The sequence below is a fragment of the Diadema setosum genome, chromosome 5 (genome assembly GCF_964275005.1).
Source record: "Diadema setosum chromosome 5, eeDiaSeto1, whole genome shotgun sequence".
Taxonomy (NCBI): domain Eukaryota; kingdom Metazoa; phylum Echinodermata; class Echinoidea; order Diadematoida; family Diadematidae; genus Diadema; species Diadema setosum.
The window spans coordinates 46139796-46275308 of record NC_092689.1 but is presented as its reverse complement, the minus strand read 5'-3'; the positions used below and the strand labels follow the sequence as shown (position 1 = coordinate 46275308).

The window sequence follows — 135513 nt, the reverse complement described above, 5'->3', positions numbered from 1 at the left end:
TGCTAACCTGAAGGGATTGAAACAGACACTCATATCTGACAAAATGATTGCCTTCTATTCATGGAACGCCTCATCGGAAGCATGATGATTATGGAATTGTTATCTGCGACTGCAGAATGTCATTCGCTATAGCTATAAAGCCACCGTCTTATACTGAAAATATCCTCTAGCTAGAGGCTAACTTCTTTATTAGGTGCTAACTTCTTTTATTTACATCTTTGTTTTTTTTTTCCATTTTTGACAATTGGCACTACACACGGATTATCCACCTAATCCGTGGTTGCACTTTTCCCCATTTGAAACTATAATTGTGATAGAAAGAAAAGAGTGAGATCGGTCACAAACCTGCTTCTTCCCAGTTGTTAACTTCTGGATAATGTTATATTCTAATTTTCCATGAGTCGTTAACGATGTCACCATGTCTGCAGATGTGTGGTTTATTCTTTGTGGGAACCAACGTGACGAACAGAAATGAAGCATTTCACCAACGCTGTACCAAGGAGCCCCCCCCCCTTTTTTTTTTGTTACCGATAGCACAATGATCGCCCAGCTCCGACAAAGTATGAAGAATTATACGAGGACTATTCTTGGTTGATACACGTCAGCACCTGACAGTGAAACTATAGTCAAGTGCCACTAATTTTGGTCTTAGATAAGGCGAAAGTGAAGGGTTGTCTCGATGTGAGGTGCGTGACTGAAGGCATAGTGATGATGTGTCATGCAGTAAAGGACAAGATGAGCAAGCAGCAAACGAGCAAGGATCTACTAGCTACAACTGGCCCCAATGGGCAATACATGTACTAGTAATGGGAAGGTAAGACCCCAAGCACACGACGCCAGGCTATCTATGTCTTGCAGTCTACGGGGACTTCATAGGGAGCTGTTCAGATTTTCCATCGACATGGAAGTGTGACTAATGTATGTCCCACTCATTGCTTGACTTTTATCAGCAATGGAGCGGTATTCCTCTGGTACTCTGAGAACCTTTTGAAGGAAATGTCCACTCTGTGTTCACCTGACTCAAAAGAGACGAATCAAGTTCAACAAACACGACAATAAATAAAGTTACGGAATTTGGGAACTTTACTCTTTGTATATAGTCACGAACAAGTATCTAAACCAAGACGAGGATATTACCACTTCAAACCACTGCTTTTTAAAAATAAAAGAATGTGTTTAAAATCACCCCTTTTGTCAATAATTTAGGAACTACTGAATAAATAATCCCTTTATAAGTCATCACTGCTAAATCATTACAACTCATATAGGGAGACCTAAGCAAGGGCGCCGGAAGCGGGGGGTGTGTGGCAGCACAGGGGGCATTACCCCCCCCCCCCCATGTGCCCCCTGAAAGGTAACAAAATATTATCAATTATTTAAAGACCAAATTGAACAATAAAGGCACCTTCCATATCTAAAAATTGTAAATTTCATAACTGAAAAAAATGCGAAATTTTCGCCCCTATAACGGAGCACTTACACTTATAAGTAAATTTAATGTATAAATTATAGCTTTGCGTCCTTCGACGAGTGTGCCAACAGAAACATGCCGTTAGTTCTCCCAAGCTCTCTAGCAATACAAGAATATTTTTTATTGCTCGAACAATGCGATCACGTTTAAGCTTTCAATGAATATAAACTCCTCAAAAAAAGTTCTGCAATTTAAGTTTGAGGGGTAATATATCTCTTTTTGCTTCATCATCATAGGTGAATGTGGTATCATTAGAAAACTTGATTATTCCTCTTTACAATAACGTGTCAGTTGTGATGCTTACGCAATCACGGAATGCACAGTGTCTCTGAATATGCAGCAAGGTCAATAATGAAATGTTGCCAAATTTGTTGTTTTCAATAGTGAATTCATCCAAACTTCAATGACAAAATAATGAAGACACACACAAGACAATCTTTTCTGTCACTGTGTCCTCTCAATTTATTGAGAAATGATTACATCTCATTAGGGTCAGAAGCGGGTAGATGACCCAAGCACAGCAACAAAAATACGGCCTGCCACCTCCTCCTCATGCTGTTCACAAGCCTTGTCACACGAAGCTGTGGGGCGGCGTTCCACTCTTCAACGAGGATCAGCCGCAGATCTGCCAATGTCGTGCGATCCGTCGCTCTCTGCCTGACAGACCGGGCCGAGCTGATATCCCACAAGGTGTTCCATGGGATTGAGGTCAGGGCTGGTCGCTGGCCATTCCATCCTGTCAATGCCCTCATCCCGCAGGTACACTGCAAAAAGTCCGGTGTTAAATATGAAACACCGAGCTGGTGTTAAATTTCCGGTGCTCATTCATGGTGTTAGATTAACACCTCTGGGTGTCATTTCAAAATTTAAAATTGTTTTTTGAATAGTTTCTTAGTTACTGCACTTCTTGTTAATTTTGAACTTCAACAAGACGATAAAGAATTTTCCGATAAAGTACTTGATTTTTGAAAAGTGTGTAAACACATTTACAGCACAGTAACACCAGTTGGTGTGGTCCCCTATTGAAGCTGGACGGGTGTTATACCATTGAAATTAACACCACCAATATCAAATCAACACCATGCGGTGTCATAATTGAATTAACTCTAGCGCAGTGTCAAATTAACACCACGAAGTGCTAGGTGAACACTTTTTAACACCGTCACAATACATTTTCTACACCTGTGGGTGTGGTCCTCTATTGAAGTTAGATCGGTGTTAGATTTAACACCCATGGTGTTAAATCTAACACCGATGTTTTTACAGTGTACTCATCAATGATCCTTGCTCTACGCGGACGAGCGTTGTCGTGGTTGTCTTCTTGGAAGACGACATTCGGTCCAAGGTTACGGCAGAAATACTGAAGTGCCACTGGCTGAAGGACTTTGTCTCTGTATCGCTGGGTCGTCATCATGTTGTCATTGATGACGATAAGCGGGGTTTTGCCCACTGCTGAGATGCCGCCCCACATCATTACACTTACCCCCCCCCCCCCCCCAAACGCTGCCACTCTGTCGACGCAACAATCTGCAAATCTGCAAATCGTTTGCCTTAGGACGTCGCCAGACCTTGATCCTACCGTCCAACTTCCTGAGACAGCATCTCGACTCATCAGAAAAGAGAACAGATTGCCACATCTCCTGGTTCTATCGTAAGTGTTCACGACACCAGAGCATAAGTGCATGACAGTGGAAGGCAGTCATTGCCAATTTTCTTGCAGCTTTGCGAGCACGCAAGTTGGTTGCGTGGAGCGGGTTCCTGATTGTCTGATCAGACAATCTTCTGCCTATCGCCTTGCAAATCTGTCTCGGAGATTTCTCGCGGATAGCCTTCGATTCCTCAATGCAGACAGTAGATATACCAATCTTCTTGCGGGGTTGTCTTTTTGGGACGCCCACTCCTCGGTCTGTCTTTAACTTCCCCAGTTTCAAGAAATTTCGATATGATGATGTAGCAACAAGAAATAAAATATCCCTCAAACTTGAATTGCACAAATATTTTTTGAGGAGTTTATTTCAGACTAAAACCGAATGGCAAAGTGAAAATGGCTCACCAATGCATGCTGGGGCTGACCTAGCCTCTGCGCGCAACGCACCCAGTGGCTCATCCGCATTAAGAAATCTTTGAGGTAATAGCAAGGAGGTATGAGAGAACGTTCTCTCATACCTCCTTGGTAATAGCCAATCCCAAGATGGTGAACGAGTAACACTTTAGTGACTTTATCATGAACATTTCCAACAGTTTCGGCTCATTAATGGATTATCGTTACAAGCAGCTATCAACGTGTCTTGTTTTACTGAAGGCTGAACTCTGGAGCCTTCCACAATATCGTGATATTGACAGTGCGAGAAAATGTGCTAACATACAAAAAGGAAAGAGAGTAAACTCATGCCAAAATAATTCATCAGACAGTGCTCATCAGTCAGGAAGTGGTATTTAGCCTTGTGGGCTATATACAGATAGCATTAATTTTTTTTTAAACCCTGTTATCAACTTTCATCCTTATTATTCTTATGCTTCTTTTGGGGTCCCAAACCATTCATTATTCTTAATGCTGTGTCCTTTTGTAAAATGTCAAATGTTTAATGAATTGGTTAAATAAAACTTGAAACTTGAAACTTGAACTTAAAGTGATATAAAAATGATGCTCTGAAAACATAATTCTTAAAAATTTAAATTCAGCTCCGTTTTCCACAATAACATAACATAACACAATTATTGTTAGTCTCTTTAGTTACAGAAATAATGCAAAAAAGACAAAAAATGTGGATTAAACAGAGTAAACAACATTAACTGAAACCTTACAGTATCGATATAAAGTAATCAACCTTTACCTTTACCTTTATGAGATGAAGCAGCTCTTTCCGAACTGAACTGGGATGGGATGTGCTGTGACAATAGATGATGGTGCAGTCGTAGCATATTTACAATAAAAATAGTGATGTGCACACTAAAAATTCTGCAAGATTTACAGCAACAAGGAACCCACAGGAGGTTTCAGCCCTCTGGTGACAGGAAGGGCAGCCTCCTGGAAGACAGCTACTGTTGGGGCAGTAACTGCCATATGGTTGGCAACTGGTTCTAGATGCGAGTGGTTCGGGGATAAAATGAGAATTTATACGAATCAATTGATGCTACGGGGACCGTGAGAATTTAAATGAATCAGTTGATGCTACGGGGACCGTGAGCTTGAGTACATGATCTCTTCTGCTGATTATGGAGCTTGGGTTATGAAGTTAGGAAGATGGATGTTGACTAGCTGGTGATGCATTCTATAGAACATGGTTCTCTGTACATGGAGACGACGTATGTGCAGTTGATCCCATCCCAGATGGAGACAAGCCCTGATGCTGAGGTGGATCTTTTGTACTCGCAGGTGACAAAGCGAGCAGCTGCTTTCTGCACTCTTTCTAAGCCTTCAGCAGTAGAAGTAGGGATTCCAGGCTTCAGAAGCGTACTCCAGCTGTGGTCGAACAAGGCTCATGTAATGCTTTGGATTTTACAAAACGTGAAATATCAATAGGGCCTTTAATGCACTGTGCGAAAAACGGAGGGACCTAATGAAAAGAAAATGCTTGTGGAGTGTGGGGCCCCTCTTGGAAAAAAAAATCAATGAAAAAAAAAAACTTAGATAAAACAGCAAGTATTGTTTAAAACTTGGATATACATTTGAATTTACGCATAGGCCTACACCCTATACATCCCTGCTGGAAAGAACACACAGTGTCCCACTGTGTGATACAAAATGTAAAATACAGTGTGAAACCTCTTCACACTGTTAAATTCGAGCGTTTTCACATTGTGAATGCATTGTTTATCACCAATTTGCAGTGCGAAACAGAACAGTATGTGAACTCTCTGTGAAATGCCACACTACAGTGTGAAATCATCTTCACATTGTTAAATTCGAGCGTTTTCACATAGCCGACTATAAGAACACATTGTGAACACACTGTGATACGCTGATGTGTTCTTTTGAGCAGGGATCACAAAACCAACAAAAAGTCTTTCAGAAAATATGAAAAACCTCAAGATTGATCATAAAACCCCTTTTCTCCTATTTTGCGTTACAACACAAAATCAGTGTTGGTTTTGTGATGCACGATCACATTATACATAATAATATGAATAAAAAAATTAGCAAGTTGCTGTTTAGCTCGACTCCACTTAGCATATTGCTTATTAACAACTATAGACAGTTTTTAGATTCCGCGAATAACTTTCATCAAGTGATGTAAATTTTCTGCAAATATTGACAATGATAATGATTATACTATACTACTAATGATAACAATAATTATATTAACTAGAGATTGTAATTTGTCATCACTGACAAATTAAGGGGATCCGATTTTTTTTTTTATCAATGATTCGAGTCCTGATCGCAATAGGCATGACCATACAAGTTTCATCTGTGTTTAGAGACATTGGCCGTGTGATGTTTGCATTCTCATTTAGCAAAGGGAGTCATATCTGCCATGTTAGGTACCAAATTCTGTATACACTATAACGAAGAAACAGCAACAAGTACATATGACCTTTGACCCACCTTTGCACTCCCAAGATTGCATCTGATGAAATAGTGGTTATTTTGTGAAATGATTCTCGCGACATCGTCTGTACGTGTGAAAAATATGGGAAAGATAGGACAGGTATTCACTAAGATTCAAGATGAAACATTTATGACCTTTGACCCTAATTTACATACCCAAGATGTTGTCCGATCTAGTAGTTGTTATTTTATGAAATAATGTACGAGACATGAACTAAACATGTGCAAAATATGGGGGTGATAGGGCGTGTTTTTCTTGAGTTATTGCAAAGAAAGTTGCAGAAAGAAAGAAATATCTCAATACATAGAAGATAAGCTTTAATTTCAACCAAGTTTTTTTTTTATCGTAATCCTGACATCGTATGAAAAAAACGAAGGTAACGAAACGATAGCCCAAAGTCTCAGCTACAACATATTAAAATCTTGGAGAAATTCACCGGAGGGTAAGTGAGCTAGTGCTCGATAAACACAATCATGTCAATTTTCACATTTAAAAAAAAATCCCTCCCATAGAGATAACACGTCATAACGAAGATACAAAAAGAAGTACATATAACCTTTGACCTCAATTTGCACAGACAAGATGGCATCTGAGTAAAAAGTAATTATTTTGTGAAATGATCTTTGTAACATGGTCTTTGCGTGTGCAAAATATGGGAAAGATAGGACATGTATTCACTAAGATACAGGGTGAAACACTTATGACCTTTGACCCTAATTTACATACCCAAGATGGTGTCCGATCTAGTAGTTGTTATTTTTGTGAAATAATTCACGTCACATGAACCAAACATGTGCAAAAATGGAAGTGATAGAGGCCGTTTTTCTTGAGTTATTGCAAAGAAAGTTGCAGAAAGAAAGAAATATCTCAATACATCGAAGATAAGCATGAATTTCAACCCAATTTTTCGACGTGATTCTGACATCGTATGAAAAAACAAAGGGCACACTCTCGGTAGCGTAAAGTCTCAGCTACATCATAGTAAAATCTGGGAGAAATTTACCGAAGCTTAAGTGAGCTAGTGCTCGATAAAGATAGTCATGTCAATTTTCATTTCCAGAAAAACTGCACTCCCATAAAGATAACACGTAAACTGGTCATATTTGACAAGATTACTTTCAATCCATTTTTACGAGGTGATACCGTTATCCAATCAAAATTTTGTAATTTTATGTTTCAAAGAAAATTAAATAAGCTACATCATACTGAAATTTGGGTGAAAATTGACAAAGGACTAGTGAGATACGCTCGAATGAACTTGAAATTTGATGACGTCATTTTGAAAATTTACTTTTTTTACTTTATTAAGAAATTTGATATCTTTTAATCATTTTGTCAGCATTGCCACCCCATGAAATGACATGTACAACTCATCAGCTTTCAAAATATGTACAGAAAATGGGAGGTCACAGTCCATCCTGACGAGTAAAATCGGATTTAAATTTGGCAGTTTTTTGGCATAGTTGCACTGTATATCGCCATTGACGCGCGCGCAGAATTTCAACTTTGACGGGCCCGTATGACGTCATATTGAGTCGGATTGACTTGAAACTTGGTAGACATATTCCTTGACATTTCAGGCAGCCGATAAGTGTGAAAAAACTGGAAATTTCTATTGCATATGAGCTGTGCGTGCGTATATAAGCGCGCGTACGCGTCCGTCCAATTTTTTCAATTTTTCAAAAAATGCTCTAAATGGTCTGAAACGTGTGCAAAAAAAAAAAATTGAGCTCGATTTGAGCATACAAATATTTCAACGCGCGCGTACGCGCACGTTTTAAGGTATAGATGAATTTTGAGAATATGAGTAGAATGCGCTTGACCTGAAATATATGTGACGTAAATTTCATTGAAAAACTCCATTCCATTAATGAGATATGATTGAGAATGTGTTTTCATATAATGACGTCATAGTGACGTCACGGTCGACTGATCACCATGATTTTAGTTCGATTGCCGTCTTTGGGAGACGATACATATGGTATAAGTTTGACATTGAAAGGCAATGCACTTGCAGAGCTAACCTCTGCACAAATTTTGTCCAGAAACAAAGAAAGAAAGATTCCGTACAGATACAGAAGGTGATCCGAGAGGATACTCGGATCACCTAATAATAGGCCTTTATAATAATGATATTAATGATAATATAAGACTAATAATAGTAATAATGAGGGGGGGGGGGTTAATCTCCAACCACACGAAGTCCAATCACTCACGCTCAAAATCAAACCTGATGAAAGTAAATCTAAGTAACGTACGGCCTGCACAATGTATTGTAAAAAGTGGTTGATTTAAAAAACAAGCAAACAAGCAAACAAGCAAACAAAACGCGACATATAAAGTGTAATACATGTGGTACTTATGTATATCTGACAGGATAGTATTCAACTTTCCGGTTTGGGATTATGTTGTAGCAATTATATTGATAAGATAACAGCGAACAGTTGTTATGTTAACATGGACCAATCAGTAGGCCTACCTAAGAGGTCGTATAGTATCAAAATCACGTCTTACAGTCCTTGAGACTTCAATTTCAGTCTCACTTGGAGAATACATTATTAAGTACATGTACGATTATTTTTTTTCTTTTCAATTTTTCAATTCAATTCATTTATTTCCATACTTCTCAATTATGGACATTATAACAGAAATCAAACAAGTTCTTTCACCTTGTAAACAATGTGCAAAACAAACAATATACATGGTGATAACACAGTAATTATATGTTATGATAACTGGTCAAAATCGAAATAGAGATGGGGTTGATCAAAGAAAAGTATGACGGGACCTACATGAAAGCAAGCTTGTTTGGCTGTAAGCCTCGAGTAATCAGTGTTTGTGAAAAAGAAACGGAGAACGGATAGAAGATAAGACCAGATGATGTAATGGTGCTAAATAAGAAAAAAGAAATACTAAAATGTGAACCATTACTGTGACAGAGCTATCATTGGTTTCAGGAGTACAACCTGAAACCATGAGACTTAAAACTTTAGAATAACCGTATGTAATCATTGTTACAATTTATAACGAATTCCTGGTAATTATTCTTCTAGTTTAACGTGTCTTGGTCGTCTCATATCTGGGGTTGAACAAGCCAGACCGTAGTCAGGGATGGACATTTACATCTGTCAAACCGTCATGATGGAGAACATTGCGTATCACTTAGCGACCGAGTACCAAAAACCGATAGCCGCACAGGAAGGATGAGACGGAAGACAACAACCAGCAGTCAGATCCACCATGGCCGGCGCCTTGCACGTTTTTAAAGAGAGTGAGAGAGAGAGAGAGAGAGAGAGAGAGAGAGAGAGAGGGGGGGCAGTTTATATTTGTAGTGCCACTTCCGGGTTTCTTCAGCTAACAAGCCCCCCCCCCCCCCCCCAAAAAAAAAAAAAAAAAAAAAGAAAAGAAAAAGAAAAAGGCCCTCAGCGCAACTCTCTGGGTCCATTTCCGGGTTTCTTCACCTGACAAGCAAATAGAGAGAGAGAGAGAGAGAGAGAAAAGAGGCCTTAACCCCCCATTCTTATCCCTCTGGTATACTAGTAGTAATAAACAACGCACACACAGACACACACACACAGGATTTATTCAGCCGAAGGGGGTCACGGACAAAAGTTGGTGGATATTGTTCTTTTGAGTGTACTTATGCATGAAAACAGCAATGCCGGCTATTCTATCCTGTACGGGGCCGCAGACAGTAGCCCCAAAGGGCCCCACAAATATGGTGTTATTCAGCTGAAAAGGGTCACGGCTAATTTCTTTTGCAATGAAAGTAGTTCCCATTAGAGATATCCAAAACACCAATGCCAGCTATTTTATCCTGTACGGGGCCCCAGACAGTAGCCCCAAAGTGCCCCACCCCCATAGGCTCTACGTACAAACACACACAAACATTGATTTTATTCAGCTGAAAACAGTCACGGCTAATTTCTTTTGCAATTTAAGTAGTACCCATCAGAGATATCCAAAACACCAAAGCCAGCTATTTTATCCTGTACGGGGCCCCAGACAGTAGCCCCAAAGTGCCCCCCCCCCCCCCACACACACACACAATAGTTTCATTCAATGCAAGTAGTATCCATCAGAGATATCTAAAATACCAAAGCCAGCTATTTTATCCTGCACGGGGCCTCAGTCAGTAGCCCCAGATTACTCCCTTCCCCCCTCCCCTCCCCCCCCCCCCACACACACATTGATTTTATTCAGCTGAAAAGGGTCATGGCTCTTTCTTTTGCAATCGGAAGTATATAGTATATAGGCATACTCATCATAAAGATATCTAAAACACTAAAGCCAGTTATTTTATCCTGTACGGGGCCCCAGACAGTAGCCCCAAAGTGCCCCCCCCCCTACACACGCACACATACACACACACACACACACACACACACACACACACATTAGTTTCATTCAGCCGAAAAGGGTCACAGCTAATTTCTTTTGCAATGGAAGTATAGTACCCATCAGAGATATCCAAAGCACCAAAGCCAGTTATTTTATCCTGTATACGGGGCCCCAGACAGTAGCCCCAAAGTGCCCCCTCCCCCCCCCCCCCTACACACACACACACACACACACACACATTAGTTTCATTCAGCTGAAAAGTGTCACGGCTAATTTCTTTTGCAATGGAAGTAGTACCCATCAGAGATATCCAAAATACCAAAGCCAGTTATTTTATCCTGTACGGGGCCCCAGACAGTATAGCCTCAAACACGGGTAATTTCTTTTGCACTGGAAGAAGTACCTTGCAGAGATATTTAACACACCAAGGCCAGTTATTTTATCCTGTTCGGAGCCCCAGACAGTAGCTCCACAGTGTCCCACCATTATACATGTACTGTGAATCAGTTGAAAATGGTCTTACAAATTCTTTTGTAACGTAAATATCAGGGCCTACTGAACAGAGATATCACAAACACCAAAGCAAATCATCTTATCCTGTATACGGGGTCCTATTAGGTTACAGTAGCAAAACACCCAAGAAATTTGCAAAGGAAGCATACTTCTGTATAGTGCACAACCGAGATGACCATATTACGAAAACCAGTCATTCCATCCTGTACTAGCTGGGCCCGGTACAGTAGCCATAAAATGCCCCTCCCCCACATAATTATCATAACATCATTTAGCTGAAAAGAGTCATAGTTGTTTTTCTTTTACAATCGAAGTAGGCCTTAGTTTACATCATAGATACCCAAAACATCAAAGCCAGGTAGGTTTTCCCAGCCAATTTCGCACTTTTGTCGGTTCATTTGATAGAAGGTTCGAATTCGTAAAATGGGTATTCAAATTCGCCTTGACTTGCCGAAAAGGGTATTTCAGTCATTAAATTTCGCGAAAGACAGTCAAATTCAAATTTACATCATGCTATTCCTTTGTTTTTAAAGGTGAGATCATTTTAACGTGTCTTTCTATATAATGTTTTTGTTTCATCTATAAATTACTGTTATAAAGCGGTAAAAGTATCATATTTTTTATCTAGTATAATTGGATTTGGTTGTTCTGCAACGCTCCTTCGCTTTCATTATACATGTCATTATAGGCCTATACGTGTACCAGTAATGCAGATTAACTTCATTTTTTATAGTCACGACAGCACAATAGATACAGACGTATATCTCTAGAAGACATAGAAAGAATTATGATATAAAAAAACATTTGAGGATCATAACCTTGACTTCCTGGAACTGGCCGACCGCTCGTAATAAAGCGCTCGTAACGGCCAGATAATTTGTGGCTTCTTATACTTCTTCGGATTCAATAAGCACGTTAAAAAAAAACCTGTTGTCAAAGTCTCTTAAACGAATACGAAAACATGAAATGTTATGATGCTTACAAAACAAAAACTACGATGAAAGAAAATAAGGAAAGAGGTCAAACATGAACATATCTGTTTAATTGACTGCAGAACATGTTAAATTAGATGCCCAGAAATCAATTTGAATGAACGAGCGCAGCATGTGATCACGTGACTATACCATTATGAATTTATGAATGAACGGATAGTGGAATGGTGCTTGTCTTATATATGGATTTCAGTTGAAAAAGTGTTATTTAGAATAAGGTTAGAGGTAATGTGAATGTTTCAAAATGAATTTGAATGAAGAGATCATGACAATGAACTACCATGTCATCTAGGCGAAATTTTTGCTAAATTTAATTCAGCATGAAAGAATTGGATTAAAAGAGGTGCGAAATTGGCCCGGATGCAGGGCCCTTGACAGGTATAGCCCCAAGGTATTCCAACCCCATATGAATTAAGCGTTTTTAGGTGAAAAGAGTCATGTATGCCTATTTTCCTTGGCAGTGAAATTAACAGCTGAGATACCTAAAACACAAACCCATCTAGTTATTTTTATTCTTTAAGGGGCCCCCAGTCAGAAGCTGGAAAGTGCTCCCGTATTATTTTATTCTAAGTGAAAAGAATCACTGCTATAATTTCTTTTGCAATGGAAGTAGTACTCAACGAGGTATCAAAAACACCGAAACCAGTTATAGCTGTACGGGGCCCCACTGAGTGTTCCTAAAGTGTCCCCACATGTAATTCCACTATCAAGATCTGCATCCCGATCTATTCAATCTGTCAGATCGGGAGAGAGCGGCAAAAGTGTACGGGGACCGGGAGCATCGTAGCAGCAGCGTTTGGGTGATGGGGTCGGATCTGGCAATTTTACAGATCGGGAAGAAATTTTGAACTGGTTCAAAATTTCTTCCCCATCTCCCCATCAAGATTGACCTATTTTGAATCGTAGCTCTAACGGGGAGAGAGTAGTGACAGTGTAGATACCGCGGGATGAGCGTAACAATTCCAGGTTTTTCTGACCGTAGTTACAGCGGCACAAGAACGGGAAGTAGTCTAAACCAGACACCGACGTGGTCCCGCTGCTGCGCCGCTTTCTTGATCAAAGCACGACCTTCCCGCTTTAACGACGCTCTCACTCAGTTCTCTACTCTCGTATAAAATCAAGGCCTGTTCCTCCGACGCTTCATTGTGCTTCGATAACGCTGTTGGCCTCTTTAGCTACGCTGTTCCTACGCTTTCCTAGACTCATTTTGGTGTCTTTCGCTCTCGCCGCTCTAATATCGAACGTAGCCGATACACTGGAAAATGCTGCCCGAACAGCAAAACCGATGATGATGAGGAGGACGTTGTCGTTGTCGCGAAAATGAAGACGAAGGATCGCATATTTGAGAAGAAGAAGAGATGAAGACAAAGAAGAGAAGAAAGCAAAGCACTGTGGAGCTACTGTCTGGGGCCCCGTGCAGGATAAAATATCTGACTTTGGTATTTTGGATATCCGATGGGTACTACTTCTCCATTGCAAAAGAAATTAGCCGTGACCCTTTTCGGCTGAATGAAACCAATATGTGTGTGTGTGTGTGTGTGTGTTGTGTGTGTGTGTGTGTGTGTGTGCGTGTGTGTGTGCGTGTGTGTGTGTGTGTGTGTGTGTGTGTGTGTGTGTGTTTGTGTGTGTAGGGGGCACTCTGGCTTTCGTTTGCATCGTGCTTTGGATATCTCTGATGAGTACTACTTCCGATTGCAAAAGAAAGTAGCCGTGACCCTCAGCTGAATAAAATCAATGTGTGTGTGTGTGTGTGTGTGGGGGGGGGGGGGTAAGGGGGCAATTTGGGGCTGCTCTCTGGGGCCCCGTGCAGGATAAAATACTAGTAACTGGCTTTGGTATTTTGGATTTCTCTGATGGGTAGGCCTACTACTCCTATTGCAAAAGAAATTAGCAGCCCGACCCTTTTCAGCTGAATGAAACTATTGTGTGTGTGTGTGTGTGTGTAGGGGGGGGGGGCACTTTGGGGCTACTGTCTGGGGCCCCGTACAGGATAAAATAGCTGGTTTTGGTGTTTTGGATATATCTGATGGGTACTACTTCCATTGGAAAAGAAATTAGCCGTTACTCTTATCAGCTGAATAAAGTCAATGTGTGTACTAGTGTGTGTGTGTGTGTGTGTGTGTTTAAAAAAGTACGTAGGGACTAAATATAGGGGGTGGGGCACTTTGGGGCTACTGTCTGGGACCCCGTGCAGGATAAAATAGCTGGCTTTGGTGTTTTGGATATCTCTGATTGGTACTCCTTCCATTGCAAAAGAAATTAGCCGTGACTCTTTTCAGCTGAATAAAATCAATGTTTGTGTGTGTTTGTACGTAGGGCCTATAGGGGTTGGGCACTTTGGGGCTACTGTCTGGGGCCCCGTACAGGATGAAATAGCTGGCATTGCTGTTTTCATGATAAGTACACCCAAAGGAACAATACCACCAACTTTTGTCCGTGACCCCCTTCGGCTGAATAAATCCATTTTCGGGGCCTCTTTTTGTGGCCCCTAGGCTTACGGTACAGGATGTGACTTGCCAGCAATTCATTTTATTGACCCTTGATGGCCACATCCTTTATGATGAGACCATCAAAAAGTGTGACCCTTTTCAGCTGAATAAATCCTCTGGGCCCCCGGTCTATATATAGAGAAGGCTTTTTATAGGGGCCTATACATATATACACTTAGTAATCCAATGCTTTCTTTTTAAAACGGTATTCTCACTGTTTCATCGAATCTATGACATGTGTTTGTAACTTGCTTGGTTATTTAATTCATTTTTTTCTTCACTTGTTCGAGAAATAGAAAATTTACATAGCTCTTCGCATTACGAACGAAGGAAGTTTGAAGTTTGAAGTTTGAAGTTTATTTGAACAATTTCTAGCGACCCCTTTCTGAGTATGAGAAATTTACAATGCCTTTGTAATAGTAAAATACAAAAAACATGATGATAACAGTACAAATATAATAATCATAAAGTGCATTGAAAACACGATGCAAAGGGATGCCTGACACAAAAAGGACATCAAGGTACCCATGTACACCACCCACATGTGTGTATATACTTTAGCATACATAAAAATGTATTCATATAATTATGCATGTACACACAAACAACAAAATTTCCAGGTCCAGAAGACATCGCTGTAACAAGCTACCACTGTAGTTCTGTAGTGTGCCACATTTTAAACAGTCGTGTAAAAATAAAAGGTGGTGAGTACAATCATGCATCAGGATTGAACTTTGAACTCCCAGTATTGGCAATGTCGACTGTACAGTCTCCTTTATTCACGCAATTCTACGCTATTTTATGAATTTCACTACAAAACTTACATACCTTAGCCATACCTTTTCTGCAACATTGTTGAATGTTTTCTAAAGTAGATTTTAATTCATCTGATACAAATCCATATCCTTATTATCCATGTATACTAATAGACAACAATATATGTATACAAACAACTGGCTCACGCATAAAGGTGCCAGCGCGCTCGGGTATACACTGCACTATTCGATGCCTAGCGTCGTAGCAATACTGAGTACACAATGCCATGTACACGTATGGGCTTACCTGTAACATGGTTAGGTAGTAAGCGGGTAGGGGTACTGTACAAAGATCTTTAGTTTCTGATTACACTGTACACGCGAACAAGAGCATTTGATCAGCGCTAAGCAGAGATAAGAGGGGAGTGTATCGTCACCATGATGAACGATGAAGTGGTAAGAACACCCAGTGAATTTATGGTTTAAATATGTAGAATCTTGTTCTTGATAATCGGGAATGAGCGCTCTTAATGTAAATGGGCAGTCAATCCTCATTTATTATAACTTAATATAAGATGTGAAAATCGCTGGTGGGACCGGTGGGTGTAGTATAACAGTGACATCAGTGTAAACAGTGTGAGTAAACGTACACTACATTATTGTCCAGTAAATTTACTGTAGCCTGCAGTTATGTTCTGTCTAAACTGTTGAACCCTAGGCCCTACTGGTATGGAGGTAGTTTTAGACGTCGACTGTACATGACTAAGCGAGGTAACACTTTTGTTGTAACTAGTATTACTGTAATGTAGTTCTGTGTAATGCGGGGATGTGTACAGGTGGATGTAGCATGATACAAATTCTGTTCTGCTCTTGCCTCTGAGCTCTGGATAGACAGGTAATTTACAAATTACATGTATGATGGGGGGGGGGGGGGGGGTTGTGTTTCCGGACACTTAAGTTTGTGCATGAAAACTTACCTATTTTACATAGAATATGCACCCTTTTCTACCTCAAAGACTTGATCATATAGACTCCTCATATAGGACCTATACTAGACAACTTACTCTGAAAATAGCGTGAGAATTAACCTGCTAAATCGTTGGATTTTCCCCTTCAAAGTGACTCCATGTACAAATGTATCAAAGACAGTTGTGCACGCGTTGATTTTGTATGGGAAATAGATGGGGAGCGAGCGTGCACGGTGTTTACATTCTCGCCGTACGATCGACGCTATCGAACATTCAGTCGAACTGGCCTAATGACGTGTGTATATTATAACTCGTAACACCTTGTGAGACTTTCACTTCTGATATACCGGCAGCGAGAACGACACGCATCGCAGCTAGCGAGAGGTATAAATTACATACATTAGCAAGAAAATACATTTTTTAGGTGAAAAAATGAAAGAATTATTATATTTTATAAAATTATGAGACGGTTGCTTACATTTTTGCGTCGCATCTTGTAGATCTATCCATGAGAATTCCATTCCCAGGGTTGGTTTTATTCCTGGGTGCGTCATTTTCATTACAGACGCACTGGAATACACGCACTTACAATACGCATCCGGTCCCACAACCTGTCCGGTCCCACAATGCTTGGTGGTACATTCCATGTTGTAGATAAGGGCTAGTAGGCCTACTTGTAGAGGAGCATATATAGGCCTAGTACTTTCAACCAACCTGTCGTCGCGTCATGCCCGTCCCATCGGGTATCCCAGGATCCAGATCCCATGTAACAAATGTAGATCCATTAAAGTGACCACTTGGTAGAACCTTTAACGTTTCTAAAAATTAGATCTACTGTAAAACTAGTAAAAGTGGAAATTTTTAGGCATTTCGCGCAACCAGAAGCTAGAGCGAAAATAAAAGTATGGGAATATTTTTGCGTGCCATATGTTCCAGTAGTTGATGTCTCGATTCCATGGAATTAAAGACACGTGAAACTCTTTTTAAATCTTACCCAGCCAAGCGCGAAAAATTAGTCGCGTGAAAATATCCACTTTTACAGTACCGTATTCAAAACATCTAGGAATCTATCATGCACAAATGAATAAATATTACCTCCGCCAAGCCTATGGAAAGAGGTTATGTTTTTGTCGGCATTGGTTTGCTTTTTTTGATTGTCTGAGTGCAAAATAAATCAAAAAGTTGTGAACAGATCTGGATGAAACTTAACACTTATGCCATGGTATAAACCCATGGTATAAACCCCCTGCGTGCCACATTATTCTGAGACACCAACGTTGTCATGCTTTGGGAAGACATTCTGTTTTTCAAATTTATATTTGCACACAAAATAGTGACAGAAAGTTAGAATTTACACGCAAGTTCAGTAAGGAACATGGCTTGCTAGTCAATCACCATATAAAATGCAAACTATGTGAGAGGAACGAAATCGCGAGAAACACTTTTATTGTATTGTGGCCTTTGGCAATTTATCGATTGGTTTGGGCGGGTCTGTGCATTTGAGCAGAATAATACGTGAAGTTGGCATGCCGTCGACTGAGTCGGAGTGCGAACGTGGCACATAAAGAGTTAATAATACTGCTCAGGAAAGGTTGAGAATGACACAAGGAACAGATGGTACGGGTAGTGATCCAGGAATTTTTACAGATTTTATGAAGGATTTTTGATATTTTGGCAGGTAGATGTAAGGTCAGTGAACTTGAGAGTTCATTGTTTCACTCAGGTTTTTTTAGATGGACTGTATTCCTAATGAATGATGTAACCAAAGGCTTCTCGGGAAATCGGGCTATTTTCAGCATGCATGAATATATGATTACGTATTGCAAATGGGTGGAAATCTGACCTTTATGTGGAAGTGAGCTGCATGGTGGACGAGGCCTGTGCTCTCAGAGTGCTTCTATAGTCAAATACTTCTTTCTTGGGCCCGTATGGTATGTGTGTGTGTGTGGTGTGTGTGTGTGTTGCCTGTGGGGGGGGGGGGGAGGGATCAAATTTGATTGTCCTAATCCCACTACACTTGTATTTACTGTATTATATTTTAGCTTTGGTATTGAACTTTGACCTTGGTCCTTGTGACACAATGTGACCTTACACAAGAAATATATGCAAGTGAATGCCAGGGCCCCATTTGATTAAAAAGTTGATATGATAGCAACTCTTACTGGCCTGGCAATTGTTATGGTAATGGCAAGAATCCAGCTTCCTGATTGGCTGTTGCTTTTGGAAGTTGCCATTCCAGCAAGAGTTGCTATCCTAACATCTTTTATGAAATGGGACCCAGGACCCCATTTCATAAAAAAAGTGATATGATAACCATTCTTGCTGGAATGGCAATTTGCCATAGTACTTACATATATGTAGTAGTGATGAGAATCCAACCTCGTGATTAGCTGTTGCTGTGAAGTTGCCATTCCACCAAGAGTTGCTATGAAACCTGCTGTTTCACCTTTTTTTTTTTTGTCAGGGTATTTTCTTGAAACTTAGTGTATACATACGTACATATACAAGTACATTGTATACTACCCAATCAAGATTCTCTTGAGAGAGTTTTTGGTCATGAGGTCCAAGGTCCAAGGTCAAGTTAAAATGTTGAAATTTCACTTTTTTTTGGTCAGGGGTCAAAGGTCAAGATCAACTCCTTAAAATATTACCGGTACTTTTCCCCTCATATTTTGTGCAATGCCTGCAGGATTTTTCTTGAAACTTGGTATGTACTTGTGTATTACCCAATAGAGATTCTCTGAGAAGTTGTTTGTTTGTTTGTTTTTTGCCAAAAAGGTCAAAGGTCAAAAGATCAAAGGCCAAGTGAAAGTGCTAAATTTCACTTCTTCCTCCATATCTTGGAAGTGGCTCAAGGTATCATCATGAAACTTTATTACATATTTATGCATATACTTCCTGACAGTGATTCTCTTGGAAATCTTAGGGTCATAGGGTCAAGGGTCAAAGGCCAGGTTAAAATGCTAGCAATTGACTACAACTGTATTTAATACTGAAATTACACTTCCTTTTCTCTGTACCTTGAAATTTACTCAATGCATAAACTTATAAAAGGATCAGGGGGTGTTTCATCAACGCATGTCAGCGCCGACAGTTGTCGGTGCTGACCAATTTCAGCAAAATCCTTGGTTTTGATTGGCTGAGATGCTCTGATCACTGACTGTTACTATGGTGATTCAAGTTGTCAGCGCCGACAAACGTTGATGAAACACCCCCCAGAAGTCAAGTCAAAATCCTCAAATCCCCAACATGCACTCTTAGAAATATAGCCATTCATCCAATTAAATCTAGTCCAAGGTAAGTGAACATTCAACACATTTGTGAAAAACGTGTCATTTGAATATTTTGCCAATTATGTCAAAACTGTCATCACATGTTGTCAAGACGTACCATTGACTTATATAATAGGAGAATCATGCATTATGGAGGAGGCAGTTGCCATACCAACATTTCTAGTTTTCAAACTGCATAGTCAAACTTTCTATACAGTGTACTTGGCAGATATTTTTACTAGTGTGATGGAATATATGCAAATGGACACCATGCCCCCAGCTCTCAAAGCTGCCCCCACCATGTTTGCAATGTTCTGAGGTACAATAATTGTTTTAGAGTCTGCAAGAATGCATGGAAGGTGAACTTGTGATACTCTGGTGAGTGAGAGACCTTCAGGTTTCTTTTTTTTTATACATTAGCTTTAATAGACAGTTTACAGGTATATTAGGAGTCTAATAACTTGCTGTGTGAGTCTTTTTCAAATCTTACTCATGATCACATAAAAACTAATTTTGCAAACAGAAATACATTGTATGTTACAGGCACATACATGACACATGACACTTAAAAACATGCCAACATAAATGAAATGTCAAATTACCAAAATTGTACTTCACGCCCCGCACAGCACAGCCCTCACCTCAGCATACTTTAATAATGTAGTTTGTTTATGTTACATTCATTAAAAAAAAACCTCTTGAAAACAAATAAAACAAAAACTATTTTTAGTTTCCCCCTCTTTATGCCTCTGCCACGAAGTGTGGTGCCGGAGGCATTATGTTCTTGGGTTGTCTGTCCGTCCTTAGGTCTATGCGTAATGAATTTTGTGGACAGCGTAACTAAAAAACCGTTTAAGGTATCCTAAATGAGACTTGGTATGTACATGTATATACAGTGTATGCATGAGTGGGCAAAGTTGTGCCTATTGACTTTTGGGCACACATGGTCAAGGTCAAAGGTCAAAAGGTGGAGGTCAAATGTTCTAAATTTCACTATTTCCCTCATATCTATGCAATGTCTGGAGTTTTCTTTTTTGAAACTTGGTGTATACATGAAATACCAAATAAGAATTCTCCTGAGAGAGTTTCGAGTCATAAGGTCAAAGGTGAGAGGTCATTGTGAAAAAATGTTAAAATTTCACTTTTTTTCTCCATATCTTGGAAATGGTTCAAGCTATCTTCATGGAACTTAAGGACTTTTTACACTTGTGTTTCTTAACCCCGGACTTTCTCTGACCCAGGACTATCGTTAGTCCGTACCAATTTTTTCAGCTTTTTACACTCGCCGATTAGTCCCGTACTATCTCTTGTCCAGGGCTAAGGAGAAAACTGACCTTTTTACACTCGTATTTCTTAGCCCCGGACTTTCCAAACCACATGAATATTCATAATTACGCTGTGTACTGTACACGTACACGCACGCACCGGCAGCACTTGATTACCTCGTTTCTGATTGGTCAGTGAGGGTCGGACTTCGTCTCCGTCGCTTAGCCCAGGATTATTTTTTCGTTCTGTTTACACTCAATTGCTTGGCACCGCAATTGCGGTGCTAACCCCTGCTATTTTGCAGGGCCAGATAGTACGGTACTATCGGTGGGGCTAGCCCACTTTGGCAAAAACGAGTGTAAACAGAAAGTGGGCTAAGGATAGTCCCGTACCAACGGTGGGGCTAAGGCCCCCCCTTAGCCCCACCGTTGGTCCGGGGCTAAGCAAAAATTTACAAGTGTAAAAAGCCCTTTAGTCCATATATATATGCATTTACTGACTAGCAGTGATTATCTAGGGAATGTGAGGGTCATGGGTCAAAGGTCAACTCCCCATAATTTTACTTTTTCCCTTGATTTAAATGCAGTACTTGCCAGATTTTTCTTGAAACTATATGTGCGGCGCTCCGACAAAATGAGTCATAAGTTGCACGAGGACTTTTCCCGTAATGAGCCGAAAATGAAGGGGAAGCACTACTCGGGTCGAAATTTTTTTATGACGGATTTTGATTCCTTGACGTTTTATCTATTTGTACAGAAAATTTCAGCGTGTAAAAATGAGGACAAGTGTCCCAAATCACAGTTTTTCTGAGACAATTTTTTCGGTTACATTTTTTTCGAACGCTCGCCTTTGCGTTGCGTTTCGCACCTATTGTTCTTGCCCGATTGAGACTCCGCCTCCGTTGCTAGGGCGTATGCTAATGAAGCATTGCTCTTGACCCCATTGAAGACAAAACAAAGCATGGTGCGGCGGCGAGGGCTTAATTACGCAATAACAGTGAGCTGACCAAGGCTATCGATTGCATGACCAGCGAGTTGCATTTGATACATGCACCACATTTCATGAAGTGGTGATTGAAATGGCGCTGAAAAAAATGATTCTAACGAATGATCACGCAAAATTTATGATACTTTATCAATGAGCTAATACATGATCACATATATCGAACTTGAAACCTTTCTATGTGTGTGTGTGTACATGTACTTTTACTACTTTTATTGGCCTCATTAATGAATTCATTCAAATAATTATGTATAACTGTCGTTCCCTGGTATGTGACTTGCTGTTTAAAGTTCGTCTTTGGAGATATAGCATGGCCTAAGTTGTCTTTATAAAGTCGACAATTCTCATGATAATTTAAGCCAAATGTGTGTAATGCGTAATTTTATTTCCCCGGTTAATACAACTTATTGCCCTATTTTCTTATGATGGTTTGGGCTGCAACGGCATGGAGAGAAATCGGACGACAAACATTATCAAAGCCCAAATAGCTCATGTTCCCTTTGGAGGATATTCTGACTCTAGACTTGTCATTTGTGTATTTTTTAGAAGTAGGACCTATTTGAGAAAGTGACAGAAAGCTGTGTCGCTACTCAAAAGTGTGTTTCTTCATTTTCTTTTTTAATCAGAATGTGTGTAATGATAGCTGTTTGTCGTGTCTTACGTGTAGCTGACATGTGAGAGGTCAAGTCTGCAAAGAATTTGGCGAACAGCTTTGCGAAGTAGCAGCGCTAATTGCCTTTTGAATTGTGTATTCTGAGGAATTCCGAATGAAAGAACTCGGACGACACTGTTCACGCCTTGTATCCGAGTAAACCCGGCATCAACGAAGCCTTGAACAATGAAAGGTAACTTCCTGCTATCAAGGGGTGGATAACTTACTTTATCTCCTAAAAGCTATCGTTACTACAATGTATCTTAAAACGTGAATTTTATGAAAGGTTGAAAGTGATCGCGGAATCAGTTCTTCTGCATGACACAAGGCTTTTATAATAGCATACCAAGCTTTAAATCGTTTACCTGTATAGAAAGGGCGGGAATAACACTTATCGCAATCATCCGGATTTGAGAGTGATACACTCTACTATTTTTCTTCATCTTTCCCCCGACAAAGACCATGGTAATTCAAAACAAACAAGCAAACAAACAAACAAACAAACAGTTGCATTATATCAGAACGTACAGAATTATTGTGGTTCATGCATAGGTCATCTTTTGATGTATAGTAGTCATTTGTTGTCGTTTTTATAGCGTGTCCTAATAAATGCCTTTAGCGAAAACCCAACACAACTTTTATCAAGGAGGGAAGGGAACTGAAATTTAAATATAACATAGTTTATAGAAATCAGACAGGTAAATAAGGCAATCATATACATCCGCATGGCCGATTGTAATCTCTTACTTTGACTATTAAACATGATCGTCTGCATTTGCGTGCTTTTTCTAATTTCTTGAACTTTGCCTCATTTTCTCTTTTTTTTTTAAAGAATTGCTCGCAACGTTGAAAAATCGTAACGCAGTCCGCTTTCCCACAATTAAATGTTCCATTTGATTCGTCACTTATTGTTGGTCGGGTGACGCCAAATGTTGGAAACTCGAGCGATGATACACAGCATTTTGTTTGTTTGTTTTCGTCTCATTGCTCAAACAAATTTTGACTACGATTACAGAGGTATCATCTACGAGACTTATCTGATGGTTTTTAATACAGAAATGATCATCAATCAGCAAGGATTAATCAACAAGTCATGAATTCACTTTACCCATCATGTCTAATCGAACTACGACATTGTTGAGGTAACCGCGCCTTTTTATTCTCATAGTTCAAACTAATTCTTGGCATAATCCAAACAAATAATTCTTTATATAATTTCTCAAAATACTCAAAAGATGGCCATAGTCAAAACTTTCTACAAGGATTGCATACGGCAATCTTTAGTGGCCTGAACAAGTTTTCTAGAGCTATAGTTCCCCCTATGACGATGATTTCGTTTGCGTTTCGAACTTGTACCGAACTGCTTTCAAAACAGCTATTACCTTTATAGTTTGATTAATGAACCAGTCTTTTGAATTCATAACCAACATTCGTAATCGTAACCATACAGTTTACCATAATACTGTCAATAACAGTTGGAAATGTAAATGCTATAATAATAGCATGAAATAAATGAGTAACGATTATCTTCATACATTCTAATTCCTAAGTGATGCCGCTGCGATAATGACACATGGTTTGACTACTGCTTCAAGCAAATAAAAGGAAAAAGGAATGGGATATACTTCTAATGATGATACCACCCCGTACAATGCATTCCACTGTATTTGGTAACATTTGGTTACGCTTCTGTGCACTTTACGTACGGAAAATAAAAGGCAGATCGATTCCATTAACATGCTAACACACAACGCATTCAAAATGTTGTTTTTTTTTTAAATACACCGTGTATAATGTAATGTTTTAGTATACGTTTTGAAACTTTGAATTTGCGAGTCCTTTGTAAAGTTATAAGGGTTGTTACATTATCAAGCAAAAGGGATTCGGATTTGCTCAGAAGACTAAAAATGCTTTGTATGGCGATCGCTCGCAACAGAGACAATCCGCTTCAGTAGACATTTTGTACAATGTAATTCTGTTTTCATAAAATGAAAGAGAAACGTAAAGAAGTCAACTTTTTAACTTCATTTAGCTTTCTCACCAATTGAACTTGATTTGATCTGCCATGCATGATATCGCTGTATGTTCTATTAATTCTGTCAAATTATTTGATTGGCGTGCTTGTTTTTTTATGCGGACTATTACAGGTAAGTATAGTCACTAATTCATTGAAGATCATAATATTTGTACGATTATGGCGTGTTAGTTTTGTATTTTCATTTTTATGATAATATCACGTGTGTTTCTGATTCTGACCACGAAAATATGGCGACTATTTAAATGCGGAGTATGTATTGGAAAACTAATGTCTCCTGCCAGTATAGACAAACTAATTTCTAGTCTATCCCCGCTTGAAATGGAATAAAAAAAAAAAAAAAAAAAACGAAGTTCGACTTTCAGCAGATTTCAACCGTTTTGTATAGTGCCTGATACAATAATGATTGTATCTCATGGTAGAAAACTAGTCTCCTTGCCTGAATTTTAGCTGCTTCCTTTTCAAGCTTGCGGGAAAGAAATAGCTGAACATCAATCGCAATCATATGGAAAGGCACATCCTTAAAAATAAACACAGGAGTACTGAGACATACTACTAAATAAAAACAGGCCTTTTATCACTATTGACAACGTATGACGTTGAAATGTTTGTTTGTTTGTTTGTTTGTTTGTTTTTTTTTGGGGGGGGGGGTAATACAATTGATTATTTTCAAGGTTCGTTAATCATACAATGAAATATGGTTCGCTATTAGCTTAGGTTCGTTAAAAAACAACAAACAAACACACACATTAAATGCGGTTCCTTTACCCGAAAGTAATCAAGCAATCATTTATTTTAGTAAGGTTTGTGAATACGAAACGAAATGAGGAAGGCCTAAGTATTAATTTAGAATATATGTCAGTATAATTATCTATACTCAACTTCACAAATGCAGAGAGATTGTAACTGTAAATGTGATGTTTAAAAAAAAAAGATAAGCTTAAGCTACAAGTTAACGAGTCTTTAGATGCTATGGTATTACAAAAGTGACCGAGAATAGGAAGTATATTCATGATACAGTCATAATTATAAACCCAACGTGAAGCTGTCAGGCCTACATCAACCTTTGCTTCTGATACGTATAGTACGTGCAACATTGGCAAGCTTGATAAGCGATAATTCTGTGGACGCAACGCCTATAAAGGATATGTGCCTAATATGGCGGGAATTCAGAATGTTACGGCTGTATACAGCTGCGGCAGAACAGACGCGAAAGCAGTCTTTGATGTTCTGCAACATTACGACCATGTGCGTAATTTGAGGGTTTTTAGTACACGCAAAGAATACAATCTCAAAAGGCCACTATCGTTAATTAACTTCATTTTAAACCCCCGCCTACAATGGGTTCTCAGGTTCTATCTAGGTATTGGTACTTGCTAAACGCATCCTCTTTAGTTTCCATTGACAACAACTACACTTGTACATGGGAGGAGAATGGAAGCAATCCACGCCCTCGCTAAAAGACGCTTCTCGTAAGACGCATTGCGTGCCCGCCTACAATAGGTTCTCAGGTTCTATTTAGGTATTGGTACGATACTTGCTAAACGCATCCTCTATAGTTTCCATTGACAACAACATGGGAGGAGAATGGAAGCGATCAACGCTCTCGCTATGGACGCTTTTCGTAAAACGCATTGCGTGCCTTTTTTCTTTCTACTGTTTCCTATTGTTTGTGAGTTAAAAACTTGCGGCAAACTACACCGCAGCCTACACACAACGCGTACCGACTCATTCATGCGGCGGCAGCGGCACGGACACAAACGCACCGAAGTGTACATCGGACGACCGTATTGGTCAGAATCGTTAATGATAGACCTGTCCTGCGATTGGTTAATTATCTTACACACCCAAGCTATCGCCTTTAATATACGGTAGTGCGTGCGATGGAGCGTAAATGCCGTCGCTAAGCAGGACTGTTGTATTGTTTCGTCCAGCGAAAGAAATAGGTTGTGAGCTTGAACCTAACCTGAACTTTGAGAGCGATTTTCTCTGTTATTTAGAAAAAGGACTGACATCGTAAGCGTAGTTAATATTCGTTTTTATGATCTACAGGGATGTCGAAATGAGTTGTATTACATATCAGTGTAAAGCTTAAAGTCTGTAGAATTCACATATAGGCATAACTACGATTTCATTTTTTGCGACTTTTGACTCATTCCGACGGAGCGCCACACATATTCATATACAATGTATAACCCAATAGAGATTCTCTGGGAAGTTTCTTGCCCAAAGATCAGAGGTCAAGTGAAAGTGCTAAATTTCATTTCTTTTTCACATATCTGGAAAGTTACTCAAGGTATCATCATGAAACTTAGTGCATATCTACACAGATGCATGTTCTACCTGACAGTGATTCTGTCGGGAATTTTAGGGTCATAGGGTCAAAGGTCCAGGGTCAAAGGCCAAGTTAAAATGCAAAAATTTTATGATATGATAGTAAAATTACACTTTTTCTCCATACCTTGAAAGTTAATAAATGCATAGACTTATAAAAAAAAAAAAGAGTCAAAAGTGAAGTAAAAATCCTCAATCCCCAAATACCTGGGCTCTTCTTAGGCAGTATAGCCATACATCCAAATATAAAGTTTTGGTATTACCTCAAAAGTTTCCCTGAATTTCCTTGTCTTAGTTTGTGTTTCAGGTTAAAGTACCTTTCATATAACTAACACTGTGAGACTTACTCGCCCCAAAGTGCTCTCATGTCTTAGTAATCATTCAATAATGGTTTCGTACCAGAGCCGCCGCCGTCATACGGCAGCGAGGTAGTACACGTATTGTGCGAGATAACTGCGACCAGCAGCGTGCAGCCCCATACGCATACTGTGTAGCTAACTGCGACCAGCAGCCCCATACGCATAGCTAAATGGGGCTTCGCATTGTAGCTTACAGGATCATGACAGATTTAGTATCGCGGGTAAATATCAACTTAAAGTCCAAAAATTTCTTCAATTTGAAGACTTACCAGTTAAGTTGAAGTATTGAAAACAGGCTTTGGGCAACGTTTGGTTTTGCCAATAGTCCCTTTCTGTTCGAATTGATGACTGAATGTGACTCGGTCGAGAGGACCTTGGGAGAGCTACACTAAATTGACGGCCAGCGCATGCGCACACAAACATCTTATCCGTTCATGGATTTGAAATTTGTTCGCATGTGATGTGTGCGTATGCGCTGGTCGTAGTAATCAGTGTATGTAGCTCTCCCAAGGTCCTCTCGACAGAGTCACATTCAGTCATCAATTCGAACAGAAAGGGACTATTGGCAGAACCAAACGTTGCCCGAAGCCTGTATTCAAGACTTCAACTTAATTGGTAAGTCTTCAAATTGAAGAATTTTGTGGATTTTAAGTTGATATTTACCCGTGATACTAAATCTGTCATGATCCTGAATGCTACAATGCAAAGCCCCATTACGCTATGCGTATGGGGCTGCTGGTCGCTGTGCGTATGGGGCTGCTGGTCGCAGTTAATTGCATGATTACTAAGAAATGAGAGCACTTTGGGGCGAGTTAGTCTCACAGTGTTAGTTTATGATAGATACTTTAACCTGAAACACGGAAATTCAGGGAAACTTTTGAGGTACCAAAACTTTTTATTATCTTTAAACCTAGTTCAAGGAAAGTGAATATTCAACACATTTGTTACAAACCCATCATTTTAATATTTTGCCAATTATGTAAATTCATGACACATTGTCAAGACATTGTAGTATAGACTTGGAATATTACGAGAACCATGCATTAAGGCGAAGGCATAGTATACCAGTCGCCATAGACACATTTCTAGTTTCTCTTTAAATCCTCACAATACAATATTTTGGAGTTGATTCTTATTTTGTAGACATGTCCCTTACAGTTATGTATTAAGTCAAATTTAAAGGCGCATAGTCCCGATGGTTAAGAGGGTGCAGTTGATGATACTGCCGATCACTGTTAGCATTGATACGAAGATTGCCGAAGTTGAGCTGTCATCAAGAGTAAAGTGCATAGGTGTTGCTACACTGTAGGTAACATTGCCTTCGTTGTCTTCTCTGCGCGTCACGCTGTCTGATTGTAATACCAGGGTGCATGCATAGTGCTTCTTAGTATGACGTCACAAAAGAAGTTTGCTAATGCTGTCATCCCCCTCAGCCGAATCATGAGCCAAACTGTGATCGAACCACTGACTACAGTCACTACAGTGGATCGGACTTCTTCGGATTCGGGGAAATGGGTCACAGCATAAGCGCTATTGTGAAAAACAGGAGTCGATAGCATACATGTAGGTCTAAATAGGAAACTTGCGCCGTTCGCCCGTGTACGCATTGGACTAACCACAGAGGCCATACATGTGCCTTTAAAGGTACTAGCCCACATTTGCAAACCCACGAAAATCAAAACTGCATAGAACAGGTCCAATATGACTTCAAGTACAAGTTATAACAGTAACATACCTCACCTGTTGCTCTTTGTCTATACCATTCGATAAAAGAGAGAAAATCATCGTTTTAAAATCAATTTTCAAACCGGGTCAACCCGACCCAAAATCGAATTGCGAGCGCGGGCTAGCTACGTACATTAACTTACACATGTATCGCATGCATGTAGTACGCGCGTGGACCGGAGCTAGCGAGCGTTTTTATACGCATGCATACGGTGCATTTTCATTTATTTTTATGAAAGTAATGGACTAATTGGAATGAAATTTTGCACAGGTGTTACTGCAATCATACCCAAACTCCATGCTAACTATATGAGACCAATTGCTGCAGGTTTACAAATGTGGGCTAATACCTTTAAGTTCAGATTTTACCCCGAAGGCCATGTCAAGCAGCTGCTTATGGTCGTGGTCTCATGCTCTTTTGTTATCAAAATAATGTCTAGAAATATGCAATTCCCAAATCACTTCATTTAAAAATTGATGTTCAAACAACAATAGAAAAAAAAAGCTTTGATTTGTGCAATGGAATTAACATGTATTTAGCCAAACCTGGACTTGCAGTTATCTTTGACATAGCCAAAATTTGGCTTGTAGATTTTGACTTAGTAGTGAAAGATCATTTTAAAGAAATAAGTAAAGAGAAAATTGGGACCTTTCTTGAGCTGCAACTTGGCCAAGTTTTCGACTTGTGCGAGGTCAACTTAACCGGTTATATACAATGTAGGTAAGGTTGACCATACCACAGTTAAACCTGTCTATGGTGGCCACCCAAGGGAAACAACAAAATCAGCCGCTATAGGCGGGTGGCCCCAGTAGACAGGTCAGTGGCCATTTTTGATATTGACTCTTGTATTGTATAAAAGCAAATGATACCACATTTTATTCTTAAAAACTAACAACAACAAACAGAAAATAAGTTTGCATATATTGCAGCTATAATATGGGGATTTTTTGTACTTATTTACTTCATGTATTTATATATTTTTTGCCTACTTTTGATCTTGTGATTTTTAAAATAACATTTTTGGCCTGAGGAACTGTACTGGTTCCTACCAGTTTACAATGATGGGGTTCAGGAATGATTTGGAGGGGATTGTTAATGTGTGAAGCTGACATATAAGCAACAAACAATATTCAGACAAGTACTCTATTGTCCTTATTGAAAGGGATTTTAATCACTTTAATATTAGTCGGGATTTTGGTAAAATTCTACATGATGTTATTAGGAGCTGTCTTTTTCTTTGTAGCATCTACATTCAGGGCGGTATTACTGAAGCCTAGATGTAGTCAAGCTAGTGGTAAGATGGCTTTTCTTAGTGAAGAGCTGCATTAGTTTTGTCAATCATGTCTGTGTGATTGTGACTGAGGTACAATGTACAATGTACTGTAGGACCCCGTTTACAGTGCGAGGCTCGGCCGTGGCCGAGCCGCGGCCGAGCCCAGCCCTGCTTCAGTGTAAACGAGCAAAAGGCCAAATGCGAGGCCAAAATTGGCCTCGAATTTGGCCTCGCTCTGGAGGTGGTCTCGGCCGCGGCCGAGCCGCGGCCGAGCCCTGCCTCTTCTTGGTGTAAACGCAAACTGGGCCAAATGCGCGGCCAATTGCGCGGCCAATTTTAGTCTGGCATCCAAACCCTCTGCCTGTATCTTTCGCTATTCAGGATATTAACCCCCTCAACGTCGAAAACTAGTATAGTTTAAGGTGGTTTTGTCCTGCAAAGGATTTTTCCTTCGGCAAAGGCCTTTGCCCGAACGGCGACTTCGTCGCCACGGAATTCATTTGGCAAAGGGTCTGAAAACCAGACAATACCAAATTGCCTTTGTTTACAAGCAGAGCGCCACTACGACAAAATATTGAAAGGTTTGAATCAAAAGCGCGGCCGAGCCCGGCAGTGTAAACGGACAAAGTTGCGAGGCTCGGCCGCGCAATTGAGGCCGGACTCGGCCACGGCCGAGCCGCGGCCGAGCCCGGCCCCGCACTGTAAACGGGGTCTTAGACTCTGTAGAATTCATGCAATGAACCAAGGAGGTTCAAGAGAATGGAGTCACAACTGTCATATTTCCTTTGAAGTCATGTTCAATGCCGCCACTCGAAAGTATTTGAAGCATGTGGCAAACTGGATCTGCCGCGCAGGTAGGAAGACAATTGACTCACTTCTCATTGCGTAATCATCAGCCACTTTCTAACGAAAATATGTCTTTGTGATGGTAATTACTTTTCGCCATCCCTACTTTGTATAAAAGATAGGTGGTATGTAATGGTAAAGACACGGGGATGTGCGAATAGAAATTGTGCAAAAAATGATGAAATGAAAATCAAAATTACTCGACTGGCCATGCTCGGCCACTAATCTGATACTATTAATATAGAATTATACTCGAAGATTATTCCATATCAGTTTTATTTGGAGGAATTATGTGGAAAAGTGATAAAACCGGCTTTACAGGAGGGTACAGTTTTAAACACTTTTACATGATACAGCTCTGATTTACACTTATGCACATATTTCTTGAAGGCATTGACCTTTGTTTAATGAGCTTTATCATTAAGTGAGGTTTCGTTTCATTTGATAGATAAACAAGCAAAATATAGCCAACATTAAGTTAACGTCAAAGAGGTTCCTTATGTAATAGAGCACGCGCTCGCATATAGAAGTGAGGCCAATTGAATGACCCGCTGCCATTTTCAAAGAGGTCGACTACCAGTAGTGGTGGGCTATACAGGGGGTAAAAAAGGGTCATGTTTCAAAATCCTTAGGGTCCCTGCTTATTTGAAGCAGCTTATCGTACTGAGCATTTTGACACCTTTCATTAAGAAATCGGTTGAAAAATGAGATGGAGTCGGCCAAAAAACTGATTTGGGGGGGGGGGGGCAAAATTACTGTCGCGCGTCGGTCAAAATATAGTGAAAAAATAATAAATTCACTATCCAAAAGAGTATGAAGGTGATTTAAGTGTCCAGATATATGTTTTTGAGGTCAAGAAATTGATTGCAAATGTCAAAAACCCTTAATATACTATAGAAAGCATTCAAATTCTCAAATTTTACTTTTTTTTTGGGGGGGGGGGGGGCATAGGGCTAAATTTCGGCCCATTTCTGGTATTCCAGTCACCCAACGTATGCACTTTGCCATCTTCCAAAATTTCATAGTCACAGGCTTATGTGATGAAAATTATGATAGAAACACTGTAAAAATAGGAAGGGTACGTTATGCTCTTTCAAGCAATCCAAATTTTGAAAAATGAAAAAATCTTTTAAAACACTGCTTTCACAACTTCAACAGTTACACTAAGACACCACATACTGGTATAAAAAAATACTGTATTTAAGTTCCATTCATTAACAAACTTGCATATCCCTGCTTGCCATAATGATGTGATTATTCTCCTCTCTACTCAATAGAATGATTGGAACAGGGCATCAACAAAATTATTGTGTGGTAATTGTGAACCACAAATATCTTGGTACACTTCTAAGGTCCCATGGTCCCATGCAACAGGTATAATTTGCAAGACATTTACAGTCTGTGTGTCATGTCGCTTTGGGTATAATCTCCAACGTAACCCATTGACAGGGTCACAACACTTTAAGATGTTCTACTACACGTGTATGTATGTGCCCTTTCCATTGTCATTTTTGCATAAGCTGAGGTACCACTGTCTGACATTATTAACATCCCAAATAACGGCACAAGGTTCAATTCATTGACCACAATATCTGGTTCAGCAGCGTCACTTGCAACTTCGACTTTGAAGGCGCTTGTTGAACCTCAGTGATGTTCAGAATCAGTTGCATATCCTCTTCCATGGGCATGTCCAGCAATGCACGGATTGTGGCTTACTCTGAAGTATTGTAGGAATGAGAGTCAGATGATTTTCAGGTCTGTTACTGAAATCTAGTTAAGTTTGTAGAAGTGAGATCATGCTTGGAAATCCCCTATATTGAAAAGTGTGCCTTCCGTATGACACTCCAGTTTGAATACATGAGCAGGATGCGGATCTTGCTGCCAGCTAGTCAAACTTTGCAAGATCTCTCTCGCAATCCAAATTGTTAGTTAGTAGATCTTCAAGCTCCTCATCATTTAGAGTATCAAGAGATGTTACATGCGGTGTAAGATCAAACTGCGCCCCAAATCTATATTCGCGACCTTGTTGCAATGCAACACAGCCACAGCATTTGTACAGTACTGTAATGTAGGAGATGTTTCTCAACAGCTAATGTTGGTTCTTCTGGTTGAAATAACTAGAAGGTCACATGAAACCCTGTCAGAGTATTCACTTTCTAAGCTGCTAGATCTCTGTGAAGTTGTGGAAGAATTTGAACAGGTTCTACTTGAGTTGCCTTCTCCATGCTGAGAAACAGTGGCATATGTAGGGAAAACAAGTCCACAGAATTCGGTTACTGCAACAGATTCTTCAGTGTGGAGATTCTTTGAAATAGAATCTGTTATCAGCTTCTGAAAGCCTGTGTAGTTGTTCAACCTACAACATTGTGATGTTCTGCCTATTTTCATGTTGGCATGTGATAGAGGATGAAGACGGAAAGATAGTCCACTGCTGAAACTCTGCTGAAGTTAACAAAAAGGGATGTCCACTCTCCCTTTGATATTATCAGGGAAATTAATGTTGAATTATTTTCTTTGCAACTTGTGATCATAATCTGTACACATTTGAGATGGGTCATTTATGGACAGAAAATACAATGAAACTTAGAGTCTACCCCACCACTACCCCCCCCCCCTCCCCCAAAAAAGAGAAAATTTGAATGCTCTCTACAGGAAATTACGGCTTCAAAACACATTTGCAATCAGTTTCTTGACCTCAATTCTACTGTTGTCTATATCATCATTATCATTAAATTTATAAATCTGTGACAATTGGAAGATGACAAAGTGCAGGTTAGGTGACTGGAATACCGGAGATGGGCCGGAACTTAGCCCTACACCCCCCCCCCCCAAAAAAAAGCAAAATTTGAGAATTTGAATGCTTTCTATAGTATATTAAGGGTTTCTGACATTTGCAATCAATTCCTTGACCTCAAAAACATATATCTGGACACTTAAATCATCTTCATACTCCTTTGGATAGCGAATTTAATATTTTTTACTATATTTTGACCGACGCGCGACAGTAATTTTGGGCCCCCCCCCCCCAAATCAGTTTTTTGGCCGACTCCATCTCATTTTTCAACCGATTTCTTAATGAAAGGTGTCAAAATGCTCAGTACGATAAGCTGCTTCAAATAAGCAGGGACCCTAAGGATTTTGAAACATCACCCATTTATAGCCCACCACTACTACCAGAAGCCTGAACCCGGAAGTGCCTATAGTAATACACGTAAAGTACAGTTTCGAAGATGGGGTTGGGTTGGAGAAATCATTCTAATTTTAAGGAAAATCAATATTTGTCCATATGCCTCCGGATTTTATAAGAGAGATACATTCTCAACACAGTATACGTGTTTTGATGAAAAAAGGACTCCCTCTAAGGTGTCAAATATGTGCCTTAACATGAAGCCAAAATTGCCAAACAGGCATTCATGCATTCATACTACATAAAGATTGCAGAAAGGTACAGTGTATACTCTTTGGTATGGGAGTACTGATTTCACATAATATATGTCACTTAGAAACATCAGACACACATACAACACATACTCCCACACACATACAACACACATTCCCACACACACCCACACACCCACACACACACACACACACACACACACACATGTACACACCAAACCACATTTTTAAAAAATTCCAACACACACACACACACAACACACTGTGTGTTGTGTGTGTGTTGGAATTTGAAAAAAAAAATGTGGTGTGGTGTGTACATGTGTGTGCGTATGTGTGTGTTTGTTGTGAGTGTGTGTGTGTTTGTTGTGTGTGTGTGTTTGTTGTGGGTGTGTGTGGGAGTGTGTGCTGTATGTGTGTCTGATGTTTCTATGAGTGATGTACAATGTATACATATTATGTGAAATCAGTACTCCCATACCAAAGAGTATACACTAGTACCTTTCTGCAATCTTTATATGTAGTATGAATGCATAAATGCCTGTTTGGCAATTTTGGCTTCATGTTAAGGCACATATTTGACACATTAGAGCAAGTCCTTTTTTCATCAAAACATGTACAGTATACTGTGCTGAGAATGTATCTCACTCATAAAATCCGGAGGCATATGTACAAATATTGATTTTCCTTAAAATTAGAATGATTTTTCCAACGCAACCCCATCTTCGAAGCTGTACTTTACGTGTATTGCTATAGGTACTTCCGGGTTCGGGCTTCTGGTAGTCTACCTCTTTCGTGCGCGCGCGCCACTGTTCAATAATGGCCCCGTTTTCATTTGTACGCACTGAATGGTGAGCGCTTACTCTATTACATATAGAACCTCTTTGGTTAACGTTCAAAATGAATCTTCAGATTGCTCAGCAAGACGGCGGCATCAAACCCCGCCACCAAAGGCACAGATGCACCTGTGGAATTCTTTTGTACATCAATAGAAAAGTGACAACTGTTTGAATAATTACAGCCAGTTGGAACTCCATCTCTTAAACCTCCTTGAATGAACGTAAAAGCCAATTTATTCATGGCTGATTTAGTTGTTCAGCTAAATTTGTGTGGCCGCTATATGCAGCTGTACATTCACCACGGGATGCAAAAGGAATGGCTGCTGGCCGCGTTAGGCAGGTGACAGCTATACAAAGGGTCTATAATACAGCAATTTTGTGCAGGGAATTTTTCAGTGACTGAATACAAGCAGGTGGCAGCTATAGACAGACTGGGGACTGTACGTGTACACTTTTTTTCTCCATAACCCTGAAAATGACTGAATGTTGAGTTTTATACTTGCTTTTTAAAGGACAAGTCCACCTTCATAAACATGACAATTGAGAGAATGCAGCAATATTAGGCAAAAAAAAAAAAAAATTGTTGCATTGGCGTAACATGAGATTTTCAAATAGGGTCGGTCGGGCGGATTTTTTTTTTTTTTTGCTACCTGCATTTTACGTGTAAAACTCGTGCTCAGCTCAGTAAACAGTTACAACTGCTGCACCGAATGTGCTGTGTTCATCTATTCTACAAATCATTTATGAGGCCGATATTACTGGAATTATACCCCTTCACAGAATTTAAAGATGTTGAAATCCCTATCCTGAATGTTTTCACTTCATATTTTACTATTTTGACTTAGATAAGATAGATGCAAATTGACCCATATGTACGATCTTTTCATCGCACACGGCGATCTCTATTACAGTCCCACATATACAGATTCATGTAAGTTCTCCACACAAGAAACCTATGGCAAAACTGTGCACAATACATCGCAGTTACGTATACACTGAATAAATCTTGTTAGAGTACATGTCCGTGTTGGAAACAGATGACGTACTGATCAAGGAAGGCTTATGCGAGGCGCTAGATCTCTCCCTCGTACATCCGATATCCCCAGAGCCGTTTCCACTTCCGGGTTTGTGCGATCGCGATCGCAATCAACAAGATATTTGATATCGATAGCAAAAAAAAATAATGAAAAAACATGGGGTCGGCGGAATTTTTAGGGTCGGGCGGGTTACGCCAATGCAACAATTTTTTTTTTTGGCCTTAGTAGAACACATAGGTGAAAGTTTGAGGAAAATTGGACAATCCGTTCAAAAGTTATGAATTTTGGAAGTTTCAGTTCCGCGATTGCTGGATGTGAAGACTACTATAGCTTGTGATGTCATATGAGTACAACCATATAAAGAGACAATGAAGAAAATTCAACATATTTTTATTTTTCTCGTATAATAGGAGAGCACATGACTTGCCTCTTTCATAAGACAGGGGGAGTAATATTATCCTTAACATTATATATCAGTTACAAGTTGAGGGAATGTGTACTTTTTTCAAAAAATGAAATTTTGTGGAATTCTCTTTATATTTTCCTTATATCGTTGTATGCATGTTACATCATCAACTGCAGTAGTCTTCTCATCCAGCAGTGACTGCACAGAAACTTTAAAAATTCATAACTTTTGAACTGATTGTCCAATTTTCCTCAAACTTTCACTGATGTGTTCCACTTTATTGCTGCATTGTCTCAATCCACATGTACTGTATATGAAGGTGAACTTGTCCTTTAACTAAATTTGGTGTGTGTGGTACATCATATGTGACCCTGCACCTCAAAACAAACAAAAAGTCGCCAGACATGAATTTCTAGTTAAGACCATATTCTGAAAGAGCAGACTTTAAGCTTTAAAATGATGTATAACTCATATCAAATGGACTCTCCTAACCTATTTAGATATTGGAAAGAAAGCACAAACTCAGAAAAAGTGTGAACTGAGAAAAGAGGCTCTGAAGTACAGTGTCTATTCAAGCGCTTAATCTTTACCAAACCGTGCTGGCCGTGCGATGAATGGGACAAAAAACAGGAAGTAAACCACCAGAGTAACAACAGTGATGGATTATCAGATTAAACTGGAATTAAGCATAGCCTCATTAACACATTCTGTCCATAATTGATGCCAACTTTCAAAGCAGTAGCATTATCCTTTCAAAAGTTATTGGAGTTGAAAGTGAAGAGTGTGGACAAGGTTTTTCAGAAATGAAAAAAGGATTCTAAAGACACACCTAATCACACTATTCTACCAAAAATGTTCGAGATAAACTGCTAAAAAAACACACTTTCCTGCCCGTTTTATGATACCAAATTTTAGCATAATGTAAAAGAAGACCCGCTCTTTCAGAAAATATGAAAAAGTCAAGTTTGGCTAGGTTGACCCATTTCACTTATTTTCAGTCCTCACGCAAAATCAGTGTGTGCGACTTTATGTTCGTTTTGAGGTGCACGGTCACATATGTACATGTAATTATATTGATTGTGAAGACAAAGACATGGGCCATGGAGTCAAAAGTCAAGAGAAAATGTGAAAAAGATCTCAAAGCATTGTCATTGAAATTGTTGTTTAATACCTAGATATTTTGACAATCATGTTAGTGCAGTCTGATATTGACAATATTTATATTTGTACCTTAGACCTGTTGGGAGAATAATGGGATATGGCAAAGGCATTCCTCTGGCCATACATGTAGCAACATTTCTATTTTTTTTTTTTTTGTACAGAATGATTGAGCTAGATTTGAAACATAAAACAACTACAACAAACCAAACTGATTTTGTGGGTGTACTGTTACTTTTAAGAAAATGAACCTCCTGGGTATACGTACAGTGTGTCTTGAAATTGTGCTCAGTGTTTGAAAACTAATTATTGAAAGCAAAAAAATTGACTGTAGTAAGGAATCCTACAAAAGATGGCGCTCTGAACTGTACAGTATTGTCCTGTATTGTAGTCTAGTTGTCTAGTTTATTTGCTTTTAAGGACGTTCCATGTCATTTTCTTCAAACTTTCCATGCAGTAACTTTGACCCATCCGAAGCCCAAATATGTAAATAAAACCATAGGTTCATGTGCTTGTTAGCTCACCTGAGCCAAAGGCTCAAGTGAGCTATTGCGATCGCCCTTCGTCCGTCGTGCGTAAACTTTTTACATTTTCATCTTCTTCTTGAAAACCCCAAGACTGATTTCCATCAAACTTGGCAGGTAGCATCCCTATTTGTTAAAATGGGCACCATGCCCCACCCAGGGGACCCCCAGGGGGGCCCAAACCCCCCAAAATTAAGGAATCTGTAAAAATCTTCTTCTCTAGAACCAGAAGTGATAGAGCTAAGTTAATGCTATGAGTTAGTACATTGATGACTGTAGTTTCAAGTTTGTTCATGGCAGAATCAGGGGTGCCCCCCTTGGGACCCAGGGGAGGGGGGTGGGGAGCGGTCCTAATGGGGCCTAAATTGTACATTTTCATCTTCTTCTTGAGAACCCCATGACCCATTTTCACCAAACTTGGCAGGTAGCATCCCTAGGGGGTTAGGATCTTAATTTGTTAAAATGGGCACCATGCCCCACCCAGGAGGCCCCCAGGGGGCCCCAAACCCCCCAAAATGAAGAAATCTTTAAAAATAAGTTATAGAACTAAGATAATACTATGAGTGAGTACATTAATGACTGTAGTTTCAAGTTTGTTCATAGCAGATCCAGGGGTGCCCCTCTTGGGGGGGGGGGGGGGAGGTCCAAATGGGGGCCTGAATTGTACATTTTCATCTTCTCCCTGAAAACCTCATGATAGATTTTCGTCAAACTTGGCAGGTAGCATCCCTAGGGGGTCAGGATCTCAATTTATCAAAATGGGCACCATGCCCCACCCAGGGGGCCCGGGGGCCCCCAATCTCCCCAAATTAAGGAATCTTAAAAAATTCGGGCCCTTTTTTTGTATTGTACATTTTCATCTTCTACTTGAGAATGCCTGGTCAAATTTTAGTAGAGCTGTGAATAATTTAGATTAGTGACTGCGTGAAAGGTGAACTTGCGATACTCAGGTGAGCGCTAGACCCGCGGGTCTGTTGTTTTTTCTGCTACGGAATGTTGAAGACTATGACTAATCTGCCATCCTGTACCAAAATGATAGCGTTACAGGATCAAAACCATGACTGGCAACAAAATCTGCAACGATTTGACAAACTTAAATCCCCATAATTCTTTCAAAATTCACATCATTTTCTCCAAATTTGCAAGAATTGCAGAAAAAGGTACACAAAATGAGGAAAAGGTTTCAAAATTGGGTTTACACTCTCATTCTTGAGCAAGCAGTGCCCTCACGCGGCAGAAAACACCAAAATCTCTCAAATCCTTCTCATCGACGTTTCCTGTTAGGGGTGAGCTAAAGAGCAAGGTTCATAAAATTTATGCTGTACAATCAAAACCCATGTCATTTTCACAAAACTTGACCAAATTGTAGAAAAAGGCTTACTAATTCCAGAAGAACAATAAAAAGTGGGGGTTCGTGTGCTCATTTTTGTGCTAGCAGCGTCCCCATGCGACATATATCATCATAAGTCCTTCAAATCTGGTCAGGAACCTATGCAGGGATGCCCTGACAGGGTGGGTTCATAAAACTTATGCTGTACATTCAAAACCCATGTCATTTTTACGAAACTTGACCAAATTGTAGAAAAAGGCTTACTGATTCCAGAAAAACAATAAAAAGTGGGGGTTCATGTGCTAGTTTTTGTGCTGGCAGCACCCCCATATGATAGAAATCATCCTCAGACCCCAAAATCTGGTCAGGAACCTATCGTGGGTGCCCTGATTAGATGGGGTTCATGAATGTCATGTTGTACATTCAAAACCCATGTCGTTTTTACGAAACTTTATCAAATTGTAGAAGAAGGGTTACTAAATGCAGAACAATTGTAAAAATGGGGGGTTCATGTGCTCGTGTTAGTGCTAGCAGAGCCTCCTTGCGACAGAAATCATCGTAAGACCCCCAATCTGGCCAGGAACCAATGCATGGATATACCCTACTAGGATGCATGAATCTCACGTGGCTCACTCAAAACCCCATTTTCTTCTTAAAAAAAAAAAAAAAAGTGCCATAATTGCAGTGATATGGTGAAAAAAAAAATGCCATAATTGCAGTGCTATGGTGAAAAAATATCCAGAGAGGAAGGTCCATACTGTGTGCGTTTTTGTTATTATTTCCCTTAAATACACAGCCATAATGATATTATGTGGACGCAAGCGGAAAACTCCACATTGACATGCTTGTTTTTTTGTTTGTTTTACCCACTTGCTGTAACCATGTGCAGAAAGTGATAATGGAGGAAGAAGAATAAATATAAGGAAATTGGAGTTTTGGCATTAGTCTGACGGTCCTCCTTGAAAGGAAAAACAAATCTTAGGCCTACATGTAACATAATGATGTTGATTGTAGATTGCATGTGTTGGTTGTTGCAGTGGTTGGTAAAGTGCGTGTTGTAAACTATGGAGATGTACCTTGAGTAACCCCCCCCCCCCAAAAAAAAAGAAAAAAATTCTTTGATTCTCCTTTTGTTACACCAGATTTTGTAATTAAAAATTAATATCTGAATGGTGAAAGTGATAAATACTTGTTTGATAATACTTTCGTGACCTTGTATTTTGTAACCAAAAAAAAAACAAAAAAAACATCAACAATATTTTGTAGGCCCTATTAGTACAAATGACAAGTTTAGGTCTAATTTAGATTTTAACAGAGATACTCAGATTGTTTTAGTTGTTAGACCTAAAGATGAAATGTGTGTCATAATTATGTTTGTTTTGTTGTTGTTGTTGTTGTTGTTGTTGTTGTTTTTAACACCTAGTCTAGTAGACTAGTAGTTCCCGACTAGGGCCTATGGCCCTATAGGTACCATAGCACTCGACTTGACCATGTTGATGAACAGATAATGAGCTGCATGTCACAAAACAGATCTATGAATTGAAAATGGAAGCAGCTCAGTTCCACTTTCAAGCTTCCCGATTCCGTCGATCAGTGTTGTGCTACCATGACCATGAATATGCGGCTCGGACCGCAGCCCTGAACTTTGCGTAGTACATACAGATTGTATCGCGTACAGTCGGCACGCGAGCCGAGCGAGGCCGCCCAGCGCGTCCGCGGTGGGGAGCTGTCGGGTATCCGTACGTACCACTAGCTAGATCTAAGTTACTAGCAGCTGCAAACTGCTCAGCCAGCTCAGCTCATCACTCGTGCGTGTGCTTCTACGCTCTTTGTTATGTCACTGCCAACCTGCGCAGCTAGGATGTGCACAAACTCAACTGAGGAACGTCCGTAAAGGAAACCCAAACCCAAAGAGAAATGTGAATTGAGTGAAAGCAGCAACATTAGTAGGACATAATCATATCAGTGAAAGTTTGAGGAAAATTGGACAGTCGATGCAAAAGTTATGAATTTTTATCAAGTTCTGGTGTTAGAACCACTGGATGAGGAGACTACTAGAGGTTATGGCGTCATGTGTGGATAAAAATATCACATCACATCACATCACATCTGATACGGAAGTAGAGGACTGGTCCTGTAGTATTCAGGTCTCAACTATTCAACTTTGTTGCTTTATTTGCGTTGAGGAGCAGAGGTTTTGAATTTCTCCCTGCTCCAATATCTATCCAATAAATCTTTGAAATTATTAATCAAGGAAGCTTCAACAACACTTCCAGTCAGCAACTACTCTCTGGCTGAAAAATGTACTTCGCAGTTCTACTCTGGAGCGTTTGGTGAAGAGTTTGAATTTGTGACCTCTTGTTTATGAGTGAATGGCTGGTTCGAAGAACATGTCACCAGAAATCCCCAACTTTCCATTGAGCAACTTATTAACAGTAATCATATCGCCTCTTTGTCTTCTGTAGTACAGTGAGTGCAGGTTGAGTTTTTCTAGGCGTTGTTCATATGACAAACATTTGAGTTCAGGAATCATACAAGTAGCTCTTCTCTGCACTCTTCTCTGCACTCGAGCCCCGCTTTTTCTCAGAGTAAACGCAAACTGGGCCAAATGCGCGGCCAATTTTAGTCTGGCTTCCAAACCCTCTGCCCATACTATTTCGCTATTCAAGATATTAACCCCCTCAACGTTGAAAACTAGTATAGTTTAAGGTGGTTTTGTCCTGCAAAGGATTTTTCCTTCGGCAAAGGCCTTTGCCCGAACGGCGACTTCATCGCCACAGAATTCAGTTGGCAAAGGGTCTGAAAACCAGACTATACCAAATTGCGTTTGTTTACAAGCAGAGCCCCACTACGACAAAATATTGAAAGGTTTGAATTAAAAGCGCGGCCGGAGCCCGGCAGTGTAAACGGACAAAATTGCGGGGCTCGGCCTCGTAATTGAGGCTGGGCTCGGCCGCGGCTCGGCCCAGCCCCGCACTGTAAACGGGGTCTAACTTCCTCGCCATTTACTACTCCTTCTAACATTGATGGCAACTGCATGGGTTTCCGTGTTTTTGTGCCCAGCTTCCTGAGAACCGGGTCTACTGTACGAGCTGAAATTTTCGCGTACAGATATTTTCGCGAATTGCTACTAGGAGGACATTTTCACGTGTTTTTAATTAAGGTTTAATAAGGTCTAACTGTACTTATCTATTCGCATGTTGTTATTTTCGCGGTTCAAAGGCGATTCGTGAAATTCGCGAAAATAAAACCACCGCGAAAATTTCAGCTCGTACAGTACTTGAAGCAGACTTTTCAACACGTTTCCACTTTGATTTCAAGTCACTATTTGACTAATTTTCCCCGTCGAATTGTCAGGTTCTCTTCCCAATCCTCTCGTCTTCTTTTGAGCTCCTCCCATAGTGCTTTATGCTCAATCCGCTGTTGTTTTGTCATATCTGGAGCAATAAAAACATTAGTCCATTTCTCTGTATTTCTCAAATTCTTAGCTGCCTTTAGAATTTCACTTTTTTGTGTAGCATCCTCAAGTTTTATCAACAACACTCTGGGTTTTGTATGCCTGTTTTGGTTCAATCCTCCTAGTCTTGTTGCTTTCATAATTAAACTCCCTTGATCTGGCAGCCTCTTGCGAATATGGCTTCAGTTTCGCTCTTGTCTTCATTCTGTCGCTCATGAAAACTAGCTGCTCTAGACTCAGGGACGTTGAACAAGACTACATTCATTTTCCTTCGTTCTCTGTCAACAATCTCATCAACAGTAGCTATGTTTATGAATGCTGATTGTTGCTGTGGTTGTGACTGGGTAGCCAGCAGGGAGTTGTGGCTAGGTCTAGAGTAGGTTGGGTGGATGTCAGTTTCTATCCCGACACTTGTTCCTTCCACCCCTTGTTGCTTTAATAGCTGCATTTGCATAAGACTGTGATCTGTTTGTTTCCCCTGCCATATTTCTCTGAGGATTCAAGCATTCATTTAAGATCTTGGACTTCTTACTTAATCTCACATTTGATGAGTAACCTGATTCAGTCTCATGCTAGTGGAATCTCCATGATGTTGGTTGCCTGTGGTAACAGCATTCTTCTCACTACTTCTATGTGTGGGACTAGCATTCCGGTCATAGCAGTCAATTGACTCGATAGTTTCCACAACCTTTTCTTCGCAGTAGAAACAATTCCAATGTGCTCGATTGTCCTCATTACTTTAGTATAGTGTACACATCCATAGTCGTGCCTTGACACCGTAGACACGACCATCATCGTTTGCAGCATTCACATTCAATCATAATATCAATACCAGTTTTATCACAGTACTCACATTGGAATTTCATATTAACAATCCGAGACCGCTATCAAAGGTAGATGTGCAAGACACCTTTTTTGTTAGTAATAGTATCGCATAATGCGTTGCCATGGCAACGGCATATTTTCATAAAAACTTGTGGATCAAACTACTCTCTCATTTTTTGAGCAAATCACCCCAAATTTGGCATAAATTTGTAACCGCTATCAACAGAAGATGTGCAAGACACCATTTTTTTTTTTTTTTTTTTAGTATTGTGTGATGCATTGCCAAGGCAACGGCAAATTTTAAACAAATCTTACAAAATATTGTGGATTGTCTCATTTTTTGAGCAATTGACCCCAAATTTGGCATATATGACCGCTATCAAAGGTAAATGTGCAAGACACCTTTTTAGTTGGTGTCGCGCAGTTAAATCCTTCAGTCTTTTAGCATTTAGCTTGAATTTTGGCACTATGTGACCACCATGGTACATAGATGTGCAAACTTAATCTTTTGTCATTGTTGAACAATGCATTGCCCTGGTAACAGCATTTGTTCACTAAAGGGCAATTCCATGGTATGTAGGACACAGATGCCGAAAATTCAAAATGATATTTGTTTCAAACACAATACATCTTCAGACAATACTTGAGTTGAAGTTTTAAGAATCATTATATTTTTCAATAAAAGCGGCCATTTTGATTTTCAAAATGGCTGCCAAAATATGCCTATAACTCAATGGTAAGAAAGAGTGTATTGTCACACAACTTACTCTCTGTATAATATTATCCACTTTACTAGTACTCTTAACCCGTTGAGGACGGACTGATTTTGCTACAACACGCATTTCCCATAGACACCTGCCCGAGTATACTCGGGACTCGTCCTCAACGGGTTAACAACAATCTTTTATATGTATGCAGTTACCAGAGAAGTCTTTTACCACATGATAGAAAAAAAAAGCTGGTTGCTTTAAAGAATTTGATAAAAACTTGTAATTAGTTTGACAATGATGGATGTAACGTCAGTTACCAAAAACAAGGAATTTTTAACTTTATGCATCAAAGAAAGTGAGCTGTATGATGTAACTTGGGATTTCTAATGTATGCCCGTACACCTTCCTTTCAATACCAGAAATAAGGATACTTGGCATACTGGAGAGTCAAAATGAACACTTCAAAATGTGTAACGTCAGTTACCATTGAAACGTCATATACCAGTATGTAACGTCAGTTACCATGAGAGTCCAGTAATTATAACTGAGGCAATTTTTTTTGACTTTAGGCCATCTAAATACATCTGGGAAGTCACAGGTTATCAACAAAGAGCAGCAATCCCTTTGATAGGGAATGATGTTATCACCATGGTATGTCCATGGATAATTTTTTTTTTTCATTTTATTTATTTATTTTTTTAATTTATATATTTATCTATTTATTATATATATTTTTTTAAATTTGGCTTGAGCTTTTGATTTTCGGTTCAGCATAAGTTTAGGGTTTATGTAAATCATCTGGAAGTTTAGGTTTACCACATGCAATATATGCACTCAAATTACTATACAGTACCGCATATTCATAGTCCTATGGGATGATAAAGCTACCAAAGTTTGTAGGCCTAATCAATGATGTGTTTGCATGGTAACCACCTTTTTCTTTTAAAAAGCTTGTGTACAGCTGTATACCAACAGTTTTATAATCTTTACTGATGACTGCTTTTGCTAGCATTTTTCTTTTTTCTGGAAGCTTAGTGAAGTTTCTACCTCAAGGCAAGTGCACAAGCGGATATATTTCTTCGCTTAGTTAATATGGCACATCTTGTATTACGGTACATAAGGCATGTACTGTCATTACTGTTTGAAACTTAACACTGATGTTGCTCAATGTCTAACACTGATGTTGCTCATAGTGAGAGAGTCCTTTATTTCATTCATGCAGGGACATTTTGTAATACATGATAATTATGAACAGGAAGATTCATTTATATTGATCTCAGAATTCTATCATAGCAAAGTCCTAATTCTTGGTATCTGGGATGCATTTGCAAGCCTTGATATACAAACCAGTGAAAAGGAAAAGAAAAACAATTATATTACTTCAAGCAAGGAATAAACCAATAATGCCTTTTTGACCAAAAAAGCACAATGTTTCTTCTTCACAGAAAAAAAAATATTAAAAGTGTAACACTATTCATTTAAATCAGTTGATGATGGAGATCATTTTTTCATATTTGTGGCCCTAGCGGTGCCTTGAAGGAGAAGGAGTAAAATAAAGAAAAGAAGAAGAAATATATCACAGTAGATTTCATACATATTTATGCATGCATATTTATGAGTTGATATTTATATGTGTTTTTTCCCCATGACCTGAAAGATACTTTTTTCCCCACACACAAATATATATACGTGTTTTGTGTAGTACTGCAGGGTATTATGGGTGGGGCACTCTAGATAGAAACTTTCCTGTTCATTGAAAAAAAAAACACCTTAGTTATGTCAATATTTATACTTGGAACTGCTGAATCTACATGGCTCTGTGCAATCATAACTGTTGAATAAGCATTCAATCTGAAGACAAATGTCAAGAAATATCCTCTGGTGCATTTACATTATTTTTGCTCAGCTGTGCTATAGCATGGGGGGGGGGGGGGAGCTTGCCCCCTAAGGGCCCCACCTCACTTGTGTCTTTAAATTTTGTTTCAATTTGTTGTTAAAGTATTAAAATGCCTGGGATTGTTACTGGTATACTGCAGCAGTATAATAACCTATTAAATAAATTAGTTCTCTGTAAACCCCATAGCAAAAGTATGTGTAACGTCAGTTACTGACATGTTTACCTTTAAGTTTTCATAGAACACAAAGAAAATGGACTAATGTTTCATTTCATTTGGGTATTTGTAATCGATGAACCAAGGTATGATTCCATATCAAACAAATCACTCTGAAAGGTAAGAATTATGAAATATCACAAAACTATTCCCAATCATGATTTTGCGTGTGTAAACCCTATGGCAAATGTAAGCGTAACGTCAGTTACCGTCATGCCTTCACTGAAATTGGCATAGTACTAAAAGGAAATATCTAAAGTGCACATTATTTTGCACACCTGTTCCTAAGAACCTAGGTATATTGCCATATTACACATATAAAGTTTAGAAGTCAGGGACACGAGATATTTCCATTTAAATCAACACCATAATTTCCCATGTCCTTTTTCCGTAACGTCAGTTACTGACACATTTTCACTTGCTATGTGATAAGAAATGCAGTTTGAGAGAAAAACTTTCCACCTATTTCTTCATTCTCATGAACTCATTCATCAATGCTAATTACAAGCCCCAGGTGCTTTCATTCACAAAACTACAACTTAAACAATTTCATGAAAATTCTTCCGCGTAACGTCAGTTACGTGTACCGTGGAATTGCCCTAAAAAGTATTATAAAAAAAAAAATACTGTGAATTCTGTTATCTCCCTCAGTCTTTTAGCTTTTAGCTTGAATTTTGGCACATGTGACCACTTTTGTACAAAGATGTGCAAACTGAATCTTTTGTCATTGTTAAACAATGCGTTGCCATGGTAACGGCATATTTTGAATGAAAATCATCCAAAAATAGTGGGGATTCAGTTAACTTCCTCAGTCTTAGAACGTTTCACTTGAAATTTGGCACATGTGACTGTTATAGTACAGATACTATGTGTAAACTTCCTCTATTGTCATTGTTTAACAATGTGTTGCCATGGTAACAGTATATTTTGAGTGAAAATCATACAAAATATTGGTTCAGCTAACTCTTTCAGTTTTTGAGCATTTGGCTTCAAATTTGGCACATGTGACCACTGTATTGCCTACATGTAGATGTGCAAAATTTATCTTTCTTCCTTGTTGATAAATGTGTTGCCATGGTAACAGCATATTTTGAATGAAAATTATTTGATTTCTTTTTTTTTTCAATAAAAAGCATACAAAGTAATTGTTGGTTGAGCTAACTCCCTCAGTGTTAGGTGGAGGTATTAATCACATTGAGTGATAGTTCTAGTTTACCCTGCTTTCTGAAAGCAGTTAGTCAAAGAATCTTTCACTGTGGTAGAAAAGTGAATTTTTGTTGAATTCCCTTCCAGCGGTCCATTCATCCAGTGGTTCCAACACCAAAACTTTAAAAATTCATGACGTTTGCATCGATTGTCCAATTTTCTTCAAACTTTCACTTGTGTGTTCTACTAATGTTGCTGCTTTCACTCAATCCACGTTGCTCTTTGGGTTTGGGTTTCCTTTAAGCTAAGATCACAAGTCCAGAAAGTTAGCCTGCTTGGTGGCTGGATGGCTAGTTTCTTTGCCAATTTTTGCCTGTACACTGTGCAGCAGGTGCTAGACACAGCTGGTTATGAGGACATTGCTTGGTTTGTACTGAAGTTTTAGCATCTAATAGAGTAGAAATTGTGGTTGCACCTGCCCATGACTAGACACCAACCTACTCGAGCATTATTGAGTATATGTAGTAAACCTTGCCTTAACCCGTTGAGGACGGTTTCATTTTGCTACAACACGCATTTCCCATAGACACCTGCCCGAGTTTACTCGGGACTCGTCCTCAACGGGTTAAGTGGACATGTAGCATAAGTTGACAACTTCCTTAAGTCGACATGGCAGAAAAGTCCCAATTTTTCCCTTTGTTATTCCTTGAAAATTTCCTCATCTTAGTCAACATAAGTCAACAACTTGTGAATGTCGACATGATTTTTCAGTGCCAACTGCATTAAAATGTGTGTAAATTCCCTTGCCAACTGAATGTTTTGCTCAAATTCTTATTGCCATGTATACTCTGAAAAGAATTGTTCTCGTGCTCCAATTCGCAGCATTACAACATGCTAATTTGCAACAGTGTACAGCGCGGTACCGCTCACACCATGCATTCGTTGTCTAAAAGATACCTGGTTAACATACGTACCTGGTTGTGGGCATTGAAGTTATACAGAACTTATTTGCCCCTTTGCTCTATCGTCTGGGTGGGGTGACTATAAACAAAGTTATGTTTTCTGTGCTTTGTGGTTTATTGAGAACGTACTTTCTCCAAGTTATGTAGATTTGAAAGAGTTGAGTGATGTTCTGTTTGGTATCACATAATCCAGGAGATTATTCCATTCAGTTATAATGTGCTGTTAGGTGACATTTAACCGATTTGGAGTTTTGCATCTGTTTTTCGTCACCTTGTACTTGTGCCCTTTAGTTCTGATTAAGTCTGTTCTCAAGTTGAAAAACTTAATGTCGAATGTCCTCCAGCCCATTCAAAATCTTGAATGTGTGGATGAGATCTGCTTGCTCGGTGTCTGCTAGTTTCTTCAGATATGTGAGATTCCTCAGGTTTAGGTATTGACTTGGTTGCTCGTCTGTTCACCTTCTTTATCTTCTGCGTATCCCTTTTCAAGCAAGGGTGCCTTATCTGGGAGCAATATTCCAGTGATGGGCGTACTACAGATTTGAAGAGATGGATTTGTGAGTTGAGAATTTCAGCTGGTTGTCCAACGTGACACCCAGGTCCTTCTCAGTGGTGGAGGATGAGATGGAGGGACCTCAAATAATGTAAAGACTGTAGTCAAAGCAAGGGTTATTCTTCCCATAATGAACAACAAGGTTGCATTTTGATCTGTTTTGAAGGGTATGTTGCGACATAAATTGTCGCCCCCGGCTCGGGGCGACAATTTGTGACGGAGTTGGCATCACAATTGTCGCCCCGTCACAACAGACATTAATTTGTGACGCTTGTGCAGTTCCCACTTTTTGACCTCGATGGCGACAATTTGTGATGGCATGAAATGAAATGTAGCTGCACAAATTGTTGGCGGCCATGCACTGTGAATTACATAAGTGGTTGAGGTGGTACGTTGCTCCAGTGTTATGCTTTGGTGGGGTGGATATGACTGGTAAGTTTAATGTGTGTGTGTGTGTGTGGGGGGGGGGGGGGCTGCATGGTATGTGCTGTGTATGATTTGTATGTGCATATTATTTGACTTGTGTATGCATTTGCGTATAGCTGTGTGTGTGTGTTTGGAGTATAATAATACAATGGCTTGTGCCGAAAGGGTGGGTTGGGTGGTGGCGCGTCGCGTTAATGGGAACACCACCCTTCGTCCAAAGCCCCCCCGGTTTTGCCGAAAGGGTGCGTTGGGAGCGTTGGGTCGCGTCGCGTTGACTGGAACCCCACCCTTCGTCCAAAGCCCCAACCTCCCCCCCCCCCCCCCCCCCCCGGTTTTGCCGAAAGGGTGCGTTGGTACTTTTTCTCATGTAATATTAAAAAGATGAGTTTTGAATTTATATTTAACCTTCAAACAACCATTTCAAAGAGGCTATCGTCTGGATCGGTTTACACTCTATTACCACTTGGTCTACAGCCATTTGGTCTAATAGACTGTTTAATATCAGTTGGTCTAATAACCAGTTGGTCTGGTCATCATTTCGTCCAATTACTGTTTGGTCTAATTGTTATTTGGTTTAATTACTATTTGGTCTACAGTCAATTTGTCTAATAATAGCCATTTGGTCTATTTTTGGTCTAACACCAATTCATATCATCAAATACCGATTTGGTCTATTATGAGTTGGTCTAATTCCATTTCGTCTAATCATCAAATGGTCTAAAATAAAACCAAATTTGTCCAATACAAATTTGGTGTACACATCATTAATTTTGGTCCATTGCCCAGTTGGTCTAGCCTTAGTCTGTCTATCATCATTTAGTCTACACCCATTTAGTCTAATAACCATTGATCTTATTGTCATTTGGTCTAATAGCCAGCCTCCTGGTCTAATCAGGTACCATTTGGTCCAATCTTCGTTTCGTCTATATGACCAATTGGGTTATTATTATTATTATTATTATTTTTTTTTTTTGGGGGGGGCCTTTTTCTACGACTACGGACTACCCTCTGACCCTTCATTGAGGGAGGGAAAAATATATGTTCATACACATGAAATAAGATAAGGGTAAAGTTTAGGGTCCCTCGCCCCTCCCCCATGGTGCCAGGCCAGCACCCCCAGCAGCTGGACTATAGATAAGCCACTGATTATTCACATGATCCATGCCCTGTAATGTAAAACAGAAACGGATATTAGACCAAATGGATATTGGACCAAATGAACATTGGACGAACTAAATATTAGATCCGGACGATAGCCTCTTTGAAATGGTCGTTTGAAGGTTTAATATAAATTCAAAACTCGTCTTTTAATATTACATGAGAAAAAGTACCAACGCACCCTTTCGGCAAAACCGGGGGGGCTTTGGACGAAGGGTGGGGTTCCAGTCAACGCGACGCGACCCAATGCTCCCAACGCACCCTTTCGGCAAAACCGGGGGGGGGGGGGGGGGGGGGGGGGGGGGGGGCTTTGGACGAAGGGTGATGTTCCCATTAACATGACGCGCCACCACCCAACCCACCCTTTCGGCACAAGCCTAATACAATAGTGGAAACTGTGCATGTGTGGTGATTGTATTGTGGTAGTGGTTTGTTTGTCTCTGTGTATATGTGTGACTGTGTGCCTACGTGTGTCTGTTTGTGTTTGTGTTTTGATATTTGTGCGAACTAACTTTTTTGGCAGCAGCAGGCACTACTGTGGCAATGGAAATGCCTTCAACGTGTATGAGCACATGTTTATAGAGTTCACAGTGGCGTTGATTTCCAAATACTGTACGAGCTGAAATTTTCGCGTACAGATATTTTCGCGGATTGCTACTTGGAGGACATTTGCGCGTGTTGTTAATTTCGTGGATGCGACAGTCTAGCTGAACGTAACTATTTGCACATTGTTATTTTCGCGGTTCAAAGGCGATTCGTGAAATTCGCGAAAATAAAACCACCGCAAAAATTTCAGCTCATACAGTAGTATGGGTGTGTCATTTTCAGCAGTGAGGCAGGCTGGGAGAGAGAGACCGAGAGAAAAGGCATATGAGGGAGGTACCCTCCCTAAATCAGATGTTATCTGTCTTTGTTCTTTTTTTCACTGCAATCATATTCTTCCATCAGTCTTAACTTCCGTACTTAACTTCCATATCACTATTCTTTGTCCCAGAATAAGTTTGGCATGCATTATGCATGAGCGAATAATTTCGACATGCCGCAAATAATTTCTCAATCCTTAGTTGATTTTAGCACAAACGAACTGCCATATGCACACCGCAAATACACGTACATACATATTTATGAACAAACACCAACAAACACTCAAACAAATCCTCATACAGTATATGCTTATAAACCACCTCAACACTTTTTTTTGTTGTTGTTTTTCCTTGATATTTATTGATTGCATTCAAATCATTTATAAATCAACCCATTCTGGGTGTAACATGAACAAAAACGGTACAAATGCAATTTAAAACACAAACAAATCCATTTGTCAATTTATACTACAAATAATCTCACTTCAACATAGATAACTCGATTATAGTACTAACAGTTTCTTCAAGGAAAGTTTTGACATGTACCAAACCTATATCCCTTGAATATATTGGATCATGTTACTCCTTCTCATTTACAATGGCATATATACATAAAAAACAAACAAACAAACAAACAAATACATTATGCAAATCTAGAATGAAGTCATTCATAAAAAACCCCGACCAACCCTTCCCCTCCCAACCAAAACAAATCTACATCTATCCTAAATATTAAATCCTACCAATATCTGTCATACCATTTATAACTATCCTTCTTCAAATCAAGTCCCCATCCCACCAACCCCCAATTAACCAAAACCTAAATCATCCCACACCCACATTCACCAACCCACATACATACACACACACACCCATCCACACACACACACACCCACCCACACACACCCACACCCGAACCGATACCACCTTCCTTCCTGATGAAATGGCTTCCCAATGTTGATACGTATTGAAGACATAATGGGCCATATGTGACCCGCGACTATGGTTTCAGGCAAAAGTCGCAAGAGCAAATTCCCTCCTAGGCGGTGTACAAAGATTTTGACCATTATTTTTGTCGATTTTGGGTTTTTTCAGAAATTGAATCTTTGATATGTTTTGTACATCTACACTAAATTTCACAGCATAACACTAAGTTTTTCCTACCGAAAATGGAATTTTAAACACCCTATCTGGACCACACTCGTCAGTTTGATCTCCTTTCGAACGCCGCGCGACTATGCCCAGTGTTGCTACGGTGAGGCATCTCGCATGCGATTGGATAGTGCGTCGCACACATTTACATAGTTCGGCTTTCGGCGATACCCCTCGCAACGTGCCAGAAATGTTTTGTCCACGCATGCATGCTCCATTGTTGTTGCTACAATAGATATCAGTACGCTTGGTCTTTAGTGTATGCTCTTCGTTTGGCTTTCTATCAGAGCTTTTCTACCGCAATGTTCGACAACGGAAGGTGAAACAAAAAGTGAACAGCAACACTAGGCAGCACTAACTTAACATGAAAAATAGATACGATAGGGAACATGGTTTAAAGCATATCAGAGTGACAAATCGCCACACAAATTGTGCAACATACGATCGGAAACTGACTTTTTAATTGTGCTTGTAGTAAATATGACAGCAGGTTGACTCAAAAAGACAGCAGAAGAGAGAAAAGGAGTGGTCATAAATGACCAGTATTCAAATAATACACTGTAGTAAATGTCAAAATTGCACCAAACTAAGTAAAGTCGTGTTTGTTTGTTTGTTCGTTTGTTTGCTTGCTTGTCTACCGCACAATGCAACACATTCACGGCTTGAAAAAAAACAAAACAAAACAGGAAGCGTGACCCTTTTCATCTTTCTGCCTTCAGATGGGTCCCAATGACGAAATTTACAAGACAAATCAACCGCTATGAAAACGTGATTTGTAAAGATGTGGAAAGCGCCACCTGCTCCCGTGACGTATACACACAGGCATAGCGTGTTGATGCCATTGAGTAATACGTGCACCATACACACGCAACCAGCAGCTTGTAATTTCATATTTCCATTTCTCAGTGATGGGATTACAAAATGACTGACAATAAAACAAAAGTACAAAACATATACAACCATATCTTATGTTTGAAGAAAAAAAAAAAAGACAAACAAACATTACACACAAATATAAATGGTCATTTTCATCTGAGGATATCACAAATAAATGTCAGAAATATGATGGGGCCTACATAAAAGCAAATATGCTTGTAAAAAATTATCGTATCCGCCATCTTTAAAGACATACTGGTAAACAAATCGAGCGAAACACATTGTGCATTCGGCTCCTTACACTGAGTTTCGAGGAAGGTGCCCAGGAAATTTGACTCTCTCAGTGAGCCAATCAGAAGCCGCTATGGTTGCTAGAGGCGGAGCTTAATCTCGATTGGCACCACTGTACGGATGGGTGATTCTCACCTCGCATCGCCGCTGGGCATTGTCTTTGAGCATGAGGGGAATCTTCAAAGCCCATTTTCTCGCAATTTTGTCAGGCTAACAAATCAAAAAATGCGTTATATTTCGCTTTATATGACCACTTACAGTACCGGAGAATACAAGTGTTTTATATAAGATGTATAGCTTAGGAAATGGGCAAAGTGATTCAATGAAAATATGCATTTTCAAAATTTCTGACTTTTGCCTGAAACCGTTGTCGCCGGTCACATATGCATAAAAGCAGCATCCGCCCGCACGCAAGCACCACTCCGAATTCAAATACAAATCCGTCAAACAAACTCATCAAACTCAAAGCTGCTGATAAAAATCAATATAGCGCACATTTATGCCAGCAAAGCTTACCCCTCCCACACGCAGCCAAAACACATAATAGACACATTCTTCCATAATATACGATAACACACACACACACACGCGCGCACGAACGGACACTCAATTATCATGCACATACACACTTCCTTGAAACCTCACCGTGACTTTTTACATGGCTTGTTTGCATGGATGTAGCCATTTTATGTTTTGGTATTTCAATGACTATGTCTTGAAAGAATGATATTACCCCCCAAAATGTGCTTCGAGGGCAGGCGACAATTTTTGCTGTCAGCCTCATCCCAAAATTTTCGCCAGATGACAATTTTTGACGGGGCGACAATTTAAGCCGCTAACTCCGTCACAAATTGTGGCATGTTTCAGGGGGCAACAATTTTTGGCGGGGCGACAATTCATGTCGCAACAAGGGTAGCTTCCATGTGTCTGCCCATTTGTTCAGGTTTTCAAGATCACTTTGCAGAGCCGCATGGTCACTGATGTTTTTGGCCACTGAGTAGAGCTTGGTGTCAGCAGCAAAGAGTTCAACTTATGCAAACCAATAGTGTCAGGCAGGTCATTATTGTAAATGGGAAATAACTTCGGACCAAAAATGCTGCCCTGTGGTATGCCACTTATTACATGGGTTGGTCTCAGAGATGGAAGTTCCATGAACCATGACCCCGTTTACAGTGCGGGGCTGGGCCGAGCTGCAGCCGAGCCCAGTCTCAATAGGCCGGTTTACTAATGTATGCACAGATCTTTAATTTTGCACATGGCCGCAACCTCGGGCAAACAAAGGATGCGAGCCTGCAACGTCGGCTGCTGCAGCCGTCCCCGACACGTCCCCACATGTAGACTTACGTGTATGTTGTGTACATGTGTGCGATGCATCAACTTCGACTTTACCTCCCGGCATTTCGTGTGGCTCTAAATCAATTCCCAACCTTAGATGAGGGAAAATTCTGCTGTGATCAAACGCAATTTGGACTGTAGTTTCGATTTTATTGAATTTTGGCTTCGATTTTGCCTTCAGTAGTTCTGAAAATGGGTGGAAAACACTGCTGCTACGGAACATACAACAGTATGACCGCATCACTTCAAACTTCAATGATTTTAAGCATTATGATTGATTGTGAAATCTAAACTAGACAACGAATCTCTCATAATCGATATGTTTCCAAGGATTTTTTTTTTTAAAGTTAGACTCAGACTGATTAGACTTCATGAAATAGAATGACGATTTTGACCTATTCTTCTATTAACAATAACAGTTAGGGGGCCTAGCCCTATAGACTAGAAGATCTAGAGTAGATGTAGATCTAGACCTTAAATTAAAAACAAAAACAATGATAGACCTAACCTCCCTGACATTCGCAGTAGGCAACATTTATTTCACCCGTTGACTTATTCATCACGACCCAGGTCTGGTACGTTGGTTTGTTGAGGTATGTCCGGTCGGCCTAACCTCACTAAGGAAAACACGAAAAGGGCTCATGTCCGAAACCTCATTGAACTTCAGGCTTGAAACACTCCCATCCGCGAAAAGACGGTAGTCCTCAAATGACTTGTATCCCTTTAGCTTTTCCAGTCATAGTCAATCCGATTGATGATCAGTTAGTTGAACACGTCAAAGAGTCCAAAATCTGGAATACTCTCGAAGTTGGATGTAAACCCAGCGAGCTTGTTAGGATTGGAGAAAGAGCAGCCTACCAGAGCGAGCTTCTCCTGCAGTGACCGGCCGGTGTCCGCCCGGGAGAGGTCGGGATCGATGGGCAAATCCAAATTGGCTACGGCAGTTGCACTAGTTTGATGAGTTTCTCCTTGTTGTAGCCGCTTGTGCTCACACCTATATCCCTAAAATACTCCAATTAATTCCTTAACTGTCCAATTCTTCTATGGCTTGCTCGAACTTTGGCTAGAACTTGAAGCTGACGCCATCTCAAAGCAAAATTATAGCAAACAAAAGTTGTCGATTATCCGCAGCGAGTAATGATCGTAGACAATACACACGTGAACGCAAAAACAGTGTGGCGCGCGCGTCCGCGCTTATTTCGCTTGCCCGACTTAGTTACAATCACTAGGGTCGCGTGGGGTTGACGTCATTATGCATATCATTAGTAAACCGGTCTATTGCGAGGCCGGGCCCCGCAATTTTGTCCGTTTACACTGCCGGGATCGGCCGCGCTTTTGATTCAAACCTTTCAATATTTTGTCGTAGTGGCGCTCTGCTTGTAAACAAACGCACTTTGGTATTGTCTGGTTTTCAGACCCTTTGCCAAATGAATTCAGTGGCGACGAAGTCGACGTTCGGGCAAAGGCCTTTGCCGAAGGAAAAAATCCTTTGTAGGACAAAACCACCTGGAACTATACTAGTTTTCGACGTTGAGGGGTTAATATCCTGAACAGCGAAATAGTACAGGCAGAGGGTTTGGAAGCCAAACTAAAATTGGCAGCGCATTTGGCCCAGTTTACGTTTACACTGAGAAAAGGCCGGGCTCGGCTGTGGCTCGGCCGCGGCTGAGACCACCTCCAGAGCGTGGCCAATTTTGGCCTCGCATTTGGCCTTTTGCGCGTTTACACTGAAATGAAGGTGGGCTCGGCCGAGCCTCGCACTGTAAACGGGGTCCACTACTGTCTTTGTTGTAGGTGATTCTGCAAGTATGACTTGATACAATTCCATAGTTTTCCTCTAATACCATAGGCGTAGATTTTAGACTGGAGCCTTTGGTGTGGGACACTGTTAAAAGCTTTTTGTAGTCCAGGTACGTGTACCGGTATTTGTATACAGTCAATGGAGTTACTACCATCCAACACTTGCATCCATTCTTCTGATGCTTCCAGTTATTGAGTACCTAGGACAAGATTTTCCCTTTTGAAATCCGTGGTGATGGGGAAATGTACAGATTATTGGATATCACATGTCTGTTGACCTTGTCTCAGATGATCTTATCCATGACTTTGCCAATAGTCCTATAGTCAGACTGACTGACTGGTCAATAATTCCCTGGATTTCCTTTGTCGCCCTCTTGTATGCCTCTAGTACTAAAGGTAGTTCACTTTCTCCTGCTCCCCCTCGGGATCTCTCTCATCTCTCTGGAGTGTTTGTGTCTCTGTGTATCGTATAGTGCAGTATACTCAGCGTGATGTATGGTGCAAATGTGGAGCTATAGCTGTGTGATGCAATGAGGGTGCAGCGGGAAGTTGTTCTTGAACAATTTTTTTCCCCTCACTTTTTGTCATGTTTAAAATTACATGCATTGTACTGGGGGATGTACAGGTGCCTTCTAAGCTAAGTAAAAAAAAAACGATTGTGTGGTGACAGTCAGTAATGTACATGTATGCAATTTAGTCAAATAGGTAAATCACGCCTCGTCTCTGCACGCACATCATTTGTTCATGCAGTTTGCAGGGATAATTGTTACGGGTGATGTTCATTAATATATTCAAAAGCTTTGTCTATCCGAAATTGAGATGAGGTTCAATCATTACTCTGAAAATGTGTTATTTTCAAAACACAAATTTTGGATCATGTAGATCCTAGTATAAAGAATGAAGTTTGATATCCAAATATGAAATAGGCCCTTTTATTAATCTGAATATTCGTGGCGTTAATTGTTCCAACGCGGGATCAGAAACCTGGGCCAATTTCTCGAAAAATTTGCGTTTAAATGCAACTTGAAAAATCAAAGGTCCCGTTTACCTTTAGGAGCAGTGATTTGAAAAATTTTCAAGATATCACATTTGATGCATATTTAATACATTGTATATGTAGGTCAGTTGTATCACAAAACATCCTAATTTGCATAAAAGTTTTGTAGTGAAGTCTGAAATATAACGAAATATCATTGTTTTTCTCAATAAACCATAACCTGAGACGGTTTAGTGTGGAAACATTTTTATCATACGTGTAACTATTGTTCACATTAATTTAACAGTACTTTACACTGATTCAGATTTTTACATTGGTTGTTTCTACATATCCCTAAATCACATTTTAGAACTATTTGAAGCAGTTATGCTAGGTTTTTGTTTCATCTACAAAATGATAAATCATGCCTTTAAGTGCAAGTGTATCAAAATCGGTGCTGAAAAGACGTGCGTTTGATATTCCAGCAAAACTAGAAAATTGTACGATACTGAAACTCAAACGCAACTCTAGAAATCAAATGCAAGTCCATCTAATCATACGCAACATTGTATTTAAACTCTATAGCATTGTAGAAAGGACTTGTTGTTTTTTGTACGAAACTAGAAACTGCATTTTAATACAACTCTGCAAATCAATGCCAAGTGTGTTGCTGAAAAAAAGACTTGCATTCAATTTTTTTGGCAAATATCAAACGCAACTTTTGTCGTGACCAAACTTTATAGTAGCAGGGAAAAGACATCACAGCATTTACACATTTCAAATTGTGGAATTTGCATTTGATCTGAGAGCAATCCCAGGTTTCCAATCCTGCTCTCTCAAAATCTCTCTAGAGAGTCCCAGTTGGTGCATTGCCATCACTAATTTGCACATGATTTATGCATAAATTACTATGATCGTTGCTAAGACACACTTGGCATGTTTCAGTGGCAAAAGGAGTGGGATTACGATAGCGACCTGCATCATGATTCAAATCTTACTCTGTTAGTCCAGGCGCAGCGACCCAGAAAAAATGACTTCGTTCAACCCACCCCGCAGAAAAGGTCTGACTGCATGGGGTGGTCGGTTGGACCCTCTGGAACACCCCTAGGTAGTATGTGATATCAAATTGTGGTATCAATGAAATTTTACAGGCCATTTTAGTTGCGACATGACCATATTCTTCGAGGAAGCGTCTGTGCACACTAAGACTACCACACGTACCACTAGCACTGCTACAGGCGCCAATGCCAGTGGTGCGTGTTATAGTCTTAGCGTACAAAGACTTTTTCCGCGACAAACATCGGTTTTTGCCTGCAAACTAACTTTTCACGCTAAGCTGGGGTCGGTGTAGTGTAGTTTCCAGACGTTTTTATTTCATCTTTATTTCTCCGAGTTGAAGTAAGCCAAGTGAGAGTGCATACCCAGCGATTGTGACGCCCGGACCATTTTTTGTGGCAATCATTGAGCATGCACCCTCACTCCGCTTAGCGCAATACAGCGGGCTTCTGCACAATACACAAGCTGTAACTCAGAGAAATAAAGGCGAAATAAAAACAGCTAGAAATTAAGACTAGGGTCGGTAACGCTTGTCGCTATTAGGGCACTGAAAATGACAAAATTATCAGTTTTTGCATTTATTTCACGAAGGATTCATCGAAACGCCTTAAAACTATATATCGTCGCTGGGGTGACAAGACCTTGTATCTCAAATTTTGGTGAAAATGACTTTTTTGCATTAGTGGTCAAATAATCGGTTAAGTGATGTCCTGTCCAAATCCCAGCTGTCTTACCCCAAAAATGAAGCCACCACGGCATGTCAAAGGAACGGCTATCCCATTCAGTATAGTGCTTTGGCCGCCATGTTTTTTGGCTCTCCTGAACATTTGACATTTTTGAGATACGAGGTCTTGTCGCCCCAGCGACGATATGTGCATGTTGCTAGAGATGTCAGCAATACAATGGGATACATTGTAAGATATACTATTGTGCATGGTTACCATGGTAACCGGATGCCTACAGGTGATTGGTAACTCCCAAAAATATCTGGAATTTAGACAGGTTTGTTTCTTTTGCCTTTCGTGCACATCACTCATTGTAGATGAGCTCTTCACTGTAAAATTAGTCTGGATAAAAAGGGAAAAGACGCCCAAATTTTTTCCCTCATTCTCTCCTCAGCATTAATTCATTACTGCACGTTTTGTATAAAATTTACATATCATTATATTTCATTGTATTCTATATATATATATATTTTTTTTTTTCAATAGTTAACGAACACAAAAGTACGCTTAATTTCTTTGATAGATAATCCAGCGCACGTGTATATTCCTTCTTTAGAAAGGAATTTATCGGTATTCTTGAATAAACTTCCTTTAAGAACATAAACAATCAATTGCTTTCCTCTGCTCTTTTCCAGGATTGTTTTGAATAACCATCGCTCTGCAAATACTCGAAAGAGCTACTATAGAATATTGGCTTTGCTTTCTGTATTCATCTTATTTTTAAGGGAAATTTGTGTCCATACATTATTAAAAACTATATACATTTGCCTATGCTTTGAAGTCAAATTTGTGTTGAAAGTACGACGGATGCAACTTTTTCATGCATTTTACTATTCGAAAATGATATCTTTCTTTCAATGGCCGTTTATTATGCCTTTGCTTACAAATTTTGCTGTAACTTGAGAATGCATTAAAATATTCTTCACATATACCTGATGTCGTACACTTTATGACGTAAGGACATGCTTATTGAGCTTTTTGAAATTATGGGCTTTAGTTTTCGAGTTATTGACAACTAAATTCTGATTGGATAATACTGGTTGCCATGGCAACAGGGAAAACTTTTTTAACGAAAATCCATAAAAAAATTGTTTCTTTTTTTTATTGCATATATAAGATAAGAAAAAAAAAAACAATGTTTGCAGCAGCAGGAGGCATTTTGGGGGTTACCAGTCACCTTTAGGCATCCGGTTACCATGGTAACCATGCACAATATTATAACTTACAATTAATCCCACTGTATGGATGACATCTCTAGCAACATATACATATATAGTTTTATGCAGTTTTGATGAATTCTTCATGAAATAAATGCAAAAACTGTGTGAGTTTGTCGTTTTCAGTGCCCCAAATAGCAACAAGCGTTTACCGACCCTAGTCTTAATTTCTAGCCGTTTTTTCGTCTTTATTTCTCTGAGTTGCAACTTGTGTATTATGCAAAAGCCTGCTGTATATATTGCGCTAAGTGGAGTGAGAGCACACACCCAGTGATTGCGATTCGGTCGTCACAATCACCGGGTATGCGCTCTCACTCGGCTTGCTTGAACTCTTGAAATAAAGACGAAATAAAAATGGCTAGAAACTAAACTAAACCGAACCCAGCTTGGCGTGAGACTGAGAAGTTAGTTTGCAGGCAAAACCCTTGTTTATCGAAGAAAAAGTATATACGCGCTAAGACTACTACACGCAGCACTGGCACTGGCGCCTGTAGCAGTGCTAGTGGTGCGTGTAATAGTCTTGGCGTGCGCAGACTCTTTTACGTTTGTTCCAATAAATCATGATGAAAAGTGGCCAGTAAAATTCTACTGACACCACAATTTGGAACCACATACTACCTGGGGATGTTCATAGAGGTCCCATCTACCACCTTGTTTGGTCAAACCTTTTCTGCGGGGTGGGTTGAACGAACTCCTTAATCAAGCCTCTTACAGGAATTAGCGCCTTGACTATATAGAGGGAAAATTAATTTGCATTTAAATTAATTTGCATTTGACTTACGCGTAAGTCGACAAAATGTTGACTTACGCGTAAGATGATTTTTGTGTAAGTTGACATATTTTGCTCAGTTCTGATTATGTCGACTTAAGCAATGGTCTTTTTTTTTTTTTTTTTAATAGCAATGACAAGTTCCTTGTTTATGTGTTGATACATGTGTGTTTACTTTTTCTTTCATTTCTTTTCCTACAGGGAGTAGGATGAGTTTGATGAGAAAAAGATGTCAACTCTGGAGGAGAAAAACCGCAAGAAGAGCAAGCGCTCCTTCATCCCTAAACTCCCATCATTCCGTCGTAAGAAGAACACCTCTCCAGAGAGTACTCCATCCAAATCATCCACTAAACTGAAAAAGCAAAAAAATGAAAACACATCCAATACCAAGATATCTGTTTCCATCACCAAAGAGACACAGACCCCTCAAGAAGACCCTAAGTACAGGGACAAGTCCTCCTGTCAGGATGTGAAGCCCTTTCCTTCCCATCTAACATCCCATAAAGAAGAAGAAGAACAGAATGGCAATTCGTGTGGAAACTCTGTTTTACCTTTTCCAAATATCAACGCTTCTCTGGATATTACTCGTGCTGCCACCAGCTATACTAACCCTGGCTATGAAGGAAATATATGGCAGGTGGAGAACCAGAATAAGGCTAAAATTTGTGGCAATGAAGAGCTCCAGTCAGAGATCAATGCCAACATAAATCAGAAGCCTCTGAAATCCCTCTGCTCAAATGTACCAGCCAACCCAGCTGAATTTTGTCAAGATGTAACAAGATGTTCATCTACCACTAGTACTCTCAGCTCTGGAAGTTCCCTCAGTCTGTCCAGCCCTGGTAGTGTTACCAAGCTTGTTGGCTCACCCAAGCCGTATAAAAGTATATTCGATGACGATCGCCGTGGCATCAAGCGACAAGGGAGCACACCATCAGATGTGGACATTGCTTCGAGTTGCATCAGTGTTGGCTCTGTGAGTTCACTGTCTCCATCTCGAGAAGACATTGCTACAAAAGTTACAGTACGCTCTGTGAGTACCCCAGGACTTCAACAGTACCCAGTTGTAGCCCCTGTAGAATCCCTTAGTCCTGGAGTTAGCCCAAAACATTCTCATGATAACTCAAAGCTAGAGGGAGCATACACATATGATAGCTCAGGAGGGGAATCCCAGGACAATACCAACACTAAACAGGAGAGGTTAGAACATCCAGCAGATCATGTAATGTGCAGCATTGTTAATTTGAACTTTGACCTCCAGGCAGCAGTTGCTGCATCACCAGAGCTCAACAAGAACATTGGACATGTGAGGCATCAGTCTACAACATGCAAAATGCGGCACTCCGTGGAGGGGAACACTCACGGACTTGTGACTGAGCAACAGGAAGGCCGTGGGAGCACGCAGGCAGTGCAAGCGGAAGCATTAATTTCCCCATCCTCAGCTGCTGTGCCAAGCAGAGTACCCACAAACAACAATCGCGAGCTTGAGTCAAATTGTGAGGCAACCATTTTAGCAACAGAAGCCCATGTTTATAATGCCAGTCACTCTGTAACCCCCCAGCTACATGTACTTGCCTCAGACACAACATCCCAGTATAAGACACAGAACGCCAATGTAGCAGCAGCAGCAGCTGAAGGCGATCAGAAGAAAAACGAGGTGGTGCTAACTCGTGTCACATCAGTCACAAGCCCTAAGCCTGCAAAAGCTCAACGCATTCCATTTTCCACTCAGCATCCCATTGCACAGCGCATTCAACTTACAGCCATGCGTAACAAGTTGCGGTCAGAGTCATTTGACTCCAGTGATTTAGACTCCCTGGCCTCTGATGACCTGATGTGTGAAGGAGACAGCACCTTTGGAGAGCTGACGGATGAGAGTCTCCTACATAATTCAACCATGCCTGGGGAGCAGGGATTCTCACCCTACCAAAATATAGGAAAAGGAAAACGTCTCAGGAATAATAGCATTGAATATTTGGTTGCAAGTTTTGACAAGAGGTAAGTTTGTTTTTAGTATTACTTTATTTAATAGTCTGGTCTATTGTTGGTTTTTCAAACTTTTTTTTTAGGATATCTAGCATAGACTTTTTTTCTGTGATATCATTTGGCTTATTCCATAAAACATTGAAGCAAAATATGCTTTTGTAATTTGCTATTCTTATATTTTTGGTAGAATCATATTGAATTTGAATATTTTCTTACCGTTATTAGGCATTTGAAAAAAAGTGTACATTTCCCCAACTTGTCACTGAGATATGTTGAGGGTAATATTATTCCCCATGCCTTCAGAAGGAAACAAGTCAGGCGTTTCTCCATAATGCGAGAAAAGTGAAAATGTGTGGATTTTTCTTTATATTTTCTTTTTATCATTCTATGCATGTGACATCACAAGCTAGTCTTTCCATCCAGCAGTGACTGAACAGAAACTTCAAAAATTCATAACTTTTGAATGAATTGTCTTAATTTTCCTCAAACTCTCACTGATGTGTTGTACTAATATTGCTGCATTCACTCAATCCACAATTCTATGAAGGTGGACTTGTCCTTTAAATTTTTGTGAGATACTAAAGCACCCACCTATGAAATATAAGAGAGCATACCATTCTGAGAGGAATTCAACATTTATTTGAAGAAAATCAGTTTCTAAATGGCTGAGAAATCAAATCGAAGTGAAATACAGAGGTCCAAATTAACAGTGGGTTCCACCTTGTATTAGGGGTGCTTTAATTTGGATATCTCAGCCATTTCAAAACCAATTTCCATCACATAAATGTTGAATTCCTCATACATAGCATTACATGCTTTTTCATACCGGGTATTTCAAAAGAGGTTTTACATTATCTCACACAAAAAAAGAAAGTTAGAAACCTGAAGCCAGATGTCAACCAAAACTATGCCATACCTTTAACACAACTTGTTCAGTTAATGTATGATAACACAGAAGTTGATAACAATTCTGCAATGTCAGTGTTCCTCTCTGCAATATTTCTTTGAGTGTTTGTCCCCCAAATGAAGCAGAATTTCAATAGACTGTAAAGGAATAGACAAAGTGCAGGTTGCAGGCCAGCAGTGCCATCATCTATAGGCAGATTGCTTTGTATGGATTTCTGCATTTGGGGATTTTCTTTTTTTTTTATTGGTTAGATGATCATTATTTTGTCTATTAAGGACCATCCCATGATTTGCATTCTACATAAATATACTAACTAATGTAGAAATACTCATGAAGAGAGTAAAAAGTAGATCATTACAGCTCTAGGCATTCTTGATTTTTTTTTTTTTATGCCTCCGCCACGAAGTGGTGCCGGAGGCATTATGTCTTCGGGTTGTCCGTCCGTCCGTCTGTCCTTCCTTCCGTCCTTCCGTCTGTCCGTAATCAATTTTGTGGACAGCGTAACTAAAAAACCTTTTGAGGTATCATAATGAAACTTGGCATGTATGTATGAGGGGGTGAAGTTGTTCCTATCAACTTTTGGGTGCACATGCGGCTGTACTAACTGTATACAAAGATGTGCCGCATTAACTAAACCACACATTTAAGTACAAGTGTGCATTTGCCTTGAGGTAGAAACTTCACTAAGCTTCCAGAAAAAAAGAAAAATGCTAGCAAAAGCAATCATTAGTAAAGATTATAAAACTGTTGGTATACAGCTGTACACAAGCTTTTGTAAAGAAAAGGTGGTTACCATGCAACCACGTCATTGATTAGGCCTACAAACTTTGGTAGCTTTATCATCCCGTAGGACTGAGAATGTACTGTATAGTAATTTGAGTGCATATATTGCATGTGATAAACCTAAACTTCCAGATGATTTAACCTTAAACTTGTGCTGAATAAAAAATCAAAAGCTCAAGCTCCCCCCCCAAAAAAAAAAAAAATTATTATGATAAATAAATAAATAAATAAATAAATAAAAAAAAAATAAAATGAAAAAAATGTATCCATGGACATACCATGGTGATGACATCATTCCCTATCATAGGGATTGCTGCTCTTTGTTGATAACCTTTGACTTCCCAGATGTATTGAAATGGCCTAAAGTCAAAAAATTTGCCTCAGTTATAATTGCTGTCATGGTAACTGACGTTACATACTCGTGTATGACGTTTCGGTAACTGACGTTACACATTTTGAAGTGTTCATTTTGACTCTCCAGTATGCCAAGTATCCTTATTTCTGGTATTAAAAGGAAGGCATATGGGCATACATTAGAAATCCCAAGTTACATCATACAGCTCACTTTCTTTGATGAATAAAGTTAAAAATTCCTTGTTTTTGGTAACTGACGTTACATCTATCAGTGTCAAACTAATTACAAGTTTTTATCAAATTCTTTAAAGCAACCAGCTTTTTTTTATGCCTCCGCCACGAAGTTAGTGGTGCCGGAGGCATTGTGTTTTCGGGTTGTCCATCCGTCTGTACGTACGTCCGTACGTCCGTCCGCTTTCGTTTACGCGATAACTTGAGTAATATGTACTGGAATTTTACCAAACTTGGTCCAAGTATGAAGTATGATGGGGCAATTATTTGATTAGATTTTGGGTGAAATCGGCTAAAGGTCAAAGGTCAAAGGTCAAGGTCAAATCATGAAATTGTATCCGTTTACGAGATAACTCAAGACTGGATGGAGCAAATTTCACCAAACTTTGTTGGAGGATGATGTATGATGGGACAATTACTTGATTAGTTTTTCAGTGAAATCGGACAGAGGTCAAAGGTCAAAGATCAAGGTCAAATCCTAAAATTTATCTGTTTACGTGATAACTCAAAACTGGATGAAGCAGCTTTCACCAAACTTGGTCCAAGGATGATGTATGATGGGACAATTAGTTGAGTAGATTTTAGTGACATTGGCAAGAGGTCAAAGGTCAAAAGGTCAAGGTCAAATGCTACAAATGTTGCAATTTCCCCCATATCTATGCAATGCCCAAAGGTATTTTCTTGAAACTTGGTGTGGACATGTACTACTGCGTAAAGATTCTCCAGAGAGAGTTTCATGTCATAAGGTCAAAGGTCAAAAGGTCTAAGGTTAGGTGAAAATGTTGCAATATTACTTTTCTTGCAAATGGTTCAATGTATCTTCATGGAATTTGGTACATATGCATGTACTGTCTGGCAGGGATTATCTAGGGAATTTAGGGGTCATGGGTCAATAGTCAGGGGTCAAAGGTCAAGGTCATCTCCTCAAAATTTTACTATTTCCCTCATATACTAGTATATGCAATGCTTGTATTATTAGTTTCAAAACTTAATACATGCATTACCTAATGGAGATTCTCCGGGAGATTTCCAGCCAGAAGGTCAAAGGTTAAGGGTCAAAGGCCAGGTTTCAATGCCCCCCCCCCCCAAAAAAAAAAACAAAAAAAAAACACACACACACACATATCTATTTTGTACCATCATCACACTCTTTCTTCATACCTTGGAAATTACTCAATGCATAAACTTCCCCAAAATTCCCCAAATATGTGTACCTGCACTCTTAGAAAATTATAGCAAACCCAGTTCAAGACATTTCTGACAAACATGTCATTTCAATATTTTGCCAGTTATGTGAAACTGTCATGGATCACACATTGTGAAGACATTGTACTATACGCCTATTGGGAGAATCATGCATTATGGCGGAGGCATCAGTCGCCATAGCGACATTTCTAGTTTCTATTGTGTGGTAAAAGACTTCTCTGGTAACTGCATACATATAAAAGATTGTTGTTTAGAGTACGAGTAAAGTGGATATACAGAGAGTAAGTTGTGTGACAATATACTCTTTTTACCATTGAGTTATAGGTATATTTTGGCAGCCATTTTGAAAATAAAAATGGCCGCTTTTTTTGAAAAACATAATGATTCTTAAAACTTCAACTCAAGTATTGTCTGAAAATGTATGGTGTTTGAAACAAATATCATTTTGCATTTTTGGCACCTGTGTCCTATATACCGTGGAATTGCCCTACAGTGCATCATAGAGCATGCTCTATTTGGGCAGTTCCAGCGTTACGGACATTACATTTCAGACAAAATTTGCAACTTCAAAAGATCATTAAGATAACAAAATATTTTCATTCTGAACTCATACAATGGAATCACTCACATATGAGGCTAAGTCATAAACAGTGAAAATTTCAATCCATTTCACCACATCATATGGCACTTACTGCATAAAATGTTGGCCGTTACGGACATTACATTTTTTGGACATGACTTTTTGCATGCCTATGCAATCATTGAAAAGTCTGTGAGTTTAAGCACATAATAAGACCAATGTAGGAATAAATTGAAAGGTAAAGAAATGTTTAAAGAAAATAAAATCACATTTAGTGAAATAGATGGCACATGTCCCTCCTAGAGCCAAAACTTTGGCGTTACGGACATTACATTTTAAGCGTTACGGACATTACAGATTTGTCCACTTTCATTAAGTGGCGGGAGTCACATGCTTGTATTGATATTTTTTATCATTTTCACTTGGATGGTAATCAGTACACATTTGACAATGTTGCCATAGCCCTTTCATGAGATCTTTTATTTCAGGAATTGCCATTTTGAGGACTATTTGTTCAATATAGACCCCTACTTTAACAATTTGTTGACTTTTCTATCATACTGGAATTTAATCAACTTATTTAATGCCTGCAATACAGTTGTGATTTATAAATAACATATAATAGATCAGCCTTTGACTTTCTACTACATTTAAACTTGTAATTACTCAAAATGTAATTTTAAAGAAATGTTACGGACATTACACTTTTTATTCACATCTACATAGCCATCACTGAGCATAACTCTGCACAAATAAACAACTTTTATTTCAATCAAAACTAATGCATAATCAAAATCACATAAAATAATGGCTCAACAAATGCTCAGTATGTATTTTTACACAATAAATGTTTAGTTTTACTTTCTTTCTTTTTCCCTACAGTTTGTTGAAGTACAACAGTCTTTTCCAGGGTCAGAAAAGTCTCTTTTGGAAAATATTGTTTATTCTGCTTCCAAATCACCTTGGAAGCTAGAAAGGTGTTCTTGACCAATTGTGGGAGAGGGTCTAATACTATGATTCCATCCTGTTCTAAAAATGGCTCTCCTTCACTACATTTAAAGAAATATTCATGGATCCTTGTCTTTTCAGAAATTTTCATAATCGATGGACTATCCTCATTACATAAAGTCCAACCTCAGTTATCCAGCAATCACTTTTCTGGATTGCTCTATTATCCAGATATGGAGTGGCACATGATTTTCTTTGCATAATTTGGTGCAAAATATGACTAAAAGTACATAACACTTTATTCTTAACAAAGTAATTGTAATTCAGGACATAAACGTTGATCGCTATGGTAAAACATTATATTTCTACCAACCAAAATACTGTTGCTAGAGGGAATAATGAGGAAGTGTATTTCATTCATATTCCATTTGATTTCCACATTATTGAATAATAAAACATGAAATTTTCATTTAAATTCTAATATTGAATAGTCAATTAAAAATATCCTACACAATTTGATTAATAAAGTGTCATGCGTAAGCACATGCGTAAGCATATCTCCCTTATCCAGCAATATCATTTTATCCAGATGGCTACCGTTCACGATATGGTTGGATATTGAGGTTGGACTGTGTTTCCTTAACAGACAAGTCAGACCACAACTGACTATATATTGTGTAAAAGGCTTTGTCCAGGGATGTTTCTGACTGTTTCTCTTCTTTAACAATGTTTTAACATACATTCTTGCCATCATACTAGTATAGTTACTCAACTTGATATGCTGTTGCTGTAAGATAGCTTGCAACCATGTATTTCATGGCAGAAATAAGTAGATACAAGTAATAAGATTGTATAGAGGAATGCAAAAGATTAGTCAAAACCTTGTTGAAACACTGCACTTGTTGCTGAGTAAAGTCCCAAATCAATTTTCATACAAGGGCTGGGGCATTCATTGTGACAGATATCAATATTGTAGGGTAGAATACAAACTATTCCTCAAAATCATACGTACCTAATGCTTTTACCACAAATGTGTAATGTCCGTAACGCATTGGTTATGTAATGTCCGTAACGCTTTTTAAAAGGAATTATGCAGGTTCCCGAAAAACTGCGTGGATATGTTGTGTGATATCACATTTTAGCTTTGCGTTTGAATTTAGAACAAAATTAGACCTAAACACAGTGTGTTACAAAAACTTTTACATCTAAAACGTTACGGACATTACACTTTGACAGAGGTGGAAATTCAGAAAATTGAAATGCTCATCTTTTAAAAAAGAATTATTTTCTTTTGATACCAAGAAGGATGATGTAAAAATGAGTCATCAGCTTTATCATAGCATAAAAATGGTTGCCTGAAAGTTATTTTATAGGGAAAAATTTTACTTCAGAAGAATTACATGCAAATTATACTGAATTTTTCTGCAATGTCTTAGAAAACAACACACGATTTCAAAAGCTAAAAAAATATTTTTTTTCCAAATTGTTCCAATTTTTTTCATCATATCAGTTTGATATGACCCTTCCTGAATACTTTCCAGGGTAAAACAAAGTTGTTGCTTGATTTTCATTTTTCCACCCTCGGGTAACATTTTTCACGGAATTGCCCATTTGTATAACGATACATGACATTAGCCAAGACATCACACTTTGAGCATTGTCAGATGCATGTTTGATGAATGTCATTATGCATCAATGCACACTTTTTTTTACCATATTACTATCACATTCATGTATTACTGTCGTCATTACAACTGTAGCTTTTTTTTTTTGTTGTAATCACTGTTCTTATCTAGACCTGTACGAATTGATGACTATGTGTAGAATGAGTTATAGAAGATCTAAACTTGGCCTTTTGACATGCAAAGATCTGATGATAAAGAATAATAGATTGCATGCAGTGTACATGTCTTTATCTCATTGGAAAAATAATTATGAGCACTTGCAGGCCTACATTGTAAGGTAGCCCAGTTAAAGTGAAATAGACTGTAACATGTTGTCAGGTGTGTATTTTTCCTCCTACTGGAAAATAGAATGTACTGTATACACCAAATTGAATGTGATCTTTCATATAGGTTGCTATGTATATGTTCCTTTTCCTACTGGTACAATATGTACTTTAAAAAGAAAATACAAGGAGAGTAAGTGACATTCCAGACAAGATCAATAAAGTTGATTTTGGTTGGGAGACATGCATTTATTTGGTAAATGAAGAATTCCATTTTTTTTTCTTTTTGAAGGGGTGTGAGTGATTGCAACTGTAGTGAGTGAATTTTAACTAAATTTAGCAGGAATCAGATTATCACATGTAATCACGAAGGAGGTCTGAAGTTCTTTAATTTCAGATCCCCAAGGTACACGTAGTATTGTCAAGTTCACGATAATTTCATGGCCCACCAGATGCCTTTTCAAAAAGAAGAAAAATTTTTTAGTTTTTAAAAAGCAGAGATTCATTAGTATTTACATGTTACAGTCACACCTGAATATCTAAATGCTATTGTCAGTGAGTCATAAGCACATGTACGTTGGCTTTATATTAATTGCGTGAATTCTACTGAGTTTTCGCTTATGTCTCAATCACACTGACATGATTGACAAATGCAATTCTTTGCAATGAAATGCTATAGACTTGACTAGATGTAGGTTTTAGTAATTCCTTCCCTGAATAGATGCTACATACAATTTGTAGACAAAGACGGCTCCTAATAGCATTTTAAAATTTTACCAAAATGCTGACTAATTAGTGATTAAAATCCCTTTTAATAAGGACAATAGGATACTTGTGTGGGTATTGTATGTTGTTTTCGTCAGCTTCACACATTGTTGATCCCCTCGAACGCACTCTTTAACCTCATTCATGCAAAACCGATACAAACCGGTTTCTCAGGCTTGAAATGTTATTTCAAAAATTAAAAGAACAGAAGTACAAAAAGATTTCAAGTAGGGTAAATTTTGCAAAAAAAAATCTGCATATTATAGCTCCTCATGTAAACTTATTTGCTTTTTTTTGTTTAAAGAATATTATGCAGTATTTTATGCTAAAAACGATGCAAGTGTTGAAATTGAGAATGGCCACTCACCTCTCTATAGTGGCCACTTTTGTTTCCCTTGGGTGGCAGGTACATGTATAGACAGGTTTGACTGTATGTAGGCCTATCTTTATCGACTGAGGATGAGTACACTGTAGTACAAGTCTTAAAGTAGCTTTTCTCAAAGATCTACATGTAGATGTAGAGTAATGACACATGACAGATTGTTTAAAATGTCATAGCAAATTTGAAATTGGTAGTACAATGTAGTTGATAAAATTCAGACACTGATTATTTCACAAGCTGACAACTCAGGATTCATCTTATCTTATTACAATGCAAACCCAGTGAGATGAACATAATTGCTCCATCTTTTGATAATTCCTCATGTACTGGTCAATTTGTTTGCATACTACTGGATATGGTTCAGCACATAAAAAGTGATCCCTGAGCTACATATTGTAGAATATGGCTTGAATGAATAATGACAAGGAGTCCAGTGTGTCATAGGATAGTGAGAACAGTCTCTCCACTCTCTGGTATTCTATCAGCAGTAAACTTCCTGCTTTCAAAGGGGCATGCATAGATGGGGGCTGTTGTGATAGGCTGTGAATACGTCATATCTTCATACCATTTAAAAAAAAAAACACTTTAATCCTGATCTTTATAAGTTCAGACAGTTTTAAGTCGCATATTACAAGTGGTGAACAAACCAACCTTTGCCTTCAACATTTCAGCTCATGTAATAAATTTATTATTCTTATCCATGTGCAAACTGTAAAAGCTGCTGAATATAAATGCAAAACAAATGTGACCCGCTACAAGAAAAGGATCCAAAAGTCGAAGGAGGACAATTTTCTGAAAATGGCATGACATTATTCCCTTACTCTTCTACATTAATTTCATATATAGCACAACTCATAAAAGTACTCGGTTGCGGAGATATCGATGATTTTATTAGCGCATGTCAAGTGGTTGAGGAAATCAAAGTTTCGAGAAAAATGCCTTCAAAGTTTTCCTTATCATGATCAAGGGGAGGTGAGACAGTTTTCACCGCTTGACAATAGAAGGTACAACATGTATGCTCCTACAGTAGCAACCTCCGCGATGTTCATTCAAGCTTAGCTCCAGTATATACATGACCTATCAGTAACCAGGATGCCACGGACTGACCAATAAGATCATTCCCTCGTTGATAGGGGTGGAGTCTAGCTGCGGCGCTAAATCCAAGTCTCCGAACATGTTTCTGTTACGTTGAAAATCAGAAAATCATGGCCCTGAAAAATGCTGATTTCTTGCCTTTCCTTTGATCATTTAGCCTCGAAATTTTGGCAGATGATAGACAAAAACCAGAAATCTGATCGTTTGGACCAATTTTGATGGTGTGATTTCAAACTTGATTTTCTCGGCTCAGCCGTCAGCGACTTTAGGATCCTTTTGTTTAACGGGTCACAAATAGTCATTCAAAATATGTACACCTCATTTAGATATCTTACAATTAAAGGGACATTCCAGACGATTTTCATAATTTCACATCATGTAGTACATAAATCGACAACTCCATGTATATTGTAGAATTTAGTGTGGTTCTTGAGCAGAGAAACAATACTTTGAAAAACCTTAAACAAATTACACTGAACAAGGATGATGACATAGGAGGTTCACATATTTCAGATATGTAGCAGTGTAATTCCATTACAATACCGCTTGCTTGCGAGTTCACCTGTGTATAATCTATGCATGCCTTCTTCTTTTGTTCTGCTTCCTTGAGCCCCAATTCATGCATTCTTATGGTGACTCTGCCATGTCATCATCCTTGTTCATTGCAATTTGTTCTAAATTTTGAAAATATTCTTATTCTTCATTCCAATTGTCACAAATTCTGAAACTCTGTCCTCAGTATATTAACTATTTTATAATTGTTCAAATGAAAAAATCTGAAAATCATCCGGAGGTCTCCTTTAACATACATGTGTACACCAAATACACCAAATGTTGTGACTGATGGAGGTAGCCCTTGGCTTGAGTTTATATAGGCCAGCACAAATAGAGAAATAATATGCATAAGTTTCTGTAAATATAAAACATCCCTCACCAATATTTGAACCATGTCAGCTATTAAACAGGAAGCATTTATATTCTATTTGGCTTTGATCTTTCATATCATATCATTGCTATTTCACAACTATAACAACATACTCGGCCATTCTGATGATATACCACCCTAAACCTACGATGTATTATAACCATTTGATGAATCCTATTTTTTTAAAACCTTAACATAACAGTAAACCCTGACCCTAACAAAAGCAAATCATGAATATAAGCTCTAATCTCAATTATGGTGAAACATGTACACTACAACAGCATAGCCCAACAAGATGCCATGTGACAGGGCTGTGTCTTGCAGCAGGGCACTGGTATATAATTATGCTGGAACATGCTTGTTGGACCAGCATCAGTTGATTGCCAAAATCTCATTCTACAACACCTCCTGGTTAACTCTTTATGTGTTGTGTTCCCCGTTTGCATGCCTGACTTAGTTGACGGCATGCCAATTTTGCATATTCTGTTCAAATGCACAATTCCGCCCAAACCGATCGACAGATCGCCAAATGCCACAGTATTGGTAAAATGAAAGTGTTGCTAGTGATTCTGATTCTCTCTCATGTAGCTTTCACCTTATGTGGTGATTGACAATCAAGCAGTGTTCCCTACTAGATTTTCGAGTAAATTATTCAAAATTTCTGTCACTGTTTTGTGTGCAAAAGTCATGCCTCTACAATAATGTAGCTACTGGTCATTTGAAAGGAAAACAATCATAGAATTGATGTAATACAGTACAATATTTACATTTACATCAAAGCAAAGCTTTGCATTTTCTTTTCAACTTATTGCCCATTAAATGTTGAGGGTAACAAAAATCTTTAAAAGGCACTCAAAGGGTAAAAACAGATTAATATTTGTGGCAAGACTTGAAAAACAAGAAGGAAGAGAATCAAGTGAAAACCAGTTTGAAATTAAGAAAATGAAGTTGTCTAGAACGTAAGAAAAATGGTTTATAAAGGATAGGGGCCCTAGAGTACAATGTTCAAAGGATATGGACAAACAACACATTCACTGTAAATCTATATAAATCCCACCAAACACGCACAGTAAAACAAAACACACACTGTAAAGAGGTGTACATCCTTTTGCCATGAAATTTACCCGCAAAATGTGAAAATGACTCATGATAAAAATACGGTGGTGTAGCTCCTCAATAGGCGTGTCTTCATCAGCCCTAAGTTTCAAAATAGCGCGCTATCTTGCGATTACCAAACTAGTCCGATTTCAAAATAGCGCGCTATCTGTGTAGTGAAGACGCAAATAGCGCGCTATTTGATCGGGAAAATTTCCCCCAAAATCTTGGTCTAGTTCGTCAACTAGAGCGCTAATTCGTGAAATAGCGCGCTAATTTGGGTGCGTCTCCATCAGCCCGAAATTTTCTCGATCCCTCCACGCTTCTGGTTAGCCAGCTGGCAAATGGAAAGCGCATGTACAAGCTAGTGATTGTGTATAGTACATTACACGTACGGTGTATTCAAGGATCACATGGATTGTGTGTACTATGACCTACTGTTGTTGACATCTTTAAAACCAGGGAGGCGATTTCTCTCACCTCCCTATTAAAACTCAGTGCCGTGCATGCAATCTGTTTTTTTTTTTTTAACTTCTTCTTCTGGTCCACTCTACCTTAGCTGAAGATTCTTGCAGATTGTGTGTATTTTGGACTTGTTTAAACATTGCAATTCGTTAATTTCATATAAGATGCCTCACTGGACAGAAGAAAGAGTAGCGTTATCAATATCCCTTTGGAGAGAATTTGCTGTACTGCTCACCTCCCTGGTTGTAGAATCGTACATACGGTGATATAGGAGATTTTGAGCGGGGAAATCCATTCTTGAACCGCGAGCTAGGCAGAGTAATATTGCAAAGTGCGCATGCGTCAATTTTCGGACTAATTTCCCGAAGCAGGCTGTTCGAACCGATGAAGACGCACATTCGCTGTATCGGGCTATTTTCTAAGACCGCAAAATGTCCCGCTAGTTTGAACTTCGGGCTGATTAATACCCCTTTCCCGCTGAAGGAAATCTTCCCCGGGGGCACCGGGGGGCACCCGGGGAACCCCGCAGTGTGAAAGGTAGCTCGGTTGAAACCTAGGGGAAGCCTAGGTGAAACACCGATTAAATTTTGGGCAATTCTTACCCTAGAAGCGTCCTGGGTAAACACCGATAGTTCAACGGGAAACCACCGGTGGTTCACAGAGGAACGCCCAGCGTGAAAGGTCGTCTCGGTGAAACACCGGGCGAAATATGCAAATTGTGTTTTTCGCAAGCAAGCGCCCAAGTTAATCCACATGTAGTTGGTGTATACCCATGTAAACATACTCCACACGACTACAGTAGTATGTCGTTCGTGTGACGTTCACAGCCGCGACGGCATTGTGGTATTGCATCGTGTTGTATTGTTTAATTGCACAAATAAACCGAACTGATTAGAGTGTACTTGATCGAGTTGCCGTGTCTTCTTCTTCTTCCTCTTCCAGTCTGGTACGGTCCGCCTCTGGCGTATTATCGTACTGTACCTTGTGCTTGTCAAGTGCTGGGTGTACAGTGATAGCAAATTCCATTCTTTCTTTCTTTTATTTTACACAGTAATGAATGGCTAATGTCGCGAATTTCAACACTTTGAGCAAAAAAAAAAAAAAAAAAATGAAGGCCCTCCGAATATGCGAATTACGATCGATAGAGGTAGAGAATTACAAGTACGAACCAACCACTACGCACTGTATACAGTACGTTGAAATTAGTGTGCGAAATATCGCGCTATTATTACACACTTCTGCTAGGATCGGCCACGGTGCGAGCAGAAAACACGTCTAGGGGAAAGTTGCATAACAAAATTCACCGAGAGCATTGTCGTAGGTGTGAAAAGACGGCACTGAAAATTTCACCCGAGGTTCCCCGGTGAATTCACCGAGATATCCAACGGCGTTTCACCGAGAGTGGCAGCGGGAAAGGGGTAGAAGACACGCCTTATAAGAAGGGAAATCTAGCATATCTAAAAGTTGGCTAGAGGGCAGATTCCCTACCCCTCTCCCGCCTTTGTGGGGTTAAATTTTGATAGTGAGTGAGGTGCAAGCTGTTTGGGTAATTCATGAATGGTGTTGTGAGTGACAGATGTAAGTGGAGGCAGGCTGTCCAGATGATCTCACTCATGTGAGGTGCAGTGATCGTAGCTGTTCATGTGAATCATAGTGTGGCAACAAGAAACGTCAGTGTAGGAGGCTGCCACATGATGATGAAAGTTCAAAGGAACTCCATTTTCCCCTTCGCCTATTTTGTTTTTTTTAATGCTTATAGGAAGAAGGGGAATGAAGCCAAATTTTGCTCACCTAATGATTCTGGGGAAACTACATCCGACCAGCCGACGTCTGCTCCTATTCCCGCAGACCTGTGGTTACGCTTCTGTTGTGTAATGCACGTCAGGTGTTATATGCAAAGAGGCCATATTGTCTACCCAGGTCATTTCCTCTTTCTGCTTTTAGAGACATTTTCTTTTTCAGTAGTTACATGTACCACATGGCATTTTTTTTTCTTTTCTTTCTTTTTTTTAAAAAGAAAATGTGACATTTTCTCAAATATTAGTTTGTCTCATTTACTGTCGGTTACTTTATATCAGATAATGTGCAAAACACATCTTTCAGCAATGCTGAACAATGTTGCCATGGTAAGAGCATTTTTTTTTTTTTTTTTTTTTTTACCAGAAAGCGTGTACACAGAAATATTGTGGATTGAGTTAAAGGGAAGATAAACCCCAAGAGCAATGTGGATTGAGTGAAAGTAGCAACATTAGTAGAACACATCAGTGAAAGTTTGAGGAAAATCGGACAATCGATGCAAAAGTTATGAATTTTTAAAGTTTTGGTGTTGGAACCGCTGGATGAGGAGACTACTAGAGGATATGACGTATGAGTGGACAACAATACAAAGAAAATATAAAGGAAATTCAACAAAAATTCACTTTTCTAGAATCATGAAAGAGCAATGGACCAACCTCTTTCAGAAAGCAGGGGGAATAATTGCTACCCTTAACATATGTCAATATCAAGTTGATGGAATTTGTAATTTTCATGAAAAATGGATTTTTGTAGAATTTTCTTTATATTTTCTTGGTATTGTTGTCCACTCATACGTCATAACCTCTAGTAGTCTCCTCATCCAGCGGTTCCAACACCAAAACTTTAAAAATTCATAACTTTTGCATCGATTGTCCGATTTTCTTCAAACTTTCACTGATGTGTTCTACTAATGTTGCTGCTTTCACTCAATCCACATCGCTCTTGGGGTTTATCTTCCCTTTAACTCCCTCAGTTTTTGAGCATGTGGCTTGAAATGGCACATGTAACCGGAATAGTACTTAGATAGTACTTAGATGTTCAAACCTCTTGTCAGTGTTTAACAATTGTTACCATGGTAACAACATTATTTTAAATGCAATATAATCGTCGCTGGGACGACAAGACCTCGTATCTACAAAATGTGAAATGTTCAGGAGAGCAAAAAAGACCATGGCAGCCAAAGCACTGTATCAAATGGGAAAGCCTTTTCTTTGACATGCTGTGGTGGCTTTATTTTTGGGGCAAGACAGCTAGGATTTGGACAGGACATCACTTTGTTGAGTATCTCACCATTCATCCAAAAAAGTCATTTTCACCAAAATTTCAGATACGAGGTCTTGTCGCCCCAGCGACAATATACGAAATACTGTTGATTTAGCTCATTCCTTCCTTTTTTTTAAATATTTTACTTGAAATTTGGCTTATGTGACTGCTATAGTATGTAAATGTGCAAACTACATCACATCTTTTTAGCTCACCTGAGCCGAAGGCTCAAGTGAGCTATTGCGATCGTTCTTCGTCCGGCGTCTGTTGTGCGTTGTCCGTCATCCATCGTCCGTCGTCCGTCATGCGTCGTGCGTCATGCGTAAACTTTTTACATAAATACTCATCTTCTTCTTCAAAAACCCCCAAGACCGATTTTCACCAAACTTGGCAAGTAGCATCCCTAGGGGGTTAGGATCTCAATTCGTTCAAATGGGTACCATACCCCACCCAGGGGACCCCCAGGGGGCCCAACCCCCCCCCCCCCCAAAAAAAAAAAAAAAAAATAAAGAAATAAATAAATAAAGAAATTAAGGAATCTTTAAAAATCTTCTCTAGAACCAGAAGTGATAGAGCTAAGTTATGCTATGAGTTAGTACATTGATGAATGTAGTTTTAAGTTTGTTCATGGCGGAATCAGGGGTGCTCCCCTTTGGACCCAGGGGAGGGGGGTCAGGAGGGGTCCTAATGGAGCCTAAATTGTACATTTTCATCTTCTCCTTGAGAACCCCATGACCGATTTTCACCAAACTTGGCAGGTAGCATCCCTAGGGGACTTTGCAATATGATCTCAATTTGTTATAAAATGGGCACCATGCCCCACCCGGGGAGGCCCCAGGGGAACCCCAACCCCCCAAAATTAAGAAATCTTTAAAAATCTTAGAACCAGAAGTGTAGCTAAAATTAATACTATGGGTGGGGGGGGGGGTCCAAATTTGGGCCATAATTGTACATTTTCATCCTCTACTTGAGAATGCCTGGTCAAATTTTAGTAGAGCTGTGTGTAATTTAGATTAGTGAATGCGTGAAAGGTGAACTTGCGATACTCAGGTGAGCTGTGACCCCGGGGTCTCTTGTTTTATTGTTGAACTAAATTGTACTTGTTGCCATTGCAACAACATATTTTGTATTCAAATCTTACAGATTTATTGTCAAGTTAGTTTTATACTCCCTCATTTTTTTTAAAACATTTTTCTTGATTTTTGGCATATATGTGACCATTATGATATGAAGTTTTGCAAACTTTACACTGTATCATTATCATTGTCAAACACTGTGTTGCCATGATGGTAATATTATTTTATAATAAAAATCACACAAATATTGTGGATTGCACGTACTCCCCCAGTTTTTGAGCATTTGACATGAGATTTGGTATTGTATTACCACACGCTAGTTTTAAAATACATGTGCAAAACACATCTTATTGTATGTCAGTGTTGAACAATGCATTGCCATGGTAACCACATTTTTTCAATAAAACGTACAAAATTGTGATTTTATAAGCAAACTCCCTCTCAGTTTTTCAGCATTTGACTTTAGATTTGATACATTGTATTGTATGTTACTGCTTTAACAGATGTGCAAATCTGCTCTTTCATCAAAGTCAAACAATGTGTTGCCATGTTAACAGCATTTTTTTAAAGGTAATTGTACAAATTACTAATGAATTCTCACAGTGTTTTGAGCATTTGAATTTAGATTTGGCAAATGTGACAAATTCTTAAATGAGCGAAACACATATTTAATCAATGATGAACAGTGCATGATGAAGAACATACTAGATTATTGTATAATGAGCTAACATCCTCAAGTTAAGGTTGGGGTTTTAAACCTCATTCAGTGATACTTCTAGGTTGTTGTTTTTTTAAATGTATAGATAATGTTAACTCTTCTTAACCGTTTATAAAGAAAGACAGAGCTATGAATGTTTAAAATTTCTGTATTACCACCACTGGAATCTAAGAGTGTTAAAAATGTGAGTTTGTCTGTTATGCATACATTTCAATATATTGTTTTTATTTGTAAATTAGTAACTCTTTTGGGTACTGTAAGCTGTTATTTTCGCAAATTTTGCAAATCCCTGATGGATTGCGAATTTAACAACATAGTATATGAAAACATCTTATTTCTCCAAGGCATTAGTGCACTTATGATAGCCTCGATGTCAAAATTACAAAAAACAACATCTTGCGAAAATGTCTGACCTCATTTGCGAAAATATCTTTAAATGAGGAAAATAACTGTTACAGCTTCTACAGTACTTAGGTATCAAGATCTGAAAAGAAATCCAGCAGACACGAGTCTCCAATTGCAGCATAATTTATACACGTAGCTCAGCTGTGATTTAGAAAGGTCTGTACCTTATTGAAATATGAACATGGTAGTTTTCAGCCACAGAGGCATAAACTCCCCTCAGGGATGGTGTTTGAACATTGTTATGATTCAATCTGTTAAACCACAAACAGGTCAATTGGATCACACATGTCAGGTACATGTACAATCTGTACACGGTCGTAGGTCAATAGTGTGTGGACTGTATGAATTCTGTTAAAATCAGTGGGGAAAGTCTTTTGTTGACAGCCTGCAGTTACCTACATGTTCCCATGTAGGATGTTACAATTAGAATTAGGTTACTATCTGTACACAAGCAGTCTTGCATGATTGGGTTCCCAATCACTGACTTTAATAGTGTATACATACATGTACATGTAGTGTGTGTGTGTGTGTGTGTGTGTGTGTGCGAGCGGGTGTGTGTTTCACTGATTTTTTTTTTTTTTTGATTTTTTTTTTTGGGGGGGTATTTTGTTTTTGTTTTGTTTTTTGTTTTTTTTTTTTTTATAGATCCGTGGAGGATGACAGGCTGTACAGTGTACATTCATTCTGATTTGTCACCAGGTTGTGAGATCTTGCTGAGGGACTTGTACACTGTATAGTGTACTCTTGTCACATATATCCTGTGCATTGTCAGAGTTTGGTGACGTGGAACTTGGTACTGATCATACGTACTGTGAAGTCCCTCAGTCGTAATACCAGTGTCTGTCAGGATTTGCCTGTGATGTATTAAAGCAATGTACAGTCACACAGGGACCATCCAAGTACATTGTGAAGAGAAGTACTCTAAGGGTGTAGAAATCTTCAGAAACAGGTAAAAAAAGAAAAGAAAAGACAAATACTCACTGTAAATCTGTGCAGAATAATGTTAGTCTTGAGTTGCCGGTATTTGCATATTATCATATTTGGTCACAGGGCTTTGTATTATACAGGTTGTAGTGACAAACAATTTGAACACAGGGCTTTGTGTTGTAGTGACAAACTGTTGCTTTGAGACATTTACAATATTGATACAATGTACACATTTTTAAACAAGATTGATTATTTTGCTTGTCAAACACAGACTTTTGATAGTAACCTGTTTTATGGCATATGGAAGTGAATTTTCCGCTGTCTTTAATGAGTGGGTGTCATTACAATTATTGGCCAGAATACTCTTTTTCAGTGCCGAGTGTCTGATCTATAATATGTTAAAGACCGCGTAAAATGGGGATTCATGGGTGGCCCAATATGTTCACTTCCCACCAGGGTACATTAAAAAAACCCAAGAGTATCACCATTTAGCAATACGTGCATCAAAGCATTGGTCGACCCTAGACGATATTCTTTGTTTCGTGTGTGTACTTACCTTGAGATCAGCGGATAAAGCTGCACACAATTCATATAACATGGAGGTTCTCAAATATGATCTCAACTGGGCCAGCCTTCCAACTCCATGAATCTCTATGCTCTATGGTCTTTAATGGCAACCAAAGGCATGCAATGGCTTACATGTAGCTTAATCTGGATATAGTATATAATGGATTTATTAGCCTCAAGGTGTCCCTTACAAGTGCAAGTGTACAATGTATATGCAAAGTTAAAGAAATCTATGCATTCTGTTTGTGAAGAATAGAATGTCTTGGTGTTTCAAAAAGTCTCAGCCACCATCTTCTTTTGGATTTTAATGTTTTGTTTTCAAGCCACTCGAATACTACCCATATTCTACTATTGGGCAAGTCCAAGCTATTTGATCGCTCATGGCTGAAGATTCAAAACGATTCACATAAGACAAACTTGACGTCATTTTAAAGCCAAGATATTAGATTACATGAATTTTAAAAGAAGAAAGAAAATTGCTTGTGTGTGGCCAGTAAGATTGCAAAATTAAAAATTAGTGTAACACGTGGGACATCGAAAATTGTCGCATTTTTAGCTCACCTGAGCCAAAGGTTCAACTGAGCTATTTCGATCGCTCTTCGTGCGTCGTCCGTCGTGTGTCGTGCGTAAACTTTTTACATTTTCATCTTCTTCTTGAGAACCCCATGACCGATTTTCACCAAACTTGGCAGGTATCACCCCTAGGGGGATAGGATCTCAATTTGTTCAAATGGGCACCATGCCCCACCTGGGGGCCCCCAGAGGGGCCCAAACACCCCAAAATTAAGGAATCTTCAAAAGTCTTCTCTAGAACCAGAAGTGATATAGAGCTAAGTTAATACAGTAAACCTCGAAGTCGACATCGCATAAGTTGACACAATAGAAAAGTCCCGATTTTTGCCTTTGTTATGAATTCCTTGAAAATTTCCTTGCATTAGTCGACATTTATAAGTCAACAACTCGCGTAAGTCGACATGATTTTCAGTGCCAACTGAGCTGAAATACGTCTTAATTCCCTCGTCTATTAATAGTAATCATGCAATTAACTGCGACCAGCAGCCCCATACGCATAGCGACCGGCAGCCCCATTCGCATAGCGTAATGGGGCTTCGCATTGTAGCATTCAGGATCATGACAGATTTAGTATCGCGGGTAAATATCAACTTAAAATCCAAAAATTCTTCAATTTGAAGACTTACATGTACCAATTAAGTTGAAGTATTGAAAACAGGCTTCGGGCAACGTTTGGTTCTGCCAATAGTCCCTTTCTGTTCGAATTGATGACTGAATGTGACTCGGTCGAGAGGACCTTGGGAGAGCTACATACACTGATTACTACGGCCAGCGCATACGCACACATCACATGCGAACAAATTTCAAATCCATGAACGGATAAGATGTTTGTGTGCGCATGCGCTGGCCATCAAGTCAGTGTAGCTCTCCCAAGGTCCTCTCGACCGAGTCACATTCAGTCATCAATTCGAACAGAAAGGAACTATTGGCAGAACCAAACGTTGCCCGAAGCCTGTTTTCAATACTTCACCTTAACTGGTAAGTCTTCAAATTGAAGAAATTTTTGGATTTTAAGTTGATATTTACCCGCGATACTAAATCTGTCATGATCCTGTAAGCTACAATGCGAAGCCCCATTTAGCTATGCGTTATGGGGCTGCTGGTCGCAGTTAGCTATGCGTATGGGGCTGCACGCTGCTGGTCGCAGTTATCATGCAATAATGGTTTCGTACGATATGTGTACTACCTCGCCGCCGTACGGCGGCGGCTCTGGTACGAAACCATCATTGCATGATTACGGAGACATGAGAGCACTTTGGGGCGAGTAAGTCTCACAGTGTTAGTTATATGAAAGGTACTTTAACCTGAAACACAAACTAAGACAAGGAAATTCAGGGAAACTTTTGAGGTACCAAAACTTTATATAACCTTTAAGTGCAAAATATTTTGGATTTGCCCTATCATTTTTAGTTGGTTTCATGACTTTATAAATTTCTTTTTGTGTGTGTGTTTTGTTTTGTTTTGTTTTTGTAGTATTTATTAAACAAAAACAACTTGTATTCATTCTGTTTTAAAAAGTTTCTCACCACATATTTGTAAAATGGATTCTGAGTACTTGTTTCTTTTTCTCTTTTGATGAAAACAGTGTCAGAACATGGTAGAGTCAGTTATATTTTATATATATATTATATGTATATATATATTTTTTTCTTTTTTTTTTAGAAGGCTAGCTAATATGAGTTTATCTTAGAAATGCTGAACAATATTTAAAGAGGGATTAGGATAGGACTACTTCTCCTAAGGCAACAAACTTTTAGACTCTTCTTGTACGTGTGGATAAATGACAGGAACTAGGTGTCATCTCGAATGTCTTCTGTGGGATTGTACAACTTTGTATTATAATGATAATATAATGGTTTTGTATTGTGCATTTCTAAAGTGATAATACCAATAGAGAACACATGGAGAACTTGACATGTGACAGATTTGCATTTGATAGTTGTTTTAAAAGCATGTGATTTGTATAAGAGTCACAGCAGAATCATTCATTTTTTAACTAAATGTCTCATTTTGAAAACATGTTCTAAGTATTTATAGACTTATAGTTTAAATTTCATAAAGATTTTAATGCCACATTCCACGTCATGAATGTTTGTATTGTATAAAAAAAAAGACAAATGTGAATCATGCTTTTACAACAAAGCAAAACAATGATTATTTCATAGTTGTTATTCATTTAGGCAGTGAATCTCTTCTAGAATGTGATGCAGAACATTCCCCTTGCAATTCACAAGTCACAAAGAATGTGTGTTACCGGTAACATGTTTATTTCATCATAATCTTGAGCCATGAAATACAAAATTGCTAGAAATTGTAGAACTATCCTTGAAGTGAAGATTTCATGCAAAACTATTAAATTCAGTGCATTAACTCAGATATGTTTTTAATTCTTGTGCATGTTCCTCAGACATCGTCATCATTCTACGGGACAGACATATGCCTCCTATACCAGCTCACCTCGGGCCAACCTGAGGGCCGGAGGGTTGGGACACCTAGTTGGGAGAGAGACCATAGTCTTGGATGCCAGCGTCTATAAACAGATGGTACAAGAATTGAGTAGCATGAAGGCAGCACTGGTCAAGCTAGGAAAGATGCTGCAAGATGTGAGTGTTACTGGGTAGCTTCTGTGAAGAAAGAGACCTCCCTCTGACTTTGCAAAGTCAAGAAGGCATTTTATTGTCACCTAGACTGATCTTTGAATTTGATCTCTAAACTTGAAAGTTGCCTTTGTTTGTCCCTTTCAATTTATCAATATCAATGTGTATGCATATTTTCTCCTGTACAATTATTACAATACAAAAATCCCAGTCAAGTTTATGGCTAGAAAAGAATATATAATTATATATTTTTTTCGCAAGTTCAGTGCATGTTAACTATTAAGCATGATAGATTTCCCCCCAAAATCTGTGCAGCTCATCTACATATCATTTGTGAGGTGGAGGCAAATGAAAATGTGTTTCTCTGCCTTTTTCTCTCATCCTGTCATTGAAAATTCTCTCAGCATATCCACATTCATAAAGAGAAAATTTATTCGTTTTGAAAAGCCAAAGCTACTTAACAAGCTAGTGGGATATGTACTGCTTTGTAAAGAGCAGAGTTGACATTATCAGTAAAGTCCTCAGGGTGCTATCTATATGGTTAAGATATGTGCCATCACAAGTCAGGAAAATGTAATTTGTTGTTTGCCTTTTTTTTTGGGGGGGGGGGGGGCACCACTTCTTATCCTTGGTTACATCTCAAAATCATAAAGAACACTTTGAAACTATTAAATCAACAAAATAAAGAGAAGAAAAGTATTACATTCACTTTCACATAAATCACTTGATTTAACAGATTTCTTAGGTTTAAAGGCATAATTTACCATTTGCAGATGAAACAAAAACTCAGCATGAGTGCTTCAAAATAGTTCTAAAATGTGAGTTTGGGATAGAAACAACCAATGTAAAAATTTGAATCCTTATAATCATTGTATTAGTATCGTTACATAGACAAAATGTGAACAGTAGTTATGTAGGCATAATTTACCATTTGCAGATGAAACAAAAACTCAGCATGAGTGCTTCAAAATAGTTCTAAAATGTGAGTTTGGGATAGAAACAACCAATGTAAAAATTTGAATCCTTATAATCATTGTATTAGTATCGTTACATAGACAAAATGTGAACAGTAGTTATGATAAAAATATTGCCAGACTAAGCCATCTACACTTTATATGATTTAGTGAGAAAAATACTGATATTTCCTTATATTTTAGGCTTCAGTGCAAAAATTTTATGTGGGAGGATGTTTTGTGATACAACAGACCTACACATATGCATCAAATGTGATATCTCGAACATTTTTAAATCACTGTTCCCAAAGGTAAACAGGACCGTTAATCTATAGGCCCTTGAAACCAAAACTACAGCTGATAACTTTTAATCTGGAAACAGCAATCTAGTACAGTGCCACAGTTCATCCATTAAGCTAATAAACACCAAGAAAGAAGGAATAAAATTAAATTCAAAGATATGAATACTGTAAAAGTGGTTTCTTTCGCGTACAGATACTTTTGCGGTTTCCATCCGTGCCGACTTTTTCGCTTGTGTTTAAATTCGCGGTCGGCAAAATCTGTGAATTCACAGTCGGCTAAAACTGTTTTGTTTTGCACATGAAAACCCAAACTATAATCCAATTATTCTTTTATTTATTAAATAGAAATTAGAATGAAATGCAGGCTTGCCTGAAATCCTGTCTCTCGATCGAGTACTTTATAACATGCTTGTACCTACATTACGCGGTATCGCTGTGTGTGTGTTGACCATCAATACACTCAATGCGCGGAATCTTCGTGTGTGCACGTGCGCGTTGTAACAAGAGGCGAGTTCAAAACATTTCCTTGCGTAGTTAATTTTGCGCGACTTTTCAAAACATTTTCGCGTGATGTTAAATTTGCGGTTCAATCTCAAAGCGCAAAAAGCGCAAAAATAAAACCGCCGCGAAAGAAACCACTTTTACAGTACACAATGATATGGAAAATTGACAGTGACAAAGAAACAACAACAATAAACTTTAAAGTAATGAAAGAGAGACCGCTTGACATGAGGCTAAATATGAAACATCATACCAGCCATAATTTCAGCTTTATATTCAGAATTCAGTTATATCGTGTCTTCGTATGACATAGCTATGACTTGGAAGATTCTTCTATTGCAGTGGAGGAACAATTTATGCTCAAGCTGAATGGTTTTGATTAATTTCAGGTGACTGTACAGGGCCAGGGCTATCAAATTGCTCTAATCTAACCCATTATGTACCATGGTATAAACCCCCTGTGTGCCACATTATTTTGAGACAGCAACATGTTCATGCTTTGGGAAAACATTTTATTTTTCAAATCTGTATAACTGTTATAGATTGTTGTTACCCTGGACATGTGATGAGCAAAGTTGGAGAGAAAATGGCAAGCTTTGCTTTGATGTAAATTTTGTGACAAATCTATGATTATTTTTCATTCAAATGACCAGTAGCTACATTATTGTAGAGGCATGACTTTTGCACGCAAAACAGAGACAGAAATTTAAAATTTACTTGCAAATCCAGTAGGGAACACCACTTGATAGTCAATCACCACATAAAATGCAAGTGACATGTGACAGGAAACGCTTCATTGTACTGTCGCATTTTGCGAGTTATCAATCGGTTTGGATAGGTTGTGCGTTTGATCAGAATTTGCCAACTTGGCATGCCATCGACTCAGCGGGCGTGCGAATGTTGCACATAAAGAGTTAACAGCTTTGCTCATATCTTATTTTTATTTCTATTTATCCGTCCCTAGCAAATTATTTGTCCAAGAAAAGTCTCCTGTCTTCTCTTTTGCAATTGTATCTGTATCACTGCCCTGATAGTTGAAACGATGGTGCCTATATTGTGTTTGCACAAAACTGAAGAGGTCTCTTGCATTCAAAAGCACACATATATTGTCACATTTCAATTCAGAAATGTATTAAAAATGATCTCTAGCTATGGCTGTTGCTTGTTAGGCCTTACCCTGCTCTGTTTGCTATTTGTGCTGTCATGAGTATGTCTTTCCCTCAAAGTCCTTTCTACTCTTTTGTTGATAATAATAGCGCCAGTCGAATAACGAAACTCCAGACGACCTCGAGTAGGGTGTGAAAGGATTTATTGAACCAGGCCCGAGACACTCGGGTGGTGCCGTCAATAGAGGGCGTTAACAAGTAACATGAACAAACTGTCTAACAACAATCCCTGGCGTGACTGCCTTTTTTCTTCTTTCTTTCTTCTTCTTTCTTTCCTTCTTGTTAAATCGATCAATATAAAACAAGAAATACTGATAACACAAATGAACACACACCATTGGGCTTATAAACTACCCATAAGGAGTGGACTATAACCATTTAACTTACCATGCCTAAATTGGATACATTCATATCCTGCTGATCGTTAAACCGCAACACTGATTACCTTCATTATACAAAAGGCAGTGCATGGGTCTAAAATTGCACTCAACAAAAGAAAACTCTTCAACATAACATTGTTCCTGCAGACAATTATATCAATATACACTCATCGATTTCTTATTAAGATCAAGATATAATAAGGGTATATAGATTAAAACATATATACATTGTATCACAAAAATAAAACCAGCATTGGCTTTACAATCATTCTGACCATTAAAATCATTACCATATGTGATGGTTAACCAACACAATGTGTAGACTTCACACCATGTATAATATTTATATAATCATACACTCAAATCATCCTGATCACATCTTCTATATCCCCTTCCTCGCCAAATTAAAAACTGAATAGGGATAACTACAACGTGTACTCTACTATCCTAAATAACAGGGCCCGTGTATGCGGCACGTCCTAACAAGGCAAACTAATCTAATATAAAAACTGCAGTCACATAATGAAAAGGTAATCAAACTAACGCTCTAGGAGAGAGTACCACGTAAACAATGAAAGATTTGTTATTTACACAGTACCCTGAAAAAATATGAACATGCCTACAAAATAGGCAGGAACTTGCATGGGGATCAAATATACTGGTAACCAATGGAACAACAGCGTACAACTACACTGTATCACAACCATCTAACAAAAACAGTGGTAGATCAATGGACCTGAACAGAACCATCTAAATTTCAAGAAATCACTATCCAAAATAATATAGACTTGATCACATACACGGGCCAAAATAAACATGATCCGTATATATCCATATGGCCAGGTTATTCATGTAGTACTCACGTGACCATCTATACAATAAAACACAGGCTTCAAACTCATTGCTACTTAAACATAATCATTAAATGACTATGACTCTGGGGACTACATGTAGTCCAATAACATAAGTACTGACAAGTTACCTATGAATTTGACTATAGTATCACAAAATAAACTGGTCAACGAGAAGTTCTCATAACCACAAGGAGGTCCATCAGAACAGCTCAGAGCCACGTTCAGTGCGAGGGTGGGTATCACCATAAAAAAACAACTGAAACTAGAAATGAAGTGTCAGGTTAGCTGCAAAACCTGATCATGAAATCATTTGTTTTATAATGACCGAATTGGCACAATCTTCTGTAATTTCGATAACAGATATCACTAAACCACCATATAAAACAACACCAAAATATATGGCAAGTGAGAGAATAATTTGGCATAATAGCACCAACAAAAATTATTGACCCCAAAATATTCCTCATAAAAACAGGCAACCCCATGCCGGTGGCTCAGATGGGTATACCAAACACATGTACCTGCAACTTCTAATACAAGCAGTACTTAGCCATAAGATAAATAAACACATTCCACAAAATATTACACTTGTCTTAGTACACAAAGCTGAAAGCTGAATAGTGTATTCAACTATTCATACTAAAACAACATCTTGTTCTTAAGATAAAGTTATCATTATCCATAAAAAAATCTTCGATCCTGAATAAAGAGTGGAAATGGGAACAAAAACAAATAATTACACTTCACTCGAACAGTGTAACTCGTACATGTGTACTATTACCTTGCACATAATGCTACCCTTAGTATACATTGTGAAAGGCATACAATCATCAACATATCAACATAAATAACTAAACACCATTTATCATTCAAATACTCTATCACAACAATCAAGATTAACATTACAATCACAACCTCTTATATTTCTCCTTCCCTACTTCTTTCTTTATACTATCATTACATCATACTAAAAATTTATAATCAATCATTACACAACCTTTCACTTCTCCTTCCCCAATTCTCTCCGTATACCATTGTTACTATTACAATCATTATAACTTTCTTTCATTTCTCCTTTCCTACTTCTTTCATTACTAACTTTAAAATCAAAACTAACATTAAAATCACAACCTCTTATATTTCTCCTTCCCTACTCCTTTCCTTATACTATCATTATATATATATATTAATTTCAATCATTACACAACCTTTCACATCTCCTTCCCCAATTCTTTCCATATACTATTATCATCATTACAATCATTTTAACTTCCTTTCACTTCTCCTTTCCTACTTCTTTCCTTACACATTCATTAATGTTACAATCATTACAATACAAATACAAACGTACATGTACTATCAAATACAATCATAACACAACTTCTCTTTACTTCTCATTCCCGTATTTCCTTCTACATACAATCATGACTATTAAAATCACCATCAAAACTAACCTCATTTTCCTACAACAATTTAATACTTACTTACATCATTAATAAAATCATTTAAACTTCATTTTTAATTCAGTTCCATTCAGCACCTTCTTACATCATTAATACTTCAGTGTGTGCATATAACATACCATTATACATGTACAATGATACAAACTGTAGCACATCTCAATTATCACACTTCTCTTCACCTTTTTACCAGCTAGTTCCCAAATTACAAACAAACAATATTATTCAACTAACAATATCTAACTTCATACTTAAAAACCTAACATTAGATTATAATTAAAGAACACAATCATTCATATAACCATTAATCATCACATTTCATTCTTCCTCTTCCCCTGTCACAACAAATAACAAAGACAACAAGAAGACAAGACAAGCAAGGAATATGTGAAGGACATACTGTGGCAGAGCTCAAGATACACATTAAATCAATAGTTCACAAAGAATTAACATCAACATAATGTCCATCTGATTTCCTGAAAAAAAAATGTGTGTATCACAGATTGGAGAAATTACAGCGGCTCCTTGGTGATTCCATCATAGTCTGGAGCTTGATTTCCAAATGCTCATCACGAATGAATTATTAAGACAAGCGATGCCACAGCAACTGATGAAGACATAGAAACGAGAAGAACGCGACAAGAACACGATGAGGATGTAGACAAGACGTCAGGTACAGATGACAGCGAGATCCGTGGCAATCCACACATCGCTTTGTGTGGTGGAGCGGGGAAACTGCAGAACATACTGATGGCTGATGGCTGACATATCCGAGGCTGGAGAAGATGAACATCCCAGGACTGCTCAACCGGATGATGAACAAAATCTCAGCTCACGAGTAGAATGAAGGACACTCAGGTGATGAACGTGCACAGAGGGATATGAAGACAGGACAGAATAGGTGGAGACGGTACAGGAACGGTGAGGGGACAGCAACCGCAACGAGCCAGAACAGTGCTGCGAAGCCGGAGTCGGGGAGCTGCTCGCAAACATGTCCGCGTGCATGTGATGCACACGGCCACAGCATCAAAGTACACATCTCGCCCAGAATGCTTGGACTGCAGGCAAGCTACAACTGGAGGCTGGTGGAGGTTGTGCATCTGGCTGCCGACCAACAAACACGGGAACGGGTAGGGACGTCACTCACACAGTTCACATAAAGGTCACATAAAACACAAGGTTGGTGTGCGACGCTTGCGTGCCACTTCGTCGGTACGCGAAGCTCGGTGCGCCGGTGCGCCGGTGGACCCGGGCCTGGTCCACCACCATCACGGTGGAGGGGCTGCGCCTGTGTGTCGGCACATGTGCGCACGTGTATTATACGTGGGACTATCCAGTCACAAGGTTGGGACACCTACCCGACGTTATCACAACAAATGACATGCTGAACGTCTGACCTCAAGGCTTGAGCGAGGTTCCGTTGATTCCTGGTTAGTTACGCGTTCTAAAATGGGTCGTTGCGTTGATCCCGACGCTGCCACCACGCCAGTCGAATAACGAAACTCCAGACGACCTCGAGTAGGGTGTGAAAGGATTTATTGAACCAGGCCCGAGACACTCGGGTGGTGCCGTCAATAGAGGGCGTTAACAAGTAACATGAACAAGTTTACTGTCTAACAACAATCCCTGGCGTAGTAATAATAATAATAATAAAGTACATATTATAATGCACCGTATCTATCATTCCTGATACTCTTGGTGCATGAGAGCCTGTATAATTCAACACATGCTGTGTGCACATGAACAGCTAACAGTACAACCCTTCTAACCCAGTCCATATCCAATGTGTTAAAATTAACCAAAACTACAATTAAACAAATACCGATTTAACTAGAGTCTTGAAATGAGAGTATGAAGCATCCATTTGTTAAGAAGTTTTTACTTTAGTATGTTACTTTTCTTACTTCATTTATTACTTCTTTCTTACTTCATTTATGTGCAAACAATATTGTGCACAGATTGTAATAATGTAAATGTTAAAGTTGAAACAAGTGATATGAATAAATGCAATAAATGCACTATTCATATTTGCAAAAAAAATGATATATTTCCATTTGTATCTCAGTGCCCTTTAAAGGGACTGTACAGTACTGGTTGAGGTGGGGATTCATGCTTTGAACACTCCTAAGTGAGATAATGAAAAGCCTCTTATGAAATATGAAAGAGCATGTAATTTTAAGAAGGATTCAACGTTTATTTGATGAAAATTGGTTTTGAAATGGCTGAGATATCCCAAAAAGTGCTAATAATAAAAGGCGACATGCCACAACTTTATTAGGATCTCTTTGTTTCACCTTGTTTATGGATATCTCAGCCATTTCAAAACCGAATTTCATCAAATAAACTTTTGATACCCCTTAGAACTGCCTGCTCTTTGACATCTCATTGAGTGGTTTCTGAATATCTTGCAAAACGTTAAAAGCTAAATCCTCACCTCGACCAGAACTGTACACACCCTTTAAAGGTCCTGTTTAACTTTGGGAGCAGTGATTTAAGAAATTTTCAAGATACCACATTTGATGCATGTGTACAAGGTCTGATATATCAGTCAAAAATCCTACCATATAAATTTTTCGCAATAAAGCCTAAAATTTAAGTAGATATCAGTATTTTTCTCAATAAAACCATAACTGTAGACGGTCTTGTCTGGAAACATCTGTGACCCGCTACAACAAAAGGATCCAAAAGTCGGGGAGGAAAATTTTCTGAAAATGGCATGACATTATTCCCTTACTCTTCTACTTTAATTTCATATATTACACACCTCATAAAAGTACTCGGTTGTGGAGATATCGATTCTATTAGCGCATGTCAAGTGGTCGAGGAAATCAGAGTTTCGAGAAAAACGCCTTCAAAGTTTTCCTTTCGACGCTATCATGATCAAGGGAAGGCAAGACAGTTTTCATCGCTTGACAAAGGGAGGCACGCTCCTAGCGACCTCAGCGATGTTCATTCAAGCTTAGCGCAAGCGGTCTACGCACGACCAATCAGTAATCAAGATGCCTTGCACTGACCAATAAGATCATTCCCTCGTTGCTAGGGGCGGAGTCTAGCTGCTGCGCCAAATCCCAATCTTCGGGCACGTTTCTGTTACATTGAAAGTCGGAAAATCCTGGCCCAGAAAAACACTGATTTCTTGCCTTTCCTTTAATCATTTAGCTCTGAGATTTCGGCAGATGATAGACAAAACATTAGACTACAAAATTATGCCAAAAACAGAAATCCAATTGTTTTGACCAATTTTGATGATGTGACTTGAAACTCAATTTTCTCGGTTCAGCCGTCAGCAACTTTAGGGTCCTTTTGTTGTAGCGGGTCACATTTTTATAATAACTATTAAACATTTTGTGTATTTAACAATACTTAACATCGATTATAAGGATTCAAATTTCTACAGTGGTTGTTTCTATCCCTAACTCACATTTTAGAACTATTTTAAAGCACTAATGCTGGGTTTTTGTTTCATGTGCAAATGGTAAATTATGCCTTTAATTTAGACACAGTATGCATTCTGACACCCAAGTGGGTTCTCTCTGTGACCAGCTAATTTGGAAGATTAAGGGGATGCCAATGAAATAGTGCAACACAATATAGAAAGGAAACTGAAATACTATTTACCTGAAAAAGAGAAGTCTTCAGGTATTCCTGTCTATTGATATGTTTGTTCTGCACTAATCTTTGAACTATTGTTTAAATGTCAACACCTTGTCTTCTTGACAGCCTAAAGCTTTGACTGAGATGCTTGCAGCTACCCAGCAGGGGCAAGAAGTTAGCATCGAGGGTGGTAGAACAACCAAGGACAGCACCACCCAGTGTGACCAAATAGAAACTTTGGAAGAACAGGTGCAGACAGACATGCAGGTACAAGATGCATGGACTCAATGAAAATGCTTCTTAAAGGAATACATACATTATATGATATGTGTTCATTACAACAAAAGGCTCAACTTTGCCCTTTACAAAACATCTTTAAGCGCAAGGAAGTTTTGTTTTAATACTTAGGAATGTTAATGCAGTTATCCCACTTTTCCGTCTATTTCTAATCATTGTATCCCCCGGCATGTATGCCGGAGGATACTTCAGATTCAGCAGCGTTACGCAGCTGCCGTGTCACATTCGTGCATGCACTCTAGCGGGCCACAAACCTTGATGGATTTCTTTGAAATTTTGCATAGAGGTTCATAGGTACCTCCTCACCTATAACTTTGGATGCTGCTACCCCTGGTGTTCCGTCTTTTATAGGGTAAAATGCCATATTTTTGTGCATACATGTAGTTTTTGTGCACTCTAGAGGTCACATTTGTTAACAGATTTTGTTCAAATTTGGTATGGAGGTTTATCATGATGTAATCTACAAGCCTATAGATTTTAGATGTACTGCCCCCAGTGTTCTGTCTTTTATAGGGTCAAAGGTCATGTTGGTGGATGGTTTGTTTGCGCTCTATAGGCTACATTTCCAGACGGATTTCGTTCAAATTTGGTATGAAGGTCTACCATGATATAATCTACAAGCCTGTAGATTTTGGATCTGCTGCCCCAGTGTTCCGTCTTTTATAGGGTCAAAGGTCATATTAGTGGATGGTTTGTGTGCACTATAGGCTACAATTTTTAATGGCTTTTGTTCAAATTTGATATGGAGGTTTATCATGATGTAATCGACAAGCCTATAGATTTGGATGTGCTTCTCCCAGTGTTCCGTCTTTTGTAGGGTCGAAGATCATGTTGGTGGATGATTTGAGTCTACTCTATAGGCTATACTTCTTGATGGATTTTGTTGAAATTTGGTATGAAGGTCTACCATGATATAATCTACAAGCAAAGAGATTTTCCTTAGTGACAGCTAGAGTGTGGACACTTCATACACTCTGCACTATTGTTTTGTGAGGGCGCGGGGAGCACTGGATGACGACGAGGCGGTAGGCTCACCCCTCGTGCTAACAGGCTAGCAAACGATCAACCGAGGAGCAGCCAAACAGTCGCAGCGGACGGGTGCAATTAACTCACTGTTTTCATTTTGACCTGACCTCGCTTTCCTCTTGAGTGAACACGTTTCGCACGAAAACTGCTAGGAAAGTGTCGTAGCAAAACTGCTGTAACTTTACTATTTATTCATATTTTTTGATAATCCAAACGGTTATGAAAAGTAAAAACCTCATTTTAACCTGCCATTATGTTACATTTTTTAAATAACGACGATAAAATATTCCAAAATGGAGCATAACTTCACTCTCAAAACGTAAAATAATTGTCAAAAATCGTTGCTAAAATTTCACATTTTGACTTCGTGAACAACAAAAAACTTTCAAGTATGTTACTAAGTATGTATTTCTTTACGGAACTCTTAACTATCACATTCGAAAAGTCATGCGTCCAGATATGTCTGGAAATAATCGAAAGAGGTGCACTTTCTACCTTCGTTCCGAGCACGAAATTTCATAGTCATTCGCACACGGGAAGACAGGGTACAGTCCCACGTACCCACATCTTTGTTGCTCTCACGTCACCTGTGCTTCAGTGCCGTACGGCACTGCAGTAAAATTTACTCTGATCGTAACTCGTACCGGGAATTCGTAGTTGTAATGTTACTTACTAGTGCAGTAAAATCTGTGTAAAGTCCGAATAATCCAATGTCATGAATTTGCAACTGGTATCATAGCTGATCTGGTGTATATTCACATTTTGGCTACTTTCTTTTTAGTAGGCCAGTTCTGATAACGTAAGTACATGTACTTGTTTTTGAGGTGGCGAAGTCCCCTGCAGCACACTGCTACATGTACTGTAATATCAATACCACCCAGCCCACTCTCACAGCGTAGCATGCATGTGCAGTGTACTAGGCACCCACAGCATGCAGCCACCTCGCATCTCGCGCAGTGACAGTACACTGCACTGCATCGACCAATCAGCTTGCTGGATCGAAGCAGCATGGAGAAGTCCATTCATTGCGCAAGCGCAAATCAGTTTTTCTTAGAATATGACGTCATTATTCTCGTTTGCTGCTCCCGTACAATTTGAGATTTCTGACAACATACCTCATTTATTTTCACTTGTAACTTCAAAAATAGGTCTTCGGCAAAGCGAACACCACCCTGCTAACGTCCGCCCATGTCTAATGAATATGTATGTCAAGTTTCATGAATATTAAGTGGTGCAACCAGATGTGTCTGGAAATAATCGGAGGGTAGTTTTCCGAGACAGCGAAACATGAAATGTTGAATATCTTAAAAAGTTCTCAATCGTTTCTCATGATTTTTCGTATGTAGATAGAAATCATGATTTTGCATTGATACTGAAAGTTTGAGCGATTTTGGTCAATGTATAGCGGAGATATGAGAAGGTGAAATTGTGGTTCGCACTGCCTCGATGACGGTTGAAAATTCAAAACGTTTCGTGGGTTTCGGGGGAGTTAATTATAGTCGTCCGCTGTGACTGCAAATCAAGAAGTGCATACTCGTGTAAAAGTTCAAAAGTTCGCGTAATACATAAAATGTTACTTCAGTATGCAAAGTCCGCCATTACTAAGTGGGTCAGTGACAGCCCCCATGAAATCACTGACACCATTGTAGAGTCTGCCCTCTAGTGGTGGGTAGGAGAAAAATCTCTTTGTCTACAAGCCTACTGGATCTCTTGCCCCCAGTGTTCCTTCTTTTATAGGGTCAAAGGTCATAATTGGATGGTTTGTGTGCACCCTATAGGCTACATTTCTTAATAATGGATTTTGTTCAAATTTTGTATGAAGGTTTATCATGATGTAATCTACAAGCCTATTGATTTTTGAAGTGCTGCCCCCAGTTTTCCGTCTCTTATAGGGTCAAGGGTCATATTGTTTATAGATGGTTTGTGTGCCCTCTCTAGTGCTGGGAGATACAATCGCACTGCGTAGCAATGGACATTTCTAGTTTTATTGCTGAATTTAAACACTTAAAAGAAAGGAATAAGCATAATGTACAGTATCACCATTATTATTATCATCTTCATCACCATCATCATTGTCACCTCTTCTTCATCATCATTATCACCTCCACGACAACATTATCGCCACCTTCATTATCAGCTTCACCATCATAATCATTGTCATTTTTATAGTCATTGCCATGGATGGGTCATTATCATCATCACCTCATTTTGGGATTTTACACGCCACAAAGTGTCGCCGGAGGCATTATGTTTTCGGGTTGTCCGTCTTTCCGTCCGTCAGTCCATCCGTAATGAATTTTGTGGATAGGGTAACTAAAAAACTGTTTGAGGTATCCTAATGAGACTTGGTATGTATGTGCATGAGTGGACAAAGTTGTGCCTATTTTGGGTGCTCATGCTTCAGGTCAAAGGTCAAAAGGTCAAGGTCAAATGCTCAAATTTCTTTATTTTCCCCACATCTATACAACGCCTGAAGGTTTTTCTTGAAACTTAGTGTATACATGTAATACCAAATAAAGATTCTCCAGAGTGAGTTTCGAGTCATGAGGTCAAAGGTCAGAGGTCAAGTTAGAATGTTATAATTTCACTTTTTTCTCTATATCTTGGAAATGGTTCATGTTATCTTATTGGAACGTAGTACATATGCATGTACTGACTAGCAGTGATTATCTAGGGAATGCATGGGTCAAAGGTCAGGGTCAACTCCTCAAAATTTCACCTTTTCCCTTATTTATGCAATACTTGCCAGATTTTTCTTGAAACTTGATTATTGCCAAATAGAGATTCTCTGGGAAGTTTCTTGCCCAAAGGTTAATGGTCAAGTGAAAGTACTAAATTTCACTTCGATTTTCCGTATCTCGGAAGTGACTCAAGGTATCATCATGAAACTTAGTACATATTTATGCATGTTCTACCTGACAGTCCAGGCCCAAGTTCAGAAGCACATGGGAAATTAAAGGGAAGATAAACCCCAAGAGCAATGTGGATTGAGTGAAAGCAGCAACATTAGTAGAACACATCAGTAAAAGTTTGAGGAAAATCGGGCAATCGATGCAAAAGTTATGAATTTTTAAAGTTTTGGTGTTGGAACCGCTGGACGAGGAGACTACTAGAGGTTATGACGTATGAGTGGACAACAATACCAAGAAAATATAAAGAAAATTCTACAAAAATCCATTTTTCATGAAAATTACAAATTCCATTAACTTGATATTGACATATGTTAGGGGTAGCAATTATTCCCCCTGCTTTCTGAAAGAGGTTGGTCCATTGCTCTTTCATAATTCTAGAAAAGTGAATTTTTGTTGAATTTCCTTTATATTTTCTTTGTATTGTTGTCCACTCATACGTCATATCCTCTAGTAGTCTCCTCATCCAGCGGTTTCAACACCAAAACTTTAAAAATTCATAACTTTTGCATCGATTGTCTGATTTTCCTCAAACTTTCACTGATGTGTTCTACTAATGTTGCTGCTTTCACTCAATCCACATTGCTTTTTGGGTTTACCTTCCCTTTAAAACACTGTTGAGTATTGCCTCCTGTAAAACAAATGCACTATGCAATATACTGCTCTCTTCATGTTGAGATGTCTGCACCTTTTTCTTTATTCTTTCACAGGGAAGATGTTTATTTCTCATTCTGCTGCTCTGCCCCCCCCCCCCCCAAGGAAAAACGCAGTACAGTTGTATCTAACATTTTTGGCGATTTTCACTTTTTTGCATAAATATAGTCAGTGGGCAATCCTTCTTCATATGACATATTCAGATTTTTGAAAAAATGTTTGGAAAGCTACTTTTCCGTAACTGCCAAACGCAGTATCTACACTTAACTTGCACTTTCCCCAAGGAAAAACGCAGTATCTACATGATGAATATTTCCCCAAGGAAAAACGCAGTATCTACAAAGCTAGTCTTAATTACCAGACACTGTTATTTATATATGTGAATACTTTGCTGGTTGTTCTGTAATTTGAACGTAAATTACTTTCTTTAGATATACTTGCTCAATAATTAAGACATAATGTTCAAAATATCTAACCGAAACAATACTGATTAGTAAATATTTTGATGAGATCATGATCCTAAGATAAAACACAGTATGTGATAAAGACTAACCGAGTGCACATTAAACAATACAGAACAACACTGACAGCTTGCATATAGCTGCACTGAGCATCAGCATGCAGTCAGCACAAAACTATTTCAATATTGAAAGAATAAAGCTGATCGTTTGTCACACGAAGCGAGGTAAACACAAATGCATGTTTGTCACACGAAGCGAGGTAACGTTAGAGTTCTAAACACAAATGCATGTTTACCTCGCTGCGTGTGATTAACGATCAGCTTTTCTTTCATATTCTACCTCGATGATGAACATCTTCTGTACTATTTCAATATTAACTTGTTGTGAAGTAACTTTGATAGGCCTAGACCCTTGTCAAAATTCCTCAGGCTCCAAATCTGAAAGTTTCGTCGAAAGGCAATAGACCTAGGCCTAGATCTATTTGTGTTGTATCGGATAAACGTCGCGTTATACTAATGTGTTAGACCCTATATTTAGATCTAAGTCCAAGTCTAAGACTTGTCTAGACAATAACGTTTGAGTCTTTCGTCTCTTTTCTAACGTTAGACTTAACGTTAATCAGAACTTTCAGGGTCCGTATTCCGAAAGTCTAAAGAAAGATGTAGTGTAGTACTAGAATAGGCCTACTCTAGGGCAGGCCTGTTTATAAAACTAAGAAAGAAGTCTAAGACTAAAACTTAACCACTCAGAATCCTATTCCTAAGTTTAACACTGCCAGTGAAGTGTCAATGTTCAATTATCTACTCCATACCATACTGTCTTAAAATTACATAGACAGCGATCTAGTTGAAAATAGATTATGTGAAAAATAGGTAGGGGCCTACCCACAGTAAATGGACAAAATAGAGACAGCTGAGAATACGTTGTATTTTTCTTATCGGATCTAGACAGGGTCTAGACCCTAGTGAGACTGGGTTGCGTAAAATGCAAGCATGATTCCATGCTGCATGCTACAACTTAGCGTTACAAGTAAAAAAGTTACATTACAAAATTTACATGACATAGGGCCTAACAAACTTAGTAACTTTTACTTAGGTTCAATCCAGAAGGAATAGGCCTAGAGAGCGGATGTCACTTCGATCTAGACCGGTTCTAGATTTATTTTTTTCTAATTAAAGAGTCCTGTCTCGTGTAGGGCTAGACTAAACCTTCTGCAGTTCTATAAACGATAGGCTATTTTTTTTCTGTGAGTATCGTGCATAGCCTAAGTAAGGCTGTAGACTCGTGTAACCTTCTACGTAGCCAGCCTAGAATAAACGATATAAAAACAAGACCTAGTCTAAATCGATCTAGGTCCAGACATCCGATTTAGATTTATTTTGGTCTAGACAGACTCTAGCCTAGACTGTACAGATCTATATAACTAGATCTAGTATTTTTAGTTAGCGGCTAGGCCATGTAGCATCACATTACAGCCCTGGCAAGCTTCATATTTATAAACGCGTAACGTTACAGCAAGATCGGTCTGGGAATGTAAGCAAAACGTTCCAAGAACGATCTGTTATGAAGCCTGCTCTGCAATCAGGGCATAAATGGGGGATGGAGGATGCATCCCCCAGGGCCAGAGGTTGAGGATGGTGCATCATGAATACTTGTACAATGATGTATGTATGCATAAATAATTATGGCAGAAGATTTAATCCTAGTAATTCCGCTGTAGATGGGCAACTCCATGAGAAATGTTCACTTTGGTGAAAAAATGAAGTTTTGAGTTTCACTTCAGTTCTCAAATATTCTGAAAAAGTAACATATATATTTTCATTTTTCACTAGTCTCATCTTTGTCATTGCAAAATTTTGTATTTTTCTCAGTCAATGAAAATACTGTATGATGTGTTGCAATGAGGCAAAAATGTGGCTATTTTTAAAGAGTTTAGTGTTCCTGTCTCTAAAGCAGGCCAGATATGTCCTAGAGGCCTTGTTCAGCTTTTGAATTATAGTCCAGTGTATATACCAACAGAAAATCACAACCAACTTCCTCAGCATTCATCAGTTTTTGACCCATTGATCCTGAAAGTTGTGTGATTTCTCTAACATTTGAAGCGTCATGTCCGTTAACGTTTTTTACTATAAGTTTTCATAGCCAGGAGGAAATTAGTGTAAAGTTGCTGCAAATTCATTTTCTATGTTAGGATTGAATCCCCTTGCATGTGTGGAAACCACTATTCTATACCACTTCTAGTTTTCCTGTAAATGGCGTAACGGACATGACGCTTTGCGTAACGGACATGACACCTCATATTAGACAAGTGGCAGAAATAACACTGGCTCAGTGAAACAGGGTGGTGATTAGTTTTAATTGCTTGAGGATAGTAGGACGTTTCTATACTTGAGTAAATAATTAAGTCTGCACATCATTCAATAAAACAAAAACAAGCAGACTTTGCTTTCTGCCACTGGAAGACTGTTGATTTTAGATGATCTTGCTGTACCCTGTTACACCGGTTTGATCCATTCCCACCTCTTGTAATCCTGACTGATAAACAGCAGCTGTCATTCCAAGGAGTATTTAGACAATGGAGTTTTCACTGTTGGCCTTCCCTTCAATACTTAAAATGAGCACTTTCTACATATAAGTACATTGTAGACAACATTTAACACATATTCGCCATGGAGTCAACACAACAGCCAGGAACTCCTGCACAAATGGATCCTCGTGCATCCAATGAACATGATCACTGATGATACAACAAAGAATCCAAATGTCACCAGCATCAATGTCTTCAATGATGGTGTTGTCTCATAATTAAAAAAAAAAAAAAAAGTTTGTGCTGCATCCATACATGTACCTCTCTGATCTCTATGACTCTATAAATCCACACCTTCAGTGGCACGTTAATGAGATATCACTTGCCAAGAGGGCTGAGAATGGAATTGTTTCTTTATTAAGCGTGTTGACAGTACATGTAGCTCTATCGTCAGAGAAAGTTGGTCTGAATGCTGCCTATCCATTTCATCAATACAACTAAACTAGATGTACCTCTATGCCACGGGATATACCGGTATATATGACAGCGCACAGCATCGTACAAAAAGCACAATTTTGAGATGCTATGAGAAGATGTTTATCCACAGAAAGGTACACTGTATAATCATTTACAACCAGTTTGTAGGGAAAGCATCCAGTATTTCAAAAAGTCCTGCTCCCAAGCTGGTGAGAATAATGTAACCAGTACACCACTCTGGCAAGCTTTAAGAAGTGCCTAAGCAAGCAAGAAGTTGATTATATAATTTGTACGAGTTGAATTTGCCGAGAACAAAACAAGAAATACTTTGTTGCCCAGGTGACCACTCTACATGAAAATGGATTACCGGTATATGTTGTGAAAATTCTCAGAAAAAAAAGGGGGCTTGATCATTCACTTCTAGCCAAGAAAATAAAGCATTTGTTGACAATGATAAAGTACTGGTACTAGCAGAGGAAGTTTTTACAATAGTCTATCCAAGATTGGATAACAGAGGATGATTCTACTCCAAGGATGACATTAATGCCAAATGAAAGAACTTTGCAGAAATAAAATTTACATACCTTATTTCTTTCAGATGATAACATTAATTTGATAATGGTACCAAACAGTTTTGTGGTCCTGTTTCATTGCATAAAAGTTGATGCAATCCTGAGTTCATTTTGATGTTGTATTCAAACTTTTTATTTCATACAGATCTGGTTCTGGTTTGTTCTGTTTTCTTTGCCTATCCGCAGATATGGAGACATGATCTTCTGTGTTGTACATGTATGCCATTGTGGTACTCTGGGCATTTACTCCATGTGCTTTAGAGTAGCTGTTAGATCACTGAAACCTGCAATAAAAGGACTTTTTGATGTTTTGTTCAAGAACATAATGTAGTTAGCAGTGTGCAGTAATTTTAATCTTTTTATTTTGAAACACAGAAGTGAAAATATGGTTCACCTTAACAAGGGTGTCATGTCCGTTACGCTGGTGTATAATACTAAGTATCAAATATTAGGCCACTAAGAAAAAAAAAATAACCACAGCATAAGATAGTAATATGTCCTGTTTTGCTATGGTGGGTGGTAGTGAATGGAAATTTGTCACTAATTGTAGCTAGCTGGTGCAGGAGCGAATTTTTTTATATTTGTTTGTTTTGTAAATTATATACAAAGACTAACCCCCCTAAAATGATATAAATATAAGAAATATTACATGATTGCAGTTATGATGTGTGTCCCTATGTTCTAAACTTACTATGCCAACAATTGAATATCTGCTATAGGGCAAGTCCAAGATAATGTCCCCTCAGATGCTCAAAATTCATCTTGATTTAATCAAAAAGTTATTGATATCATCTTGTAGCCAAAGAGTTAGATTATATATTTCCAGCAAAGAAAATATTTAATTATGCAAATTTATGCAAGAAATATGGCCTTAATTTGCATAAATTAAAAACAAACCTTACGTATGGGACAAATTAAAAATATTTGTCTAAAATCAGTTGAATTTATCCTTGACCTAGTTCCTTTATGGACATGACCCCTGTATGAGCTAGTATAATTTCCAATTGGTAAGACAAGGTCAGTACATTAATTATGCAAATTATGGTCTTTCCCAGAATGAAGTGTCCCATACGTAAGGATTTGAGTATGTTTTTTTAAGTTTTTTCTGAAGATTTCTAACATTGACCAATCATACTTTAGGAAGTTCTAATTTATTCATTTTAACTCCAGATTAGCAAAACTAAATGTGGAAATTCAATTAGTCCTTCATCTTATAACTAATTAAAGTTTGCTTACGTATGGGACAAATGCCTTACGTATGGGACATTACATGCAAAGTGAATGGGAAAACCGCCTTTTGACATGGATGCTACAATGTCCTTAGGACCTTACATTTGTTTGGTTAATGGTTATCTTTGCACCTTCTCTGATAGATATGTCTACCTCTCCTACTTAGTTGACCTCAGGGAGAGTGTAAGAACAGCATTATTGAGTCATTCCATGATTAAGAAAGGAAAATAAAGAATGTTCATTTATACTTGTATTTTCTTATTTTCATTACAGGCTGTGCAGCTGGTCTTCAATTAACATTCCTCCTTTTAACATTGTGATGTTGGACATTTTCTTAATTCAGTTATCATTTTCAACTTTACCTCTCTACAAAATGACTTTGTCCTAGAGAATGGGATTCTTTGAGTGTCATTTTAGGTGCAGTACACTGTTCAGCATGTACTACAGGCTGTACAGCCAAAAAAGGGAAATCAAAACAATTGTGCTTGTGACACTCATCAATGACAACATTACAGGTCTTACTGAAAAGAAAAATCACTTGAGGTGCAGCAGGTAACTTTGTCATTACTTGAGATGATAGCAAAGGAAAAACCCTACGAGAATACTTTTGATTTTGATATGATGTTTAATATTTCAACTGCACACCCTCAGAATGTGTCATGACTTATCAAGGTCATGAACATGATTTCTGAAAATCCTGTAAAATGAAGACTTTAGTTCACATTTGCCAAGAACCACAATATCAATACTGGTTCTGTGGTTGGAATGCTAATAACAAAAATTACACAAATAAATAGGGAATTCAATTTTCTTTTCTATATTGTGTTTGAAGAGACAGATGTGCTCTGAGACACCTTCATCAACTCATACTTACTTTGTACCCCACAGCTACACAATCATCAACAAGCATTGCAATCTGGTAGTGTATGATCAAATTAGGTTATTAGAATTTATCAAAATTGTAAGTTTCAGATCAGTGAGTTACTTAAGTGTTTCAAATCTAGAACTACATTTTCTCTTAAGATTTAAATGTACAAATGATAATCTTTCATGTAACATGTACAAAGTATAAACACAAATTTTGTCGTCTTTGGTTTCATAGACCTGAAGCCAAGCAATTTGAAAAAAAGAAGAAGCCAGCATTGGCACATACATTCTTCTATCTCTTTGTTCTACCTCGGCCTTTAAAATCTAAAATTTTCATTAAAATTTGATTGATTTTGCAGAAGCTACAATTCACATGGCAAAACATGATGATTACAGAGCAAAATTAATTACTCTTGTTGTTGTGTTTTGTGCTGCATTTCAAACAATTACAAAGCTCTACAAAAACTTAGACAACTTGCAAGGTATAAAGCCTAGAACTACTGAAAGTACCCGCTTCAAACTGTACATGTACATGTATTTGCAAATTACATTGTACATGACATTTGATTTTACAGTTGAAATTATCAAGACTACAAATTAGTCATGGTACATGTGCATGTATGCTACATCAAGGTCGCAAGCTAGAATTCGCACATTTTTTTTTTTCATTTGATAAAAAATATTGACCAGAGTATTACAAATGGGCTAGAAATAGAGTGTCAGTATACTGTATCTGTATGTGTAGACTTCATGACGGAATCCAAACTAAGACATTTAATTGTAAATTGGTAATTACTTTTATTTGTCTTATATTAGCTTTTGTTAGGTATCTGAACCAGGAAAGTACCCACTTAGAAGTCTATTTCATTTGTTACAAGTTGTAATCTGATTTGTGGAACTGAATATGACACTATGGGGAAATTTAAAGTCATTCCCATGAATACACTTGTGCACTAAAGACAAATGTCCCATACGTAAGTTGAGCAATGTCCCATACGTAAGGTGTACTTTCGTTAATTAAACCAACTTCATGACAATATGCGCCATTCTTTTGCAGTGAAACTTTGCTGAAAGATACTTCAGTATTGTACCTTTCTTCACTTCTAAACAGAACTTGATCAGTAAGGTACTTTCAGAGAATTTTCAATTCAAACTTTATTTTGAAAAATCTAGTTTTTCTCTGGTCCCATACGTAAGTTGCCATATTTTTCTTAATAAAATAATTAACCCAAGGTCAAATGACATCAAACTTAAACACAATATTCTTCTCAGGGCTACCAGTCCTCCTGATGATAAACAGTAAAATCCAAGTGCTCCTTCATTACTTTTCAGAGGTTTGAAATCTCTGAATGTCCCATACGTAAGGTGCGCGATATCTTGGACTTGCCCTATACCTTGTAATAAAAAAATTCTCTTAGCTTACAAAAAGTGGACAAAACTGTCATGTCCGTTACACTCGAAGTGTCATGTCCGTTACGCAATATTTTAAACTATTAAAAAAGAATGAACAGTAAAACTACTCTAAATTAGGACTTTATGAGTAAAGCATGACCTAAAGGTTTAATCAAGACCAAAACCAGCTGCATCTTATCCAAAAATTCACAGGAATTTTCATAATGATAAGTAGATCAAAATGCCTTGTCCATTTAGTGTCATGTCCGTTACGCTCGCTAAAAATGCAATTTCTCAACAACCACTTGATAAATTTCCATGAAATTTTCAGTGTACGTTCCATATACTTAAATGTGTCTGATAAACTCAATTAGAATCTTTTGGAGACTCCCAATTTCACTGTGTGATGGTTTGAATCACAAAAAAGTGGTCTGAATGTCATGTCCGTTACGCTGGAATTGACCAGATACTGCGTTTTTCCTTGGGGAAATTCGTTCCATTGTAGATACTGCATTTTTCCTTGGGGAAATCAGTCAATTGCATGGGGTTTCCCCAAAGTATCTACATTTTCATCAATAACTTAAAAACAAAACAAAAACACAAAATGATATTTTCCAGGAAAATTGGTAGCTAGATAGACTAAAATTCCACAATGAAGGAATTTTTCAAAAGAGTATATTTTCCAGTTGCTTTGGCAAAAACATAAAATGGTGAATATCTTGGTTGTTGAGAAATGGAGCTGGATGTAGATACTGCGTGTTTCCTTGGGGGGGGGGGGGCAGTGCTGTGGCTCTTAATCACAATTATAACCACTAGCAAAATGGGCTTCAGAAATCCTGATTTGTAAAATATGCCCATGAAATGTATAGCATATACAGTAACAAGCATTAGGAATTCCATATTTGATGATTGTAAATGATCAGTGCCAAGTAACAAGCACTCCCATTACAAAAACACAGTTATAATGAAATTTCGTTATAATGAAGTAAAATTTCAGGTCCCAAAATTATCGCCATTAAGTCTATGCTGCAAAGTTTACTTATAATGAACACGGTTATAGCGAAATTTTTGTCAGAACAAAATCTTTTTAGAACACCATTGACAAAGAAAAACAAAAGAAATGTGCTCCATTAAAACGAAATAAGCTCCATTATAATCAAATGAAGATCCCTTGCGAAAAAAAAAAAATATATAGTGGAACATTTACAAAGCGTCTGCAAGGGTGTACGCTTCAAATCACTCTGTGTTCGTTGTGTGTCACGCACTGTTTCTGAAGAGAATTTACATCATTAAATTATGATACATTAATCCGAATTGAAATAAGGCTCACTGGTTCGACGGTTCATTTACAAAACACTTAATTTTAGATACCAAGAGGTTCATTAATTTGAACATGAAATAGGGTTTGTTATAATGAACATTGTGGTATTATTCCAAGGGTTCATTATTCATTAGGTTCGTTAATCCAACAATGAAATAAGGTTCTTATGACGTTTTGTAGATGTTAATTTGAAAATCATTGATTTGAAGATGATAGGAATCTTCATTATTCGAATCATTTGTTAATCAGAACATGAAATAATAGAGAGAGAGATAAAAAGATGAGTATACTATCAAAACTTCGAAATTACACATTCAAGTTATATTGTCTTTCAATAAATGCAATTTCAAAACAACAAACATTTCTCTTTTTTGGATTAACAAACCTTCGGAATAACAAACCTTATTTCATTTTCTTTCTGATAAATGAACCTTTGCAACAATGAATCCTCATAATAACAACTTAATGATAATAATGTATTTCATTTTGAAGTCAGGAAAGTTATGGAACAAAGAACCTTATCTCACTTCCGCAATTAGAAACTTCAGAATAGCGAATCTTTAGAAGAATGAAGCTTCTGAAAAAAGAACCTTATTTCGTTTTTGGATGAACAAACCTTCGGACTAACAAATCCTGGGATGGTGAGCCTGCGGAACAAGGAGCCTTCGGAATAACAAACTTCAGTAGTAACAAACTTTGGCGTAACAAATGGCAACCAAATCTTGAACCATTATTTCTTATGCATAGTTATGCTTTCAAGCTGGGCTTAAAAGTGCTAACAAATTTATGCTGTCTGTTGGATGTAACAAATTTAATGAAGTAGTATCCCATTTGGCATAGCTTTCCAGGGTATCGTGAGTATTCATCATTCAATAAGGTACGCATGGTTTGCTTGTTTATGCTGTATTTGCTCAGTTGTAATAAAATCTATATTGTAATCGCGTAAGAATCACCCCCATGCCTTCCCGTGCTTTTTTTGTGCGGCTATCTCCTCCGAAGCTGTGGACACACACCACTGTAGGTGAGTGCCACACACACACGCACACGATGTATGCGGGTTATATACAGCTTGCGCCAGCTCGCAGGCTCAGGTCGCACACACAGACCTCTATACAATCTGTGGTAGCACAGTGGGCATTCTCACTCGCCCAGCTGATCGTTCGCGGAGACAATGGATATGATACACGCACTATGGGTACGGGCGATATATCGCGGAGAGTGGCGTGTATGTATTGAGCCTGTCGCTGTGTAGCATTGCATATCACGATAAGTTCTCCGTACACGGGAAGCTACGAATACCATATTTTAGTTCGCACAACTGCAGAATCTTCTGCAGCTCAGGAACGTAATTTTAACATAAAGGGCTTTTTACACTTGTATATAGTTTCAAGAAAAATCTGGCAAGTACTGCATTTAAATCAAGGGAAAAAGTAAAATTATGGGGAGTTGACCTTTGACCCATGACCCTCACATTCCCTAGATAATCACTGCTAGTCAGTACATGCATATATGGACTAAAGGGCTTTTTACACTTGTAAATTTTTGCTTAGCCCCGGACCAACGGTGGGGCTAAGGGGGGGCCTTAGCCCCACCGTTGGTACGGGACTATCCTTAGCCCACTTTCTGTTTACACTCGTTTTTGCCAAAGTGGGCTAGCCCCACCGATACTACGGTACTATCTGGCCCTGCAAAATAGCAGGGCAAGTGAGTGTAAACAGATGAAAAAATAATCCTGGGCTAAGCGACGGAGACGAAGTCCGACCCTCACTGACCAATCAGAAACGAGGTAATCAAGTGCTGCCGGTGCGTGCGTGTACGTGTACAGTACACAGCGTAATTATGAATATTCATGTGGTTTGGAAAGTCCGGGGCTAAGAAATACAAGTGTAAAAAGGTCAGTTTTCTCCTTAGCCCCGGACAAGAGATCGTACGGGACTAATTGGCGAGTGTAAAAAGCTGAAAAAATTGGTACGGGACTAACGATAGTCCTGGGTCAGAGAAAGTCCGGGGTTAAGAAACACAAGTGTAAAAAGCCATTTAGTTTACTCTCACTTCGAGTATCATTGCGGCTCAGACTGTTTAGGACGGCTAAATATCCACTTAAATTTTGTCCTTGCCGATCGTGCCCTTCCGTATCAGATTACACGCGCCGCTGTCCATTCGTCTACTGCATAGCTGCTGTAAACATACATATTCATAAGATGAGCGGACCTGAGGGAAAACTTCGCTTTGACGACCGCCTATTTTTGAAATTACAATTGGAAATAAAATGGGTGGTTCTATGGTCCATCAAACCTAAGTTTTGGTGATTAAAATAAAAAGGAGGGAGCAATTGAAGACATTTTTTCTCCCATAACGTGGGAAAAGAAATATAAAGAAAAAAAATACGAGGCCCTGAGACCCATGGATTCCCACAGGTGCATACTTATTAAACGTAATGACTATGATCTCCCCTCCCCAAATAACAATGATTATATTGATGATATAATAATAATACTAACAATATTACAATAATGATAATGATAATAATAATAATAATAATGATAATAATGATAATAATAAGAAAATATCAATTATAACAACAATCATATGAATAAAAAAAAATTATAACAATAATAATAATGATAATGATAAAGTACAGTCTGAAGCAGATAAACTGGTGAGGATATGTATACAACCAATTTCACTTGCCTTGTTTTTTTGCGAGTGGTTCAATTTGAAAGCTTGGAGTACAGCAATTATTGGATTCACATCACAAGTCTGACACCCATGATTCATACAGCTCAGGAACTTGACACTAGGCAGAAAAGGCCTATGACTCTGACAACTAGGAAAACAAGACCCACAAGTCCGCCACTAGGCTAAAAAGGCCCATGAGACTGACAAGCTTTGTACAGCCGAGTTAGACTCGTGGGCTTTGTTTGCCGTGTGACAGACTCATAGGTCTTTTTTTTATGCCTCCGCAACGAAGTGGCCGGAGGCATTATGTTTTCGGGTCGTCCGTCCGTCCGTCCGTACGTCCGTACGTACGTCCGTAAGTCCGTCCGTCCCGTTTTGTTTTTGTCGATATCTCAAGAACCATGTGGTTGTTTTACATCAAACTTGGTATGAGGGTATATCCTTGGGGGATAATACTTTGTGTGGATTTTAGGGTCACAAGGTCAAAGGTCAAAGGTCACAGGTTATTTTGTGAAAAAAAAAATTGAAATTTCATGTTTTTCTCCATATCTCGCAAATGGTTCAAGGTATCTTCATGGAACTTAGTATATATGCTTGTACTGATGGGCAGTGATTATCTAGGGAAGTTGGGGTCATGGGTCAAAGGTCAGGGGTCAAAGGTCAAGGTCAACTCCTCAAAATATCACTACTTTCCTTAAAATGCAATATGCCCAGGAAGGTTTGTTTTTTTTAAACTTGATGAATGGCTTGTATTACCCAATATATATTTTTGGGGAAGTTTCTTGCCAAAAGGTCAAAAGGTCAAAGGTCAAGTGAAAGTGCTAAATTGCACTTTTTCCTCCATATCTCGAAAGTAACTCAAGGTATCATCATGAAACTTACATATTTATGCATGTTCTACCTAACAGTGATTCTCTGTGGAACTGTGAGGTCAAAGGTCAGAGACCAGGTTTAGATAATGCTATTTTCCCATTTGATACTGAAATTATACTTTTTCTCAATACCTTGAAAATTACTCAATGCATAAACTTATAAAAGGGTCAAAAGTCAAGTAGAAATCATCAGTTCCCCAAATACCTGCACTCTGACATTCTAATCATTCATCCAATTGAACCTAGTTCTAGGAAAGTGGACATTCAGCACATTTGTGCCAAACCTGTCATTTTAATATTTTGCCAATTGTGTGAAACTGTCATCACACATTGTCAAGACATTGTACTATAGACCTATTAAGAGAACCATGCATTATGGCGGAGGCATATCAGTAGCCGTAGCGATATATCTAGTTTGCCTTACTGTCAGACTTTTGGGCCTTGCTTGCCTACTGTCGAGCTCATGGGCTGTATGACATGTGGACTGTGTGACTTGTGGACTTTTTTTCAATGTCAAGCTTGTGAGTCGTATGACTCTGTGTCGGTCTCATGGGATAACCCCCAGTTGTCATATACCTTGTTCATGAACGGTGTAGTACATGCATTGTATGAATGCATGTGGCATTCATATTGGGATTAGAGTACATATTTTTGTGTGTACTATACAAATAGCGCACGACTCATGAAAAATGAATCCCCTGCCAAAACACATGCCATATGTTATAAAGGAATCTGCAGTCGTTGCAAATTTGTGATGATAACTGTAATGCTTTCAGACTAATTAGTAACACTTTTGTCATTGCTTACTACTGTATTGCACATGTGATTATTGTAGGTATTGCTGTCATCCCAAGAGGCGTGTCAGATGGAGGAGCTAGAGGGGGAGGACACAGCTGTGCAGAGTGACATTTCTTCTGTAAGTATCAGCATACTATTGGCAAGAGCCTTCAGAAATGAAAATGAAATTTTATAGCCTATAGATGCATTACTCATACTACTTTCAGTTAGATTTTTCTCTTCATGCTTAACCCTAAAAGGGCCGGGGGGGTTGAATCAACCCCCTTGATATTTTCCGCGACCATTCTGCCGCGCGAATTTTTTTGACCGCGCCGCTCTCTGACTTTTTACTTTCAAGTCTCGCACGTCTTATGACACCATTTTCGCGAAAATTGGACGTACCGTTACGATGCTGCACGACCTTTTAAATACATGTTTGTCAGACCGAAAATGGCTCAAAAACGTGATTTTGTATACAAGGTCTATGCAAATAGAGTTTTCTCACCTTATTCAAAAAGATATAATTATTTTCACTTTCAATGGCTGAAATCAATTAATTTTAGCATAATTATGCTTGAAATAGGTTCTGTAATAAATTTTGAGAAAAACGAACAAAACAAAAGGTAAAAAACAAGGAAATACATAAGAAATTCGTAAAATAGTAAAATACATTTGGAAATTACTTTTGATACCAGATTTTTTTTCAAGTACATTGTTAGGAATGCTACAAGGAATAATGTCACCAAAAATTATGATGCCATTAGCTTTATTCTCTGAATTAGAGCAATATTTATGATTTCACGCATATTAATTAATATAAAATATAAAACATGAAAAATTCAATTTTTTCTTTTATAGTTTGGTAGATTACGCGACAGGTAATGTTATGGCTGCAATGCCAATAAGAAATGAATTTCTTATTGAATTCTTTGTTTCTTGACTTTTTGTTTTTCAATGAAATTTGTCCACAACATTGTTGTAAGAATAAAATGTGTAAGATATGTTATCAATTGATTTTTATCAATAAAACCAAATAGTAAATGAGGGGGGAAATAAAATTTGATTGTAAACACAATTTGCATTGAAATTGTACAGGAATTCACATTTTTGAGCATTTTTTTTTTTTCAGACCTGTATGCATGTACATATTTATGCATAACTTCGGAACCGCGTGCCTGAGGGTTGCAAATTTGGTGTCAAAAGGTGCGGGAGACTTGAAAAAAACAGTCCCGAAACCTTGCAGCGATGGTGTTTTGTGATGGCGACACAATGCGACAGCGCTGAATGGCAAGGGCCAAAATTCTAGACCTTACTGTAAGTAGATTTTGCTAGATCTAGTAGTTATTATTAGTGTACTCGCTACTGCATTACGTGCGCTCTTATAGAATCTTCTCTTTATATTTGTATATTATTTAAACAAATAGTATTATATCGTCGCTGGGGCGACAAGACCTCGTATCTACAAAATGTCAAATGTTCAGGAGAGCCAAAAAACATGGCGGCCAAAGCACTGTGTTGAATGGGATAACCTTTCCTTTGACATGCCGTGGTGGCTTCATTTTTGGAGTAAGACAGTTGGGATTTGGACAGGACATCACTTAACCCATTCTTTGACCATTAATCCAAAAAGTCATTTTCACCAAAATTGCAGATACAAGGTCTTGTCACCCCAGCGACGATATGTGATTTTGCATCACAAAACAACAAAAAGTTGCACCCCTTGATTTTCCGTGAAGACTCAAAACAGGTGAAATGGGTCAACTAAGTCAATCTTGAGTTTTTCATATTTTCTGAAAGAGCTGTCTTTCTTCTACATTATTCATTAGTCTGGGATCATAACACAAATGGGAAAGTGTGTTTTCCACAGTTTATCTACAACCTCTTTGGGGGAGAGTAGAATGATCAGGTATGTATTAGAGGTCTCTTTTAATTTCTTGAAATCCTTTGTACACTCTTAACTTTCAGGTCTAATAACTTTTGAAAGGATAATGCTACTGCTCTGAAACTTGGGATTAATCATGGGCAGAATGTGTTTATAGAATATGCTCAATTTCAGCTTCATCTGATAATCCCTTCATTGTTGTTGCTCCAGTTGTTGACATCCTGTGTTTTGTCCCCGTCATCGCACAGCTAGTGCGGCTTGGTGAAAGATTATGCACTTGAATACACCCAGAGTACTTCAGAGCCTCTTTTCTCAGTTCACACTTTTCCAAAGTGTGTGCTTTCTTTCCAGTATTTGGGTAGGTTAGGGGAGTCGATTTGAATTGAGTTATACATCATTTTAAAGGGATCATATAGATTTGGTTGAGACTTAACTTCAGGTTTTTATCATTTTTTTTTGTGAGATGGTGAGAAACCTCTTATGAAATATGAAAGAGCATGTAATTCCATGAGGAATTCAATGTTTATTTCATGAAAATTGGTTTTAAAATGGCTGAGATATCCAAAACAGAGCGATCTTAATAAAGTGTGGGACCCAACTTGTATTACGATTGTTTGGTTTTACTTTGTTTTTGGATGTTTGAGCTATTCCAAACCCGATTTTCGTCAAATAAACTTTGAAATCCTCTTAAAATGGTATGCTCTGTAATATTTCATAAGTGTTTTCTTGGTATCTCATGAAAAAGCTAAAGCCCAATTTTCATCTCCACCAATAGTGTCCAATTCCTTTAAAGCTAAGAGTCTGCTCTTTCAAAATCTGTCCTTAACTAAAATCCATGTCTGGCAACTTTTTGTTGGTTTTGTGATGCAGGGTCACATATTAACAAACTAGCTCTACGAATGCCTCCACACATTAGAAATCACAGTGACTGTAATGTTTTCCTTGCGTATTCTTTGGCATGATATGCATTGCGACTGACCATTGCACACAGATGCTGTTCCAGCGCTCGGTTGCTGGCTCTTGCTGGCTTTTGCTGACTTGGTGGGCAGGCGGGCCAGGGCGCCGGGCGCGCAAGATGGGTGATTGCTGCAGTGTTGATCGGTCTTGTGTGACAGTGATCATATTCGAAAGAAGTGTGCACTCATTCTCGACACCTTTGTTTCCTTGCAATGGTTTTCACTCCATCCTTACCATCTTTTGGGTATTTTACAGTTTACCGGCAGTTGTTCAAAGTGCTCTGTAAAGAGAGAATTTAATTTTTACCAGCCCGATGCAAATCGGGCTCGTTTGAAAGTTTGACTGTAGTTTAGGCTAGTACCTGTACAATACGTGCCATTGAGACTGCTGTAGGTGTTTACGTGCAGCAGTTATGTGAGCGATGGATGTCTATTGTGAATTATATGCAAGGAAAGACCTGAACTAGATGGAAGAAATATAAGTACATGTAAATGTTAGAGAAAGTTAGCAGTTAACAGACGTTCATTTGTGACAAGACCTTTAGACTAGGAAAGCCTGACAGCCATCTTTCTTCTGTAAATTGCCTTATGACTGAGTCTACATAGATGGTATCTACTTACAGCTGATTTTTATCAACTGTAAAGTTATGATTGATTTGGAGAAGTTATAGCTGATTATGGAGGAAGTTATAACTGATTGCAGTTATGGGTCTCTTGGTAAATCAGACTTTAGTTGATTGGGAAGTTATCATAGAGTTATGGACTTATGATTGCTTTTGGAAAGTTATCATGGATTTCCTGGACTTATAATCGCTTATAAGTGTTGATAAAATGGGACCCACTACTAGGAAGACTGGAGTGTACTGTCATATCAGGTGTAGGTATGTATTAACCCGTTGAGGACCAGTTCCGAGTTTACTCGGGCAAGTGTCTATGGGAAATGCATGTTGTAGCAAAATCAAACTGTCCTCAATGGGTTAAGACAGAGACTACATGTACAAGTGTACATTGTACCAAGACTGAACAAGAGTTGTTTAGTCGTGTGTTTGTGGATGTGCCTTGTATAATACACATACCCTTGATTTGTAGAGTCAGTTAAAGCAGCAAAAGATTCTTTTGTCATAAGTCAGAAATGTTCTCTTTTCCCTCGGACAGATGTAACATATACATCTAGAAACACCTTGGCACTATGAAAATAAGAGGCCCAGTGATATGTGCTGACACACCAGAGCAGATGATTTGATTTAATTTTATGGAAACCATGCTTTGTTTCTGTCTCCCCACCCCCAGTTTCTGCACTGATATATCTAAAGGTGATTTGTAAAACCCAGGTATATTTTTGCAAGGGTGTACAGAAATTATGACAGAAATAATGGTACAGTTGTATTTTTACTCAGAACATCTTAAAAACATTTCCTGTATCTACATCATATGCACAGTATGTACAATGATGACTCATAGAAGTGCTATGTATATGTACGAGTGTACATGTACTGTGAATGCTTGGCATTAGTAGCACTAGAGGTGACCCTTGTCCAATGCAAACACAATGCAAATATCTATGGCAATGCAGATGTGTGAATTGCTAAAGAAATATTGCAATTGGCGAAGTAAAATTTAATGTATTTTTTTTCACCCCCCCCCACTAGCGAGCAGGGTCCGCTGGAACAAAAAATGTACCCCTCCCAGAGTGAGACCCTATCCCGCTTGGTTGCTTAACTCCCTCTACAAATGTCCACTATTTCCAATTTTGAACCCCCCCCCCCCCATAAAAATCCTAGTTACGGGCCTGTGCCCCAAAGGATTTCAACTCTATGTCATGACCCAGGGAGCTTACTTCTCCTGTCAGAGTATGGCGTTTAGATCCCTTGGAGCAACAGTCCTCTAAAAAAAACAAACAAACATAATTTAATGAGAAGCAGATGACAATCCTACATGTTGTATTAAACACTAGGGATACTGTAAACCAAAAGTTTCATGTTCTTTCCATTGCATTTCAGTATAAGGAAATGAGTCATGAGGCATTCAGTTGCCATGGCAAGTAATGGATCACTGTCCATGTAACAAAGTGTGTCATCCTGCTGACAACACTGATTACTGGCCGAGCTTAGAGCGCATCCTTTTGCTCATTTGGATCTTGAGTCATAAGTCAGCTAGGAGTAGGTACTTGTGTACGTGTGTATGGACTCTGAAATTAAAAAAAAAAAAAAAATCATAGAGCAAAGGACATTTGTGCCAAGTGATATTGATAAAGAAAGTACATTGTAAGTGATATCATTCTAGTCTGTGCTTTAATAACAGAAGTTTTAGAATATGTGACAGTATGCCTTATTAGTCTGGGTGCCAAAGCGACTTTTTGGGTCTAACCTTGTTTTACCGTCCACCCAATGTTTTTTGATGGTTTTACCCTATTTCGGGGGTGCTTAATCCGAATCTGGATGATGCAACTCTTGCATCCTTGAGGGTTTTGAGATATTCAAGATGGCCGCCAAAATGGCCGCCCGAACTGGAAATTCCCACACATTTCCTTCTAAATGGTGAGATATTGAAAACAGTTGACGGTCTTACCCTATTTCGAGGGTGCTGAATCCGAATCTGGATGATGCAACTCTTGCATCCTTGAGGGTTTTGAGATATTCAAGATGGCCGCCAAAATGGCCGCCCGAACTGGAAATTCCCACGCATTTCCTTCTAAATGGTGAGATATTGAAAACAATTGTCGGTCTTTCCCTATTTCGAGGGTGCTGAATCCGAATCTGGATGATGCAACTCTTGCATCCTTGAGGGTTTTGAGATATTCAAGATGGCCGCCAAAATGGCCGCCCGAACTGGAAATTCCCACGCATTTCCTTCTAAATGGTGAGATATTGAAAACAATTGTCGGTCTTTCCCTATTTCGAGGGTGCTGAATCCGAATCTGGATGATGCAACTCTTGCATCCTTGAGGGTTTTGAGATATTCAAGATGGCCGCCAAAATGGCCGCCAAAACCGAAAATTCCCACGTATTTCCTTCTAAATGGTGTGAAATTGAAAATAATTGATATTTCTATCCTATTTGGAAGGTGCTGAATCCGAATATGGATGATGCAACTCATGCATCCATGAAGTTTTTGAGATATTCAAGATGGCCGCCAAAATGGCCGCACCAATAAAAAAACAAGAAATTCCCATGTATTTCCTTCTAAATGGTGAGAAATTGAAAATAATTGATGGTTTTACCCTATTTCGAGGGTGCTGAATACGAAACTGGATGATGCAACTCTTGCATCCATGAAGTTTTCGAGATATTCAAGATGGCCGCCAAAATGGCCGCCAAGTAAAAACGGGAATTCCCACGTATTTCCTTCTAAATGGTGAGATATGGAAAACAATTGATGGTTTTGCCCTATTTCGAGGGTGCTGAATCCGAATCTGGATGATGCAGCTCTTGCATCCATGAAGTTTTCGAGATATTCAAGATGGCCGCCAAAATGGCCGCCAATTAAAATGGAATTTCCCACGTATTTCCTTCTAAATGGTGAGATATGGAAAACAATTGATGGTTTTTGCCCTATTTCGAGGGTGCTGAATCCGAATCTGGATGATGCAACTCTTGCATCCTTGAGGGTTTTGAGATATTCAAGATGGCCGCCAAAATGGCCGCCAAAACCGAAAATTCCCACGTATTTCCTTCTAAATGGTGTGAAAATTGAAAATAATTGATATTTCTATCCTATTTTGAAGGTGCTGAATCCGAATATGGATGATGCAACTCATGCATCCATGAAGTTTTTGAGATATTCAAGATGGCCGCCAAAATGGCCGCGCCAATTAAAACCGGAAATTCCCATGTATTTCCTTCTAAATGGTGAGATATGGAAAACAATTGATGGTTTTGCCCTATTTCGAGGGTGCTGAATCCGAATCTGGATGATGCAATTCTTGCATCCATGAAGTTTTCGAGATATTCAAGATGGCCGCCAAAATGGCCGCCAATTAAAACCGAAATTTCCCAGGTATTTCCTTCTAAATGGTGAGATGTGGAAAACAATTGATGGTTTTACCCTATTTCGAGGGTGCTGAATCCGAATCTGGATGATGCAACTCTTGCTTCCTTGAGGATTTTGAGATATTCAATATGGCCGCCAAAATGGCCGCCAAAGCCGAAAATTCCCTCGTATTTCCTTCTAAATGGTGAGATATGGAAAACAATTGATGGTTTTACCCTATTTCGAGGGTGCTGAATCCGAAACTGGATGAGGCAACTCTCGCATCCATGAAGTTTTTGAGATATTCAAGATGGCCGCCAAAATGGCTGCCAATCTCAAAATCTTCAACAATGCAGGAGTTGCATCATCCAGATTCTCATTCAGGGCAAAACCATCAATTGTTTTCAATTTCTCACCATTTAGAAGGAAATACGAGGGAATGTTCGGTTTTGGCGGCCATTTTGGCGGCCATATTGAATATCTCAAAATCCTCAAGGAAGCAAGAGTTGCATCATTCAGATTCGGGTTCAGCACCCTCGAAATAGGGTAAAACCATCAATTGTTTTCCATATCTCACCATTTAGAAGGAAATACGTGGGAAATTCCGGTTTTAATTGGCGGCCATTTTGGCGGCCATCTTGAATATCTCGAAAACTTCATGGATGCAAGAGTTGCATCATCCAGATTCGGATTCAGCACCCTCGAAATAGGGCAAAACTATCAATTGTTTTCCATATCTCACCATTTAGAAGGAAATACGTGGGAATTTCCGGTTTTAATTGGCAGCCATTTTGGCGGCCATCTTGAATATCTCAAAAACTTCATGGATGCGAGAGTTGCATCATCCATTTTCGGATTCAGCACCCTCGAAATAGGGTAAAACCATCAATCGTTTTCCATATCTCACCATTTAGAAGGAAATACGAGGGAATTTTCGGCTTTGGCGGCCATTTTGGCGGCCATATTGAATATCTCAAAATCCTCAAGGAAGCAAGAGTTGCATCATCCAGATTCGGATTCAGCACCCTCGAAATAGGGTAAAACCATCAATTGTTTTCCATATATCACCATTTAGAAGGAAATACGTGGGAATTCCTGTTTTTAATTGGCGGCCATTTTGGCAGCCATCTTGAATATCTCAAAAACTTCATGGATGCAAGAGTTGCATCATCCAGTTTCGGATTCAGCACCCTCGAAATAGGGTAAAACCATCAATTGTTTTCCATATCTCACCATTTAGAAGGAAATACGAGGGAATTTTCGGTTTTGAAGGCCATTTTGGCGGCCATATTGAATATCTCAAAATCCTCAAGGAAGCAAGAGTTGCATCATCCAGATTCGGATTCAGCACCCTCGAAATAGGGTAAAACCATCAATTGTTTTCCACATCTCACCATTTAGAAGGAAATACGTGGGAATTCCCGTTTTTACTTGGCGGCCATTTTGGCGGCCATCTTGAATATCTCGAAAACTTCATGGATGCAAGAGTTGCATCATCCAGATTCGGATTCAGCACCCTCGAAATAGGGCAAAACCATCAATTGTTTTCCATATCTCACCATTTAGAAGGAAATACGTGGGAATTTCCGGTTTTAATTGGCGGCCATTTTGGCGGCCATCTTGAATATCTCAAAAACTTCATGGATGCAAGAGTTGCATCATCCAGTTTCGGATTCAGCACCCTCGAAATAGGGCAAAACCATCAATTGTTTTCAATTTCTCACCATTTAGAAGGAAATACATGGGAATTTCCGGTTTTAATTGGCGCAGCCATTTTGGCGGCCATCTTGAATTTCTCAAAAACTTAATGGATGCATGAGTTGCATCATCCATATTCGGATTCAGCACCTTCCAAATAGGATAGAAATATCAATTATTTTCAATTTCACACCATTTAGAAGGAAATACGTGGGAATTTTCGGTTTTGGCGGCCATTTTGGCGGCCATCTTGAATATCTCAAAACCCTCAAGGATGCAAGAGTTGCATCATCCAGATTCGGATTCAGCACCCTCGAAATAGGGTTAAACCATGAATTGTTTTTCAATATCTCACCATTTAGAAGGAAATACGTGGGAATTTCCAGTTCGGGCGACCCATTTTGGCGGCCATCTTGAATATCTCAAAATCCTCAAGGATGCAAGAGTTGCATCATCCAGATTCGGATTCAGCACCCCCGAAATAGGGGAAAACCATAAAAAAACATTGGGTGAACGGTAAAACAAGGTTCAGCCTCTGGCACCCAGACTATATTGTCGAGCCTACCGGAGGTGCGGGGAGACTAAGGGATCGCTTGCGGCGTCTGTCCGTCCGTCATCCGTCTGTAATGTTACAAATACTTCAATAACTCTCTACCGAGGACTTTGATTTCAATCAAATTTGGAGGGAAGAGTGGTTATACAGTTGAACCTCTCGTATCCGGACAAGTCGGGACCGGGGCTCATCCGGATAAGGGATTTGGCCGGATACGGGAGACTCAATGCTTTATACATGTACATATACATATACATGTACTGATGTAGCCCATTGTAGTACCACATGTAGTATTAAGTAGTAGTAATGTGTATACTGCAACCTTTTCATTGTTACACTCAGTAACAGACCCCAAAATAGAGGTGTATGTTAATGTTGGAAGTAATATGTAATTCATGTGTGTTTGTGTAGGAGTTCTCAAGGAGTTGGGAATCCCCCTTTCCTCCCGTAATTATAAAAAAAAAAAAAAAAAAAATCACGGCGAGATTGCGTTCGTATAATAGAGAGATCCGGATAAAGGGAGGCCGGATAAGAGAGGTTCAACTGTACAAAGTTACACATTTTACCAAACATGAAGGGTCACCTCAAGGTCAGAGGCAGGGGTCAATGCACTTTAGGGCATAATGTTAATTTTTTACGACGCGTTTCTATTATTGCTCATAACTTAATGTATATGTCCGTTTGTAACTAAACTTGGATTAGAGATGTCCCTTGGGGAGTTGAAGGTCATCACAAGGTCAAAGGTCACAGACAGGGGTCAACAAACTTTTAGGGCCCAATGTTAAGTTTTTATGGCGCATTTTGATTATGGCTCAAAACTTTTGATCCATATGTCTGTTTGTGACCAAACTTGGATGGTAGATGTCCCTTGGGGATTTCAAGGTCATCACAAGGTCAGAAGTCACAGACAAGGGTCAACGAACCTTTAGGGCCCAATGTTAAGTTTTTACGGCACGTTTCGATTATGGCTCTTAACTTTCGATCCCTATGTCCGTTTGTGACCAAACTTGGATGGTAGATGTCCCTTGGGGAGTTGAAGGTCATCACAAGGTCAAAGGTTACAGACAGGGGTCAATGAAATTTTAGGGCCCAATGTTAAGTCTTTACGGCATGTTTCGATTATGGCTCATAACTGTTGATCCCTATGTCAGTTTGTGACCAAACTTGGATGGTAGATGTCCCTTGGGGAGTTGAAGGTCACCACAAGGTCATAGGCAGGGTCAATGAACATCCAGGATTTAGGAAAACATTAATTTCTTCTACACGAATGGGTGAGACACATTTTGGCACTTGCTTTGTTTTTGTAGTAAAGGCTGCATGGAGATGAGTCAGAACATGGCTCCACTGGTCATCATGTACTTGTACCTCTTGGTGCCTTTTGAATTCGAGTGCGTGTGTGCGTGTCTGTGTGTGTATGTGTGTGTGTGTGTGTTTTCAGTAGTGCCTGCATGGACTAATCAGTTCCCTGACCTTGAGAAACTTTACAAGTTATTTGAAAACCCAAATTTTGTACCTTTCAGTAGGTAGCAACCACAAAAGGTGATCGCTTTCAATGCTTTATTTTAGCATGGCATGTCATCACTTTCAGGAGAAGAGAGAAAGTTCCTCACCTTCAAAGTAAAACCATTTGTTTTGTATGAGTCAAGCTCATCAAAAATTGTCTTAATTTTTGAAGGGATGTTACCAGGTCCTTTTGATCCGGTTGTGGACAGACTATTACAGTGTATTAAATATGAAAAGTATAAACACATTTGACAGGACATGCTCACTTTCCATTTATTTATAGTCTACAGGAAGTGACACTGGATTTTAACAGTCCCAGCAAAAATAAAGGAAAGTGAGCAATTTCTCCAAATGTATGACAAGAAGCATTCACTTCCACAGTACAGTGAGTCATGATGGAAAGCTGTAATGAAACTGAAGAGATTAGAGAATTGTTCCAGCTTTGGCTTGGGCTTACTCCTGATGTGGCTGTAGTGCTGCATCACACATGTCTAGCAGAATTTTGTAGTGAGCTCCATCATTTTTTATGGAAGTTCAGTAGACTAACATTCTTTCAGTCAGTCAGTCATTCCTAAGCTTGATAGGTGATATAATAATGCAGTTGTCATAGTTTTCTCTTAGATGATAATGTGAGACCATAAGCCACCATTCATTCGTAGCTGCGACTTTAATAGTAAATCATAAACTTTTCCATCAATGTATTTTGTTACTAATGTACTAGAGAACTAAGCATCCACAGCATTGTTTTCTGGTGTCTATTGTTATGCCACTGCCCCAAAGAGTGCCAGAGGCATTATGTTTTTATGTTTTCTGTCTGTCTATTCATTCTTCTTTGACGTCTGTCCAACATTGATAAAAGAAAGAGCCTCTTATCAGATTTTTTTTTTTTTTTTTTTTTAAACCTGGCCCAGGTATGGTACATGAAATGCAGATACCCTTGATGCACGCGTAGATTTGTTTTTTTAAGCCCTCAACAGGTCACAACTTTAGCTGACAATGTTATTTTTTGGTTTGAAATTTATCTAGGAATGTCAAGTGGTAATGTAGGTTATAAGGAAGGGTAGAAATGACAGGAGAATCATTTCCTTAAAATGATAGTGGTGTAAGGTTAAAGGTGAATGTTAAAGGTCACTGTAATATATATATCTATATATATATATATAATTATATAGTCATTTCTACAGCTAGGAATGTTGATTACACAATTTGATAGATCATAGGGTAGAAATACATTGACAATTGTTACCATGAACATGACAGTGGTGATATGGCAAATGCACTGTCTGTGTACTACATGGTTATAAATGTCATTTGAGCCATTACTTTGAGTTAGAAATATCTATCATGATATCATGTGATAAGAAGGATAGAAACAAATCAGGGAGACAACTGACAGTGGTGATGGGTAGAAGTTCAAGGTCAGAGATCAATGGAATCAGCTGGCACATTATTTTGTGGCCATAAATTGTACAACGTAATAGCCATAGCTTCAGTCATAACAATACTTTGTCCATTAGGTACAATGTGCAGCATGTGTAAACTTTTTATATCTTTATCTTCTTCTCAAAAATCCCTGGATGGATTGTCACTAAACTTAGCATGTAGCATCCCTATGGTGATGGGATCCCAATTTGTTTAAATAGGCACCATCCTCCCCTGGGGGCCTGAACTTCCCAAATTAAGGAATTTTGAAAATCTTCTCTAAAAACAGAAGTGTTAGAGGCAAGTTAAGTGTACGTAAATTGGTGACTGTAATTTCAAGTTTGTTCTTGGAAAGATCGGGGGGGGGGGGGGACCATATTAGGGCCCAATTTTCAAATTTTCATTTCCTCCTAAAACATGCACGATCATATTTGGCAGGTAGCATCCTTGTGATGGGATTTCAATTCATGGAAGTGTGCACCAGAGTAGGAATTGAAAAAAAAAAAATCCAATTCTTCTCTAGATAACAACAAATGATACTGCTGAGTTAATGTTATGAGTAAGCAGATTTGTGACTTGAGTGTCAATTATGTTCATGGCAGATTTTGGAGCTTCCAAAGGTTCATGAAGGGGACAAAATTAGTTTAAATTTTTGCATTTTAATCCTTTTATAGAAAAGTCATGGTCAAATTTTCCCAAAGTGGCTGGTATTTTTGTGTATTGTATACTGTGGTATGAATGGACACCATGCTAGGTTTGGGGTTTTAGGTTTTTTTTTTTTTTTTTTTTTTTTTTTTTGGGGGGGGGGGGGTGGGGCAAAATCCACCCCTCCACATTTGATGCAATAATTCTGCAATGTAAGAAGACCTTATCATGAGGCTTCTTGACTTTATTCTTTCAATCCTTGCGCAACTTTGGAGACCAAATTTGCAACGTCAGTGCTTACCATTATGAAGCCACACCCTTTGTCGAGCCCACCGGAGGTGCGGGGAGACTAAGGGATCGCCTGCGGCGTCTGTCCGCCGTCCGTCCGTCCGTTGTCTGTCTGTAACGCTACAAAAACTTCAATAACTCTTTACTCTGGGCTTCAATTGCAATCAAACTTCGAGGGAAGAGGGGTCATACAAAGTTTCACATTTTATCATATATGAAGGTCACCTCAAGGTCAAAGCTCACAGGCAGAGGTCAATGAACTTTAGGGCCCAATGTTAAGTTTTTATGGTGCGTTTCTATTATGGGTCATAACTTTTGATCCATAACTCCATTTGTGACCAAACTTGGATGGTAGATGTCTCTTGGGGAGTGAATGGTCACCACAAGGTCATTGGCCACAAGCATGGGTCAACAAACTTTTAGAGCTCAATGTTAAGTTTTTATGGCGCCTTTCTGTTATGGGTCATAACTTTTGATCCATAGGTCCGTTTGTGACTAAACTTGGATGGTAGATGTCCCTTGGGGAGTGGATGATCACCACAAGGTCAAAGGTCACAAGCAGGGGTCAACAAACTTTTAGAGCCCAATGTTAAGTTTATGGTGCGTTTCTATCATGGGTCATAACTTTTGATCCATAACTCCATTTGTGACTAAACTTGGATGGTAGATGTCCCTTGGGGAGTGGATGGTCACCACAAGGTCAATGGTCACAAGCATGGGTCAACAAACTTTTAGAGCCCATTGTTAAGTTTTTATGGCGCGTTTCTATTATGGGTCATAACTTTTGATCCATAGGTCCGTTTGTGACCAAACTTGGATGGTAGATGTCCCTTGGGGAGTGGATGGTCACCACAAGGTCAAAGGCCACAGGCAGGGGTCAACAAATTTTAAGGGCCCAATGTTAAGTTTTTATGGCACGTTTCTTTTTTGCCATAAATTTTTACCCTTTTTTATCTCTTTTTATCTGTTATATCTCTTTTTTTTTTATCTGTTATATCCCATTCGCGTACAATTTCTTGTATGCAAATGGGCGAGACACATTATCGCACTTGCCTTGTTATAAAGGCATGTCACCACAAATCATGTACAATTTTTGAATTAGTATTTAACAGGCTGACTTAAGATGTTGGGCTTAATTTCTATAATTAAGCAATTAAAATTAGAAATGATGATTCAAAAAAATGTGAAGATACCATCTTGTAGGTTATGACTTGGGTGTCATGCATGCCAAATTTTGTTGCGATCATGCTGCTGATGGGGTGGGGCTGTTGATTTTGCCCCGCCCCCATGAAAAAGACATATTTTTCAACATTTTGTATCAAAACACTTATAACGAAGCAGGAGTTGCTACATCCATAGGGCTTAGAGGTACCAATATTCAATCAGACACTACCTGTGTCCTGTATTTGATCCCAGATGTATAGCCAATTAAAGCGTGTTTACATTTCCTGCATCTCCTTTCTGTCCATTAGTTTACAAGTATTTAAGCTGTAGTGTGTAGATACTGTACAAGAAAGGGTTGATTTGGCATCCTGTGTATATTGTAATTGTATTATCATGCACTGTCTGTACTAACAGTGCAGTATGTGGTCAGTACTTGACAGTTGTATTGGCTTGTATTTGTAATTGACCTGAATGATTTGGAGTTAAAAGCCATTACTGGAATCCAAAATGTGTACATGCATATTCCGGTTTAATTTAAGATTTTCAACCAACAGCTGTGTTCTCAAGTTGTGCAGGTCATTAATTAAATTGATTTTTATTGCTCCTTTGTCAGGTTGCGAGAATGAAGTTGTGTGTAATGTTTTGTGCGATGTGTGCAAGTGTACATACACATCTGGAAATAGCTCGCATATCTGGTACTGCTGAGCCACAGAGAAAAAGTGGCAAAGGAAGGAAAGTTCTGGAGCTGATAACATGCTTTCCAGAGTACCTCAAAGCTTAACTAAAGATGTTTGGAACATTTCATACATAATTGATAGTAGTACAAATCATGAAGACATGTTGAAGCTGCTATAAATGATCATTTCATAGACGTCACTGGTTTTAAGACAAGTGAAAATCATGTTCAGCACAGTATTGGCTGACAGAACTTGATTGCAGATTCCGAAATTCCAATTCCAAAATTTATTCCCGGCAACATTCAAATAAATTCTACATAAGTGAACTGAGTACCAAATACCCCAATACCTCAAAAGTGATTGACAGCAAGGTGACACAATGTCATGTGTTTAACAACTATTTTATCACACATGGTGCAACATTGAATTAGTTTAGTCAAGATAAGGGAAATCCAGTGAATATTAGCAAAAAGGGAATGGGTGCATGTCTTGCATAAATTTTTTTTTTCGTTTGTTTGTTTGTTTTTTTGTTGCAACGTTTGACAGTGCAATGATTTTTTATATCATGTGCCAGATCATAAATTTTGTTTATGTGTTTTTGTCTGTCTTTCAGGTCTACAAACAATGCACAGAATGCATCGTCTGGGATGGGAACCATATTGAGTCTAATGGGATGACCAAAGGTTCATCAGTCAAGAATGGTGTATGTAGCCCCAAACAAGTTGAGCTTGCCCCATCAACATCAGATGTGGATGAAGGCACTAGTTTCATCAGGGAGCCATTCAGGATGACGTCCAACATAACTCAGGACAAACTCTCCCATACAGGACATGTCCAGAGCTTTGGGGATGCAAGTGATGATAGTGCCCTTCGAAGAAGCCAGCAACAAGGGTCTAAGAGCAATCACAAGCATGTGTTCATCCCTGACAAGAATGTTCAAAGAGCCAACATAGATTGTGATGAGATTTTAAGTCAGAAGATAGATAGTTCATCACCGCTAGAATGCAGAAAGTTGTCAAGTTCAGATGAGAGTAGCATTGATTCAGGGAGCAGATTGAGATACTCTCGTCGTGTACTTGGCACCAAGGAGAAGGCTGTTCCTCCAAATGCCATGAAAGAGAAGTTGTCAAGCTCAGATGATGGTTGTGGATCCAGCAGCAAGGTTGCTCACCGTATTCGAAATCAGAGTGATAGTTCTGAGGAAAGTGAAGATTCTCTGTCACGAGGAGAGAAGTCTAAATTGCCACAGCTGAGACGCCCAATATCAAGGATGCAACGACCAAGACAGATGCAAAGACCCAAGACAGGTCAATATCAGGGGCGCAAACCTGATGGACAGGTAATTCCGGCTAAAACAAGAATGCAGAAACCAACACACGTCAAAGGAAATAACAGACCCCAAGAAACGACTCACCAGAGAGATCAGCAGAATACACTGGAGTGGCAGCAGTTGCAACTTCAACAACAGCAGGACAAACTGAATAAACAGCACCAGGCTGCAAGAAAGCAACAGCAGGAAACTCAACAGAAATTACTTACACAGCAGCAAAAGCTACAGAAAGAACAGCAAGACATGGTTTCTGTCAACTTGCAAAAGCAGCAAGAGATACTTGTTGAGCAGCAGCACCAGCAACTCAAAATGCAGCAGTTACGTCAACAGTGTCATCAGCTGAAGCAGCAAAGAAGCACCGATTCTTCTCCATTACAGTCATCACAACCCAAAGGTGTAATAATGAAGCGCTCCAGTAATCAAGAGCTTACATCGGCACAACACAAATCACCTGTCAAAGAGAGAACAACACAGGAAATGAGACATTCAAGCCCTGATTTAGTGGAAGGAATAAACTTTCTTTCTACACATACAGCAAAGGTACAGCATTCAGAAAAGCAGAATGGATGTGATAATCAGATGATGCCACCAAGGTCTCGTCTCCCTGGGCCATCTTGCATTTCAAAATTGCCAGCCAGGTCAAATGGAAACACTGTCTCAAAGGAAGAAGGTGTTATTCCTACTCATGTCAAGAATATGGCTAATGGCATACCTTTGCCCAAATCAAAATTACAAAGTCCTAAATTTCCTAGGCGAGCCAGTTCATCTGTTGGCATGGCAAAATTACACATGCAGTCACCCGAGCAAGTTGGTGCTTCCTGTAGTAATGGGAACCAGAAGAATCCAGCAAATCACCTCCAGAGTAACCAGAATAACAGCCAGTCCACACATCAGACAACAGTCAGCACCACCAGAATGACGACCACAATCACTACAGTGTCACACCCACAGTCTCAATCTGTTTCTGATTCGCCCTCCCCTATAAAGTCAAGCAAAAGACCTACAAGCAGGCTGGTGCAGCCTAAAAGTAAGATACAGAGTAAAATCCCCAAAGGATCAGGTATACCTGTCAGAGGAAAGGATGGACCTTGAAAATACCATGACTGGTCAGCATTCAGAGTATCTTCTGTACTCGGCAAACATACTTTCACAAACAAAATCTTCATTCAAAGCATTAGAATGTACAATTGCACAGTAATACATTTAGTTAATGGAAATAGCTGTGTCCGTATTGTCCAATGAAATAAAATATTTAGTGCCCCTCTTAAATTTAAGTGTACCAGAAGTAGCAAAAAACCAATGATGACATGTGGAAGGATCGATATAAGAGTGAAACTTGCTTGTTGTGTGGCTACGAAGGGGGAAAAAGAGTTTTATATCATTGCAAGATGACCTTTGCTGCAGATGTCAGTAATACAGTGTACCATGAACTTGTGACACCATAGTATGAAAAGGAAATGAATGTTGGCATATTTCCAGTGCAAAATTTCAACTGGGTTATTTGAGAAAGAAGATGACAGTGACTTTTTGTGTGTTTTAACTTCTCAAGCAGCGGTGCAATAATGTGTAGTTTTCATAAGTTGTAAACTCTTGCAACTACTCAGATTGTGCTAACATTCACTTCAAGACCTGTGCATATTTCACAAGGTGGTACGTATTTGACTGATTGCCAGCAGCAAGATAATATGCATCTTGAAATACTATGAGTTGTGATTGTTGTGGAGTAATTGTAATGTGAAAGTTGGTTGAAGCAATTCTGTTTGACGTAATAATATATTGAGACACTGCATGTTAAGTTCACTCAATCTCAATATTACGCTAGAAGGTCTGTTCTGAGTTGCTTACCCATTATGATAATATGTAGTTGTTAGTGAAAGTAAAGTGATTACCATTTTGCATCATCAGGGGAAGAGAAACTTTGCACTGCTCATTGTTCTCAATATTGGATTCATTAGATGATCTCTCAAGATAGAAAGCCAACATCTGCTTTGACTAATTGAAGGGATGACATCACCTTCCGCTTTTCTTTGTTTTCTTTTTCTTTTTTTTTTCTTTTTAGGAGAGTAGGCGAGGATGTGGAAAGATAGATGACAAATGTGATGAATAGATTACTGTGTATTACAGTGTAAAGCATATCAAGTTCACAAATTTATTGTGATCATTCCAGTGATACATTGGTATAACAGTATATAGAAATTGATGAATGGAAGTTGACATTGTGATATTTACATGGAAAATAGTTATTGTTACCTGTAATAGTCATAGACAAGTAGATTGTCAGTAGATACAAAAATGAAAGAAATAAATTGTTATGACATGTGTGATGTGAGAGAAATATCTGTCTTGGCAAGATCAGCACTAGGTGTTAGTTTGAAGCTAACATCCATAACGTTGCTTACTGTCACAGCACCAACAGTACTCAATTGCTAACAGGAGTTGCCATAGGGTGTAATGTTTTATATATCTCTTGAATCTGTCTTGTACATTTTCCTTAAGTAATTCAAGCTTTATGTTAGTCATACAACTTTTTATTGCATGCAAGCATGCATACAGCAAACAAGCTTTTTCCTAAGTGTGTCAATATGCCTGAATGGGAAATGAGTGGAGTGGTGGTGATCATTGAATCGTTCAAAATGTATGATCAGCACAACTGCAAAGTAGAAAGACATGCTGACTTGTTGACTCTGCTGTGGTTTTGTATGGGTCTGTGGCCGCTATACACCAGTTAAAGGGATGGTACAGTTTTGGTTTAGATGGGGCTGCAGGTTTACAACTTTTGTATGTATGTATGTGTGTGTGTGTATGTGAGAAAATGAGAAACCTCTTGTGAAATATGAAAGATCATGTCATTCGTAGAGGAATTCACTTTTTTTTTTTATAATGAAAATTGGTCTTGAAATGGCTGAAATGTCCAAAATGGTGATCAAATGAAATGTGATAGGCCACGACTTTGTTTTACGTTGTTTTTAGATATCTCAGTCATTTCAAAACTGATATTCATCAAATAAACTTTCAATTCAGAATTGTATGTTCTTTAATATTTAAGAGAGTGGTTTCTAAATATCTTGCAAAATGTTAAGAGCTGAATCATCTCCTCAGCCAATACTAATCCATGTAAAATCTGTGACGGGATGCAAAATTGGTGGCCGCTATGTACAGGGTTTACGATAGACTGTGAATGATCTTGTATACAGCAAGGGATATAAGATAAGTATCAGTCAAACCTGTGTCCAACAACTGCTCTAGAGACAAACCAAATATAGTCATCATGGACTGGTCACCTTTTAGTCCTTTTTGAGAGGTTAGCAGTAGCCATGTGCACCATATTACCATGTATGTATGGTCCTTTATAATGTTATTTATGTTTAGACTGAATACTGTGCCCCTTCAATTGATCACTGCTTGCCATAATTTGCTGTAAACAAGTTTCTACAACTTAATTTTTTTTTTTTTTTTTTAATGCAATGGCATCAAGCAAAGCTATAACAATGCCATGTGTAGCTGGTCATTTTACCACAGACTGGCCACCATTGCATGGTCAGTGTACATAGATTTTAGTCCAGCCAAAACTCAAGTCTGTGGTTACTATGGTCATGTTACTAGGCAGATGGTACAAGTTTCCTTTGTAGGGGCCGTGACCATGTGATTACTATGGGCAGGCGATCGTTAACAAACTTGATCGCGATAAAAAGTTTCTATTATAAACCGAGTTTGGAAGTTCTTGCTGGAAAATCCATTGTTGAAATGGGTTAGAATACTAGGAGACTTGACAAGTAGTCTTTTTTGGCGTTTGACTCATGGACCTCCCCTAATTAGGCACTGCACCCTGGAGAAAATTGGACAAGCTCAGCTACTTCCTTCAAGTCACCTCTCTGCCCACAAATTTACCCTGCCCAAGTCAGCTGATGTGCAATCATCCGCAGGTGTGTGTCCTTGCTCCTACTGCATAGTCAGTTGTAGTCAGACTTCAGAATTTACTCTTGCAGTTAAAAAGTGTACAGCAAAGTCTTTACTGCAAACGCATGCTGTGCTATCCTCACAATTATAGAACTGAAATGCTAGCTTGTAGTTTTTCTTGGTACAATGATATGTACTTCAATGATATATGAATGAACAGCTCATTTTCTTTCCCCACTTTGCAAAGTTATCTGCATAGTTTGTACACATTTGCTTGCAGTGTTATTGGAGATAATCATTTATGTGCAGCTGGCTGTTGATTGCAGCAGACAAGATGCGTTTGTAGTGTACATTTCTTTATTTTTCATCTTTGTGGTCACTGGTCACATGAGCAGTTTTCTTTTCTCAAACTTTTGGTTGTCTGCATGTTCATGCCTCCGCCATGAATTGTCCCAAGAGGTATTATGATTTTGGATTGTCCGTCCATGTTCCCTTCCGTCTGTAATTGATTTTGTTGCCAACATGTATGAAAACTGTCCAATGAAATGTGGCATATAAACTTGTGGGAACACACTCAAGGTCAAAGGTATATGTTAAGGTCAGTTCTAAAATTCACTTTCCCGTATCTCTGCAATGTCTTAGTGCATTTTCATGTATGTTATTGTATGCATGCAGCATGTATCACCAGATTGATACAGATTGTCCAAGTAAAGTGTTTACCCATGGGGTCAAAGGTCATAAAGGTAAAAAATACTAAAATTGCACTTTTTTTATCCACATTGGAAAGGTATCTTCTTCACACCTGTTGCATTGGGTCATGAGGTCGATGGTTGATCAGGTTAAAATGCAAAAATTACACTCTTTAATGCTGATAGTTCACTAGTTTTTTTCAATGCCTTTGAAATGGCTCGTATGTATACACTTCAACTTGGTATACATGTATTACTGCATAATGATTCTGTAGTGAAAGATTTTGGCCATGGGGTCAATGGTCATATGAACATGCTTAAACTTCACTATTTTTTCCCATATCATTGAAAATGACGCATGGAGTTTTCATGAAATTTGATTTATACACTGTTTATATGTATTATCGGTTATGAAGAGTATGATATGGAAAATATTTCAAGATAATGAAGGCATACCAGTCACTATTACAACATTTGTAGTTTCCGTCAATTCTTGTCCAATTGTTGAATTTGTGGAAGTCATGTTGAATGCTGTAATCAGTCAGAGTTGTATTTAGATTGTATATGTGGCGATAATGTTCTTGTATTATGTACTGGTTGAGCATTTATCTGGCTACTTACAAGCAATTCAGAGCTGATCTTCAGTTTGTATGTCACGGCCAATACTTCTGCATTTCATTTCCTGCTGTTTATTCAAATACAAATGAAATCTTGAGGTTTTCCTTTATTGAGTTATTCATAGAATAGTTTTTCAAAAATTGAGATAATATTTTGCTTTGTGATACTCCTTCCTGTTCCTTTTACATGTTATTGCCACAAGGTAAGGTTTCATTTAAAACATTGGGTAAGAATAATACAGCTGTATTTTATATTGAAAAAAAAAAGGCTTCCTTTAAGCTGAATGTTACAATTTATTGGCTCAAAATTCATCCACATTGTATTCTTTGGCAAGTTAGTTGTGATTGATACCATTCTCAACGGTCAGTTAGAGTTAAACTGGTGTAATCATGCATAGTATTGAAAAAAGAAGTGAAAATAAAATTCTTCAGCCCATAACCTAATTTAAAGATTGAAAGTGGTATTGCTTAGCTCATGAAAGTATAGAGAAGCATAACCCTTCTTTGCAACCTCAGTGTGTGGTTGTTCACTTTTTTTTTTTTGCTTTTAGTTCTTGTCAATTTGTGCCAAAAGAAAATGTGAATATATGGTTAACTATAGTGTTACTGACTGTGATGTGAAACATTCCATCATATCTAAGACATGTATGTAATAGGGCAGTGTGAAGTGGGAAATGTAGTTAAATGTTGACGGCTCAACGCTAGTGTGTTGAAAATTATAAATGTGATTGTATGAAGACGTTTGTAATTACAGACTGAGCCATGTAATTCTAGTTATTATGACATATAATGCAAAAGGTTTGTATGCCAGTTAAGATGTACAGTCTCATCACACATTACCAGAACTTTGCTATGACTATAGATGCATTCATTTCAATGCGGTATTCTAATATGGAGTCATAATGCAGATGTGCAGGAAAGCTGCATAGCAATGATAAATGAATGTCAAAATTTTATGATTTGTTACTCTTGAAAGCGATCCTATGATACTTGTTTTGCAAACTGCAAGATCCTACATTTGTGTCATGCATATGATGATCATGGTGAAGTGTATGACATAATTTCTGAGTGTAAACATGCTGTTTTCCAGGAGGAAAATTTATAATGTTTTAATACTATTGGCAAGCCAGAATAAGTGTGGATCTTCTGTGTGTGAGTCAATTCTTAAAAAAAAAAAAGGTTTCAGTATTCCACTATTGCCCAATACAATTGTTCTTTTTCTCTAAAGACACACCTGTTTCTTGAGTGTTACACTATGATGATGAGGGATAAATTCTGTGATGTGTTGGAATATATGAAAAAAAAAAATCTATGTGTTTAAGTGATGTATATCATGAAAGACCAAACAGTGAGTAATGTCATTACAGTATATAATTATGCACATCAATGTAATATGAACTGTTAGAAGTGCAATCAT

At 38.7% G+C, this 135513-nt stretch overlaps 1 protein-coding gene across 1 annotated transcript; it reads left to right on the top strand.

Annotated features, from left to right (window-relative positions):
* Positions 1-15527: 15527 nt before the first annotated feature.
* Positions 15528-130038, top strand: LOC140228366 (uncharacterized). Its single transcript, XM_072308591.1, has 6 exons — positions 15528-15570; positions 62147-63940; positions 85346-85541; positions 94872-95012; positions 112865-112945; positions 128177-130038. Exons 2-6 carry the CDS (start codon positions 62175-62177, stop codon positions 129983-129985), a joined length of 3993 nt encoding a protein of 1330 aa, XP_072164692.1. The 5' UTR covers positions 15528-15570; positions 62147-62174; the 3' UTR covers positions 129986-130038.
* The last annotated feature ends 5475 nt before the right edge of the window (positions 130039-135513 follow it).

Excerpts from the sequence above, each read along its gene's own strand:
- LOC140228366 (XM_072308591.1), top strand. The coding sequence starts at position 62,175 with ATGTCAACTCTGGAGGAGAAAAACCGCAAGAAGAGCAAGCGCTCCTTC. Across the intron at positions 63,941-85,345 it reads GTTGCAAGTTTTGACAAGAG|ACATCGTCATCATTCTACGG; the intron begins GTAAGTTTGTTT and ends CATGTTCCTCAG. Across the intron at positions 95,013-112,864 it reads AGGTGCAGACAGACATGCAG|GTATTGCTGTCATCCCAAGA; the intron begins GTACAAGATGCA and ends TGATTATTGTAG.